Source organism: Trichosurus vulpecula, chromosome 9, assembly GCF_011100635.1.
Source record: "Trichosurus vulpecula isolate mTriVul1 chromosome 9, mTriVul1.pri, whole genome shotgun sequence".
Classification (NCBI taxonomy): Eukaryota; Metazoa; Chordata; class Mammalia; order Diprotodontia; family Phalangeridae; genus Trichosurus; species Trichosurus vulpecula.
The window spans coordinates 84,594,100-84,738,278 of record NC_050581.1 but is presented as its reverse complement, the minus strand read 5'-3'; the positions used below and the strand labels follow the sequence as shown (position 1 = coordinate 84,738,278).

The 144,179-nt window shown below is 39.5% G+C and overlaps 1 protein-coding gene across 2 annotated transcripts; it reads right to left on the bottom strand.

Moving 5' to 3' along the window:
• Nucleotides 1-29,185: 29,185 nt before the first annotated feature.
• On the bottom strand, nucleotides 29,186-135,510 carry SLC1A1 (solute carrier family 1 member 1). 2 transcript variants are annotated; one of them, XM_036738405.1, is made up of 12 exons: nucleotides 135,145-135,510; nucleotides 85,246-85,386; nucleotides 58,824-58,916; nucleotides 56,280-56,394; nucleotides 55,451-55,493; nucleotides 53,133-53,231; nucleotides 51,552-51,736; nucleotides 48,185-48,292; nucleotides 45,946-46,068; nucleotides 45,316-45,510; nucleotides 38,849-38,983; nucleotides 29,186-31,143 (listed from the first exon to the last, which is right to left on the bottom strand). In XM_036738405.1, the coding sequence occupies exons 1-12, from the start codon at nucleotides 135,233-135,235 to the stop codon at nucleotides 30,897-30,899; spliced, it is 1,575 nt and encodes a 524-aa protein (XP_036594300.1). In that variant the 5' UTR covers nucleotides 135,236-135,510; the 3' UTR covers nucleotides 29,186-30,896. The 2 variants fall into 2 exon arrangements, with proteins under 2 accessions (XP_036594300.1, XP_036594301.1); XM_036738406.1 differs by having other exon boundaries at nucleotides 53,151-53,231; nucleotides 135,145-135,507.
• Nucleotides 135,511-144,179: the final 8,669 nt, after the last annotated feature.

Sequence of the window (144,179 nt, the reverse complement as noted above, 5' to 3'; positions counted from 1 at the left end):
GGGGAACAGCCAGTGTAAATCTATGATCCTATAAAGGTCACAACAAACCATAGTAGATTAAAGCTTAGAAAAATGAGGGCCACTAGCAACCATCATAGACCATGGCTTTGAAAACATTATGCCAGATCTCTAGAATCATAGAACATTCTAACTAGAGAGACCTTAAAGAAAAATTTTATCAGCCCTTTTTTTCAAATGAAGAAACTGAGGCCCAAAGAAATTAAATAAGTTGCCTAAAAACAAATAGCTGGTAAGGTCACCTGCTAAGCACAGCATACAGTTCCAGGTTGTTCTGCTATCAACATTAAATTATTGTATTAGTTTTGGTATATTTCAAAAAATAGAATAAAGCCTGATGGCTATGCTGGGAATGTGAAATAGCTAATGTACTACCTCATATTTAATTCTGATCTGACTCATAAACGTGTAGCCCCACTGTCACTGAAGGCACAGCTAACTTCCTCGTTTGCCACATGGGGCACATGGCTTCCATCAGTCTGGTGTACAGAGACAGCAAGATAGTTCCATGTTCTGCAGCTTTCCTTAGTAGAATGTTCCACTTGAAAGATTAAAGGACAAATGCTGGGTCACTACATCTTTGGTTTCAAAAATAACCATCCAGGGATCTATTAGGTAGTTACACCGAACATAGCTTATAATTACCAAGTTAAGTAACTGAGACTTGCCAAATTACACCATAGCCTGCTGTTGCAACTCATGCTGTTGCAACTCATGAAGCTGGCATATAATGCTCTGTGCTTGGTGTATAATCAGTGAGGGGGGTTGGAGAGGAGGAGTTTGCCACATGGTACCTTGTCACACTTTTAGAAAAAAAATTAAATAAAATAAGGTTACCTCAAAACCCCAGCTCTAAAATAATTGGTCTTCCAATAATTAGTAAACAGTGCCTTGAACACATCAAGAACTTAGTAAGTATTTATTGAACCAAATTGAGTTAGAATCTTCAGCCAAATTGAGGATCTACTGGTAGGGAGAGAAAAGTGAACACTCCAGGAGCAGGTGGGCTGAGAGTATATAGACTCCTTGCTTATTTTGTTTCTGAAAAATACAAGGCATGGGAAAGGATAGATAGGACCCCAGGAGTATTCCTTTTCTTATTGCCGACATGTGGCTGCTGCACGTATACAGGAGTCTTTGGTTGGACACAGAATCTCTGAACCAAGCAAATTGTCTTAGATTGAGGGAGATGATCTAGGAAAAGGGAACCTGTGAGTATCCCTTACACGTAACAGATAGTGAATTCGCTTTAATTATATTTCATTTTCCCCCTATACAAATATCCTAAAGCCTTCCTCTGATGTCCCATTTTGACTTGGAGGTGATCCTGGTTTCTTGAAGGATATGCCAGCAGAACGCTAACTCTTATAGATCCCACCACCCTAGAAAGGCTTCATCAATGGTGGAGCTGTCTGTTGTCTGAGGGGCCCAGTGACTGTGTGTGCTAGTCAACCAAGGACTAGCCTTGCTAAGTGAAAAGAGGATATTGGGAAAGGAGTTTTTTGAAAGGGAGGGGGAACACAAGTCTGCCTTACGCATGGTCAGGGAGCATGTTTGACATCTGTAGAGGGAATTAATGCTCGAATCAATGACCTCATGAATCCCCGAAACTTTGAAATAAGGAGGTAAATATTCTGCGCTGTTAGTGATTTTATATTTTTCCCCTTCCAGGACTCTGTGGATTATGGTGTTCCTAACTGTACAATGAAAAGTCAATGAGAGTAATAGGGGGAATCTGAAGAACTTATTTAAAGTAACAGTACATGCACTCGTGTTATCTCTAACAAATCATCTTGTTCTGTCTCTTTCTCTTTGAATGAAATCCTGTACTGTGTATTTTTACCAGGTAAGAGTTATTGATTAAAATGATTGGAGTTTGGGGCTTACATTTCAGTGTCAATTTAGAATTTTTTTTTTGTAGAGAGCAACGAAATAAGAACAAACCATGATGATAATGTGGTGGGTTGGACAGATGTTGGCATTGATAAAAAGCAGCTTTTCTGAGTGATATTGTCAGAATGGTTAAGACTCCAGTAGAGGTATACTTCTCTTTAGGTAACATATATATGTATATGTATATATGTATGTATACATATATATATGTCTTTCAAATATAAATCCAATTTTTACATATTTTAAGCACAAGAGGACTGCTTGTTCCTCCAGAGAAATCCTGTAGTGAATCTTATCTTTAATGCTGAGGCAGCATGTTTAGTATGGTAGAAAGAGCATTACGTTTGAAATCAGAGTACGTATAACTTGTATGACCTTTCCCTGACACCAAGTCCCTGGCTTTGAGCAAGTCCCTTTATCTCTATCCCTTTATTTCTCTATCAAATGTGGGGCTCGAACTACATGATCCCCAACTTCCCTTCTATCTTGAACTCTAGAATTAGGTTCAAATCTCAGCTTCAGTACTTGCTAAGTCCATGACCATGAGCTAGGTGCTTCATTTAAGCCCCAGTTTCTTCATCTGTAAAGTGAGCATAAGGATATTGACAGAGTCCCATGTGTTTAGTACTTTTAGGTGAACCAAATGCCTTCTCCTCAGTAATCTTATGAAAGAGCTAGCACAGATATTTTTTATCCCCATTATACAGAGGGGGAAGCTAAGACTCGAAATGGTGAAGTCACTTATCTATGGTTATACAGCCAGCGTCAGGGTGAGAGGGAACCTGTATCTCCTAATTCCAAGTCTCAGACTCTTTCTGCTAAGCTGCATGGGCTCTAATCCCACCTGCCTCACAGGGTTGGTGTGGGGAAGGCACTTTGTGAACTTTAAAACATTATGTAAGTAGTAGTAATTTGGATTTTCATGTATCTGATATGCTTGAAGGGAGGTACACCTGTGGTAAAAGTGCAAAATCATAGGAATCACAAAGGTTTATGGCATCTCTAGAGTCCTGTTCTTCCTTAGAAGTCAGATTTCCCTCCTTTATAAAGTGAGGAAAAATAATCCCCTTCCCTATACTGTAGTCTAAGCTGAGACAGATGGCTGGACCACTATTATATTATTCAAAAGCTCAAACATTTCTCCACATGAGCAGCTGCAGATCAGTGGGCTTCTTCAGACCTGTCCCTCAGAGCAGGGGTTTCAGGGAGTGGACGGCATCCTTTCCTGAATGCGATTCAGGAGGTGATGCATAGGTATATGTCTGCATAGCATCACTACTTGTAAAGGGAAACCATCTTCTTCACCTCCCTTTATGATACATGGAGCTCCTTCCTAGCATTTTAACTGATTGAACAACAAATTCCTTTCCCCCTTAATGATTCTATTCCTTCTGAGGTAAATTAGAAACATCTTCCCCTTCCAATCTCCTGCCCCAGACCCATTCATCTTCTTCTTGAAACTTAGCATCACAATTAGCTTACATTTATTTAGGTAGCTAGGGCTTTAAGATTTGCAAAGTATTTTACATCAATTATGCCATTTGATCCTCACAGCCACCCCGTGAGTTATGGAGTAATGGGGAACAGTTGGTATTATAATACCTCATTTTACAGATGAGAAAACTGAACCTCAGTGAAGTTAAGTTCATAGAATCGATCACAAGATTATATGTAGATCCCAAGCTGAAAAGGACCACAGAGACGATCTAGTCCAGCCTCTTATTTTACAAATTAGGAAACTGAGTCCTGTGAAGCTAAATAACTTGCCCAAGGTCATCCCACCAGTGAGTGATGGATTCAGAATTAAAACCCGCATCTTCCCTGAATTTAAGAAAACATCCTTCTCACTACACCATGTTCTTTACCAGCCCTAGATTAAATTACTGGAATAAAGTTTATTTCCATACTCTTCAAAAATCCTCTACTTCTCTTGAGTTTTAATTTATTATTTTACAGTCATCCTCTAAATGTGCTTCAAAACTGAGCATAATGTATAAACCAGTTAAAAGCTACAGAAAAATCCTAGCAAGGGCCTGAATTGCTTAGAAATGGGACTTTTAATATCTGTAGAGAACCAGGTGAAAATAATGGACATCTCATCTCACCCATAAGCATACTTTACACCATGTAATTGTAACATTTAATTCTCTTCATTGTTTAAGCATAATGCCTACATTCCATATTGTTAAAAATTGTCATTATTTTTTAAAATGCTAAATAAGCCAAAAGTTTAAGATCTTGTAACTTTCTCATTTAACTGATTCTCTCTTTCAAATGTCTTCTTAAAATATTTCATATCAAGTTGGCCATGTTTTCTTTTGGGGGAGCAATATTTGGTTCCTTGTTTCTTTTTGTGTATGTAATAACTGAATGATTTTATGAAGTGGTGGGATTTGGATTGTTTTGTGAGACTTGATGATAAATAAATGGAAAGAAAAAGACCCCTCGTCTTCTTGCTTTAATTTATTGATTCTTTCCTTAATTTTCACTGTCGCTAAATGCTTAATAATTGCTTATTGCTTGTTATATTTCTAAGTAAATATTTACACAAGCATGTGTATCCTTAATGTCCAACCTTTCTATTAGAAGCTTAGATCTTTGCGGTCATCTTAAAAACAGAAGGTTTTCATTGGTGTAAGTGGATTCTTTTTTGTCTCTGAAATTTCATTTCTTCTCAGCAGAATAAGGAGCCACCAATCTAATCTCAGATGGGATGAATTCCACCTGTGCTAGATTGTGAGCTCCATGAGGCCAGGTGCCATGTTTTTTTTTTTGTTTCTCCCCTGGCTTCTGGTATAGTGCTTTGAATAGGATTTACCAAATTGTTGATGAGTAAATTGATAAGTGAATTATGTACTCAAAATGATATTTATTAGCCTCACTAATAGCTCTCATTTACATGTTACTGTGAAGTCTGTACATTGCTATATAAATGTCAGGTTCTGTTTTATAAGAGGCATCATCATATAACATTTAAAGTGGAGATGAGAATGAAATGCACTTCAGGCATCAGGGCTGATTCAGCCTTCACAAATTCACAGACTATTGGGCAGCTAGGAGGCGCAGTGAATGATTACTATGTGGGACCTGGAACTTCGGCAACACCCGAAGTTCAATTCCTGCCAAAGAAACTTACTCACTCTGTGACTAGTTGAGTCACTTAACCAACCTAAGCCTCAGTTTCCTCATCTGTAAAATGGAGATAATAATAGTACCAGTTCCTAGGGTTGTTGAATAGATTAAATAAGATAATGAATGTAAAGGGCTTTACAAATCTTTGTTGTGGTTCAGTTGTTTCAGTAATGTCTGACTCTTTGTGACCCCATTGGGGGTTTTCTTGGCAAAAATACTGGAGTGGTTTGCCATTCTTTTCCCCATCTCATTTTACAGATGAGGAAACTGAGGCAAACAGGGTTAAGTGACTTGCACAGGGTCACACAGCTAGTAAGTATCTAAGGATTTGAAGTTAGGTCTTCTCAACTCCAGGCATAGCACTCCATCTATTGCACTACCTCCCTGCCCTAGGTAAGAATTATTACATCCTTGTTTCCACAAGTCCAATTCTTAGAACCAATTAAATGTATCTCCTACATGAATGCCACCCTGCTAAAACAGGTGTGCCATTTATCTAGACCAAAAGTATCAAATAAGTTGCTATGGGTTTTTTGTTCATTTTAGATTCCTAATTATATATTCATCTATCTGTTTATTAAAGGGACTCCTTCTTTCTCTGTCTGTCTCTCTCTTTTTAATATATATGTACATATATATATATACATATATATATATAAAAATTTATATATGCATCATGTACCTAGTTGGTGTAATGGAGAAACCAATGGACTTAGAGTTAGGAAGTTCAAATATGGTCCCAGGCACTTACTAGTTATACGACCTGGTGCAAGTCACTTCATTCTGCCTCAATTTCTTCAACTGCAAAACGGGTAATATTAGCGTGTGTATTACAAGGTTATTGTTAGGATCAAATGACATAATATCTGTAAAGCCTTTATAGCACAGTACCTGGCATATTATAAATACTTATCTGCTTCCTCATTCTTAAGCTATTTAGTAAAATCACTGGATATATTTTCTAGCACAATAAACTTCTAGAGGCAACACTATTAGTAATAATAGCCATGGTATTTTTAGTTTTAGGCCAGTGTTTGAAATTTTTTTATTGATACGTGTTTCCTGCCTTCTTCATGTCTGAATATGTCCTATCCCTTACCCCTGCCCAGGGAGCCATCCCTTGTAATAATAAAAAGAAAAAGGGAGAAAAATCAGTTCAGCAAAGCAATCCGTAGACTGAAAGTCTGTGAATTATTTCACACTCATAGTTCCTCACCACCTTTTCAAAGGAGGGAAGATGGGAGCAATTTTCCCCTTTTTCTTGGAATCCACCCTTGATCATTATAATTAAAATCACTGTAATCAGTATTCAAGGTTTGGATGCTGTTTTTCCCCCATTTACCTTGTTGCAGTCATTCTTCATATTGTTTTCCTGGTTACATTTATTTCACTTGACAATAGTCCTCATGTCTTGTCATGTTTCCTGAATACTTCATAGGTACTCTTTCTTACAGCATGGTAACATTGCATGGTAACATGCAACATTCATGTTGCACAGTTTGTTGAGCCATTGTTCTATCAACAGGCACTTTGTTTCCTGTTCTTTGCTCTTACAAAAATGCTGCTGTGCGTGAGTAATTTGGTGTTTATAAGGACTTTTTGTTTTTTATCTGTTTGGGTTATATGTCAAGCAGTGGGCTCACTAGGTCAAAGGATATGGACACAGTCACAATTTGAAAAGAAAATAGATTTTCATTGCTATTTTTTGGTTTTACGTTACCCAGATTTTCCCCTGTATTCCTTTCTTCCCCCTCTCACAGATAGCCATCCCTTATAACAAAAATTAATAAAAAGAAGAGAAAAAAAATCAGCCAAACTGATCAACACATCAAAAAAAATCTTATATTCAATGTTCCACACCCACCTCTGAAAATGAGAAGTGAGAGAGGGAAGTTTCTTCTGATATCATCTCTGGGGTCAAGCTTGTTCTTCATAGTTTCACAACAGAAAGTTTTGATTATTTTCCGGTCATTGTACTTTCCATTTCCATTGTTGCTGTCCCTGTGCGCATTATTTCGTTGGCTCTGCTCACTTTACTTTGTATCAGTTCACATAAGTCTTTCCACGCTTCTCTATATTCATCATGTTCATCATTTCTTATAGCACAGTAAGATTCCATTACACTCTGGTACCACAACTTACTTATCTATTCCCTAAATGATGGGCATCTATTTTGTTTGTAGTATTTTGCTACCACAGAAGTTCTGCTATAAATATTCTGGTCTTTATGGAGTGTTTCTTCTGCTTAGTGCTATATGCCTCCTGGTGTGGAATCTCTGGGCAAAGAGTATGGATATTTTAACCACTTAAATTGTTTCCCTATATGGTTGAATCAGTTCAGAACTCCACCAACAGTATAACTGAGTGTTTATCTTTTCTCTACTTTTCAATACTATTTCCATCTTTTTTGGAGGGGCCAATTTGCTCGGAGTGAGGTAAAATTTCAGAGTTGCTTTGATTTGCATTTCTAACCTTCTCTCCCAAAAAAAACCCCAACAAAATAAAAACCATTTTTATTTAATTTTTTCTGCCTCATTTATTTTAAAAATCTATTTGTTTATTTACTTTTAGTTTTCAGCATTCCCTTTTAAAAGATTTTGGGTTCTAAATTTCCTCCCTCACTCTCCTCCTCCCTCCTCGAAATGGCATGCAGTCTGATATAGGCTATACATGTACAATCATATTAAACATATTTCCACATTAGTCATAAAACCACTTTTAACATTGGTGTTTTTCTGATACTTTATGAAAAAATAGCCATGTATAGTTGCTAGGCCTTTCATACCAGTTCTATTAAATGAAATGTGCAGAATTGGATCTAATTCAACTTAGCCCCCTTGGCTAGCTGTGGAGCCTCAGGAGATGTACATTCTTTCATAGGATGAGAAGATGTAATTGGGTTGGGACTTATAGCCTGGAGGGAGTTCCTGCATTTGTGAGATCTTAGAACCACTGAGGTATTAAAACGTATACATTAGGCTTTAGAGCTAGAAGAGATTTCAGAGTACACCTGGTCCATTCAGCTATTTTTAGAGAAGAGGAAACTGAGGCCCAGCGAGGTCACAGTAAATGTCTTGCCTGAGGTCACTGAAGTCACAGCAAGACACAGAACCTGGATTCGGACCTATGTCCTATGACTCTGGATCTATCTCTCTTTCTATGAAGTACTAGGCCTGGAGTGAGAAAGACCTGAGTTCAAATGTGGCCTCAGATACTTACTAGTTGTGTGACCCTAGGCAAGTGACTTAATGCTGTTTGCCTCAATTTCCTTGTTAGTAAAATGAGCTGGAGAAGTAAATGGCAAACCACTCCAGCATCTTTCCCAAGAAAAACTCAAATGGGGTCACAGAGAGTTGGAAATGACTGAACAACACAGCAGAGATGTACTAGATATCATTAAGCTTCCTTCAACCTATGATACACTTGTGATGCTTACTGTATGTATGGAAGAAAGGGGAGGGGTGCCAAGCCCATAGACTGTGTTTCAGCTTCAAGTTAATTTCTTACAAAATCTGTGGCTGATGCTAAACAGTGACATCAAAGCTTCCTAACAGTATAGTCAGTCATTTTTCAGCCATGCCCAACTCCCCATAACTCTATTTGGGGTTTTCTTGCCAAAGAAACTGGAGTGGTTTGCCATTTCCTTCTCCAGCTCATTTTACAGATGAGGAAATTGAGTCAAAGTTAAGTGACTTGCCCAGGGCCACACAGGTAGTAAGTGTCTGAGGACAGATTTGAACTCATGAAGATGATGAGTCTTCCTGATTCCTGATGGAGCCTGGTGCTCCATCCACTGTGCCACTCTCCCTAGGAGTAGCCCATCTAAAAAGTCTCCATTTGAGAGGCTATTGCTTTTTGACATTTATTTAGTGTCCACCAGGAGCAGGGTGCTAAATAAAATATAGAGTTAGAGTCAATCATGCACACATCATTTAACTGAGCCAGTGTAAAAGGAAAAGGGAGGACAAAGGACAGCAAGGTCAGTAAGAGTTTAGTGCCAACAGAATTGCAGCATAACAGATCTGGGAACATTTGAAGAAATCATGGGATGTGGAAGCTGGAAGGCCTTCTAGCAGTTACCCACTCATTTTACAGATGAGAGTATTGGGGAACAGTGGAAGAGTCTGATACTGAGAACATGAAGTGGAATAGGGTGCAATAAAGGTAGAATGATGTGGTAGAAGGCAAACTGTAGATGTGTCTGGAATTCAGACTTCTCCTATAGACAATAAGCAGTCCCTGAATGTTTTAAAACACAGGTGTCAGTTGATTATAGTAGTACTTTAGTAATATAACCTTAAGGGTCCTTATCATTTATTCAGGGTGGCTCCTACCTGCCAGAAGTGTTGATTGGGTGGGGGCCTGTGTTGGTAACCAAAAATGGGCTCCTTAGCACTTAGTCAACAAGTGTCCTTGAATAGTTTGGCTTTTTCCCCTGAACTAACTGAATGCTGTCTGTATGTTGGATTGGAGTAAGCTTGTCAGCTCCTTCACCTTGCTTTCCTGGGTTAAGCAGATTGAAAGAACCTGTGCATTCCCCGGCATACCTTACACCCCCGCAGAAGCTGCTAGCCGGATGGTTAGAAACAGCTTCTGTTGGAGCCAGAGGCTGCTACAGCCGAAGCTGAAGCAGGAGCTGCCGGTAGCAGAGCTGACCTACGTGTGGATTGAGGAGTGCTGAACAAGGACTTGAGGCCAGTGGGTAATCTTTTTACCATAGAGGGGAAGCATGTATATGATTTTGCTTTATACCATCATGCTTCTCTGTGGCCTCCTGGTTACTCTTGTGAGGCGGACTTATTGGGCCTGGAAGCTTTTGATCAAAATATCAAAATGGGGATGCTGGTTTGTGGGTTTGTTACTGTGGAGCTTAAATATATGCTTTGATTCTTCTGCCTCCTACTTTGAGAATTCCTTATATCCTGCGGTTCCGAACCTTTCAGACATATATATTATCCTCTTTGAAATTATAAATTCTGCCTTCATATTACATTTGGCAACGAGGATGGGATCCTAGAACAGGGCCACAATGCTTGGGCCCAGAGGAAGGGGACAGGTGAATGATGCATGCAATCAAGTCACCCTAACTTGAATGGTGATAGATATGGGAACCTTCAGTGGAGGTGGGCATGTTGAGAAGACTTTATGGCCATTTAATAAGACCCCTTTTTTTCAATGGATGTCAGGGCTGTGGAACCTGAATGAAAATAGCAGAAATATTTCAGATAGTCCAGAGGGATGTGGGCCCTGATTATCTCAAAAGGGGTCATAGCACTTTCTTGTGGAAGAGAGCAAACAAATGTGATGATAATGGTGAGGCAAGACCAGTACTACAGGGAAGAAGTGGATGGCATAGACAGACAATGGGAATGGCTGCCACAGTGGCAGAAGAAGATGGAAAGCTCTCTCCAGGGAGAGAGCAAAATTCAACAATGCCTGGCGAGGGCAGGTAACAAGACCAATTCAGCATTGAATTCTGGCTCACTGAAAGCAAAGAGAGACCAATGTCTGAGAGAGGTCATGGAGTGGGAGGAGGGATCTACCAAAAAGGAGAGAGGCAGAGAGCCCTGACATACAAAAGCAATTCTAGGTGTCCTTGATTTGGACCATCAGTTATCGGTATTGTGCCAGCCCAGGAGGTTGGTGTTCATTGATGCTCTAATGTAGCATTCTCCAAAGTGGGCTGTGTTTACCCCGGGGGCTAAACAAGCTGATACAATGGAAGGCGGAAGGAAAATATTAGAATTTCCATTCAAATTTATTTTTATCTAAAAGAAAAAGAAATGGAGAGGCTTTAATATTCACTATATGGACTGACACTGGCAGACTCCCTTCGTCCTTATATCATATATAGGGTGTCTTGAGAGAAGAGTGGGATTTCCACTGTGCAGAGGTATTCACAGGGACATCTTCGCTTGTTCCTTGGCTTTCAGCATATTATAATATATTGTGGTTATAGATATCAAGTTAATTGGATTTACAGATCATGTTATGTAGTTTGAACTACACTAACCCTCACAAAATGGACATGTAGCTTAAAAAGATTCCTTCAGAGAAACTGTGTATTGAGGATAGTATTAATAATGCAGCCAGAAAAGATCAGAGCTGACCATTTTACTACTCCTAGTACAAATTCTTTTTCGACCACATTGAGTTGGAAAAATGATGATCTAATTAGATCTGACAAGTAGTCAGGCAAAGTGATTTGAAATGGTCAAGATTATCTGACATGGATTCCTCCATTGTTAATGATGAACCTTGCCCTAAGTGTACATCATGTCCTGAGATGTAAACAAATGGTGGTAGGAAGCCATTCTTACTAGCAAGACATTTAAAAACTAAGTTTCTTTGTTGTCAAAAACGATATGTATGCCAACCTATACAAATTCTCTTACCTTCACATTTTACAAACTTGGTAATAGATTTTCTAACCTGTTTAAATATCTTTTGAGTGAAGAGTTTCACTGTGTTTTTGAACTCACTTTTAAAAAAATATCAAAATACAATGCCTTTCAATTAGTTTGTAAGGATGATTGATTGACATCAGGGAAGATGTAAATTTGCCAGCCAAATTTCAACAAAAAGTTCTGTATAATTGGTGTATGAGATTTTAAAAAAATGAGTATTATAACTTAATAACACACAGACAGGGATGCACCATTGCTATCTGTTATTTTTGTGAGGGTATGTTTTCAGCTACGACATCAATTTAAAGTCACTATTAAAATAAACTGAACTTAGAACAAACTTTTGAACTGAATATCAAAGTGTTAGACCAAGATTTTTAAAACACAATGAGGTATATTCAATAACATTGCTCTTGCTAAAATATCGTTGCTAATAATAGAGTAAAAAAGATTTTGTATCATCAATATATAAAATAAGGATATTTCAAAATTCTTAATCTTTATCACATCCTTTAAAATGTCTATTTTGTGACTGGTTTGTGATGGACATAATATATTAGTGTCATAGTACATGTAACTCATTTGTGAATAAATGGATATACAGTTACCCATTTCTAATTCTATGGTAGTTCTATTCTCTATGATCTTTAGTATGATTATTCTTCATTTCAACCCCGTCCCGAATTGGTCATTTTTGTTCTGTCCTCTCTAGTTCAAAGATGATTTTCCTGGCAGAGAACACAGAAGGAAAATATGAGTTGATCAGTTTTGCTTTCCCTCTATTGTCTGTTGTGATTGTAACCATCTACTGCCAACACTGTGGTATTACCCTTTTCTCCAATACAACTAATGCTCATTGTTTGCTGGTTTTTGTTGTTTGTTTTGTTCTTAGGACCCTTCACCAGACAGCTCATTCTGAGGCTCAATGCTCCTGACATTATTGCTAATGGGACCATGACACACTTAGACATTAATTTCCTATTACTTAGTCTTGCTTCTATCTTCTATATTCGTCATTTATAAGTCTAATTTGGTGGATAATTCTCCATGACTTTAGATAGCTTCCCCTTTCTCCTTCATCATAATTTTTCTTTGTTTCTTCAGAATGTTGTTGTGGAGAGCTTCTTGCATGTCACAGAAATTGGGGTACAATTAAGGTAAATGGCATGCAGCATCTCTAGGATGGGTCAAAATGGTTTATTGATACAGACAAACATAGGATGGGAAGGCATGGATAGATGGACAGCAGCTCATTCAAGGATTGCGTTGCATATGGCTTTGCGTATTCCTTGGGGCAGCATGTAGGGCAGTGGTGGGCTGACCTGCAATAAGGTATGTGCTCTGGATGAAGGCCCAGAACTGCTGGGGGCTCACATGTATGTAGGGTTTTCAGACAAAGGGCCTGCTGTGCCAGCTGCCAAGATGATGGTGTTGGGATGGGGTCAAAGAACATAGACCAGGAGCAAAGGGAGTTCTCTGAAGAGGAGAAGCCTATTCTAATCACTCTTCAGCACATGAAATATAGAAACTCTTAGGACTAGGAAGGTAGAATTATAACCATGCCACATCAGCAAGCTTGTGAGAGAGTCTCAGCAGGCAATTCTAACTATAACTGAGTGCAGTTAAGCCTTAGTACTAGCAGTGTATAACAGGAGCCAGACCTAGGAGAGTGGGGCCATAGACTTCTCTGGCGATTCCTTATCCCTTTTGTGCTGACTTCTCTTGTAGACTTTTAGGCCATGGGATGATAAAAATTCTCATTTATATAATACTTTAAAGTTGACAAAGAATTTTATAAATATTTCATTTAAGTCTCACAGCAATCCAGTGAAGTAGCATTAACTATAGATATTATTGTCTCCATTTTGCAGATGAGAAAAATGAGGCTCAAAGAGTTTAAATGACTTGTCCAAGTTCACACAGCTAGTAGTTCTCGTAGGCAGGGTCCAAATCCAGGTCTTAGAGATTCCATTACCCCACCATGCCTCTCTATCTGTCTATCTGTCAGAGAGGACTCTTTTCAAAAGTGCTCCGGGGTGCAGCTTCACCCTCCTTTTTAGTCATGATTTGTTGGATGTTGTGGTCATTTTCTGCCAAGTTTTGTGGGCAATGTTGTCAAAGGGATTGTCCTTCAAATGTTGGTTATATTGGATGGCTTACAAAGTCCATTCCAACCCTAAGATTCTATGGGTTTTTTTTTTATATTTCAAAACAATTTTAAATCTTTTGTTTTTCTTCATATGGTGTGATGAAAATTAGACAATTAAAACAAATCTCCAGTCTTAAATGTGACCACATTTGAGTGTAACAAAGAAGAAAAGTAGGTGCCCCCTAAAGCACTACCTTCACTTGCTCTCTTTTAAAAAATATTTTAGTTGCTTTTATTCTTAAAATTTTTTATTTATTTAATTTTTAATGTATGGAATAAAACAAGCATTTCCATAGCATAGTATAATAAGAAAGATAATTGCACATGAAACTGTGAATCTATTATATATAACTTACTATTCCTTTTAAATATATAATAAAGTTATCATATGAATTTCTTTTTTTCTTTTTTCTCTCCCCCCACTCTAGATGGCTAGCATTAGACACACATATGCATATATATGTAAAATCATTCTATACATACTTCTACTTATCAGCTCTTTCTCTGGATGCAGATAGTGTCTTCCATCATATGTCATTTGTAGTTAATTTGAGTATTTACAATAGTCAAAATGACTTAATTTGCTCAAAGTTGTTCTTAAAACAATACTGCTTTTACCATGTACAGTGTTCTCTTGGTTTTTCTCATTTCACTCTTCATTACTTCGTACAGTATATCCAATGTTTTTTTTTCCCTAAAATCAGTGAGCTCACCATTTCTTATAGCACAGTAGTATTTCATCACAATCATACAACACAACTTGTTTAGCTATTCCTCAATTGACAGGCATCCCTGAAATTTCCCGTTCTTTGCCACCACAAAGAGAGCTGCTACAAATATTTTGGAACACATCAGTTCTTTACCTTTGTCCCTAATCATCTTTGGAAACAGACCTAGTGGTGGTATTGCAGGTATTGCTATTATTATCGTATGATTGTCCTTTTTAGTCAAAATCAGATCCAGAAGAGAATGAAGTTGCCCTTGTTCCTTCACTTTTGGGAAGATAAAATTGTTAAGACAAAGTTTGATTCTCTGTCCTGATATTAGTCTGGAAATGTGGTACAGTGAAGAGGGTGCTGGGTTCGGACCTGAATTTAAATCCTGGCTCTGCCACTTACTGTGTGGCCTTGAACAATCATTTAACCTCCTGGAGACCTCAGTTTCTCAGTTGCCAACACAACTCTAAGATTCTTTCCAACTTTTAATCTATGATCTATGTCACCCACTCCCAATGTCATTAGACTTTGCCTCTGTTGCATGTTTATGATGTCTTCTTTGGCAGGAACCCTCTCAGTGGTCTTTCAAGGTGTCCTGTTGTAGCCATAATGGCTTTTGTTTTCTTTGAATGGCTCAGCTTGCCTCATTGAGCCTCTGGACACTGTGGCTTGCTCTTCCGGGGCAGGAGGCCTGGGGAGCATGCCGGGAGGCAGACGGCTTCCTGTGTGGGGAGTCATGGGGCTGGCTGAGGGGAGGTGTTAGCTCCAGAACCTGGTCTACCCTAGGGGGAGGAGCCAACTCAAGAACCAATCAGCCCTGGTCATTTGGGCGGAGCTTGATGATGTCAGAAACCCTATAAGAGGGGAGAGGACAGCTTGAAGATTCTCTCTTTCCTTTTCCGGTTGGAGCCAGAGGCAGTTACGACAGTTACATCGTCAGTTACAGTTGCAGCTTCAGTTTCAGAAACAGACACAGCTGAGGCAGGAGCTGCCAGCAGCAGAGCTGATCTACGGGAGGAAGCTGAACAAAGACTTCAGTCCAGTGGGTAATCTTATTACCATCAAGGGGGAAACATGATTTTGCTTTACGCAATCATGTTTCTCTGTAGCCTCCTGGTTACTCTTTCAAGGCGTACTTATTGGGCCTGGAAGATTATGACCAACATATCAAAATGGGGTTGCTGGTTCATGGGTTGGTTACTGTTGAGCCTAAATAAATGTTTTGATTCTTCTGCCTTCTACTTTGAGAGTTTCTTCTATCCGGCGATTCCGAACCTTTCAGACATGTTTATGATCCTCTTTGAGATTATAAACTCGGCCCTCCTGATACATTTGGCGTCACGAACAGGATCGCTAGGTATAAGATCTCTATTTAGAAGCAGAACAATTCCAGAGGAGGAGATAAATATCCCAGGATGGGAGGATCCATTTTATTCCTCCCTAGCAAAAGAATTGGCTAAAAAAGCTGGACCCTGTGAAAACTGGGAACCAAGGCTACGGAGAGGAGATCCTAGGGATTTGGAAAAGTGTTTACGAGAAGTTGGGATTCAGTCAGGGGCATCACTATCTAGGCAAAGCTGGATAGTGTTATCAGCCTACCGGCTAGTATACGAAAGATTGAGATTAAGTGAAAGACATGGGGGCACTCCTACCCCACAGGAAGAAGGGAAATCTCAGATAGCAGAAGACCAAACTGACTCAAATGAGAACTTTTCTATTAATGTGGCTAAGAGCAACAGGAGACCAAAAAAGCCCAGAGTGCATTTCAACCCAGCCCAGAAAGAGCCTGACTGCCTGCTTCGTCCTAGCCATGGTGGCAGAGGAAGTGAGTGGGGAGAGAATGAGACAATGTTAGGGGCTGAGGCACAAAACACTACTGGGGTTCAGGATGTGCCACACACAGAGAATAGGAGATGGTTAAATGATCAGACAAGGGCTCGACCCATACAAAGGAGGAAGACAGAAACCCGAGGTGAAGATTCAGTTACAAGGGAAATTCAGGAAGATTTCTCACCGCAAGAGGTCACAGATATTTTGAGTAGATTCAGCCAAAGAATAGGAGAACCATTGATATCTTGGATGGTAAGACTCAGTGATCAAGGGGCCGGTGGAATATCAGTAGATGGGACAGACTGCATGAGATTCATAGGTATCAGCCATGATCCTCTAGTTCAACAAGCTTTTAGGGAACATCATCAGCAAGGAGATGGTGATAGCAGGACTACTCTGTTGGCATTAGCCGCTGTGGGATGCAATAAGAGATATGATACTGATTCTATGTGGCCCACTGAGCACAGACCCTGGTATTCACTTAGAGATTGTATCATGAGACTAAAGGAGGAGGTAATGAAGACTGCCATTATGATAGGAACTGCAGACAAATATTACAATGATCCAATGGGACTGTCTCATAGGAATTTAATAATTAGGACAGCTCCCCCTGCTTATAAACAACTAATTTTGAATTTATTGCTTGGAGAAGTAGGGAGCCGTCTTACAACAGTGATAAATAAGATTTTACAGTTATATGACTTAGGTGACTGGGGAAGGGATAGATCTCCTCGAGAGAGAAGGGTGAATAACCAGCAAACTTGGCGCCAAAGGAGAGTAACAAGGAAAGAAATGTTTACTACTTTATTGAGAGCAGGGGTAGGTTTTGAAATGATAGACGGAATTCCAACCAATGAATTATACAGAATGTATAGAGGACTTGATAACACGAGAAATAGGGAAATAAGAACTGCTCCTGCAAGCCTACAAGCCACTCAGACTGAAGGTGACCTTGTGTGATTAACGGATGAAAACTTGTACATTTGGGGAAAGGCTGGGAGGACAATCTTAGTCTATATCTAGGGTGGGATCCTCTTGGCTTCCTCATTATGTTCCTTTTGAAAAGAAACATTTCCCACCTGAGTTTGGCTCTGATGTTGGATCTTTGCATAATTGAAATCTCAACCAAACTTGAGATGATTTTATTTGAAGAATTATAGTCCATACTTATCTATTCTTTTTGTCCTTTGTTTTGACTAACCTTGTTGCTAGTTTTGTTTCCTTCAGGCTTAAGCACCCTGCACTTTCCGGTGACTGCCTAAGCATGTAGCATTCTTGGAATTCCTGCCAGCTCGTTAAAGAAATGACCTCTGGAATGGGACTTTTTGGGGGCAGGGCCATCTCTACATCCAATTTCAGCATGAAGAAGCTATGGAAAATGAGACCTTCACCCCTCACCCCAAGATTTTGAGCCCCAATCGTTCAAGGGGGGTGGAAATGATGATAGTGTTCTGTTTACTTATTTTGTGTTATCCTTGCTGTGTTGTTTTATTGTTATGATATTATTGATCCTATGTAATGGATACAAGGATTTAGGGGTGGACATTTGAATTATTAATAATTATTTTGGGGATGATTGATTGAAGAGATTATCTTGCTGGGACCTAGGGGTGGATCGCATTTGAATCGTTAAACCAATGTTTAGGAATGTCACCAAATGATATGTTTTGCTTTATAATGAATGATATGTTTTAGTTTCCTTTGTAATTGAATCACAATGTATGTTCTAGGATACATGGCTGATTAGATTATGTATCCTATAACAAGGGGTGGAATGTAGCCATAATGGCTTTTGTTTTCTTTGAATGGCTCAGCTTGCCTCATTGAGCCTCTGGACACTGTGGCTTGCTCTTCCGGGGCAGGAGGCCTGGGGAGCATGCCGGGAGGCAGACGGCTTCCTGTGTGGGGAGTCATGGGGCTGGCTGAGGGGAGGTGTTAGCTCCAGAACCTGGTCTACCCTAGGGGGAGGAGCCAACTCAAGAACCAATCAGCCCTGGTCATTTGGGCGGAGCTTGATGATGTCAGAAACCCTATAAGAGGGGAGAGGACAGCTTGAAGATTCTCTCTTTCCTTTTCCGGTTGGAGCCAGAGGCAGTTACGACAGTTACATCGTCAGTTACAGTTGCAGCTTCAGTTTCAGAAACAGACACAGCTGAGGCAGGAGCTGCCAGCAGCAGAGCTGATCTACGGGAGGAAGCTGAACAAAGACTTCAGTCCAGTGGGTAATCTTATTACCATCAAGGGGGAAACATGATTTTGCTTTACGCAATCATGTTTCTCTGTAGCCTCCTGGTTACTCTTTCAAGGCGTACTTATTGGGCCTGGAAGATTATGACCAACATATCAAAATGGGGTTGCTGGTTCATGGGTTGGTTACTGTTGAGCCTAAATAAATGTTTTGATTCTTCTGCCTTCTACTTTGAGAGTTTCTTCTATCCGGCGATTCCGAACCTTTCAGACATGTTTATGATCCTCTTTGAGATTATAAACTCGGCCCTCCTGATACACCTGTCAATCGACAAATGACTTTTGTTTCTCTTGCCATTGATCCTAACTCAAATACTCTCTCCCATACTTCCCCATTCCAGTTCCATAATTTTCTCACATAATTCACATTTTGTTTCTTTTGAATAAAGTGTAACCTTAGAGAGCTATTTTTTTGGAGGGGGGTAGGCAGCTAGTAAGTGTGTCAAGTGTCTGAGGCTGAATTTGAACTCAGGTCCTCCTGATTCCAGGGCTGGTATTCTACTCACTGCACCACTAGCTGCTATTTAGAGCGCTATTTTAATGAATCCCCTGTTTCACCAAAGCTGAGTTTGAATCTACTTCCTTGAATTCTTAGGGGATCTAGTTACCTTTGTTCATTACCCATAATTTGTGTATTTATGGATAGATATATGAGTCCTTGGGTTTTATTAATGACTCTCTTCTTGAATATTGTTTCTTGTGAGTTACTGGTCTTCTTTACTGATATTGTGTTATGTTGTACCTGTTACTTTCTGGTGTATTGATTGTCCGTCATATATGGTTTTCTTCCTTCTCCTTGTCTTCTCAATTTGAAACCTTCTAGATCATATTAGAATAACACATATATGTATATACTTCAAGTTTATTTCTGTTTTAAAATACAAGCATTTTTTTCTTTCCATTCTTCCTCCTTAATTTAAAAACAAAAAAGAAAACAACACCCTAGGAACAAATATGCATAGTCAAGCAAAGCAAATTCCCTTATTGGCCTTGTCCAAAAATGTGTGGCTTATTCAGCATTTTGAATCTATCACCTCTCTTCAAGGGAGAGAAGGGGATAAATAGAATGCTTCATCTTTCATCCTTCTGCAATTGTGATTAAAGGCAAATATATTTTAACCAGTCCTCCTTAGGAGTACTCTGTCCCTGGCCAAGGGCTCATAGTTACAGTATTTGAGGTTATGGTCCAGAAATCCAAATCCTATTTTCAGGCACCATCTTTTTAATTAGCTGTTTTTTCTCTTCCACTTAATCATTTTCTAGGAATGTTATACTGGAAGCATGCTTTGAGTAGAAATTGTACTAGATGACTTTTGAGGTGCCCTCTAACTCTGTGATTCAAAGGGGAGTTCTCAGAGAAAGATGATAGGGAGAATTTATTTCTCTAGGAAGGAGGCACAGGGGAGAGTAAAAGGAGGGATTTAAATAGAATGAAAAGAAAAGGAATATTAAGTGGGGTACATGTTAGCAACAAATGGAAAGTAATAAGATATGAGAAAGTTGAAGTATTTTTAAATTATGAGTGGAATGTTTTGCTGAAAGACTGTGCCCTGGATTCAGAATCAGAGGATGTGGCTTTGAATCCTGGCTTTGCCACTTACTACCTGTATGACCTTAGGCAAGTTACTTTACCTCTTCTAGGCCTCAATTTCCCCCACTAGACTAGATGATCTCTGAGGCTCCTCTTCACTCTAAATCCATGATCCTATGTTTTGGAATTAATACTTGTTTCCTGTTTTATTATTTTGGAATTCAAGATACCAAATGCTTGGGTATTTTCAGTCCTGGACATATCTTACCGAGATGTATCCATTTAACTTTTTTTCTCCTTCTTTACTCCTTTTCATTGGAACTTAATTTACTTTTTCTGAAATGACCTTATCCTTTGTCCAATTTCCATTTACCTGATTCTCTTGAAAGTAAGAAGTTTTGGGTAAAAATAAAGTTCCACTGTTTATTCATGATGCTGTTCTAAGAAGTAAGAATATTTTAGGGAAAGAGAAATATCTAAATTCTCCATTTAAATTTAATTATATCCAAGATAGGGGAGACAATCAATCAATAAACATTTATTAAACATGTGCCAGGCACTGTGCTAAGCACTGGGTGTACAAAAAGAGGCAAAAGATAGTCCCTGCCATCAAGGAGCTTATAGTCATAATAGAGGGTAATAATAGAGACCAATGTCTTGCCTGGAGCCATTGAGCAGTAATTTTGGAGGGAAGACAAATAACGGAGAAGGAAAGACTCAATGACTTTTCAAAGGTATATTCTGCTTCTGAGTGATTGTATTGCTATTGTGTCAGATTTTCCTGGGATCTACAGGGTGGCATGTTTCTCTAATAGAAATAGCTCTGTCTTTCTTTGGTGCCTTTGGTTTTGGGATGATTAATCCAGTAGTGACGGTCCTTGTCCTTTCTCATCATCCTGTCTAATCTGGGGAGTGTCTGGCTAGCCCAGGTAGGTCTCTGATAATGAAGGCCAGATTGAAATTCTGGCAAAGTGGCAATAAGTGACTCAGCGGGAAGGATCGGTTGGATCCCCTTTGTTGCTAGCTGGTTTTAATACCGTGGTTATGAAGTCAGACCGAGGATATGGGCTTTTCTGATGCCTGGTAGACACATCAGCTCTCAAGAGCCCATCTCATTGCTTTCCTAGGGATTAGTTGAAGGGAAGCCATTTTTGGTAGAGACCTCAGGTGAACTTTTCTGCTGACCTCTTCTTGCTTTTGCAAAGGTTGGCTCATTTTGGAAAGAATGCCTAGGCAGCCTTAAACATAAATGAGATTTGAATAGTTCCAGATCAAAGTAACCTTTTTAAAATTGCCCACCATTGGCACTCTGTGACAGGGGTAACTTAGAGCAGTAGTCTTTAAAGTGGGGGCCTTTGCATGATCTCCAGTGTTGTGTGATCAACTACTCAGTGAATGGGAATATGAGTTATATCCCCTCCTTTTCACAACACCCAATGTAGGGCTTGTTTTCAACACAATTATATCTATGCTCAACATTTCCCCACTTTACCTTTTCTGCTGTGCAATCTCTCAACTTTCCTTCTTCCAAACTAAGGGTTCTAAACCCTTTTTTGTATGGCATGTACTCCCCTGGCAGTCTGGTGACACAGAGATCCCTTCTCAGATTAGAATTTTTAAATGCAAAAAATTGAATAATAGGATTACAAAGGAAACCAATTATATTGAAATATAGTTATCAAAACATTTTTAATAAAATATCTTCCATAGATCCCACATTAAGAATCTTTGTTCTAAGCCTAAAGTTGGCCCCTCAGAGAAATTATAATCTGTAATCGGGTATGCACAGAAACAGCTTTGTTGGTGCCATTGGGAAATTCTTTGCCTCCCTCCACTATCTCTAGAATGCCTAACAAGGATAAAAAATTACTGAGAGAGCTTTGAGATAAATAATGTTTGGAGATCGCTGATTTAGAGAAAAGGTGATTCCAATGTGGCCCTGTTCTTTTTTATCCTTGGATACTCACCATTAGTCATCAGGCCTTTCCATTTGTTTCAATCAGCCTTGCAATATAACCTTGAAAGTGTACTTTTCTTGGTCTCATAAACCATGGAGAAGTAGAGTTCTTTCTCTTTATACCTGGAGATTTCTTCTCTTTGGAAAAGTCTTTGACTCATATGATTCTAGTCTAATGAATCCCTGCTTTGCCTTTCCTTGAATGTCCTGCTCAGGGAAAGGGAATGTGGAGGGTCTCAACACCATTTTAGCCACAAGTAGATTCAGCCTTGCATAAATAAGAAGTTTCATCAAGAGAATAGCAGCTTGGGATGTAAATAAGGTCTATTTTGATGGTAATTTTTCTTAGAACTGTGTTTTGTTCTCTGAGATGATCTAGCATCAGTAATGCCAAACTTTAATGGTAAAGTTATTTTTTTCCTAAAGGTTACACATCCAGGTTCTGTCAGCAAATTGGCTTCCTTCTTGCTTCCTCCAATGGGCCAAATTATGGAAAGCTTTTGGCCAGTAAGCTAGGTTGACACCCTAAAAAAGTTTTTGACTATGTTTAAGAATAACTGAATGTCTTTCTACACCCCTTGCCTGTTATCAGAGGTCCTTTGAAAGAACCATTAATATTTTTCTTGTCATAGAAAGTGGAGAGAGATCAGATGATTTGAAAATCCCTCTTACCATAAACAACAGCAATTGTTCTATTTGTTAACAAGAGGAAAAGAAATTTGGAGTTAAAACCAGCAATTTAGTCATTAATAATTGAGTATAAAGTTGAATAATTTGGTTATCTCCTAAATCACTCTTACTACTACAAAGTATGGCACGTTAGGAATCATTAGTCATGGATTCAAACTCTGACTTCATTAGTTAACTAGCTGTGTGACCATGGGCAAGCTGCAAGTCATTTTACATCACTGAGTCTCAGTTTCACCATCTGTAAATTGGAAGTGATAATACTTCTGATAGCTGCCTCACAGGTTTGTTTTGGGGAAAGCACTTTGTAAACCTTACAGCTCTACAGAATTATAAACTTATCTGTGACTTTCCAAGTAAGTGAAGATCTTAGATTTAATGATCACAGCTTATATACTATTTATAGGAATTCCACTGCATTCATTTTATCTAACACACATCTCAACATTCATCTCTGCCAATCTGTGAGAAATAAAGTTATAAACGTAGTTGGCAATTCCCTTAGTTTGAGATAATTGAATCAATTAGCTCTCAACGCTGGCTTGACTGACTCTTCCTTTGAGGTGTTTATACAATGGGGATTTAGCCTGAAATTGGAGGAGAAGCTTTATTTGTTCGGTTGCCTGGGCACATCATTGAAAGCAGGGAAAGGGATAGTTGTTTCTGGCCATGGTTCTTGGTTGTGTGTGTGTGTGTGTGTGTGTGTGTGTCTAAACCTGCGATTGCATTGGTAAGGAAATTTCTGATGGTGAAATTCCTTCCACAGATAAAGACTGAAACTTATCAGCAATTTATAGGGTGAGAGAAGAATTTAAATAACTTGTTCTTCATCATAGAGTAGGCAAGAGATGAAATTTGACCTCAGGTTTCCCCAGGAGTGTGCTGGAGCCAGCTCATAAACTGGCCTGTGAGAGCTGATTGTTAAATTTTCATTGTGAGCATTTCTATCCCAGAAAGCAGCAAATGCTATAAATCGGGGATTGATTTATTGTTTTGTTGGTTGTTTAAACCTAAGAAAGTGATGGAGGAAATGTTACTAATGATGACTGAGCTTGAAATTATGTCATATATTTTCAGAGAGGCCATTTTATTTTATTTTTTTGGAAGGCAATTGGGATTAAATGACTTGCCCAGGATCACACAGCTAGTAAGTGTTTGAGGCCAGATTTGAACTCAGGTTCTTCTGACTCCAGGCCTGGCACTCTATCCACTGTGCTACCTAACTGCCCCTCATCGAGGATATTGTTAAACATTTACCAATTTACCTTTAGGACTTCCTACATCCAACTAACTTCTTAACTCCATCTGCTGTGACCTGCTTTCTTCTCCTAGGAGCACTGTATTTATTAAAAACCCTATATAAGGCACAGGATAAAGAACCAAGTCAGCGTTTAGAGCTGGGATGGACCTTAGAGATTATCCTGTTGAATTCCATTATTTCGTATAGGAAGAAATTGAAGCCTAGCTTGTAGAGGTCACTTGTACAAGGTCACAAAGTTGGTAAGTTTGATATTCGTTTTATACATGAAAAAACTATTCATGCACTCATAGGATTTAGAGCCGGTGACCTTAGAGGATGATCTAGTCCAGCTGCCTCACTTTGTAGATGGAGAAACTGAAGCCCAAAGAAATGAAATGACTTGCCCAATGTCACATGGTTGTTAGCACATCCAGGATTCAAACTCAGGTCCTTAGACTCTTGGTCCAATTTGCACTGGTGAAGTTCAAACTCTAGCTTGAATTCTGTCCAGTCACTGGATTTATTTCTCAAATAATTGCCCAAATGCCACCACAGTGCGATTTTGTGGCTGTTTGTAATGTACCGATGTTATCATCAATACAAGCAGCCACAAAATTGTGAAGTCGCATCACTTGGGGCAACAGTACTCAGGGTACACATATAATTATAAAAGATCTGTGGTTTCACCAGAGTGAGAACTGGGCCCTACCCACAGATCAGAGGAAGCCAATTAGTAGATAAAGCTTCTGAGAGTTACTTCACAGAGCTGAAGTCACCTGCCTGTGATCACGTAGCTAGGTGTCAGAGGTAGGGATTGAATTCAAATCTTCCTGATTCAAAGGTTAGCACTTTATCCGCAATGTTGTCCAGCCTCTCATCTACACATATAGATATTTAATATGCCAATGTGGCAAGAAATCAGTGAAAGGTTTTAAAATTCATAAATCTGGAGCCCTGTTAGTGTCACAAACAATTCTCCTATTACCATAATAGGCATTGCCAACTGTAGAAAGATCATGAATAAAGATATTTCTGCTTCCCACACTACTTTCTTCAGAGAAAACATAAGTGATTAAACTCTGTACTTTTCCATGTTAAATGTTCAATTCTCAAAATTTTTTTTCAACCTGAGCCATCTTTTCCAAATGTTGACAGAAACAAGAATTTTCTTCAAATACATGCATTTCACTATTTCACAGAATGTACCACTGTAGCTGCATTGAAGAATATATTATCCCTTGGTCAGTCCACAAGTGGAGTACTATGTTAAATTTTGGGAGTCACATTTGAGGAAGGACATGGACAAGCAGGAGAGCCAAAAGATGGGCAACCAGGAAAACAAAATCCCCAAGTTCCTCTTAGGTCTCTTCCAGCTCAAAGACCCTGATTCTGATGCATTGTTTATATCAATCACACGGAGGGATTTCAGCCTTAAATGCCCCAATAGCAATGCCACGGTTGTGACATATGTCTTCAAAGGGGAAAATGGCAGCCAAATGTTTGCTGTAGAGATAAGGGACGGTGCTGTTAAGGTTTATTGTTATTTTTTTCTTGTGCTTCAGGGTCCCCCTGCATTATCATTAGAATTTCCTCTTTTTTGTTCTAGCTTCAAAGCAAAGCAGGAGACAAGATGCAAAAGCCTCTGTGTCAAGGTACCATAATTGCTTGGTTCAGTGCTTATACGCATGATTCAGACAGCTAGAAAGGGCCTAAGGAATTCATCTAGTCTAATCTCATTTTTCAGAGATGGAAACTAAAACCTAGAGAGAAAACCTAGATCCTTTGACTCCAAAATATCCAAAAATCATTGATTAGAAGAGATATATTTTTAAGATAAATATAGATGTTTTTCATTGGTTACCCAATGGACAATAAAAAGGTACATGGTAGATGTGTGAAGGTTACAGATTAATTCTGCTAACGATGAATTACATAGAAGTGGCTATCTTTTCATCTATCTATACATACATATAGACAATGCACATGCATATATGTGCATTGACACAGAATACATGAATGTATGTATGTATGCCTCTATCAGTCCTGTATGCCTCTATCAATGCAAATCCAACTTAGCTCTGTAATTTAATAAACCAAGAGAACTGACACAACAATGAGAGACTAAGTGGCATGTACAGGGTCATAAATGGTTAGCATGTCAGAGATAGTTCTCCTTAGCTATGAGTTGACTTTCTCTTTACTGAGGCCAGTGCTGCCTCTTAAGAGGGATACATACATGATTAGAAAATAGATAAGTGGGTCACATAGAGTGAAGAGTCCTTGATGGACAGCTTGTGTGCTCCATAGTGTTTAGATAATATCAGGAGACCTAAGCTGCCAGTACTTTGGGTAGAATTGAGGAGAATTTATGAGCAATATGGATCAGGACTGCACAGGGTGGGCAGCCACACGTAGGGGATCTGCATCATTGAAAGGAATGCCCATATCACTAAGATCACAAATTCATTGAAATGTTGAAGTTTTTCATGAGTGTGTATCTTTGCATTAAGTTCAACTAAGCAGAGTCTGGTAGAAAGAATGTTAGACTGGGAGTGAGAAGACCTGGTTCTAGTTTCTCCTCTTCCACTTATAAGTTAGCCATGCGACCTTGGGAGAGTTGCTGTACCTTTGTGAGCTGAAGTGTCTTTGTGGTAGGATCATGGGGCTGGAGAGGTTAAGCGATTTGCTCAAGGTCACATGGATAGTGACAGAGGTGTGATTTTGAACCCAGGTTTTCTGTATCTAAATCCAGTTTCTTCCCACTATATTTCATGGCCTCTAAATAACAAGGAAATGATGTCAATTGCCAATATCATAGAGGGGATTGTAAGGACTGAGTGAAATTATGAATGTGAAATACTTTACACTCTTTAAAACTATTAGTCCAGTGGCCAGTGTTCACTATACTATGTTTATATCTACTTATCTATGTGTTTTTTAAATTCACTAATTCAGTTCATTGTGAGTAACTCCATCCTTCACTAGCTCTCCCAAGCCCTAGGCCAAATTTAGTCCAAGATCCCATAAGTGGAATGATCCCACTTCTGGCACAATTAGTGAAACATTGGGTAGATCGTTTAACCTTCTCCCTAAGCTTCAGTCTATTCTTTTTCTGAAAGGAGAGAGATGGATTCAATGGTTCTCGAGGTCCTTTCTAATTCTGGACCTATAAAGATTCTACCTAATGGTATTTCTGCTTTGTTATTGATAGCTGTGGTGTTATGGAACAGCCACTGGTGATTTTGTGCCACGACAGAGAGCCCCTCCCTCCTTGGGAATGCATTCTGAGTGAAAGGCCAGCAGCCCACCAATACTGAACTGTCACAACAACTGGAGGGCCAAGATGAGCATCCGTGAAACATCTCCTCAAGGCTTAGTTGCTTCACTAAAAGCAATGGAAAGCCATCTAAGATTTATGGGACAGTATGACAAGCTAGGATCCAGGCATACTTCATGGGATAGCTCTTGTAAGGCAGATGTGTGGGTTGTACAGTCAGGAGATACAGGCTGTGATGTTCTAGAGCACACATTGGATCTGAAGTCAGGGGACCTGGGTTTCAATCCTGGTGCTGCCATTTAATAGCTGTGTGACTTTGGCTAAGTGGTTTCCTCTCTCTGGGCCTCAATTTCATCTGTAAAATGAAGGAAGGGGGTGATCTCTAAGCCCTTTTCCAAATCTAAAATTCTATGATCCTAATTTGTTCTGTTTCACAACCCAAATCAGAATAGTTAAAACCAGTATTATCGTGACATTACGAGAGTGCTCATCGGAATCTCATCTCTCCCCATGATTAAGATTGTAAGATCTGATTAAGCACTGTCAGAATAGCACTAGATTTTAGGCCCTATAATTGCCATTGGATAGCAATGAGTTATGTGACCAGTTTTCTCAAGCTTTGCTTCCCTCCTCTGCAATCTCCTGTACTACTTCTTTTTTGGGGGGCGGGGCAGGACAATTGGGGTTAAGTGACTTACCCAAGGTCACACAGCTAGTAAACGTGTTAAGTGTCTGAGGCTGGATTTGAACACAGGTCCTCCTGTCTTCAGGGCCAGTGCTCTACTCACTGCACCACTTAGCTGCCCCTCCTGTACTACTTTCAAAGCCTAGCAAGGAGAAAAGATCATAGGGTCATAAACTGAGTTGGAAGGGGCCTTTGAGGTCATCTAATGTAGCCCCTCATATGGGGAAACTGAGGCTTAGAGAAGTTAGTGACTTGCTCAAAGTCATGTATGTTGTGAAAGAGCCAGAATTTGAATGTGGCTTTTCTGTCAACACTCTTGAATAGAAGTCTCATAGTCAGTCACCTGGCAATAAGCTTCTGCAAAGGACCACAGGATTGAAAGCTAAAAGGGACCTTAGAAATGATCAACTCAAGGAGCACATTGTGGTTCAGAGAGATGGAGTAACTTTTCCAAAGATCATATACATGGAGCTGGTAGGGTTAGCATTCAAACCCAGGTCGTCTGACTCCAAGGTATACAAAACTACCTGATTAGAAGAGATGGTTCTTTTCTAATTCATGGCAATCTATACACTCAACTTCCTGCGAATGTAAACTTGTGTTTGATTTGGTAGCATGTAGTGGGAAGAGAGCTTGACTCAGGAGTCAGATGACCTGGATTCCAATCCCAGCTCCTCCATTTCCTAGCTCTGCCCTCATAGACATTACCCACCTTTGAGCCCATCATCTGTAACACAGGGAAAATAATACCTACATTACTTACTTTGTATCAAATGAGATAAAGTAAAAAGCTTTGCCAAAGAAAGTACTGTGTATTTTGTATTGCCACGTATTTTGTGTTGCTATGTATATGCCAACACATAGCTAGGTACTATGTGTTAGTCATCAGGCTTTTTTCATCTACAACGACTTTGTCAGCATCTTTTTTGGTTGCATGAGATTATATGGTAGATAAGTAGAGAGAGTAGTGGTAGGTAGATAGAATGGGATAGAATAGTTTAGAAAGAAGACTGGCTTTGGAGTAAGAGGCCCTGGGTTCAGACTCCAACTCTGATACTTCCTACTTGTGACTTTGGGCCTCAGTTTTCCTCTACTGGAAAATAAGAGTATCAGACTAAAGTCCCTTCTGGATTTAGACCTATGATCCTATATGAAACAGAAATGATTTACCTTTATCTCTCTAAGTAAATAAATGGATAAGGGAAGGAAGGGTTGGGGGGAAAGGTTGAAGGAGATCATTTATTTAGACTGGAATGGCCACATCATTCTCATTTATGAGTTAATAGCAGCATAGTGCAGTTAGGAAGCAGTTTCCAAAGCAAAGAAGATCCCCAGTTAATAAACAACCCTGGAAACCTTAGTGTTACTGATCAATGAGTTCATGTTCAAGGTAGGGGGAGTCATTTTAAGGTCAACTTTTCTTTGTTTAGAGAGAGCTTTATTTCATATAAACAACACCGATACTGGGATTCTAAAATTCACAGAGCATCACACTGGAGATTTTCTGGGGCTGGGATTACATACAGAATTTTTTTTTCAATCTCACAAACTTAATTTAAGGTGCAGTCAGTCTATACCCACATTTATTTTCTTTTCGTTGTTTCTTTGGCACATTTCCTGATTCTGTTAAATACAAAAGCGTAGGTTGAAATGGACTAACACTGCAGAAACTTGATTATTTTGGACAACAGTTTAAGTGTAGTTTTATGCTAAGCATTATTTACAAATGGAGGACAGTCAAAGCATGAGCATCCTTATGCTTCAGGAGAATGATTACCAGTAGAGCCGAACAGCTCCCCAGGGGAGAATAATGAGGATCAAAGAATGGACAAGACTCCCCTGAGGTATTGCATACAAACATCAGGCACTATGCAGCTCCTTCTCCGTGGAAATCCATCATAGGCACAGTCCTTTTCTGGTCCTCGTGGTTTGTTCGAACCAGGACATTTAGTAAAATACAGGTTGGCTGATGCAGCTTGGCCCTTTCATTCAGACCTGGATGGATGCAAAAAGACAAAGATGCCGGGGCTCTGGGATCTAAGAAATAAGTAAGATAAAAACTTATCTAGCCTGTGAGTGGCTCTGTGGTATACTGTCTTATTGTCTTCTACAGAGTAGAGATGAGGGAATTTTCCTCTCCAGCAGCTAAGTTCTGAAAATCCTAAAGCATTGGTTAGGCCACCTCTGGTCATCTTCATTCCCTCCAGCTGTCATGGGGCTCATACATAGAGATGGTACAGTAAGAGCTAGACTGACTTCTCCCTTCTGTGCCCCGATGGAGAAGTGCTCCCTTGCCACCCAAGCTTATTAACAGTGGCTTTGCAGTTGCTTTTGAAGAAAAGGAAAATATTTATTTCACATCGACAGTTTAATTCTGACCTCTGGTAACTCTATGAAAAAAATAAATATTTGTATATAAGAGACCTCGATAATGAACATGGTGGTAGCGGCAGGGTAAATAGTTTCTTGATGTCCAATATAGCACTTTTAAGACACAAAACAAGACACCCCCCCCACCCATCTTAAAATGTTTATTGCAGGACTCTGCTGGTCTGTTTTCTTTCCAAAGTAATTTGCTTCAGACAAGTGCAAAATGGAAAATTTGGCACATTATCCATTGGACTATTTGGATGCAGTATAATCTGCCAAAAAAAAAAAAAAAAAGGAAAAAAGGATGTGTTAAGCAAAAGAACACGTGTATCAAAGGAGAATTCAAATAAAGTCCTGGGCTCAGAATGGCAGAAGAGTTAAAAAAAAAAGAAGTGAAAAATTGACCTATGCCCGAGAAAACTGAATGATCTTTGCTCCATTTTACGGCTGTGATTTCAACGGTCACTGGTTTTCATACTTCCAAATTCCATCAGTGATGATTTTTAAAAAATACAAATAATTCAACTTCTCTCTTAATCCTTCTATCCTTCTTTCTCCCCCTCTTTCTTCCTCTACTTTCTGGAGCAAGGGCTGAGGATCCAATATAGAAAGTAATCTGGAAGTCTGTGTTATCAAATCAAAAGCACTCAGGTTGGCTAGTTCCTCCCCCCCCCCCTTAATTATGTTTTAATTTGCTGAGAGACCCCTCTTGTGGTGATGTCCTGAAATGTTCCCAGCTCTGGACATGAAAGGGGCTCTAGAACTGTGATGTCTGAGTAAATGAGATAGTGTCAGATTTGTCTATGGCAAAGCCTCCATTGACATAAGATTTCTTGGTCTCTGCATCTTCATTATCAAGTATCGTAGATTCCAAGGCAAAGGGATTCACGATGTTGACTTCGGATGTGGCATCCATGTGTTCTAGCTCTTTTTTAGAAAGCTTCTCTACAATTCCCGTTCCATATGCATCACCAAGGACATTCACCATAGTTCTGAACCGGTCCCTAGAAGAGAGAGCCCTTGGGTTAGATGGATTTTTTTTTTATCTTAGTTTGAAGAATGTGAAAGGACACTGTACTATTCAGTTTCCACTCAAGCTAGCAAATCAGAGAATTTCAGAGTTGGAACAGATCTCAGTGGCCATTTGTTCAACTCATGCCTCAAAAAGGATTCCCTCTACAAAGTACCTGATAAGGAGTTATCTTTCTTTTGTTTGAAGGCCATTAGTGACAGGGAACACATCATCACCTGAAGCAAGTCAATTCATTTTGAGGCAATCTCTCATTGCTCAACTGAAATTATTCTCTCCAAAGTTACTAATGATCTCTTAATGGCTAAATCTAATGGCCTTTGCTCTGTCTTCATTCTCCTTCCTCTCTCTGAAAGTATTTAAAACTGCTCATCACCTCTTAGCTACTCTTTCCTCTGTGGGTTTCATGACACAGATCTTTTGGTTCTCCTTCCTTTCTGATCACTTCTTGGTCTTTTTGCTGAATCATCATTCATATCATGCCCCTTAACTCTTAGGTATACCTCAAGACACTGCCATGGGTCACCACTTCTTCTCTCTCTCTACCCTCACTGCAGGGCGGGGTGGAACCTTATTAGCTCCTATGGATTTAATTATCCTCTCTAGGCTAACTCCCAAATTTATATACCCAACTCTAGTCTCTCTCCTGAGATCTTAGTTTCACATCACCAAATGCTTATGGGATTTTTTGAATTTGATGTCCCATAAGCGTCTCAAACATAGCATGTCCCAAAACAGAACTCATTGTCTCTTTTTCTCTGAACATAGCCTTCCAAACTTTTCTATTTTTGTTAACAGCACCCCTCATATGGGGTAGTGGATAGAGTGGTGAACTTGCAGTCCAGCATTTACTAGATCTGTGTAATCTTTGACAAGCCTCCCTGGGCCACAGACTCCTCATCTATAAAATGAGGGGATGAGATTTAATGGCCTCTAAGGACCCTTCTAGCTCTAAAACTCTGGCACTTTGATCCTTTCAAATACCCATTTACAACCTCTGTCAACTTTGACCCCTCATTATTCCTCATTCCACATATCCAATTAATCTTGTCCATTTGACTTCCATATTTATCTCATACATCCCCTTCTCCATTTTCATTCAGGCCCTCACCACCTCTCACCTGGACCATTGCTATAATCTTCTAATTGCTCTCCTTTTCCCAAGTCTTTACTCAGATCCATGCTAGTTCAGTCATTTCGGTCAAGTTTGACTCTTCATGAAGTTTTCTTGGCAAAGATACTGGAGTGGTTTGCCATTTCCTTCTCTAGCTTATTTTATAGATGAGGAAACTGAGGTAATCAGGATTAAATGATTTACTGAGGGTCACACAGCTAGTTAAGTGTCCAAGGCCAGATTTGAATTCAGGAAGATGAGTCTTCCTGATTCTAAGTCCAGCACTCTATCCACTATGCCACCAAGCTGCCCCTATTTTGTATATGCCTATATGTGCGTGTGTGAGTGTGTGTAAGTGTGTTGTCTGTCTCCTCCCCCTTCTCCTCCCCACCATTAGATTGTAAGCTCCACAAGGGCAGGGCCTGTTTCTTCTTCGCTTTATGTCCCCAGTCCCTGGAACAGTGCATATAGTAGGTATTTAGCAAATATTTGTTGATTAATTGATTGGAGCTGAAGTATAAGGGTACGTATGGAAGTTCAGCATTAGACCAATAGGCGTAGTTACTGAAACTCAACAAAGCTGTGACTAAAGGTAGGTAACTGCCTACTCTGAAAGATGCAGAAAAGATATTCTTTAACACTAAAAAAATACACACTATTTTAATGCTAGAAAGCTGTACTCTATGATAAACATACTTATATAGGGTTACTATTTTACAGATGAGAAAACTGAGATAAGTTGCCTCTCTTATGCTCATATTTAATTCACATGTGTCCTAATGTTGGCTTAAAGCACAGTTCCCAAACCTTGCTTGGCATGTGCTAACACCCTGTGTTGGCTCTGCTCCCTAATCCCTACCCACTCAAAAAATGAAACAAAAAAGTTAGTAGGTCAATACGAGCTTTCCCACACTTGAAACCAGGCATCCCAAATGTTTACTCCAGTGTTCTTTCTACTGTGTCATAGAGCTGATAAGCTAAAATGAACACCATGTACAAAATACAACTAGTTTAATGTGAGAATCAGAAGGACAAATCAGATTTTATCTTTGAACGCTGACTCCGTCTTGTGTTACTATATATATTCTCCTCCATTTTGTTTTTCTGGCAGATTATATGTTTAGATTATATGTTTCATACATGCAGGTGGATGTAATTAATATCTTTTTATTTTATAAAGGACCCTAAAACCTACTAGTCCATCTCTCAACTGGATCAAAACCTACTTTCCTTCCTCCCAACTTGGGAAAGTCCCTAAATTTTCCTCCAATTAGAAATTAGACTACCTTTTTTTTGTATTCTGGTTAGTTATTTTTGTTATAATTAATGGGACTTTATGGGCTTAGTCGGGAGGTGGCTATAAAAATCTGCTTTACTTTATATTCAGGGTTTTTGGACTAACTGGGAGTTTACTGATCCATTCTTTTGGATGCCTAGCTAATAATTCATCTATGCTTAGATTGTTTCATTAGTTGTTATTAATTGCCCATTATAGTGGCCAATACCAAAGCAGGCATATGTAGGCTGGAACTTGATCCACTGATAAGTAAATAAGTATTTTGAGCCTACTATGTGCTAAGGGTTAGAGATACAAATACAATAATGAAATACCTGAAGGAGCATTCTACTGGGTAAGACAACATATATAGATGCAAGTAATTACAAAATACAGTCAAAGTAATTACGAGGAATTTTATTTTTTGGGGGGTGGAGCATTGGAAATTAGAATGATGAAAGGCCTGTTGTTAGAAGTGCCTCCTGGGAACATTGTACACAATAACAGCAACATCGTGCTACAATCAAGTATGATAGACTTAGCTCTTCTTAGCAATACAATGATCTCAGACAATTCAAAAAGACTCATGATGGAAAATGCTATTGACATCCAGAGAAAGAACTATGGAATCTGAATGCAAATTGAAACAAACTATTTTCTTTCTCGTGGTGTTTCCTTTTTTTTTTTTTTTGGTGGGGTTTCCTTTTTGTTCTGATTCCTTCTTTCACAAGATGACTAATGTGGAAAAATGTTTAACATGATTGTACGTGTATAGCCTATATCAGATTGCTTGCCATCTTGGGAAGGAGGGAGGGAGAAAAAAATTTGGAACTCAAAATCTTATAAAAGTGAATGTTAAAAACTATACATGTAATTGGAAAAAATAAAATACTATTAAGTGGAAAAAGAAAGAAAAGAAGAAAAGGAGTGTCTCCTAGGCTGAGCTTTGAAGGAAGCTAGGAATTCTAAGGAGTACAGGTAAGGAAGGTATGTATTCCAGGAATGGTGCACAGCTTGTGCATACGTATGACCATGGGAGGTGGAAAATCATGCCTGAGGAATAGTAAATGGGCCAGTTTGGCTGGAGAACAGAGTGTGCGAAGGGGAGTAATATGTAATAAGCCTGGAAAGGGAGGCTGGAGCCAGAATGTAAAGGGCTTAAATGTCAAACAGAAGCATTTGTCTTTAATTGGAGAGGCAAAAGAGAGCCACTGGAGCTTTTCAAGTAGGAGAGCGACTAGGTCAGAACTGTGTAGTAGGAATATCACTTTGGCAGCTGTGTGGAGAGTGGATTAGAGTGTGGAGGGATATGACAAAGGGAGACCAATTAGGTGCCTGTTGGCACAGTCCAGGGAGAGGTGATAAGGGCTGAATCACATGTGAATGGAGAGAAAGGGATGGATTGAGAAGTGTTGTCAAAGCAGAATAGAAAAGGCTTGGCATTTGTTTCTCAGAGGAAACAGGATGTTCTAGGGCTTTCACAGAATCAGGCTCTCCTAGTAAAGCAGAGGGGGAAAGGAGAGAGGGAGGGAAGAGGGGAGGGGGAGAGAGGGGAAGGGAGAGATGGAGGGAAGGGGGGAGGGAGATAGAGACAAGGGGGAGGGGAGGGAGAGAAAGGAAAGGAGGAAGGGGGAAGGAAGGAAGGGGGGAGAGGGAGGGAGCTCAGAGGCCATTCAGGCCAGTCCATACCTGAACAAGAATCATCAGAACAACATACCTGACTAATAGAAAACCTCCAGTAAAGGGGAACGCATCACCTCATGGGGAAAGCCATTCTATTTTTGTACAATTCTGACTGTTAGGACATTTTTCCTGAAATCAAGCCTAGATCCACCTCTTTGCCACTTCGACCTCTCATTCCTAGCTCTGCTGTCTTAGCGGAGGGGCAGGAAGAGGAAAGAGACATGCCAGTCCTTTAAATACTTGAAGACAGAAAGGCAAAGGAAGGAATGGGGTAAATTATCTCACATAAACAAGGCAAGAAAAAACTTTTACTGTGGAGGGGAAGCTGGGGGAGGTGAGGGGGAATGAGTGAACCTTACTCTCATCAGAATTGGCTGAAAGAGGGAATAATATACACACTCAACTGGGTATAGAAATTTATCTTAGTTACCCTACAGAAAAGTAGGAGGGGAAGGAATAAGAGAAAGGGGGAGGGGGTGACAGAAGGGAGGGCAGATTGGGGGAGGGGGTAGTTAGAAGCAAAACAGTTTTGCAGAGGGACAGGGTGAAAGGAGAGAGAATAGCACAAACAGGAGGGGAAATAGTATGGAGGAAACTATAGTTAGCAATGATAATTGTGAAAAAATTTTGAAGCAAGTTTCTCTGATAAAGGTCTCATTTCTCAAATATATAAAGAACTGAGTCAAATTTTTAAAAAATTAAGAACCATTTCCCAATTGATAAGTGATAAAAAGATATGAACAGTTTTCAGATAAAGTAATCAAAGCTATCTATAACCATATGAAAAAAATGTTCTAACTCACTATTGATTGGAGAAATGCAAATTAAAACAATTCTAAGGTACTACCTCACACATACATTGACCAATAGGACAGAAAAGGAAAATGAGAAATGTTGGAGGGGATATGGGAAAAGTGAGACATTAATGTACTGTTAGTAGAGTTGTGGACTGATTCAACCATTCTGGAGAGCAATTTGGAACTATGTTTAAAGGGCTATAAAACCACACATACCCTTTGATCTAGCAATACTACTACTGGGTCTGTATCCCAAAAGAGATAAAAAACAAAAAAAGAAAAGGTCCAATATGTACACAAATATTTATAGTAGCTTTTTTTCTGGTGGCAAAGAATTGGAAATTGAGGGGCTGCCCATCAATTGAGCAATGGCTGAACAAATTGTATTATGTGATTGTGATGGAATACTATTGTGTTATAAGAAATGATGAGCAGAATGCTCTAAGAAAAACCTAGAAAGATTTACATGAGTTGATGCAAAGTGAAATGTACTGTGTACAAAGGAACAGCAATGTTGTAAGATGATCAGCTGTGAATGACTCAGCTGTTCTCAGCAATTCAGTGATTCAAGACAACTCTGAAGGCCTTATGATGAAAAATGCTATCCATCCCCAGAGGAAGAACTGATGGTGTCTGAATACAGACTGAAGCATACCTTTTTTACTTTATTTTTCTTGTAGTTATTTTGAGTCCATTTTTTTCACAGCATGACTATTACGGAAATATTTTGCATAACTACACATGTATAATATATATCGAATTGCTTGGTTTCTCAATGAGGGAAAGGGAGAGAATTTGGAAAGTTTTGAAAACAAAAATGTTAAAAATTGTTTTTACATGTAACTGGGGAAAAATAAAATACTAAATAAGTTTTTTTAAAGGATAAAAAAATAAATATTTGAAGACAGCTATCACACCCTGTCTAAGTTTTCTCTTTTCCAAGTTAAACACAGTCAGTTCATTCAAGGAATTTGAATCCCCAGAGAGAGACAAATCTTGAAGCTTCAGAGAAAAGTGAACAACGTTGACTGCCAAGAATTGGACAAAGCCTCATTCTTGTGAAAACTGCAGGTAGATCAAATTAGCTTATGCTCACAAATAATGTGTTTATGTCCAATCTAGACTGTGCCAACACTGTACATAAAACATATTGTCAATGATTGATTGACCTTCCTTTGGGTCAATTGGCAGCTTTCTGTTTTTAGCTATTCCAGAAATAAATGCCATGGGTAATGAGTGGGACAAGCAAGAGAGAGATTGACTAGGTTCTGGAATCAGAAGATCTAGGTTCAAATCCTGCCTCTGACCTTTACTACTCATGTTGCTTTGGGTAAGTCATTGACACTCACTAGGCTCAAGTTTTCTTATCTGTAAAATGATCAGTTTGCAATTAATGTCAAGTCAAGTCAAAAAACATTTATTAAACTGTTGCTATGTCCCAGGCACTGTGCTAAGCACTGGGAATACAAATATAAGCAGAAAGAAAAACAGTCCTTACTCTTAGAGAGATTACATTCTGATGAGAGAAGACAACACATAAAAAATAATGGCTTGAGGAATCTTTTGCAGTTCTAGATTTCTGATCCTATATTCCTTATTTCAGTTGTTTCTGACTCTTTATGACCCTGTTTGGAGTTTTCTCGGCAAAGATACTGGAGTGGTTTGCCATTTCCTTCTCTAACTCATTTTACAGATGAGGATACTGAGGCAAACAGGGTTCAGTGACTTGTCCAGGGTCATAGAGCTATTAAGTGTCTGATAACAGATTTGAACTCTGGAAGATGACTCTTCCTGATTCCTGATTCCAGATCTGGCATTCTATCCACTGTGCCACCTAGCTGCCCATATTCCTTATAGAACACTGCAAAGCACATCCCTTCCCTGTGGTGGCCTGGCTAGTTCTGGCTCAATCCCTGAAGTCCCCACAAAGGTAGAAAGAGGACTGGTGTGTAGCTTTGTATTGTAGCATCCCCATAAGAGAGTCCAGCCTCCCACTGAATCATTCTGACTTGTGGGGAATGTGTTTGTAGAAGAGGCAGTTGCTGAGTCATGGAAAGAGCGTTAGATTTAGAGACAGAAGCCCTGGGGCGTGTCCTGCCTTTGCTGTACAATATGTGATCATGTGCAAGGCCCTTCCCTTTCCAAGGACTCAGTTTCCTCTTCTATAAAATGAAGGAACTGAACCAGAGTTCAATGTCAGGAAGAAGATAGAACACTGCATTTGTAACCAGAAGAAATGGGTTTGGATCCTTGCTCCGCTACATGCCACCTGTGTGACCTCATGGTAACTTATTTGTCCTTTCTGTGCCTCAGTTTCCTCATCAATAAACTGAAGGAGTTTGACTAGATGATCTCTCCTTTTATGGCCCCTTTTATGCCATACATCCTATGATACTTCAAGCTTTAAAATGTTATGATCGATAGGTTTGTTAAGGTCTGGGACTAGGTAGGAGAGGCACCTTGGGGATAGTTGTGAGACCATGGATAATCACTAGTCTCATTAATATCTGTCTTTTTGTTCCCTGCCCAATATCTAACCTTGGGCATAACCATATCAGATGAGAAAATGGTGATACTATTTATTGGCATTTTAAAATCAGCACTCATCTTTATTATGATGAGTTAATTTTTAAGCACCTTATCAGGTAGCCTGGTCAAAAAGAAATTAAGATAGCAGCACATGGCTCCTCGGGCCATCTAGAAAGAGAATGGCCATAGGCGTGTTTAGAAAAACTTGTCCTCTCCTCTCACCCTGTTAAGGACAACGAGATTGTTATGGTTGGTTTCAAGTCAGAAAAGTATAACTCACAAAAGCCAGTCAACAGCGATGATGAGGGTGACGTCTTCGGCCGGTAGGCCAACAGCGCTCAGTACAATGACCATGGTGACTAGCCCTGCCTGAGGCACTCCCGCAGCTCCAATGCTGGCAGCTGTTGCTGTGACACTGTGGCCAAAACACAAACACAAGAAAAGGAGTTGGAAATGTAATCTTCCTTTGAAGGCTCTCTGTCTTACACCTGACTGTCGTTGCAACTTCTTCCCCAAATCAAACTGAGAAAAGTTCATGACTACTATGTGTATGACTTTGTGGGGGCATAGGAAGAAGGAGCTTATGATCTAGTAGGGGAGATAAGGCAAGTGGCATGAATACCTACAAGGCAGAATATGGTCATCAAATAGAGAAGAGTCCTAGAGGAGAGGGAAATAACATCTTGCTGATGTGGTCAGAGAAAGGTTCATTTTGTTGTTAAGCCATGTCCAACCCTTTGCGACCCCATTTGGGGTTTCCTTGGCAAAAGTACTAGAATGATTTGCCATTTGTTCTCCAGCTCATTTTATAGATGAGGAACTGAGGCAAACAGGGTTAAGTGACTTGCCCAGGGTCACACATCTAGGAAGTGTCTGAAACCAGATTTGAACTCAGGAAAATGAGTCTTCCTGACTTCTGACCCAGCACTCTATCTACTGTACCACCTTAGCTTCCCTGAAAGCTTCATGGTTTGGCCTTAAAGGAATTTGGTATTTAGTGACCCCCCCCCCAAAAAAAACTGTATCCCCGGAGTTTAATAAATACATTTCCTTTCATTCATTGATTCATTTGGTAAAATTCACAAAATACTTTCCTAACAACTCCATTAGGTAGTGAATTACAAACATTATCCCTATTTTATAGACGAACAAACTGAGACTCAGAGACAGGAAGAAGGGTTTGGGAATGTCACGAGAAAGAGCACACCAGATTTTATGCTTGAAATCATCTGTATTTTGATTTGCCTAAAGTGACCTTTAGGTTCCTGCACTACTAAATAGCTGTTAATTCTACCTGGAGTGCAGAATTGTTTACTTAGTGGGGAGTAATGAAAGTGACTACAAGAGATAGTATAGAGTGAAATAAAAGAAGGTCAAAGACAGATCATTGGGAGACAGTCACATTGGGAGGAAAAGAAATAATGCAAAAGAAACAGAGATAGAGAAAGGATGATAAGAGAAACAGGAGGGGAACCCCCAAGGCACAATGCCACCGAAGTCATGGGTGAGAAAGTGTCCAGAGAGAGGGAAGCAACCTCGGGTACAATGCTGCAAGACGATGAGGATGGAAAAAAGTCATTTGGATTTGGTTATGGGAAAGTCATTAGTAATCCTAGAAAACAGAATGCAAAGTGTTTAAAAGTAGAGACAGTTATAATAATAAAAAATAACAATACTATTTATAAAACACTTAAAAGTTTATAAAGAACTTTATGATTATTATCTCACTTAGATAGAAGGTAGATACTACTATTCTTTCCATTTTACAGAGAAGGAAACTGAGGCAGATGGGCTAAGTTACATGCCCAGGATGACACAGCTAGTAACTCTCTGCCTAGATTTGAACTCAGGTCTTCCTGACTCTAAGTCTGGTGCTCTATCCATGGAGAATTTCAGAGTTAAAACACAGGCCTGCAAACTAATTAAATGAACCCTTACTCAATGGAGAGTCTCTTCTATGATATATCCAATGAGCAATCACATCCAGACTTAAAGGCTTCTAGTGAGGGGAACCCATTGCCTTCCAAGGCAGCCCCTCTCACTTTTGCGTAATTTTCCAAGGAGTTTTTTCATGTAGCCAAAATAGGCCTCTGTGTAATTTCTACACAGTGCTTCAAATTCTGCTTTCTGGAACAAGGCCTGATAAGTCAGATTCCTCTTCCATCTGACTTGAAGACATCTAGCAGGTTTCCCCTAAGTGTTCTCTTCTATAGGCTCAATATGAGCACTCTTTTCCCCCAGTGGATCCTCCTACAGCATGTTCTAGAGGCTCCTCAATATTCTTGTCAGTCAGTCAACTAGGATTGATTAAGCACCTAGCATGTGTCAGGCACTGATATTAAGCACTGTGGATGATCCATAGAAAGGCAAAAGTCCCTGCTTGCGGTCCTATTGGGAAATCCTTTGTCTTATTAATACACTTCCTAAAATGTGGCTCCTGGGACTGAAGATGACACTCCAGATGTGGTCTGAGAAGGAAAAAATAGAGCAGTAATCTCTTCCTTCTGGATATGCTTCCTCTCAGTGCAGCCTTAGGTCTTGATAACTTTATTTGGCTAACATCTGGCACCATTGACCCATATTGAGTTACTCTGCAGCCTCCTGGTCCACTGCTCTCCACTCCCAAGCTCCCTTTCGGAGGAAAGCCACACTTCATCCATTTCAAGTCTATAAAGTTGATGTTTTCAAAGCCAAGTATAGGATTTTACATTTCTCTTTAGCAAGGAGGGCAGATAGGTGGGGTAGTGGATAGAGTGTTGGAATTGGAGTCAGGGAGATCTGAGTTCAAATGTGGCCTTAGATACTTACTTGGGTAAGTCACAACTTCTGCCTGCCTCAGTTTCCTTATTTGCAAAATAGGGATAATAATAGCACCTACCTCCTAGTGTTGTTGTGAAGATAAAGTGAGATAATACTTGTAAAGTGTGGGGCAGCTAGGTGGCACAGTGAGTAGAGCATTGGCCCTGGAATCAGGAGGACCTGAGTTCAAATGTGACCTCATACACTTGACACATTTACTAGCTATGTGACTTTGGGCAAGTCACTTAACCCCAGTTGCCCTGCCTACCCCTCTCCAAAAAAAAAATACTTGTAAAGTGCTTTGCAAACCTTAAAGCACTATATACATACTAGCTATTGTTATCAATACACACTTATTGTTATATCTTATTAGATCCAGCTCATTGTTTTAGCCTGCAGAGATCTTTTTGGATTCTGAATCTGTTATTCAATGTGTAAATTATCCCTTCCAGTGTCATCTGAAAATGTGATAAGTAGACCTTTGATAAAAGTGTTAAAGAGCACAGAATGAAGGTAGATGCCTAGGTGTATCAGCCCATTAACTGCTCCCTGCTCTCCTATTTAGTGAGTGCCCCATATAGCGTGGTACCCTCATCCATGTTTCGCTTAACTTCCCGGCCATAGTCCCCAGTCATCTAGCCCCAAATCAAGACCGCCATTGCTATAGGAAAGGGTGTGTCAATCTATTCCACTCTAACTGTACTGACCATCCCTGTACCTTTCCAAAACACTTCCTCTGTGTGCTGCCACTCTTGTTAGGATGTAAGCTTCTTGAGGGCAGGAGGCTTTGTATACATATCCAAGGCTCGATACATAGCAAGTACTTAATAAACACTTTTGCATTCATTAATCAATTCCACCAGTTCTGACTCCACCCATCTTTCCATCTTGTTCATAAAATGAGAGACCATCAAATGCTTGGCTGAAATATCAGAAAACTGTATCTACAGCATTTCCCAATCCACCACATAGACTACTCTTTCTAGATATTTGGCTAGAAAGAGAAAGGATGAGTGCCTGAGTGGGTAGTAAGATCACAAGGTGGCCTTTTCTTTTTAAAGGATGAAAGATCTGGGCATGTATTTTGCCCAATATAAATAAAACCAGTGAGAAAGAATGAATATTAATGTGGGAACTTGGTTTTGGTTGGGCCCAGGGATTCCTAAGTCTGAGTCAGAGAATTGTGTCCCCCAAATTACCTCCCCCTTCAAACCATAGACTTCACATATATCAAGTGACTAGGCATTTCACACTTCATTTCCACCTAGCTCCTCTCAGGTGAAATCCTCTCCACTTCTGAACTTTCAATTCAGTGTAATGGAATTAGAACACAGTCAGGAGCCCTGGGTTTGAACCTTGACTCTTACACTAAGCTATATAACCACGGACTGATCTTTCAAACTCTTGATTTCCATTTCACCTCTACAATGGGTAAGACAAATAGTTCTTAAACTACCTGCCTCCATATGGCTCTTTCAGGGAAAGTATGAACCTTAAAAAGCTTTGTAGCTTTTGTTGTTATTGTATTCCCGAGGCACTTTCCACACGCAAATCTATACCATAAGTTACAAAATTTCGAGAGTCCTGCCAACACTGCTCAATTAGGTGATTTGTCCAAGACACAGCCCAACTCCGGCCTCTGGTTTGTTTCAATTTTAACGGAGTATCCTGCTTCCTGGTAGGTGAGTGACTTAGACTGAGCCCATACAGTACTGCTTTGCCAAAGCAAGTGGTTTTGTGGCCACAACGGCATTTTAGACAGCTTTGGCTTACTGAGCAGGAAGCCATGGTGTATCAAGAACGAACAAGTTTCTGCAGACTGAGGTTGGGTATGGAATTGAGAGAGTACACATAGTCAAGGAGGATTCTGACTTCGACCTCAGTCCTGTTCCTACAAAGTGCAGATGTGCCACTTCCTTTGGCCTGAAACTCAACACTTTTAAGGGATTTCTGAAGCTTTGGTGTAATTTACCTTTGACTCAGAGGTTTTTTTTAAATAGAAGAAAACAAAACTTTTCAGTGCCTTTTTTACATCTTCAGGTTCCATTTTTAAGAGTAGGGGCACTCAGGGATCTGGAATTTAAGTCTACTTAACAAACATTTACAGAGAAGGGGCCTTTAGGCATCTGAAGAGCGCTGCGCATAGGAAGAGATACAAAGGGCACGGATATTATCACTAGTTTAGATCCAATCCTAGATAAAACTGTACTTGGGCAAAATTTATAGTTATTTCACAATACTATGGCATACAGAGTGATTTTCAGAAGGGCCAAGTCCTGTGATGTCAAGCATGATTGTGTGCCTCCATGAGGGCCTTAACTATCCAATGGTTTTATAGTATCTCAGGATCGTAGAATTAGAGCTAGAAGGGAGGGAGGAAAGAAGGAGAGAAGGAAAGAAGAGAAGAAAATAGAGAAGGAAGGAAGGAAATTAGCAATCATTAACTATCTATTATGTGGCTAGGCACTATGCTAAACACTTTACAATATTTTCTCGTTAGATCCTCATAATAACTCTGGGAAGTGGGTGCAATTATTGTCTGCATTTTACAGTTGAAGAAACTGAGGCAGGCAGTGGTTAAGTGACTTGCCCAGGGTCACACAGCAAATAAATGCCTCAGTCCAGATTTGAACACAGATCTTCCTGACTCTAGGCCCAGTGCAGTATCTACTGTGCATCACGACCTTAGAGATCATTTAGTCAAACCCCCTCACTTTATAGAAGAGAACACTAAGGCCCAGAGGAGTTAAATGACTCCCCCAAAATGACGCAGTTGAACTCAAGCCTTCTTGACTCCAAGTCTAGTACTCTGCCATATCACCTAGTTGCCTTAAGGGATGACAGAGTACCTAGAAGGGGAGGGGAAAAATTTAATTCAGGAAACATTTATTAAGCACCAACTACATGCAGGGTACACAAAATAAGATTATGTAGGTGGAGGCAGCAATGATTTTTTAAAAAAACAATTACTATGGGTCTTACATATTATTATTGGCTATGGGCCATTGGCTGACGGTGGCTTAAGTGTATGGCTAGAGTACAATGAATAAATGTGTGTGTATCTTGGCTGCTTTGAATCTAGACACAAGGCCTACTGTAGTAGGGCAAAAAATTAGAGGTACCTGGAAAATATAGAACCAAGGTGAGGAAGGAACACCTGGAGTGAAAGTGACAGATGCTCAGAAATGGGCACTTTACTGAGCCACCTTATGAAAGACTAGATTTGGAGTCAGCACTTAGGTTTAAGTCCTGCTACATAAGTCATATGATCACATACAAGGCCTCAGTTTTTTCCTCTGCCAAGCCCTCTTGGAATCCAGTTCAGAATGCTGGCTCTGGAGTCAGGAAGGCTCGTCTTCTTGAGTTCAAATTCGGCCTCAGACACTAGCTATGTGACCCTGGGCAAGTTGCTTAATCCTGTTTGCCTCAGTTTCCTCATCTGTAAAATGAGCTAGAGAAGGAAGTGGCACAGCATTCCAATATTTTTGTCAAGAAAACACCAAATGGGGTCATGAAGAGTCAGAGATAACTGAAAAAGGACTGAAAACAATAAACCAAGATGGCTGGGAAGAGGAAGGAGATATTCGACTTGGTTTTCTACCCAGAAGTTTAAGTCTGCTACAGAGCCGGCTTGCGGGATTATTTGTTCTAATATTGGTAGAACACGGGACACACCCTAGATTGTAATGAAGCTTTTAGATCGGTTCTGCTCTGAAGCCAATACAGAGGATGCCTTTGGATCAAACTTCAATGGCTATGGTCTTGTAAGGGTTCCATTATATGTAGCTTTAGTTATTCTTGGGGATGAGGCTATGCAGACAGAGTAGAAGCCAAAGCAACATAATCTTTAACTGGAGAATACTCAATACTTTGAGCTATCTTCACAGGTGCTCTATAGGGAGGCTACCAGTAATAGTGATGAACATTCATGGGACACCCTCACCCCACCTAATGGTGATTATCTTCCCAATGTCCAGATCCAAGTCATTGAGTTGTGCAATGAACACAGCAGCAACTGCTTCATAGAGTGCAGTTCCATCCATGTTGATCGTTGCCCCAACAGGCAGAACAAATCTGGTGATTCTCTTGTCCACTTGGTTCTTTTCTTCTGCACAGCGAAAGGTAACAGGCAGTGTTGCTGAGCTGAAGAACAAAAAGGGAAACCAGTTCATAGCTATGGAATGTCAGCCCTATACTTCTTGAATATTGAGCCTTTTTTGCTTCTAGAAAGAGTTTAAAGCATTAAACCTGCCCTTCAGTAATTCTAGAAAACAAAATTCAGAGTGCTAATTATACCTCATACAAATACAATAAAACCCTTTGTTTTGAAAATTGTTTCGTATTAGGAAAGGGGGAAACATTTTGTGGGAGAGGAAATATATTCCCAGGCAGAGACACCAAGATTATTACTAAGAGATACCAATACTGTAATTTCTTAGCCTCAAGGTTATCTCTAAAACTGTAGTGTTTTTGCATCTGCCATTATAAAACAGAGGAAGGGACAGACAGACAAAGACAAGATTCAGAGACTCACTTTGGCCCCATTTGTTACCAGGAAAACATAACATCTTCATTTACCTGGAAGAGATCATGAGGGCTGTGAGCAGTGCCTGTGCCATCCCCATGGCAAACCGGAAAGGATTCTTTCTTACAACTAGCAAGTAGATGAGTGGGAGGATTATAATGGCATGTATGGCAAGCCTGCAAACAAAGAAAGACAGTTTTATAGATAATAACACTGGTAGGAGGAGTACTCACTTTTACTGGGATAATAGATCCATCAAAGCACTAAACTATTTTGAATATGTGTATGTATGTGTGTGTATGTATGTATACTTATTTGTGTATATATAACCAGAAGAATGGTTTTACTGATGTGGGAAACTCTTGGTATATGCAGCTCAGCAATTTATAACTTATAGTCTTAAAGATTTGCCTGAGAACACTTAAAAGTTAATTGATTTTCCCAGGGTCACGTACCTAGTATGCATCAGAGACAGAATCTGAACCCAGGTCATCTTGACTCCAAGGCTATTTACCAGTACAAAGTACAAATATTTCCTTATATCTATGTAGAAACTATACTTGAGGTAAACATTTTCACATTCCTTATCTCACCTGATCATCACAACCATCTTGTAGGTAGAGTAGTTCCTCACCAACCCCAATCCTTGTTTCATGGATGAGAAAACAGGTGTGGAAGTTAAGTGACTTCCACAAGGTCACATGGCTGGTTGGTGGCAAGAATGAAGGGTCCAGGACTTCCTAACTACTTTTTCTACTGCCACATGTTATCACCCAGACAGACATAATCCTAATGGCCTGAGGAAGACTTCAGGCTCTCAGGCATTCCCTACTTTTCAAAGTGTCATATTTTGAGACTCTTCTCTTTTCTTTCTCTCCCATTCTCTAGGCTAGAGTCTAGCCCTTTCCAGAGAAAGTATCCTCATTTCAGCTAGAATACTGGAATTACACAATCTAGGGACACAGAAGAGACAAGGAAAAGAAATCAGTAGATGACATACACAGAACATGGTGATCATTTAAAGCCTATAGCCTTTTAAAGTAAATCCTTGCTTGTGCAAAGATGAAATTGGTTGGAGAGTTCCGGATGTAGTCATTAGATCTGAAGGCAGAGTTCTAACCTAATGCCTGAGAACTTGAGGTTTATATAATAATGATGAGGATGAGGATGATGATGACAATTAGCAATAAAAGCTTCCAAAGAGAACAGTAGGGGGTGGAGGGTTAGCTTTGGAAGAGCTGGGTTCAAGTCCCATCTCAGATGCATATTAGCTACATGTCTGACAATTAGCAAACCATCGTACCCCAGGCAGCTCTGTGAGTTGTAGATTGGTTGCTGATCTGTATTGACAGGTGGATGTTCGTTGCACACTAAGCAATCCCTGTGCTGATGAATCACAGGACTCAGTCAAAAGGCTGCAGCTAAGGACCTAGGAGCCCACATGTGGCCTCAAGGCCAGGGTTTCCTACTCCTGCAGGCCTATAACTGGTTCTCTCAATGTGTGACCTTGGGTACATCATTTAACCACTCTGAGCCTCAGTTACCTCATCTTTAAAATGGAGATATCAACCTCAGGGGGTTATTGTGGAGATAATGCTTTTGTCAGCTTCAAAGACTACAGAGTATGAGCCAGCTTTTTTGGCATGGCAGGTGTAATAGCCTAGAGGGTATCACAGGCTTTAGAAACACAACTAAGCCCTGGAAGGCATTTGGATAGTCAAGAGATGCCAGGAGTGAGACAAGTATTTCCTTATAATGTCCCTAAAACCCTACAGGATGTTCTCAGAGAATGAATTCTGAGCAAGTGGTAGGCCTCGAGCAATAAAGTCTGGTACAGCTCATTCTCCCCAAAGCCAGCAATTAGCACAGCATAATCCATTTCCAATTTAGCAATTAAAGAGCAGATCCAGAATTTGCTTATCTCAGAACTCTCTCTTTATAAATAGCCAGAAAGGCTGATTAAAAAAAATTCATGGGAGTTCATAGGATCTAGAGGTAGACAGGCACCCTGAGATCATCTAGTCCAAGACCCTCATTTGGCAGATTAAGAAGCTGAGGACAAGGGAAATGTCCACAAGGTCACCCAAGGTCATTCCTGAATACAGGCCCATTGATTCTAAGTATAGCATGCTCTCTCTTGCTATATACCATTTGGACTTGCCACAGATCACACAGGCAATTAACAGCAGTGGCAAGACTCAAGTCAGGTCCTCCAACTCCAGATGAAGGACTACTCCCATGGTACCGTTTGTCAGTAGCAACCCAACCACCCCCATCCAAAGACTGACATACCCACTGAGCACCGTGACCATGTACAGCCCCAGTTTGCGAAATATTTCCCAGTCTTCAACTTCGATGATCTTCCCAGCAATCAGAAACAAAATGCCCAGTGGCATATACCTAGAATGTGAGCACCACAGAGGGAGGAAAAGAAACAGTCATATTCTGCAGCAGCATAGTAGACAGTTGAGTTAGGCTATTGGTAGAGAGAACACTGGATGACTTCTAAAGTCTCTTTCCTGCTCCTGAGAGCAGAGTGCTCACCAACACCAGCTCATCCATTTGTATCTGGAAGGGCCCTTAGAGAACACCTGGACCAAAGCCTTGACTTTAAAAATGAGGAAGCAGAGGGGAGGAGAAGGACTGAAGTAACTTGCTTAAGGTTACAGAAATTAAGGAACAGATCCAGGATTTGAACCCAGGTCCTCTGACACTGTATCTTTCTCCTTCCCCTAATGGGGTTAAGATGAGATAGCTGGTTCTCTTTCATGTTCAAGGACTGGACCTAAGCAGTCACCTCACCAATGAATATTCTTGATAACAAGGGGAACTGGGCAAGGAAAGCAGGAAGAGAATAAGCATTTTAAAGTGGCTGTTATGTGCCAGGCACTTTATAAAATATCTCATTTGGTCCTTAAAGCAGCTCTAGAAGACAGGTGACATTACTTCCGTTTTACAAATGAGGAAACCGAGACAGACTTTGGTTGATTTGCCCAGGGTCATAAGTGTCTGATGCTGAATTTGAACTCAGGTCTTCTGGGCTCTAGGAATAACACTCTATCCTGATACCTAACTGCCTCTGATTCAGGATGATGGTCCAAAAACATTGGGTATGCCTTTATTAAGCACCTCCTGTGTTCAAGGTTGTGTTAGATGCTGGGGACACATAGATGAAAAATGACAGAGGCTCTGCCTTTGGAGAGCTTACAGTCTAATGATGTGTGTGGGGGGCAAGTGGGATAAGGAAGTGCATGGTGCAATGATATTACTTCATTTACACACACACACGTCTTATGTGTACCCAGTTATTTACATGCCGTATCCCCCATTAGGATATAAGGTTCCAGTGGGCAGTCACCATTGTCGCCTTTCTTTGTATTTCTAATGCTTAATGCTGTGCTTGGCATATAGCAAGGACTTAGTGTGCTTGCTAGCTGACCTACCAACAGGGGCAAAGGAGTGCTAGGCACATGTTACAGAGAGAGAGATTACTTTCACCTGGGGCTGGGGGAGGGGGAGGGTCAAGAGCCTAATACTCTCAAGATCATTTTCATTAGTAGAGAAAAAGGATGCACTTGGGAAGGCCATACATAGGTGTTCATTCACTTTGGGCAGTCCTATCTTAGAAATAATTTCATTGACATTTTTCTGCCTGTATAACTACGTATATTGACTCTGCAGTGTAGCGTGGACAGTAACAGAATGTGTGACCCAGGCAAGATGCTCCCAGAAATAGGGCTCAGAAGGGAGTTTTTAGATCATCTTGTCTAGCCTGCCTCATTTGACAGATGAGGAAACTGAGGACTGGAATTAAATTCTCCATGGTAAGGCAGTGGGTCTTTGGACAGAAGAGAGAAAACGAAAATGGTGAGAGTCATCTGGGCAAAGAAAAGGAACCGGAGGCCTGAGGCAATCATTTAGTTAAGACAGGAAAGCTGTTGTTGCATTACTTGGCTAAAAACTAATACAAGACAGCTGATGCTCACTCTTAGTAAGGCCTTGTCTCTTTCCAAATAAGGACACAGTTTGTCTCGGCAGAGGCTGGATTCTTTCCTCAAAAAAAATAAAGAAAAACAGGTGACAACTGAAGAAAGACTTAGTTTCTTGCAAATAATATTTATGTTTCATGTGGCATTTACATGCTGTCAGGCTGAAGGCCAAAAGTGGTCTCAGTTATCTGATAGGAGATTCTGTGAATGAAAAGTGGGACCTCTGGGGGGTCTCTTGCAGTCCTTTGGGGGCCCAGGACCCCACGAAGAATAGCAGTTCTTCTAACCTCTACCTACCAGCAAAAATACTTGAAAGTCAGGGACTAGCTTCCAGGTCCTTGAATGGAGCAAGGTTCTACTTCCTATGGATGAGGAGCTCCGGAGTATAAGTCAAAGATAGTAAACCTTTAAGAATCATTGTGTGTGAATGGTTTGAAATGAAAGGGTTTTGAGTCATTCAGCCCCTCCCCAGAAGACAGAGCATGGCTACCACCATATCTTTTTAATATCTATTATAATAGAGAAATCTATTAATATCTATTATTCAATAATTAATATCTATTAATATCATATCTATTAAAATACTTGCCTAACTTTGCCAAATCATGCTCACTCCTTTTTTGCACTCACATTTTTTGGCCACTCGAGAAAGGGCTGTCCTCTACCCTTTTTTCCGATAGACAATTCAGTGGCTTTTCTGTAGGAAAAAAACTAGATGATTGGCTCTCTCACTTCCATGTTGTTGTAACTCTCCTAATTATTCAAGAAGAGGACTGGGCTGTCCCTGAGGCTAGAAGGTGCTCCTCATTTGGAGGCCTTCAGTTAAAGGCTGGATGCCCCCTGGTTGGATATGTGATAGAAAAGAGTCCTTTTCAGGTATAGGTTTCGCTAGATGGCTGCTGAGGTCTGCTCCAACTCTGAAATCTTATGATTCTGTAATTTACCTGTGGGGTGAATACATGGCAGATGCATAGAAGAGGTGGTCATTTTGGAGTAAGCCAAGTTGACACGAGCTTGGAATAGCTCTCTTTCCTGTCTGGCCAGGGTCAATCCATGCATGTCCCTATAATCCTTTTAAATCATTTCCTGTAAATTTCCCTCATGCACAAATCCTGATCATAATTTCATGCTTTGTTGTTGGAAGCCATACTGCAAACAAAATGCTAGATTTTCATGGCAGAATCTCAAATTAGAGTGCGAGAGTAACCCCTACTCATGTGGCCTTGTCCTAAAATGTTAACAGTTGGATTGTCCAGGGTAAAAGTTTGGGTTGCCCATGTTCTTCCCTCTGTGTAAGCCCTCCCCCAGTGCTTCATCATAGTGTAGAGGTGACTCAAATCCAGGTTCTTAAAAACAATATCAGTGGAGCATAAAGCAGAAAGGATTCGCGTCTGAGTCCAGAAAGGGATGACAGTTCTGAGAATTGGTCTAACAGAGCCTCATCACCAGAAGGGTGGCCACCAGGGTAGGAATATTTTAAAATTGAATTTAAATACTGGAAACAGATGAACGGAGACATGGAAAGGGTTGGAATGATTCCATACCACTAGAATCATGGCTCCTTGGAGTTACATAGATAGCTTTTCTATTGGAGAGAAAAATAAACCTCTTCCTTTAAAATGGGAGATGGGGGAGAGAAACAAAAGCTAGACAAAAATGAGCCCTCTCACCACATAATGATCTGAACGATTTGCATGGTAGCCTCATTGAGTGCGTTGAAGAAATCCACCAGGACTTGGCCCTTTTCTCCCATCTTCCCAATAACGATTCCAAACACTAGGCAAAAGACAATCAAGCCCAGGACATTTATCCCATCTGAGTAGGAGCCCACTACTGTATATTCTTTTGTGGTGTTCTGTGGAATAAAGCCAAGAAGATATCAGTGAATGATGAAGATACAGCTGGTTTGCATAATCTCTGACATGAAGTCAGGCTGCCTTCCTTAAGAAAAGTCTCAATGTGAATGGGCTCACTCATCCACTTCAGAATAACATTTACACATGACTTTAAGGTTTGCAAAGCCCTTAACATACATCATCTCGTTTAGTCTTCACAACAATCTTGGTAGGCAGGTACTGTTATTATCCCTATTTTACAGATGAGGAAACTGAGACTGAGAGAGGTTAAGTGACTCACTTGGGGTCACACAATAGGTGTCTGAGGCAGAATTTGAACTCGGATCTCCATGGCTCCCAAGTCCAGAGCTCCATGCTAGGTAAGGCCACCTAGCTGCCTTGAATTATATCACAAATTTCAACTGTTAAAATCCATAAGCAACAAAATTCTAAATCTTATAACATATAGATAAGTATGTTTTCATGAAGCAAGAGGAGTCAGAAGGGGAATATATAGGACTACAATGCTGTAATGGAACACCACCCAAAAAGATAATGGAACTCGGGTCAAATAGAATGAGAGATACTAGTTTTAGATGATTGGAGGAAGGGGGCAGGGAAGGGAATAAGCATTTATAGAGTGCCTACTATGGGTCAGGCCCTATGCTAAGCACCTTTTACAAATGTCTCGTTTGATTGGTGTTGGAACATCCCTCCATTCTCCACGTCTGCAGGCGGCTTGTAGCTGTGGAATGTTACACACCCAGCCAGGTATGGTTGCTATATCAAATGGTTTTGTATCTATTTGGCTTAACTTTGATTTAGTTTTTGTTATAAGAAGGGAAGATATGGTAGTTATCATTGAGGGATTATTAGGAAATGATTGGGGCATAAAAGATGCGTTAATTCCAACTCTAGATTTGTAAGGGACTTCGGAGGTCATCCAGTCCAACTTGCTCATTGTACAGAAGAGGATGCCATAGAGCTTCCAAGTCCAGTGCTAGCCATGACTGATATTACATAAGTTAGACATATGGTACTCTGGATGTCTGAAGGAAGGAAAGCAGTTTCTGGGTACCTGACTTAAGAGTCACATGGTAGCCAAGATATTGGAACAATCTGGTTCAAATTAATAATGTACATTTCTTTGGTGGTTTACACTTTACAAAACACTTTCAAAAACAATTCATTGTAGAATTTGTAGGTGATGTACAAGTGTTATTTCTGTTTTACAGTAGAAGAGACTGAGTCTCAGGGTCTATGATTTGCCAAGGGTCACGGTTGGAGCCAGCACTGGAATCCAAGACTCCTTAATCCAGGAGTGTTAATGAATAAATAGCATTTCTATCTCCTCCTCCCTCTAATTTCTCAACAGTTCTTTCCTGGTAAAGGAGAGCAGCTAATTTTGAACAGTACTTTTGAAAGGGCAGTCACCATGAGAGCTGTTACGGATTCTCCTGTGGTGTTCACCTCTGATTCACTTGAAGATGTCACCTCCTCACGTTGGGTTTTGTACTGTGAATTGGAAAAAAAAGATTTGAAACTTGGCTAAGTGAGAATAAATAAAATTCTGGCCATAAGAATGAATAAAGCTGGCAATTATCATTGAGCAAACAAGTGAGTCTATACTCATCCAAGAAATCCTTCCTGAGCCAACAGGTGATCGTGATAATAACTACATAGATTTCTGTGGTCTTTTGAGGTTTACAAAGCATTTTATTCACAATAACCCAATGAGATAGGTAACGCGCTTATTACTATCTCCATTTTACAGGGGAGGAAACTGAGTCTCAGGCCCACTGTCACATAGCTTGTAAAGTCAGATTGGAAAGTATGGAAGCACAAAAGGGTTCAAACCGAGACACTCTCGGAAGCCAATTCTGATTTTTATTTGTTTTGAAGACTTCTTCAATGGGTATTTTGACAGCTGTAGATAAGAGAAGTCCTAAGAGTCAAAAATTTAAATAATAAGATTGAACCACTGAGTCCCACAACCCCCATTCAAAAATGTTCTCCCTTTCAAATTTTCAAAGAAAAAACTAGGAACAAAAATATATGGTATAATATTAAAATGGAGGTTCAAATCCTATTTGTAGATATTTTGTTTAATAGACTTGAGTCCTAAGCATTGACATTTTTGTTAACTATTTTTTAAAAATGAAAAAATATGGTCATATGATTTATACTTCTATCATGGTCTCTAAGCTATTAACACGTATGTTGTCAATGGAGATAAATGACACTGTTATGTGAGTTTTCTATAGTTGATTCAGTATGTCTCAGAGTTAGACTTAACAGAATCAAAGTTCAGAGCTGAAAATGACCTCAGCGGTCATTACGACCAAATTCTAAACAAAAAACCTCTCTACAATATCTCTGATGAGAGGTCATCTAACCTTCACGTGAAGACTTTTGGGACTAGGGAACACAATACTCCCTGAGGAAGACCATTCTACTTCTGAATAATTCTAGTTGTTAGAAAGTATTTTTTTAAATATCAACCCACAATCTGCTTCTAACTTCCCTTCATGGTTTTTGATTTTGTCCTCAGTGGCCAGGCATAACAACTCATGCCTCTTCCTTAGGCCTATCCTTCAAATATTTGATCACAGCGGATGTGTCTCTTCTCTTTCCTCCCCAATTCTTTTCTTCTCCAGGCCAAGCTAAACACCCCCAGTTCCTTTAACTGATAGTCTTATGGTGTGGTTTCCAGTTCCTTTGCTATCTTGGTCACCCTTCTTTTAAAAGACCTTGTGTTTATCAAGTTTGTGGCATATTGCATATAGGTGAAAGAAGGACCCGAGGAGCAATTATATTAGGCATAAAGTTTTACTGTAACTGAATGGGGAGCACTTGAGGAAATTCACAAGTGATCACTGTGCTGAGTCTGCAAAGACACCTTTGGAAGAGACATGGTTCCATGTTCCAGAGGTCAGCACTAAGCAATGTAATTGGCCATTCCGCTGGTGAACATAGACCGTTCTGTTCACTCAATCTATGCAGATGAATGCAGCAGTATATAATGGGCCCAGCTGTATAAATGCAAAAATAAACAAGAGAACAAGGCTAGAAATATATGGGGTGAATGGACTGTTCAAACAATTTCCTAAAGAAAAGCTCAGCTCTGCTAAATGGGTGAGCAAACTGAGTAAGACACTGTTAGGAAGACTGAATCACTGGGATTGTATGAGATTTGGTAGGAGATTTCCCAACGCTGCAGGAAAAGGAGGATGGGAGGGAAGAGCTAACATGTTCGTTGTTTTTTGGTATTTTTTATCAGTACATATTAAGCTATTATACATGTTATGTATTTTTCTATATATTACTATATATTGCTCTTTATTTCATTGTATTTTTTTCTTCAAAGAAATAAAACCTAAAGCTCTTCTGTGCCAAATCACATTCCTCCAAGACTGTTGGCTAGACATCCAACTTCTTCCTCCTTAGATCTGTTGGGAGAGAAAGAAGGAGGACGAGGGGCATAATACATGCTAAGTATTGTATCCTATTTTCTTAGCCGCATAACTCACAGTGTAGAAAGGAGCTCCATTCCTGGAATGGACTGTGGGCTGGCACCCACAGAAATCCAGAGCATGGGAGCTCCCCTGCAGTTTGAGAACATCCCAAGAGTTCTCATCCATGGCCACATTTTGGGCTACCAAAACCAGCACAAAACTCAATTTAATTGAGGGGAAGAGGAGGAAACCAAAGCCCAAAGTAGTCAGTGATATTACCTGCTGAAAACAGGCTTGGACAAGATTCTCCGGGAACATATTCCTGTTGGACACAGGAAACATAGAAATAGGTTATGGCAAGAAGAATTTTGCGTTTCTGTAATAAGCTGATGAAGTTTAATTGTAATCTAAGTAGCATTTTTAAAATTTAGAAATCATACATTTAGATCATATGGAGTCCCCTGTCTTCCACCCTGTGGCACACTTTTTTGATATCTCCCCAGCTTCTTATCTGAACACTTCAGCTCTCTATTTTATTTAATTTAGTTCAACAAGCATTAATTAAGTGCCTACTATGTGCCAGGCATTGGGGATACAAAGACAAAAATGAAACAGGCCCTGTCCTCAAGGAGTTTACGTCCCACTGGGTCTGTTATGTGTACATGTTGTATTGTGGTCTGTACATGTACATCCCCAGAGACAATGCAAGATCTTTGAGGTTAGGAACTGTTTCTTATTTTTCTTTGTGTTCCCAGCTCTTAACACAAGTGCCCAACATATAGTGGGCATTTAATAAATTGAAATTCTCTTAAATACATTTAGAAGTTACAGATGGCCTTCTTAGACCTGCTGGGAGAGAAAGAGATGTCTGTAGAAGAGAAAAGATGGACAACTTGAGTGAAACTTGCATACTTTAGAAGCACCATTTTGGCATATAATTTACTGAATCAATTATCAATGATTCTTATCTATTGCTCTCAATGGAATAGGTTCATTCTCTTCATCATAAACCTTCAAAAGGAGGCATGTTTTTGTTGGTTCATCTTCTAAATGAAATTGACGTTGTGATCTCTCCCCCATTCTTCCTTGAAGCATAGCAGCCACTTACCTGATCAGGTCTAACAAGGCATCCACTGTAGTGACTTCAGGGGTGCTGCCTGTCCTGTCAAGATCATCAGTGTTCTGGGACACACCAGGCTTGATGCTCACTACCAGCACGATACCTATGACCAATGAGAAATCCTATATGAGAGTCAGCATCTTTCAGGATGTTTGGAACTCCAATGGCTAACTCTGAAACTCTACTCTATGTGTCCTATACTGGGGCTCTAGGAAAAATAACCACTGGGAATCTTAAATTACAAGCCAAGCTAAGAGGTGCCTTTTGTTTCAAGTGTCAAGAACTTATACTCCTGATTGTTAAAACAGTACCTGCCTAAACTTTTGGTCTTGTTTAAAAGAGTAATCAGATGGCATTAATTCCATCTTTGAAAAAAGAGTAACTTGGCTTCTGTCTCCCAAATGCTTCTGGAAGCACCTGCTGACTAGACAATTCCTTTTCTCTTCCTTGGCCCATGAAGCTAGATTTAGCAGGTGGGAGCATGAATCATTTTCCTTTCCAGGAAGCTCTTTCAAGAAGGTGGTGTGAATTGTGTGATGTTGGCAGCAGAAAGAAAAAAACTGCATATGAAGTGCTATGTGAAACTTCATTAATTCAGATTGTACTAATTTTGTCTTTGGGGTATTCAGATGCAGACTGGGCTCAAGTTTGCCTTTGCCATAACTCTTTGATTTTCATTTCTCTCACAATCTAAAAAAGATATTGTATTTTTGCTAAAGAAAGTACAAGCATAAACATGTCTGCAAAAGATAAAAGATGACAACTTGAGAGAAGTTTACACACTTTAGAAGAACCATTGGCATACAATTTAATGTATCAATTGTCCATGGTTTTTATCCATTCGTTAAAAAAGGACTGTCTTAGGGATTTATCCACATCTACCACCTTGTTCTGCCTGGTCCCCTGGACTGATACATTTCTTTCTCTCCTCACAATGGAAATCCCTATAATTTCAACATTTGTTAATCTCTATTGCCAGTATTTATGGTTAATGGCTTAGACCAGCATGAATATATAAATTTTATAGCCATATATTTTTCATGTTTTGAAAAATAGCAAAAAAAAAAAAATAAATGGTTAGGACTCAGTACATTAAACTATCTACTAAACTAAACTAACATTCAAATCTCCATTTTAATATCATATGTTGTTCCTCTTAAAGCTATGACAATCAGTCAGGGATTAAGCTAGGCATTCTTGGAACTAAGGATATGAAGAAAAAATACTTCCTTCAAGTTTATATGTTATCAGGGGAGATATATACAATTTAAGTACATACTAAATAAGCATATGGACACAAGGTAATTGTCAGGGGGAGAAACTAGTGGCTGGGGAAAGGGCAGGGATGAGGAAAGAGCTCGTGTATAAGGTGATGCTTGAGCAGAGGTTTGAAGGAAACTAGAGATTCTAAAGGCTGAAGATGAGGAGGGAACGATAAGGAGGTAGAATGATACAACAGAACCCCATAGGGTCTGTGTGTAGATTCCATGGGGTCTGTGAACTCGGATGGGAAAAAACATCCATCTTCATTGTCATTAACCTTCAAACTTAATTGAGCATCTCACCCCTGAAATTTAACATTATTCTGAGAAAGGGTCCACAAGTTTCATTAGATTACCAAAGGGGTCTGTGACTCAAAAAGGTAAGAATCAGAGGACCTGACTCTTTTCACCTCTAACATGTTACTTGTGTGAAAAGTTGGCAAGTCACTTCCTGCTTTCTCAGTTTCTTCTTTTTGTAAAATGAGAGGGTTGGACTAAATGGGGAGATTTTTTTTTAGCTCAAGATCTATGGCCCTATGAATAAGAGTCTTCTTCCTCACTGTGTCGTGGAAGTGGCCTTGGGTTCTTGAAGGTATCTATCAAAGTGGAAAGGTTTTGAGTATGGGACAAGTGATAAACTTGGATCTTTGTTCAAGGACAAACCCAGCTACCCTGAGAGAATCTTATCACCAGGATCAGGCCGCAGCAACTTAAGGGACTGCCTTTTGAAGTGTGGGGGAGGGTTGGGTCTATACTGGTGGAGAAATTACTCCCACACAGATGAAATCACAGACCTCTGAAATACTGAATCACAGGAGGAATTATTCTCCCTTTCTGAAACATCCCTCTCATTAAAGCAGGTCCAGCTGGATACCTCCTTGGCAACACTTTATTAATTGCCAGCTCTTACTGCTATGTCTACACACTAGGTATTAAAATGCACGTCCTTGAAGTTGTTTCATGATTATCCTCAGTTGTGCATTCAGGAGCAGATTACTGGAGCTCGGCTTTTCTTCCTTCTCCCCAGTTTGGCTAACAGAACATAAAATGACCACCTCATTTTGTCTGGGCCCAGGGAGGCTCTACTGAGCAGAGGGTCAGAAAACAATTCAATTCTTTCAGCCAAAAGATTTCCCATAGAAATGTAGTCACAAGTTTTGTGCTTGATAATAAAGACAAGCCCAATTCCTTTCAAGGTGTTACAAAATCACAGTTGCATAAAGTAATAAAGCTACATGCTATAGTTGGATATACAAGACCAAGAGTTTACCAAGAATGACGGCAATGACCGTAGTGCAGAAATAATATACAACAGCTCGTAAACCAATTTTCCCAGAGACATTGGAATCCAGAGCAGCGACACCTGAAAATATTAAAAAAGTTCTATTTTTAGAAGTTCAGTTTCCAGTTATTGAGCACCCCACTGGTAACATAATCTTCAAGGTGTGAAGGGCAAAGGGTGAGAGGGAATGTTGGGGAATGAACCTAACCTTGAAGATTTGGGATGTGATGATACTGTGGGCAACAACAGCAAAAAACACTTTAAAGAATCATAAGACGGGAGGTCTTTATAGACCCCCAGCACAGCTAATGCCTTCTCTCTGAGATTATGTCCAATTCCCCCTGTATACAGGTGTCCCAAAAGTCTTAGTTCAGTTTTAAACTGCTAAAGCAAATATAGGCACACCCTATGTATCTTTCGTGTACAGTTATTGACATGTTATGCTTCATGAGGGCAGGGAGTATTTCGGCCTTTCTTTGCATTTCCAGTGCTTAGCATAGATCCTGGCGCACATAGGAGATGCTTAATAAATATTTATTGCCTTCTTAGGTGATGCAGTGAATAGAGCAATGGGCTTGGAGTCATAAAGACTCGAGTTAAAATCCAGGCTTAGATGCCTACGAGCTGTGTGACTTAACACACTTAAGTCACTTTTAACTTCTATTTGCCTCAGTTTCCTCATCTGTAAAATGGAGATAATAGTCACAGTCTCCCAGGGTTGTCGAGATAACTGCAAAAGCACTTAGCCTATTCCCTGGTACATAGTAAGCAAAATATAAATGCTAGCTATCACCATCATCATCATCATCATCATCATCATCATCACCATCATCATCATCATCATTGTCGTCATTGTAATTGTAGAGGTTTCTCTTTGGTGAAGTCTCAGTAGGTGAAGCTGGGGTTTTTGGCTACTGATGAAATGATAGATTTCTACCCCTCAAAGAACAGCCTAGAATGCCAACTATAGTTGCATTGGGGTGGGGCTGGGGTAGACTTAATACTCTCTTCTTTGGTATGAGAAGATGCCTTTTTAGAGTCAAATGAGTGCTCACCTTCTACAATGACTGGTTTTGCAGGGAGCATAGGACAAAATGACAACCAAATGGAGACCAGGCAAATGGGGAGATTTTGAGCTTAATTGCCTATTTGTGCCCTATACTCCTAGGGGTTTAGAATCCTTTAGAGATGGAATTAGGGGGCAGCTACATGGCGCCAGCTCTGGAGTTAAGAGGACCCAAGTTCAAATCCCACCTCAGACACTTAATAGCTGTGTGGCCGTGGGCAAGTCACTTAACCCTAATTGTCTTCCTCCCCCCTCCCCCCAAAAAGATAGAATTAGGAGACAGCAGCATGATGGGATGGAAAGAATGAAAGTCAGCAGATATGGGTTTGAATCCTACCTCTGTTAACTGCTTTCTGGATGACTTTGGGTAAGTCATTCTACTCTTGCCGTGTCTCAGTTTTCTCATCTGTCAAATTGAGGAATCAGACTAATCCCTAGAGCTTCTTCTGCAAATGACACTTATGAAGCACCTGGGACTAGATTCCTTAAAATAAAAAAGACCCCCATTCATATAGGGAGTTGGTGTATCATGTGGATTTTCTCTGCCTAGCCCAGGGCTTGGCACATAGTGAACGCTTAACAAGCCTTTGTTGATGGATTGATTGCTTGAGTACCTTCAGGCCATTAATATGAGCAGTTTTGAGGAATGCAAAGAAATAGGGAAAGATCTTTATGAAATAAGGCAAAGTGAAAAAGGCAGAAACAAGTATGGAAAGGAGTATGCCAGAACAAGGATCATATGAAGAAATGAGAAAGGTTGGACAAAGTATCCTAATGGGGATTAGAAGAAGGGACTGAAAAGAGTCATATTTTAAACAATGAAAGTAATTGATTTAAATATAAACTGTTACTTAGCAAGTAAAATCTTTTTATATTGGAATTTCATGTTGTTTCTGACAAAATATTTAATTTTTTTTAAATTAAAAAAGAAAACTAGCAAAAATATGATTTGACTGTTATGACCCATTTATAAACCTTAAAGTAACTTAAAGTATATTTTTCTCAAATTATTCTACAATTAGATGTTAGGAACCAGAACAAAAGGGAAAGAGTTACGCTTTAATGGAGCAGCTAGGTGGCACAGTGGCTAGAATACCAGGCTTGGAGTCAGCTCTGTGAGTTCAAATCCAGCCTCAGACATGCACTAGCTGTGTGACTCTGGGCAAATCATTTAACACCATTTGCCTCAATTTCCTCATCTGTAAAATGAGCTGGAGAAGAAAATGACAAATGCCCCCAGTATTTTTACCAAGAAAACCCCACATGGGAACACAGAGTTGGATTGAGAATAACTAAACAGCAATATGCTTTAATAGTTATCCTTTTCAGGCACACTGGAGCAATTGAGCTTTAACTCTGCTCCTATGCTCCAGTGTCCCTGATTTCACCAATGTGAAAAACTATACAGATTACAGCCCCTGTAAGGACTTAGTAGATACTCTTCAAATATTGTTATAGCCTCCTTTCAATTCCCCCTCCCCCCACTCCTTTCCCCAGATCATCACTTTACAGCCAACCTGATGGCAGGGCCTCTAAACTTAGCTTGGTTGGTGCTTGGACAATAGGCACACAGTATGAAATTAGATTGGCCTTGAAGTCTTTCTGTCTTGACAGAACCAGAGTTTGTACAACTTTGTCATAGCCTTCAAAAACTCAAGACTACCCCCTTGCCGCTATGAGGCATCCAGGACTTTATCTTCAGGTGTTTCTTTTAACCATTTACAAATGAGATAATGTTTTAAGGTACTTAGCGCAGTGCCCGGCCCATAGTGGGTACCTAATAAATGAGTGTTCCTTTGTTTTTTTTTTTTTTCCCTAATCTAAAGCATTAAGAGCTTTGTTAACTTGGCTCTTACTTGTTGTATATAGTGATTGGCTCTGGACTCATTCCCCTCCTGGGAGGCCAGCTACATCTTTCCTAAGAATTCTAAGGGTACCCCTGAGGGGATTAGGGTATCTTTCTCTAATGCTCTTGACTCATGCTCCATTGGCTATTGGAGTTAACTACAGTTGCAGAGGGCTAACACTGATGAGACACATCGCTGGATATATTTGTATCATATCAATCTCACATTTATTTTATTTGGAAAGGATTTGAAGTTTGTGTCCTTACCAAACTGTGACTGGACAGGAGGTATGGAATCCTCCTGAAAACCTCATGCTAATTCCTGAAGCACGTGACTACATGACATTTACTGAACTCCAGCAGCAAAGAAAATCCACCCTGGCCTGCTGCTCTAGGAAGTAACTGTTTAAGCCATTTCCATCCTCAAATCCTATTAAGATGAATCAAAGCACTCTATTGCCAGTCATGGCCTAGAGCAGAAGTACAGGCATTGGTCTACTGCCAAATCATTAAAGCAAATTATGAAATATTAACATATGCCAAAAACAATCATGCATATGGATTTAATTTGCTCTGATGGGGACATTTGAAATCCTATACTACTAGAAGTAAATCTTGGGAAAGTCTTACAAAGTACAAAGGCACAATTCTTTGATTTTCCTTTCATTCTGTCCATTGTAAGTACCTTAGCTGATGTTGATTTGCTTAATGTGGAAAACCACATCTAAAGAATTAAAGCATTGAAGATTATTAATACTCAGAGTTTTTGGAATTCTGTTGAACGAATGCTCATTTGCTCTTTGTTTTGGAGGGGAAGAGGTCTACTCTCATTATAGCTATTTATTAAAGCATGTTCTCAACCCTTTCAAGTAGTGTGGATCTATTTCATACTGATATATGATGTGGATGGACTTTTTTCAGGACAGCTTGCTATCATGGTATAATTTTCTATACATGATGCAGCCTACCTTTTCCCTTCTCTACAGCTGTAGGCTCTGCAAAGTGTTCCTCTGCTATTCCTATGCAAGCTGACTACATGTTATAATCTGGCCCGTATATATAGTCATCATTGATCATGTTTCTCCTATATGACGGCAGCTAGGTCATATAGTGGATAGAGAGTTGGGTCTGGAGTCAGGAAGACCTGAGTTCAAATCTAGTCTCAGACACTTAATAGCTGTTTCACCCTGAGCAAGTCACTTCACTTCTGTTTGCCCTAGTCTCCTCCTCTGTAAAATGGGGATAATAATGGCACCAACCTTCCACAGTTGTTGTGGGGATCAAATGAGATATTTACAAGGTGCTTAGCACAGTATCTGGCACATAGTAAGCACTACATAAGTGTTTATTATATTATTATTATATAGATTGTCAGGCAGATATCTTTTGAAAGGTCGTGGATTTCATCAAAGAAGCACGTTAGTATTGTGGGGCAGTTAACACCATCTCATCCACAAACAGAAGCATCTGGAGGAGTTCATCATCTGGAAGGAATTCTTCTATTTGGACTTAGCAAAGAACATTGTCCATGAAGCTAGATGGCATACGGTCAGGAATGCATTAGCGGACCAAGACTTCTGTTGTTGTGTTGTTAGGAATCTCCTTCACAACATCCTATATCAGTTGCCATCTAACCTCTGTTGGAAGATCTTTAATGATGGAGGCTCTCTTTACTTAATGAACAAGTCTTATTATCTTAGGGAATGCTTCTTGGGTATGCTTTGTTGTTGGTCCTTTTAATCCCACTGTACGTCTTTCTATTGCTTATTGATGACCTTTCTTTCTTTTTTTTTGGAGCATACTATTCCACGATTTTGAGGCATTCTTGTTGTCCATCTTTTGTTCTCAGAGAGGACCAATGACATCACCAGGGTGATGTCTTGACTGGTAAGTGAGAGTTGGATTTAATCGAGGCAGGGCTGTCTGAAGTCATCAGCCTCACTCTCTCCTCCAGAGTTGTCAGAGTCCAGTGGCAAGACATAGGTCAGGACAACTGGCAATGGATCAGGATGCAGTGGGAGACCTTGGCCTTTTAAGTTAAGGTCTTTCCCGTGTCTCGGTTTGTCTGAGGCGACATCCATTCAGTAGTTAAAGGCTAGGTAAGAATTGAAGTAAAAATGGCCTATTTTGCCTTCATGAAAGAATTAGTCAGGGAAGGGAAGACCCTCAGAGTTTCAGATTCAGAGTCATATAACACAACTAGAAGAATACTGGTGTTAGAATCTTCTGTCTCAATTGATATGGTACCCAATCAGGGCAGCTCCAAACCAACCTGTTTGAATAAACTGGAGATGCAAAAACAATGGATAAAAGATTGATCAGTATGGGCTATCACTATTTCCTGTGGAAGCTTAATCAACACAAAGTAATTACCAAAATAAGGAGCCCAGAAGAGCCTAGACAATAGGGGTATGTTAGAACCGACTCGAGCCATTTCTAGCCAATTGTTAAATTTTCAGTATAAACATTTATATTTCAGAAATTGGCTAGTGCTACAAATCAGGGCTTGATTAATTGTTTTGTTGATTCTCTAAGATTGTGATTGCCTAAGAAAGTGATGGAGAATATATCAATGCAGATTAAATTTAAAAGTGTCTTATGCGTTTCCAGAGAGCCAATTGTTTAACATTTATCAGCATGCCCCAGCTAGAATACACCTTAGCAAGCAAACACTTGTTCTCTTTGGCAAAAAGAGAGACATGCTGGTCAAGAGCAACACCACTTCAGATTATATGTATATATGTGCATGCGAATGTCTGTGGGTGAATATACATATATACACACACGTATGTTGTTCAGTCATTTCAGTTCTTTCTGGATCTTTGTGACCCCCATGTGGGATTTTCTTGGCAAAGATCTTAGAGTTGTTTGCCATTTCCTTCTCCAGGTCATTTTACAGATGAGGAAACAGAAGCAAACAAGGCTAAGTGACTTGCCCAGGGTCACACAGCCAGAATGTGTCTGAGGCTGGATTTGGACTCAGGAAGATGATCCTTTCTGACTCCAGGCTCAGCACTCTATCCACTGTGCTGCATGTAAGAGCTAGCTTTTATATGACTCTTGAAGGTTTGCAAAGCACTTCACAGGTGTTATATTCTGTACTTACCTATCTTTAAACATATTAAATCCTTCTAGCATAGTGTAAGTTTCTGAGGGCAGTAACTGTCTCATTTATATCAGGTACCCAATAGAGTGCCTAACATAATAAATTCTTAGTATTTATTATGGTGCTTAATAAATGCTTGCTTGTTTGAGTGCAAACTCCTTGAGGGTAGGAACCATGTCCTATTCATCTATGTCCCTCAGAGCATAGCATGGTATTCTGCACCCAGTAGGTGCCAAATAAATATCTGTTGAATTGAAATGCCATTTCTGGGTTACACGTAATAAACCTTGTGCGGTTTCAGAGCAGTTCTGGCTAGGGTGACAGCAATGATTAATAATGACGCTCCTTTATATAGCATTTTTTAAGTTTTGCAAAGTGGGTTAGAAAGGACATTTTACATTTCTGGAGGAGGAAATGAGGCTCAGAAACATTAAGTGACCTAGCCAAGACATAGCCAGTAGGGATAGGAACCCAGGGCTCTTTACTACAAGTCTTGGGTTCTTGCCATAACAGCATGCTGCCATTCAGGGAAAGGCTTCGTGAAGGAGGTGGCATTGGAGGATGGGGAGGTTTGGGAGGTAAGCCTTAAAGGAGGGGAAGGATTTGGATAGGCTGTAAGCCCAAGGCTAGTCTATAAAACTACAGTTAGTTCTAAAGGTTGGGATTTGGCCAGAATGAATACCTGAAGAATCCATAATTTTGTCAGCGGAGACAATTCCTCATGTAGAAATTTCTCTTACCCACTCAGATCACAACCCTGTCTTAGGATGTAAATCTTAGGATACAAGTCTGAGGCATACCGAGATTATGTGACTTGTACTGGTTCACAGATCCAGTAAGTGGTAGAATTTGAACTTGTCACCCTGACTCTAAGCATCGAATTCTACCTCCTACACAAAGTGGGCCAGAAGAGAAGAACAAAACCTAAGGATTGTGCCTCAGACCATAAGACATCCAGAATCCTTCTTGCCTTAGGAACCTGTACACTTGACTTCGGATTTCCTTAGCAGAATGTGACAGAGCTGGATCTGACAGGCTGAAGTTCTGGCTTCTGGCCAGAAGTATACAACCTGAACTTTGAACAAGAATGCTAAAAGGAAGCAGATGCTGTGAACTAAACAATAGCAGATTTAAAAAATAAACACTTGAAGGCACGTGGGTCTTCCTAGAAACCTATGACTTAACCTACCACCCACTGACTTTTCCGAAAAGTTATTTTTCACCACATCTCTTTCACTCAGAGCAGCAGCACCAAAGGTCTTAACTCTTCAGTCCTGGAATTAATCATTGAATTAATTGCTTTAGGTTGCGGTATTTGTCTCCGAAGGCCACTGATTTTGGAATTATGAATGGATGTGTTCTGGTAATAAATGATTAATTATGATTATTATTTTAAGTGTAGACTCTTTCCAAATCTACGTTGCTGATTCTATCCTCATGAGTTTCATTCAATTTAAGACATTTTGAAGAGAACAATGGACTGGGGAGTCAGGTGACTTAGGTTCTAATTCCATTTGGATCACTAAAATGGATGAATGAAATGAATGAAAAAAAAACAGCAAATGTCAAATGCACCATGTGGTGAGGCTACAAATACAAATACAAAAATGGGACAATCCCTGTTCTTGTTAACGATAATTTGGACAAGTCATTCCATATGGTGCAAAGGGAAAAAGTCCTGGACTTGGAGTTGGAACACCTGGTTTCAAATCATAGTTCTGTTTGTTAGTAGCAATGCTGCCTTGGGCCAATCACTTAAGCTTTCTGGCCCTCAGTTCTATCATCTGAAAGTGAGAGATTGGACTAAACTATCTCTAAGATCCCTTTCATCTCTCTTGTTGGACTAAGTGGCCTCTGGTGTTGCTTCTATGTCTAAGTCTATGATTTTTTCTCTTATGATTCTTTCTGTCTTCTTCAGAGTATAACCTAGTGTCTAATATGTGATCATAATAGTTATCAATTACATGGAGCCTTAAGGATAGCAAAGTTCTTTGTATACATCATCTAATGTGACACTCAAAACAACCCTGTGAGGGGGATTGTCCACTTTACTGATGCAGAAACTGAGGCTGAGAGATTTAATGGCTTGCCCATGGTGGCTTAGATAATTTGTACATATATATGCATGTATATACATGTATGTGTACATACATACATACACACTATGGTATGTAGTCGAACTAAGGTCTTCCTGACTCGAGGGGTCACCTTCCATACATTCCACCCCAGTGATAATTACATAACAGGAAATCAGTATATATTTGTAGATTCACTGTTGGCACATAGAGGGCTTGTCTAGAATCACATAGCTAGGACGTATCTGAGGTTGGATCTGAACTCAGGTCTTCCTGACTCTAGGTTCAATGCTGTTCCATCTAACTGCCTCCATCTCATGTGGTCCTCATTTGATTCCCCACATGTGCTTATTATCCCTATTTTACAGAGAGGCTGAGGAAGGTTAAGTGACTTGCCCAGGGTCACATAGCTAGTAAGTATCTGAAGCAGAATTTGAACTCAGGTCTTCTTGACCCCTTTGGGCAGCACTCTCAGATACTTTCTAGCTGTTTGACTCTGGGCAAGTCACTTAACCCTGTTTGCCTCAGTTTCCTCATCCGTAAATTGAGCTGGAGAAGGAAATGACAAATCACTCCAGTATCTTTGCCAAGAAAACCTCAAACGGGGTGACAGTCAGACATGACTGAACGATTCAACCACAACAACCACAACCACAACCACAACCACAACTTTGCACCAGGTCCAGCACTCTGTCCACTGCACAGTGCTCCTCTTGGCACTACGCACTTGACTTGAACAGAGTCACACTTAACAAATATGTCTTCCTTGATCAAAAGAATGAAATCAGGCCAGGCATAAAGGAGATCAGTCACTAATAATGGCTTCAAACACGTAACAGAAGTGGAAAACAATTCACATCAGTAGAACTGCAATGTCTATTGCAGCCAGGGAGTCCTCAGGTGGCATTTTGCTGAGTTGCACACCTCCACCACAAAAGAAAGTTTAACTATGAAATAACTAGGCTAATGCAAATTTATCTTTTTTCTTTCTCTGAAATCTTAGATTTTTCCTTTTACTAAAATGGGAAACTGAATCACGTTCCCCAGAAAATGAAAAGGTCACCAGAGCTCCTGTCCTATTAATTCAGAATGAAGGCAATTCTCCCAGAATCTCATGCCCTGCCGGGGAACTTCTATGCGACCCTGCTAGACTCAAACCTGGGCAGGAGTACCCTATCAACTGGCCACTTTCAGACTTTAGGCAAAGACCCCCAGAGGTGGGAAACTCACTACCTGAAGGGAGGCACCAATTCAGCTTTTGTAGCCTTCTAATTGTTAGGGCATCTTCACAATGAGTGGAAAAAAGAACCTACTATTTTTGTTCAGAAGAATGCGTTTTGCTTCATATTCTGCCCTCCAGAACCAAACAGAAGAAGTCTAATTCTCTTTCATGTGACAGCCCTCCAAATATTTAAAAAATTATAATCATGTTCCTACTAATAATGAGTCTTTTCTTCTCCAGACTAAACATTTCCAGTTCAAATAATCCTCCTATGAAATATTTGGGGTCCTCATCCTACCATATCTAGGACCCTCAGATGATTATTACTTTATTTATAGTAATAGCACTTATGTAGGGCTTTAAGGTTTGCAAAGAGCTTCACAAACATTATCTCATTTGATGCTCACAACAACCGTCTGAGGTAGGGGTATTATTATCCCATTTCAGAGATGAGGAAACAGGCAAAGAGAAGTGATATGACTTTCAGAAGAAAAAGGGTGATAGGAAGTGGGTCCTGCCCAGAACACTTTCATGTTATATTTTTTATAAGGAAAACTTTTTAAAATCAATGTCTTAGGTTTTTCTGTATTCTGGTCTTGCTATCTTAAAATCCCTAATTTATTTTGAAGTTCAGCTCAGGTGTCACCTTCTACATGAAAGTTTTCCTGATCCTTCCAGGTGCTAGTGCCTTCCTGTTAATTATCTTTCATTTATGTATTTACTTTATATATTGTATGCACACAAATCTGTATATGCACACGTGCGCGCGCGCACACACACACACATGAAGGTCTGAGTCTAGTGGGGTCACCTAGTAGGCGTGAGATTCTGGGAAAATTGTCTTCATTCTGAATTAATAGGACAGGAGTTCTGGTGACCTTTTCATTTTCTGGGAAACACAATTCAGTTTTCCATTTTAGTAAAATGAAAAATCTGAGAAGATTTCAGAGAAAGAAAAAAGATGTATTCACATATAAACATGCATGTTGTTTCCTCTGATAGAATGTAACCTTCTTGAGGACAGGAACTATTTCTTGTCAGTAAATCAATCAACTAACAATCAGCTAGCATTCAAGTGCCTATTCTGCCAGGCGCTGTGTTAAGCACTTGTCTTTATATCCCTAGCACTTAAAAAAATACCTAGCACATAGTAGTAATATTTGTTGATAATTTCTTGATAGTCCTCATGGATATGAATTTTGAACTCTTCAAGACCATCTTCTAAGTTGTGAAGGGACTACCAAGCAGCACCAATGGAGGAAGTCTTCAAACTGACAAATAATAGATCCTTGAAGTCAATCCATCAATCACCAAGACATTTCTTAAGCAACTCCCATGTGCCAGGCAGTGAGCTAGGCACTGGGGATAAAAAGATGAAAAAATGGAACAATTCTTGCTTTTCAGGTAGTTTACGTTCTATCAGGGGAGTCAAATAAAAAACCAAAATAAGCCTTGGAAGTTTTCTTCCTCTTGTTTGAGGCCCTCCTGGATGGATTTCAAAAGAGTCAAACATTTCTGTACTGTGACTGGTGGCAACATTGGTGGTTTCAGGCCAATTGTCTGAGAATACTTGATATAATTTTCTGTTTTCCTTTTCAACTTTAGAGGAATGTTTAAGCAGCTTACTGCTTAACCAAAGCACATGGAAACCATCAGAAGCACCGCAGTGGTTTTCAGAAGCTTGTCATTTTTAGCTCTAAAGTCCATATAATGCTCTGGCACCAATAGTCAAGTTCCAGACGCAGTGAGACTTAGCCCATGCCTACTGATTACATGCCCCATAACCCAGTGATTACCCTAGCATCCATCTCCATAGCCCTCTCTAATAACCAATAATAGGGATAATAATACCTTCCCTTTACACAAGTCTTTGGGGTTAGCCAAGAGCAGTCACATACATGATCTCATCAGGTTCTTAAAACAACCTAGTGAGGGAGGATGGGAGGTCTGACTATTCTTGTTTTAATAATGATGATAATAACCCATCTTGCCAATGCCAGCCTTCTCTTGGTGGTGCTAGAGGGATGATATGACTCACAGAGCACCACGATCTCAGGAGAATCAAGATGGTGGGTGAGCCAAAGGTCAAAGGGACAAGGCACAGTGGTCATCAGGAGGCTATAGCATGTAGTTAACGAAGGCTCAGCCATCTAAGCCACCTAAGAGACAGCTATGACATGTGTGGTAGGAGAAAAGGAGGCAGGCCCAAGGTCATGTAGATAAATGTATGTTGCTGTGGCTGCTGCTAATGTAATACGAGAAAATGAGAGAAGTGTGTCAGAGTGGATAGAGAGCTGACTTTGGATTCAAGCCCTGCCTTTGCCACATGCTGTGTGGCTCTGGGCAAGTCACTTAATCTCTTAGTATGTATATCCATGTATGTGTTGTTGTTCAGTCATTTCAGTCATGTCTGACTCTTCATGACCCCATTTGGGGTTTTCTTGGCAAAGATACTGGAGTGGTTTACCATTTCCTTCTCCAGCTCATTTTATAGATAAGGAAACTGAGGCAAACAGGCTTAAGTGACTTGCCCAGAGTCACACAGCTAGTAAGTGTCTGAGGCTGGATTTGAACTCAGGAAGATGAGTCTTCCTGATTCCAAGCCCAGTGCTCTATCCATTCATCACCTAGCTGCCCATGTACATGAGCACACACACATGTGTATATGCACATGCAGCCCAATAGGTATATAAGATGTGTGTACACATGCTTACACATGTATGCATATATTAGAGATCATTAAGTCAATTCCATCTGTTTTGCAAATGAGGAAACTTGACAGAGAGAAAATAAGTGACTTTGCCAAGGCCAAACGGGCAGTACCAAGATTCAAACCCAGCTCCTTTAACTTAAGCTCTAGTGCTTATTCTGCTATACCTGATGTTGCCTTTCAAGAAAGTGGGAAGTGGTATTTGGATTAGCAAATTTACTGTGTGGCACGACTGTCTTCTGCCTCACTTCTTTGCTTCCTCTATTGTCCCTCTCCCTAGGACTATCTTTTTCATGCTATCATTGTAATGTAAGAGCATGTTCCCTCCTGAAAGATTGAAGCTCTTTCTATAGTCCCTTTGGTGGTTCTTTGGAAGAAAGGCAAATTAATGTCATAACTCGTCTTGATTCAATAGTTGTGCTGGCACTAACCACTTATTTTTTGATGAACTCAAGAAAAGGCATAAATCATTGGTGCGAAACTGCTTAGGCCTCCTCATTTTCTACACTCAGAAACAATTTATGGCAAGCTATTTTAGTTCTAGGCTAGAAAAGACAAAGTGTGGGGAATGCTAGGCAGCTAAGCCTGTTCTTTGGAACTGCAAGGGACCACAGAGATCATCTTCATCTTCATCACAGATGAAGAAACTGAGGGTAAGAGAGGAAAACTGACTTGCTAAATGTCATATGAGCAGCAACTGTCAGAACCATAATCTGAACCCAAAGAGTTGGAAGGGGGCTTGAGCAACTGATTCAGGAGGTGATGCCAAGCCATGTCATGACTTCAAATCCAAAACTCTTTCCACTACTACACACTGAATCTCATATAGACAGAGACCATTGACTGGTGGAAAGTGGTTAGGGAGACTCATTTGGTATCAGGCATATTGCAGAAGCATGTTCAACACTCCCTTAATTTGTTTGGCTTTTTATTATCCATGTCTTTAATGTGAAATAGCATCTTTTTGTCCATCATACAGGTTACAATATAATGAGATCATAGGAGTTAGAGCTAGAAGGGAACATAGAGATAATTAAGCCCAATTCTCTGATTTTAGAGATAAGGAAACTGAGGCTCAGAGAGGGGAAATAAATAGCTAGGGGTCACAAAAGGCTAAGTTTCAAAACTGGAATTAGAATTCAAGTCTTCTGGGACCACTAGTCCAATTCTCTCATTTTACACAAGTTTCCACACAGTATGAAATATATAGCACACCACCAGCATTTCTAAAGCAAACATTTAATATTCTTATCATTGGAAGTTAATTGCAAATGATGGTGAAATGCTATATTAAGTTTATATTAAGGAGAGAGCACATTTAAATACACACTTAGACAGATGTATATATCAACTATTGGTTATCTACACCAGTGGAGGCACTTATTGGCATGGATAATAGAAAGCCATGGATAACCTGATTATTTAGATACCCATACATTGGGGATGGGGATGTAGCTTCCCACTTTTGGTAGGATAAGATAGTTCTGAGACTACATAACTACATGGGGGGAAGGCAGCTATTTTGGATGGATAAATATACCCTCTACCCCACAGACTATTTTTTTTAAAATGCGGTTCTTTTTTTACGCTTAATAGTATTTTATTTTTTTGATTACATGTAAAGATAGTTTTCAATGTTCATTTTTGTAAGATTTTAAGTTCCAAATTTTTCTCCCTCCCTCTGTTCCCTCTTTGGTCCCGAAGACAGCAATCAATCTAATACAGTTTATACATGTACAATAATGTTAGGTATATTTCCACATTAACCATGGTGTGAAAAACGAATCAGAACAAAAGAGAAAAACCAAAAGAAAGAAAAAAGAAAAAAAAGTAAAAATGGTATACTTAGATCTGCATTCAGATTCCACAATTCTTTCTCTGGATGTGGATAGCATTTTCTATCACTAGTCTTTTGGAGTTGTCTTGGATCATTGTATTGCTGAGAAGATCTAAGTCTAACATAGTTGATCACTGCACAATGTTGCTGTTACTATGTACAATGTTCTCTTGGATCTGCTCACTTCACTCAGCATCAGTTAATGTAAGTCTTTCCAGGTTTTTCTTAAATCTGCCTGCTCATCATTTCTTATAAAACAGTAGCATTTCATTACATTCATATAGCACGACTTGTTCAGCCATTCCCAAATTGATGGGTATCCCTTCAATTTCCAATTCTTTGCCACCACAAAAAGAGCTACTATAAATATTTTTGTACATGTGGATCCTTTTCCCTTTTTTATGATCCCTTTGGGATACAGACCTAGTATTGGTATTGCTGGATCAAAGGGTATGTACAGTTTTATAGCCGTTAGGGCATAGTTCTAGATTGCTCTCTAGAATGGTTGGATCTGTTTTCAACTCCACCAACAAGGCATTAGTGTCCCAATTTTCCCACATCTTCTCCAACATTTATCATTTTCCTGTTTTATCATGGTAGCCAATCTGATAGGTATGAGGTGGTACCTTAGAGCCATTTTAATCTGCATTTCTTCAATTAGTATTAATTTAGAGTATTTTAATATGATTGTAGATAGCTTTCTTCATCTGAAAACTGCCTGTTCCTCTGCTTTGACTGTTTGTTGATTGGGGAATGACATGTATTTTTGTAAATTTGACTCAGTTCCCTATATAGTTGAGAAATGAGGCCTTTATCAGAAATAATGGCTGTCAAAATTGTTTCCCAGCTTTCTGCTTTCCTTCTAATCTTCATTGCATTGGTTTTGTTTATACAAAACCTTTTTAATTTAATGTAATCAAAATTATCCATTTTGTATTTCATAATATTCTCTGTCTCTTCTTTGGTCATAAATTCTTCCCTTCTCCATAGATCTGACAGGTAAATTATTCTTTGCTCTCCCATTTTGCTTATTTTATCACCCTTTATGTCTAAAATCATTTATCTATTTTCACCTTATTTTGGTATATGGTGTAAGATGTTGGTCTATGCCTACTTTTTGCCCTACTATTTTCCAGTTTTCCCAGTAGTTTTTGACAAATAGTGGGTTCTTATCCCAGGACAGGGGTGGAAAACCTGTGGCCTCAAGGCCACATGTGGCCTTCTAGGTCCTTGGGTGTGGCCCTTTGATTGAGTCCAAGTTTTACAGAACAAATCCTTTTATTAAAGGGATTTGTTCTGTGAATTTTGGATTCAGTCAAAGGGCTGCACTTGAGAATCTAGAGAGCCATGTGTGGCCTTGAGGCCGCAGGTTCTTCCCCACCCCCCATGCCATAAGCTGGAGTCTTTGGGTTTATCAAACATTACTGTAGTCATTGACTACTTTGTCTTGTGTACCTAACTTATTCCACTGATCCACCACTCTATTTCTTAAAGAAAGACCAAATAGTTTTGATGATTTGCCACTTTATAATATAGTTTTAGATCTGGTATAGCTAGGCCACCTTTCTTTGCATTTTTATTTCACTAATTCCCTATATTCTTGACTTTTTCTTCTTCCAGGTGAATTTTGTTATTATTTTTTCTAGTTCTATAAAATATTTTTTTGTTTCTTTGGTATGGCACTGAATAAGTAAATTAATTTAGGTAGAATTGTCATTTTTATTGCATTAGCTCAGTTTACCCATGAGCAATTGATATTTTCCAATTGTTTGTATTTAACTTTATGTGAAGTGTTTTGTAATTATGTCCATATAGTTCATGTCCTGCAACATTGCTAGGATTCTCTAAGTATACCATCATACCGTCTACAAAGAGTGATAGGTTTGTTTCCCCGTTGCCTATTCTATTCTTTCAATTTCTTTTCCTACTCTTTTTGCTCTTCTCTCTATTCTACTCTTATTGCTAATGCTAACATTTCTAGTGCAATAATGAGTAATAGTGGTGATAATGGGTATTCTGATCTTATTGGAAATGCTTCCAACATATCCCCATTGCATATAATGCTTGCTCTTGGTTTTAGATAGACACTGCTTATCATTTTAAGGCTAACTCCATTTATTCCTATGCTCTTTAGTGTTTTTAATAGGAATGGGTGCTGTATTTTCTCGAAAGCTCTTTCTGCACCTATTGCAATAATCATATGATTTCTATTAGTTTTGTTACAGATATGGTCAATTATGCTGATAGTTTTCCTAATGTTGGACCAGCTCTGCATTCCTACTATAAATCTCACCTTGTCATAGTGTATTATCCTCATGATAAATCATTGTAATCTCTTTGCTAATATTTTATTGAAATATTTTTGCATCAATTTTCACTAGGGAAATTGGTCTATAATTTTCTTTCTGTTTTGGCTCTTCCTGGTTTAGGTATCAGCACCATATTTGTGTCATAAAAGGACTTTAGTAGGACTCCTTCACCTATTTTTCCAAAAAGTCTATATAGTATTATTAATTGGATTAATTGTTTTTTAAATGTTTGGTAGAATTCATTTGCAAATCTATCTGGCCCTGGAGATTTTTTTCTTATGGAATTCATTGATGGCTTGTTCAATTTCTTTTTCTGAAATGGGCTTAAGTATTTTATTTCCTCTCCTGTTAATATGAGCAATTTATATTTTTGTAAATATTCATTCATTTCTAATATTCATTCATTGTCAGATTTTTGACATATGATTGAGCAAAATAGCTCCTAATTATTGCTTTAATTTCCTCTTCATTGGTGGTGAATTCACCTTTTTCTTTTTTGAATATTGGTAATTTGGTTTTCTTCTTTTTTTACATCAAATTAACCAAAGTTTATCTATTTTATTGTTTTTGCCATAAAAGCATCTCTTTTATTTATTAGTTCAGTAGTTTTCTTTCAATTTTATTAATCTCTCCTTTGATTTTAGAATTTCTAATTTGGTACTTAAATAGGGATTTTTAATTTGTTCCTTTTCTAGTTTTTTTAGTTGCATGCCCAATTCATTGATCTCCTCTTTCCCTATTTTTTTCATGTAATTGTCTATAGAAATAAAATTTCCCCTAAGAACCTCTTTGGCTGCATCCTAAGTTTTGCAATACTGTCTCATTATTGTCATTATCTTTGATGAAATTATTGATTGTTTCAATGATTTGTTGTTTGGCCCACTCATTGTTTAAGATTAGATTTCCAAGAAATTTTTAGTCTTTATTACATATGATTTTTATTGCATCATGATCTAAAAAGGATGCATTTAATATTTATGCCTTTCTTCATTGGATTGTGAGGTTTTTATGCCCTAATACATGGTCGATTTCTGTGTAGGTGCCATGTACCACTGAAAAAAAGACATATTCCTTTCTATCCCCATTCAATTTTTTCCAGAGGTCTGTTATATCTAACTTTTCTAAAATTCTATTCACCTCCTTAACTTCTTTCTTGTTTATTTTTTTGGTTAGATTTATCTAGTTCTGAGAGGGGGATGTTGATGTCCCCCACTAGTATAGTTCTGCTGCCTATTTCTTTCTGTAACTCACTTAACTTTTCCTCTAAGAATTTGGATGCTATGCCACTTGTTGCATATATGTGTAGTACTGATATTACTTCGTTGTCTATGACACCTTTTAGCAGGATGTAGTTTCCTTTCTTATCTCTTTTAATTATGTCTATTTTTGCTTTTGTTTTGTCTGAGATCAGGATTGCTGTCCCTACTTTTTAAAAATTTTACTTTAGCTGAAGCATAATATATTCTGCTCCAGCCTTTTACCTTTACTTTGTGTATATCTCTCTGCTTCAAATGTGTTTCTTGTAAACAATATATAGTAGGTTTCTGGTTTTTAATCCCTTCTGCTATCTTCTTCTGTTTTATGGGAGAGTTCATCCCATTCCCATTTACAATTATGATTACTGTTTATTTTTCTCCATCCTATTTCCCCCCTGTTTATACTGTTCTTTCTACTTTCACCTTGTCCCTCCTCATCAGTGTTTTGCTTCTGACTACCACCTCCCTCAATCTGTCCTCCCTTCTATTATCCCCCCTTTTCTTTCCCCTTTCCCCTCCTACTTCCCTATAGGGTAAGATAAATTTCTATACCCAACTGAGCATGTTTGTTATTCACTCTTTGAGCCAACTCTGATGAGAGTAAGGTTCAAACAATGCTCCCCCTTCTTTCCCTCTACTCTAATAGGTCTTTTGTGCCTCTTCATGTAATGTATTTTACCCTATTTTGTCTCACCCTTTCCTCTTCTCCCAGTGCAATCCTTTTTTTCACCCCTTAATTTTTTTATATCATCATATCAAAATCAACTTATACCCTCTGTCTATGTATACTCCTTCTAACTGCCCTAATATTGATACAGTTCTCAAGAGTCACAAATATCATCTTGCCATGTAGGGATATAAACAGTTTAATCTTATTGAATAACATGTTTTTTTTCTTTCAACTACCCAGAAAAAATTAGCATAACCAGGATCAAGGCCTTGGTTGCTGAGCTGTGCTGTGGCTAACAGCCCCCTACTTGCCTGGACACACCATCTGTGCTGTGCTGTGCTCCCTTTTTATCCAAATAAAAGTTCTTCTAAGTTATCTTAAGCTGGAAAATTGTTTCACTCCATCTTTTTGTGGGTCCTGTTGTTCCAGAATCCATTTAGAGGCTTGATTTAACATCGTTTCTGAAGGAAACTGGGGAAAGCTCAGTCAACTTGCTGGCTTCCCTCCACCATCTTGGCTCCACCCTGATCATTCTTCCTAAATAAAATGCCTTTCCCAATTTATGTTCCTCAACTCCATCTGAACCTGACTTTCAACATTCCTATTTCCAGGAAGCTAGGTGGTACAGTGGACAGAGCACCAGGCCTGGAATCAGGAAGACCTGTGTCTTCCAGATCCAGACCTAGTCACTTACTAGCTGTGTGACCCTGGGCAAGTCACTTAACCCTGTTTGCCTCAGTTCCCTCATCTGTAAAATGGGAAGGAAATGGCAAACCACTCCAGTATCTTTTCCAAGAAAACCCCAAATGGGGTCATGAAGAGTTGGACACAACTGAAATATGAAGAAACTACTTCTATCGATGCAGGTCAGCATCTTCTTTAACAAACCTTCTTTGGTAAATAATAATAGAGACAGGGCCCGTGATTTCATTGGTCTAGAAAACTCCAAAAATGAAGAAACTAATTGTATCAATGCAAGTCAGCATCTTCTTTACAACATTAGTCTTAGAACATTATCTAGAACAACTGAGAATTGTTTGTCCAGCCTATGGTGGGACTTGAACCTGGTTCTTCCGAGCATGCAAGACTGGTACTCTATCCGCTATGGCACTACCTTATCTGGTAAGAACTACCACTGCTACTACTACTTCTCCTACCACTACTACCACCACTACCACTACTACTACTACTAGGACTACCACTACTACTGCTACTGCTGCTACTATCACTGCTATATATAATGTGTGTGTACATATTTATATGTATATATATGTATACATATATATGTACATATATATGTATGGAGAGAGAGAGAGAGAGAGAGAGAGAGACAGAGAGAGACAGAGAGAGAGAGAGAGAGAGAGTGTGCATATCTTGAGGGTGGCAAGGAGTCTGGAGTTATGTCATTATCTGGAAGAATCTGGATTATCTGGATCTGAAGAGAAGACTTAGGTGAGGCATGAGAGTTATCTTTAACATTTGAAGGCTGCCATATGGATGAGGGATTAGGTGTGTTTTTCTTGGCCCTAGAGGGAAGAGCTAGACACACCTTGTGGAAGTTTCAGGGAGGCAGCTTTAGGCTCAATGTAAGGAAAAATTTCCTAACAATTAAAAGCATTCCACTTTTTAATATCTTGGGAGGTGTGGGTTAGATTAGATGGCCTCTGAGGTCCTTTCCAACTGATATTGTGATTATGTGACTTAATCAATTACACAGAGAAGTATCAGAGGTGTATTTCAAATTCATGTTACTCCAGACTCCCAATCCATTATTCTCTTCACAATTTATTGCCTCTTTAATTCTGTACAACTTTGGTCATGTCTCTACTCTGTATTCTTTCATTGTTCACTGTGTTCTGTCTTCCCTACTAAATAGTAGGCATCTTGGGAGAAGAGACCCAATCTTTTTTTTCTTAGCACAGTGCCTGGAACAGAGTAGCCATTTAATAAATGCTTGTTTCTCCTTCCTTCCTTCCTTCCTCTTTTTCTTTCTCCGTCTCTTCGTTCCTTCCCATCTGTATAGCACTTCATAGAGAGCTCTGCACACAGTGGGTACTCAAAGGACACTTATTAACATTTACAAACAAGCCATCAAGCCTTTTACTGAAGTTTCTTCCTAGAAATGATTAACTCTGAGAAAGAGTGAGATATTTGACAAAGAATTTCCCAACAACAATGGCTTGGGCATAGGAAGAAGAAATAGAAGAAAAACTTCTCTCCCCTGGGCTTTTCAAGACCCACTCTGCTCAAGAATTTTCCAGGGCTATTTTCCTGGCTACTTCCTAGAACTATAAGTCAATCAGTGACTTATGAAAATGCAGTGAGTGTACTGGAGCCAGCTTGCATAGGTTTGAAAGAGCAGTGTGAGCATTTACACCTTGGAAACCAGTAAAGTTACAATTAGGGCTTGATTTGCTTTATTGTTCATTGTCTAGACTTAAGAAAGTGATGGGGAAATGTGTAATAATTGAATTAACCTTAAAATATGATGTACATACATTTTCCCACATAGAACTGCCTTTTAAACATTTACCAGCACAGCCTTGTATACCAGTGGCTATCTGGAACTAATTGACAGCATTATATTTTGAAAAGATAAATGATTTTATGGTATCAACATGCCACAAGATGATGGAAGTTGTAGGACTGATTCAGCATATTCAGTCTAGATGGTTCTTTTGGGTATTTTTGGCTCTAGTATGCCATGCTTTTATGCCAGTAATGCTGTCTTAATCTGTATACTTCTAGAAATATACTACTACTACCACAAATCTATCTATCTAATCATCTATCTATCTATCTATCTATCGAGAGTTTATAAAGCACCTTCCTCATAACAACCTGCCCTCATAAATAACAATGATAGAGACAGGACCTATGATTTCATTGGTCTAGGAAACTCCAAAAATGAAGAAACTACTTCTATCAATGCAGGTCAGCATCTATACTTCAGGGAAACATAGAAGATTAGAGTTGGAAGAAGTATTAGAGAGACTCACATCATTTGGACACCCAGTGAAACACTACAGGAAAGGCCATTCTTGGACTATGAGATTTCTATATGGAAGGGACCTTTGTTTATGTATGGCCCAACTCTGAAGTAATTCCAAAGCCTAAAGCAGATGAGGAAAACAGGGTCAAGAGAACTGCACAAAGTCATATTTACATAGCATTTTTTTGGTAGTACGTTTATTATCATCTCCATTTTACAAAGGGGTAAACTGAGGTCCAGAGAGTGACTTGCCCAAGGCCAAAGAAGTAGTTAGTAGCAGAGCCAAGATATGAATCCAAGTTCTTTGACTTTACACCCAGTGTTTTTCCATTGTGCTATTTTGTTTCCTGTTGAATTGAGTTGCATTGCAGCTGGAAAAAACTGGGAGAAAGGCAGTTCTGGAATATCTAGTGCTATCAATGATTTCCCTAGATCACTTGTAAAATACACTTTTTTTTTTTTTTACCATTTTACCATTTACCATGTAAATGTTCCAGACCATAAGTATTGGTTATTTTCAAATAGCCCCTGCACAGTACAATTGCACTAACGTGTGTATATATTATTACTGAAGTGGTTTTATTAAACCTGATTTTCTATTCATTTTCCCTTCTAGTTGCTTAATCTGGACCATCCTTCCATGCCATTTCTGTGGCCAGATAAAATTCAAACTATCACTCATGAATAGCCATATAAAGAAAGTTTTGAGGATTAGAAAGGATATTAAAGGCATTAAAGACAATAAACATTAAAGACAATTCAAACATTAAAGACATTAAAAACAATTATTATAACAATAACAAAATGCTCCTTTCAATCTTCTAACAAGGTAAGGTATCATGCCTGACTTATAAATAGTGTTATGCCATATAGATGATGAAAAAACAAATAGAAAATTGGGTACCTTGCATACTTATTTATTTTGCATAAGCATAACTTTATAAGAAAATTTTCAGGGAAGCATCCATTGGGTGAAGTGAGAAATTGTTAATCTTTACAATACTGTAGTCCTAGAGCATCAATTATAAACAGGCATGGTACCCTAAAAAACTGAAGGGAATATTCATTTATTTATTTTTAATGGTTTTTCCATTCTAATACTTAAAAGTTTATATGGCTACTCATGAGTAACAATATTAACTTTATCTGACAGTATTCATTTTATTTGCATGGATGAACAATGGATTAAGCAACTTGAATCTATATTTGTATCTAATACGTACATACAAACAGACATGTATGATAAGACATATATGTATATGATAAGTCTAACTTGAGGTCTACTCTAGGCAAGAAAAAACCCTAAATATAGCACCTCTGCAAACAATAGCACCTTTGAACATCCTACCTCATCCACAGTGTTGTGCTCCACCCTGATTAACCTCCATACTTTTTTGGGAAGGGAGTAGGGAAGGCTGGGAATGAACACTGACAGGTGATACACTCTGGAAGAGAATATCTCTAGCTTTCTAGTGGCCTGTTAATTTGAGAATGAAATTCATTTTCACATTAACAGAAGGGTCATGTTTCTGTATATTGTATAGCCTGAGTGAAGGCAAGGAAAAGGATTCCTTTATTGGATGCTCCCATATCTGTCTTCTTGTCTTCAGGGTGCCATCCCATGGGAAATGAATTAGTTCTGTTCTGCCAGCCAACATGTGGAGATTATAGAGCTAGACATTTCTGTTTAAGGTACAGAGAATCTTTCTAACAATGAGAACTCTCCTAAAGTGGAATGGTAGTAGACTTCCCTTCCATGGAGATCTCCAAGTAAAAGTTGACTGGTTGAATGACCACTTGTTGGGGTTGTTGTGGAGGCCATTCTTACTAGGGTATACATTGGGCAGATGGTTTCTAAAGCTTTACAGAAACCTTCACATCTCACAGGATTATTCTAAGTATTTCTCACATTGTTCAATGAATACCTGTAAAGTTGCTTGTAAATGATACATATGTAAGACTGATGAGTTTTTGAGGTGCGGTACCATTTTCAATTACATTCCCACAAAATATAAACTCATAGTGGATAGGGTTTTATCCCTGCTTGGCACATGGTAGGTGCCTAACATATGTTTATTTATTGATTGATTTCCATAGCAGCTTCTTATTTAAAGGAATTCTGCAGTGAACTCATTTGTAATGCAAGTATTCCCTAATATAGTTATGTTAGGAGTTCAAATTTTAGTGTATTAAGTTGTCTTAAAGCTATAATTGAATCCTATTGATGATGTAACATGTTATAAATAAAAAGGATGCTGGGTTTGGAGTTGGAGGACCTTGGGTTAACTCCTGGTCCTGGTTCAAATCTAGCAGTGACACTGCTACCATGGGTGAGTCGCTTGAGACCTCAGTCTCTTCATTTGTAAAATGAAGGAGTTGGATTAAATGATCTCAGACGGCCCTTTGAGCTCTAAATGTCCTAAAATAGCCACTGTCTTGAATGTTTAAGGAAACAAATCTTTGAGAGCACATATAGCTTTTACAATTTCTGACTTCCCTTACGCACACCCTACCCTACCTACCTGGGGGCAGCTAGGTGGCAAAGGAGATAGAACACTAGGCCTGGAGTCAGGAAGACCTGACTTTAAATCTAGTCTCAGCCACTTACTAGCTGTGAGACCCTGGGCAAGTCACAGTATCGTCAGGGATAAATTGATAGAAGTAGATTAGATGATTTCTAAGGTCACTTCTAATTCTAAAGCCTATATACCTAAGAATTTCTCCATTGTCATATACCTTAAGGAAGATACATGCTGTCAATTGTAGAATGGCTAAATAAATTGTGGTACTTGAATGTAATGGAATATTTTACTGCATTATAAGAAATGACAAATACAAAGAACTCAGATGAATATGGCAAGGCTTACATAAACTGATGCAGAGTCAAGTAAGTAGAACCAGGAAAACACTATACAGTGATTACAACAATGGAAAGGAGACTTGTAGACGAAATTGAAATGCTGCCTAATTATAATGACCAAGCTTATAGTTATTCAGTCATTTTTCAGTCATATCTGACTCTTTGTGACCTTATTTGGGGTTTTCTTGGCAAAAATAATGGAGTGGTTTGCCATTTCGTTCTCCAGCTCATTTGATAGATTAGGAAACCGAGGCAAACAGGGTTAAGTGACTTGCCCAGAGTCACACAGATAGTAAGTATCTGAGGCCAGATTTGAACTCAGGAACATGAGTCTTCCTTACTTCAGGCCTAATGCTCCATTGTGCCACCAAGCTGCCCACCAGCTTGTCCCAGAAGAGTTAAGAAAGTTCATCTCCTTCCCTTCATTGGAGTGGTAGGAGCCTATGATTGAGGGCTCACTGGAAAGGAGGGAGGGGAGGGGAGGAGTATATTCAGAAGTGAATATGATTTTAAAACAAAATATATTAAAAAAAAGAAAGATGGTATAATTTGTTGGGGAGAACCTTGAATCCAAGAAGACATGAAGCTGACAGTTGCACAAAGCACTTTCCTCACTATGAATCTGTAAGGTGGGCAGTTAAAGTATCATTATCCCAATTTTTACAGATGAAGTAACAAAACTCAGATGCTGAATAACTTGCTCAGGGTTGTACAGCTAATAATTTACTAGAGGTAGGCTCTAAATCAGACATACTGTGATAGCACTAGGAAGCTCTCTCTATTTCTGCTGTGATCAGTATGGCATGTTAAGTAGAGAGAATGCAGCCTTTGGAGTCATTGGTCTTAGGCTTCAATCTCAGCTCTGCCACTTAACTGGGTGGCCTTGGGCAAATCCTTTAACCTCTCTACTAGGGCATGTAAAAAGTTGGAGACAGAGTTTCTGGGTAATTGATTATTTTACTAATCATGCTAGCAATAATTAATAAAAGGGGCCAATGATGCTCTTGAATGCCAAAGACCCCTCATGGAACCTAATCATTGCTTATATGCCCTTGGAAGAGCGGGTATTCTTGAGGGTGGCAATTGACTCTGATTAGGTAACAGTTAATAAGAAGAATGAATATCATAATGAGAAGTGGACCTATTATAATGAAGGGCTGGGGGACTTGACTCTGATCACTCAGTCTTGGTCTAGGAGACATATCTATACCCATATCCAGTGGTGGGATTCAAATGACTTAACCAGTTCTCCATGGAACCAAGCTGAGGCCCCGCCCCTGCTGCTGACGTGGCAGCAGCAGGCCCTGCCCCCACTAATAACCAGTTAGCTGAACTCAACCTAAAATTTGGTACTGGTTCACCACTACCCGTATCTCCCTGTCTAGGGTAATCTAAACAAAAAGATCCCTGCCCAAACCTGCCAGAGTGCAAAACAATGGGCCTCAGATTAAATTCCTCAGATTAAATTCTTTATAAGATTCTCTAGTTGGGTGGAGTGACCCACCCAGGATTGAAAGGCTTGTACTTTGGGGATTTCATAATCTCATTTATCAACAATGCCCTTCAGAGACTGAACAACCTAAAAAAATCCTGGTCCTAATTAATAATTAATAATTGATTATTAACATAAGAGAGAAATAACCATTTCTCTCATTAGGTCTCAGTGCTCTTAGTTCCTTCCTCTAACCCTGACCCTAATCCTATATCAATGATCCCTATTCTAATGTTCTTTCTGCTATGCTATACAGGAAGGACAACACGTAATACAGTAGAAAGCACATTCCTCCTCTGATGCTTACTACCTGTGGGATCTTGGTAATCTTGGATAAGTCCCAGTTTCCTCATCTAAAAAAATGAGGGTTGGGCTAGATGGCCTTGAGATCCCTTCTGGCCCTAGGTCTGTGATCCTATCGCTAGTTAAATAGATATAGATCCTATCTATAGCTACCTGTGAAATCTTTTTTTGTGGACACTCTTCGTGCTACAAAAGCCTAGAAGGGGAGCAATCGGAAATGCTATTAAAACTGACATCCTCGTTATGCCAGAGGACACTGGCTGATGCTTAGATAACCAAATGTTCTTTCTCTTGCCTCCTGTCACTGAGTGTGAGTTTATTTATAGCAACTCTGAATAATAGTGTCTTCCTCAGAAGACCTGTCATCTGACTTGACCAATGAAGATCTAAGAGGAAGAGAAAGAGAGACAGAGGTAGAGTCAGAGACAGAGACAAAGAAAGACACAGACATAGAAAGAGATACAGAGACAGAGACAGAGACAGAAAGAGAAAGGCAAGAGATGAGAGCACTATATAGGCAATGATCACTACAGCACCACTCCCTCTAAATTCCCCCAAAGGACAAGACCATTCTCCAAATGCAAAAGCTCCTGGTATGGCAGAACATGTCTCTTAACTGGTGAAACCCAACAAAGAACTAACAGACCCCAGTTTTTATGAGAGTACCTGTAATCATGCTGGATACAATTAGGGGCAAGATGATAAGCTTCAGCATTCGCATTAAAATCTCTCCAGGAAAGGCAAAGTAGAACTTGTCCAGGTTTGATAGCTTGCCATATTCTCGGACCAGGACTCCCACTCCAATACCTAAAGGAGAGAAAATAAAGTTGGACACAATATTGTTCAGACCTCCTTGATGCTTGACCCACAAATTAAAGACAAAGACAGATGAATAGAACCATTCAAAAAGGGTCCATAAAAAAACAAGATCATAGATTTAGAGTTGGAAGGTACCTAGGAGGACACCTTGTCCAACTCTCTTATTTTACAGATTAACTCTCTAAGGTCTACAGAGGTTAAGTGATTTCTCCAAAGAGCACACAGTGACCAAGCTTGGGTTTAAATCCAGGTCCTCTGACTCCAAATGAAACTGTTTTCCCCCTTATGTCCTGCTGCATTTCTTTTTGACATTCTCTCAAACACCAGTAAGGCCAGGAATTTACAATCTCATTTTCCAAGATTATTCCATTCTACCCTACCCTACCCAACCCCACCTAATCCTATCCTAGGAAAAACAAGGTAATTTGTCTCCTCATTACCTCCTCATTAATTATTAACTATGGGGCAATTAACCATCAAAAAATCTCATGGAAAAAGTTAATGCCACTTCAAGTCTAATGAACTAGATAAACCTGTGAAGGAATGGTCTTCAGGCAAAAATAAGAGATAGGAGCTGGACCTTTTTTGTCATTGAGGAAATTTCCTTGATCCATTTTAAGAGAGTTGTCTATCTAGGAGCATTAAGAAGTTAAGTGACTTGGCCAGGGCCACAATGCCAACACATGTCAGAGGCTAGACTTAAACTCAGGTCTTCCTGGCTTTGAGACCAATTCTCCAGGGGTGGGGAACTTGTGGCCTGGAGGCCACATGTAGCCCTCTAAGTTCTCAACTGTGGCTCTTTGACTGAATTCAAACTTTGCAGAATAAATCCCCTTTATAAAAGGATTTGTTCTGTAAAACTTGGACTAGGTCAAAAGGCTGCAACCAAGGACCTAGGCCATAAATGGCCTCGAGGCCATAGGTTCCCCAACCCATACTGCTTTTCTCTCTCAAAAAAATTACTTTAAAAATTATTATTTTTATCATAAATTAATATTATTTTATAATTTTTACAGGAAATGAATAATATATATTTATTTCATAGTATAACAAATATTTATTTTGTAATGAAATAACATTTATTCTATAGTGTAATAATGAATATTGAACGAGACATAAATTTTATTTATTATAACTGCCTGATGGAAAAAGTTAGAAGAATTTCATCTGAAACATCTTTATTTGTAGTATTAAATTAAATAATATCTTGGATTAGGAAATTCTTTAATATAGTTGAAAGACTTGTTCTAAAGATATATGTTTGATTTCTGTTATATGGAGAATACACATAAAAATCACATCATTCTCATGTGTGGTTGGGGTGGACATGAAAAACTAAAAACCATAGATAAAATCTAAATAACGTATTGAATATCCTATTCAAGGGTCAGCAAACTAGGCTCCAACTGTATAGCCTATGAGCTAAGAATAGTTTTTACATTTTAAAATAAAGATCATGTTTAAAACATGAAAACCGTTCTTAGATCACAGACCATATCAAAGCAGGCAGAGGCCATGACTGGGCTGTCACACGGTGGTTTGCCTACCTCTCATGGATCCAACCTTCAATTCCTATCACCAAACCTTTCATGAAGGAGCAAAACTGACTTGAGCTTCTTTATTTTGTTCCCCTGGTCATCGTTTGATGACAAGGCCAAAGAAAAGTGTACTGGGCATGAAGGCTTAGGAGAAGAAAAGGGTTGGGACAGGGGACAAACTGGAATACCCAGTGTGAATTACTCAAGTCTGGCTGTACACAGTACAGAACTCTGGGTCACTCTGAAGGGTCATAAATTTGGATGGGATTTGACTGTCAAAAGAGCGCTGGAATTGCTTCAGACATTTACTGGCTGGGTGATACTAGGCAACTTACAACCACTCTGTGCCTCAGTTTTCTCATCTATAAAATGAGAGAATTGGACTTGATGCCTTTCCAGATCCCATTCAGCTCTCACTTTATGATATTATGAAGAGGATGGGTATGGTAATCCCTAAGGTTCCTTCTGGCTGTAAATCCAATGATATTGTGCTGAAATGCAGGCATCCCCCAATAGATAGAACAGATGTATTGCCTAAAAGATTTGATAGCACAATGTCAGTTCTATTTTTATCCCACTGATTTATGTTTTGCCAAATTAAGATATGTCTACTTCTCCTAAGGCTTTTGGGTCAGATGCTAGAATAATGAAAAATTCTGTAAGTATTAATTTATATTGAACCAACAGGCCTTTATTAAGCACCCTCTAGGTGCCAGGCACTATGCTAAACAAGAAAGACAAAAACAATTCCTGCCCTCAAGGAGTTCAACATCTAATTTAAAGGCATGTCCAATTCATTCTGCACTTTGTACAATTCCCAAGGAGTGAAATTCCACTGAATGCATTGTTTGTCCTTCACTCATGTCAGGGAGGAGCCCTTAGGTTCTGAAAGGCCATACTATAGGAATATAAGTTCTGGCAGGTCCTACAAAGCTGGAAAACCTGTGAATACAGTCCCTATGGCAGACTGCTCTCTGGGGTCCGGACTAATACAGTTTAGAGACACTCAGCCTCAGAGAGTTGGCTGCCATATTACAACTCAAACAATCAGCTAAGGTGGAAAGGGGATTGTGATCAACCTTGTTGGAGGAAGTGCCCACACTAAGGAAATCATGCAACTTCCAATGTACCAAAGTACCAGCTTCCAGAAGATGAAAGGACCATAAAAAGAATTACATTGATGATAAGATGTTTGATCTGGAAGGTGCCTTAGAAGACATCTAATCTACTTTTCTCCTTTAATAGAAGAGGAAACAGGTGCAGAGGGGGAAAGAGACTTTTTCAAGGCATAGTAGAAAGAATGCTGCACTTGGAGTAAGGAAAACCTGGATTCAAATCCCACTTCAGCTGTTCCCATACTAGCTGCAGGACATTGGACAAAACTCATACCTTCTTTGGACCTCAAATCAACTGTAAAGTGAGGTTATTGGACTTGATGGCTTTAAGGTCCTTTCCAATTCTAAATCTATGGTCATATAAAGTTTCAGAGTTGGGTCTTATGTCTCTCCAGGGGTGTAGAACCTGTGGTCTTGAGGCCATATAAAGCCCTCTAGGTCCTCAAGTGACTGTTGACTGTCAAAGGGTTGCACTTGAGGACCTAGAGGGCCACATATTGCCTCAAGGCTGCAGGTTCCCCACCCTTATTAGACCCCCACCACCACCCCAAACAACTTACACTATTAGAAATAGTGGGGGTACAGTAGAAAGAATCCTGGAGCTGGAATCAAAGGACTTGAGTTCAAATCCTAGTTCTAACACAACCAGTCTGAAATTGAGGAGATCCTAAGTACCCTGGCTCTGGGTTCTCCTCTCTGTGAAATAAAGGGGTTGAACAAGATGACCTCTAAGGTTCCTTTCAGATCTGTGTTCCTGTGATTATACAGATTTGTCTGGAAGTCTTGGGGAGGTTGACAGCAGAGGAAGCGGGGATAAGCCCGGGGGGAAGAGATAAATCCTAAAAGTGTCCAGCTAAGCAGGCGAGGAACCTGACTGCCTCATCTGCCTCCAGTTTTATTATACTTACTTTTGGTAATTGAGTGCATGCTTGAAAAAGCACATGAAAGCTGGGTAGTTAGAGGGGAATGTCATTTGAGTTTGGGGACCTGAACAATGGGGCAGATAGAAGAGACAAGAGGTGGGATGATCGTCAGGGTGTCCGGTCTGGCAGGCTAGATTGTTTGTCAAGGGAAGACTTTTATTAACCTTATTCTTGATATATGTTGTTGTCAATTATTTTCTTTAATATGGCTTTTTTCACCCTATGAGAATAATAGTTATTAAAAGAAAGGGTATGATAGGGAAGTCAAAGATGTAATTTTTGGACCCTTGAGGAAGATGATTACATTGCAGCAGAATGAAGAACAGAAGCATTGGAAATTTATAGCTGAAGAGACATTGATATGTAGTCTAATGTCCTCATTTTATAGATGGGAAAATAGAAGCTGAGAATGGTGAGTGGACTAAGGTCACAAAGACAGTATGGGGAAGAGGTAAGATTTGAGCAGAAGCCCCTGGGCTTCAATAATTGAATTTGAGAAACTAGACATAGGACAAGAAGTAGCTAACAAATTTCAAAGTCGGGAGTTTAGGGCAGAAGAAGATTTGGAAGGGGGAGGGACAGAATAGCTAACTAAGTGTTTGAAGGGCTATCATGCTGAAGAGGGATAATAATCTATAACATTTATATAGTGCTTTAAGGTTTGCTCAGTACTTTACATTTGTTAAGTAATGTAATAAGTAAATAAGTAAAGTAAAAGTAATAAAGTAAAAAGTAAAGTAAAAAAGTAAAGTAAAAGTAATAAAAATATTATCATGCCAATTTTACAGATGTGGAAAGTAAAACTGAGAGAGGGTAAGTGACTTGCCCAGGGTCACACAGCCAGAAAGTGAGACAGGATTCAGTCTCAGGCCTTCCTCCCACAAGTCTCCCTGCTCTGTTCACTGTACCACCTACCTGACCATTGGACTTGTTCTTATTGGCTTTAGGAGAATAGAACTTGGAGCAATGGGTGAAAGTATAAAGAGATGAATTTAGGTTTGATTTCAGGAAAACCAGCAGCAGCAACAAAAGACAACTCCCTAACGATTAGAGCCATCCACAAGTGGAATGAGAAGCCTTGGGAGGTGGTGAATCCTGTTTCTTTCAAGGTCTTAAAGGCAAAGGGTGGATGACCATTCATTAGATAAATTATAGAGGATTCCATACAGCACAGGTTTTAAACCTGGGGATCAAGACTTTGTTTTTTGTTTTTTCAAAGTTGATAACATTATTTCAATATAATTGATTTCCTTTGTAATTCTGTATATTTTATTTTATACATTTAAAAAAATTCTGAGAAGGGATGTATAGGTCTCAATAGACCTACAAAGGGCTCCATGACTCCCCAAAAGTTAACTCCTGTTAAATAGGATTATTTTGTTAATTGCATAAGATTCTTTGGGGAGATATGGATTAGATTAAAAGGCCTCAGAGGTCCCTTCCAACTTTGAAATTCTATGATTCTGTAAGCCTGATAGGCAATGTTCCTCCTTTATTAAGTGATTTTCTTAAAGCAAATACAGGCTCCCAAAGGACTACCTCAGAGCAGGATCATGGTAGAGACAAGATCTTTGAGAATAAGGCCATACCTAGGGGCAAGTTCAAGCCCAAGAACTCTCTCCTTGGGGCAAGAAAACCAACAGAGCCCTCTCAGTTACTCTTAGTCACGAGGAATGTAAAAGGTTAAAGAATTCCCATAATGCTGTTTTTGCCTTTTGGTATCCCCAGAGTTTCACATAGTGTCTGGCACATAGAAAGAGCTTAATAAATGCTTGTCAGCTTTCTGCTGGGTTGCCCTGCGTATCAAGAACGGTAAAGATCACAGCCATCTCCTAAGATTATTGCGGCCTTACTGATGACTATTACCTAATTCCCTGGCCTTTTCACTCCCAAAAGAACAAGGAAACAGGCAATAAGCCTGGAGAATACATGATTAGAATGCTTAGCTCTTTTCATTCAATCTCAAAAATCACAACGTGGGGATTTGGGAGCCTAAAGGGCTAGGGCACAAGTAAAGGATGGGTAAGGTACTCATGAGACACACATCACTATGGGGTCAATGAGGTGAAAGTAAGTAGCCATCAACCAACACATAAACTCATGTAGCCATCAACCAGTACATAAGCTCATGTAATATATGGATTTTCCTACATACATGCACACACACATATACTTATGTATATAAAATTTTTTCCCCCCTGCTAAGTCTTGGTTGTCTTGGATCGTAACTTCTTGGTAGGCTGAAAATGATCTCTTAGATTTTTTTTTTTTCTAGAGCACTTGGTCTAAACCTCTCATTTGTCCTTATTACATACAACACTGTAGCATATTTATCTGTGTATATATTATATCCGCTTAATGAAACTGTAAACTCCTGGAGAGGAAGAATGCTGTCACTTTTTCATTTCTGAGGGGAGAGGGAAGCTGAAAGGAAATAAGCATTTTATATAGCACCTACAGGCACATATTAAGTGCTTTTTACAAGAATTATCTTGGCTGATTCTCACAACAACCTGGCAAGGAAGGTACTATCATTATCCCCATTTTACAGTTGAGAAATCTGAGGAAAACACAAGTAACCGGTCTGGCGTCACACAGCTAGTGTCAGAGGCCAGATTTTAACTCAGGTCTCCCTGACTCCAGGCCCAGCACTGTGTCCACCAGCCTCCTTCAATTCTCAGTGCCTGGCACAGAGTACTCACTTAATAAATGCTTGTTGAATCACATGGTATACTGGAAAGATCATTGGATTTTTGTGTCAAAAGACCTGGTTTCAATCTCTGGCTCTGCTATTTATTTCTTTTTTTGACACTGGCCAAATCACTTCCCCTGGCTGGGCCTTAGAACTCAACAATAACATGAGAGTGTCAGACTAGACTGGGCATGGGGAACCTGTGGCTGAGGGCATGCAGGTTCCCCACCCCTGGACTAGACCACCACTTTTCAAACCTTTTGGTTTCAGGAGTCCTTTGCACTTTTAAAAATTATTGAGGACCCTTCAAAAAACTTTTGTTTGTATAGTTTATATCTTTTGATATTTACGGTATTAGATATGGAAACATTTCAGTATTATTATGAAAATAGTTTTGACCTCACAGACCCCCTGAAATGGTTTCAGGGACCCCCACACTTTGGGAACTGCTGAACTAGATGATCTCTAAGTCCCCTTTCCTTAAAGGGAATGTTTGTAGAGGGAAAAATATTCAAATAGTGGCTGGAAAAAATTCCCTGAGTAGAATTTCAGAAGTACTTAAAAATATTTTCCCTCAGCCTATGAGTCTTACTTAATCAAGAATTTCCTAAAATTGGAGTTCAGAGATGACCTTTGGCATTATTTAGTCCATTTGAACAGATGAGAGTAGAAATGTTCAGTCTTTTCAGTCTCCATTCAGGGTTTTCTTGACAAAGATACTGGAGTGGTTTGCCATTTCCTCCTCCAGCTCATTTAATGATGAGAAAACTGAGGCATACAGAGTTAAGTGACATGCCCAGGGCCACACAGCTAGTTAAGTTTCTGAGTGGAAAAGTGATATATGCCCAAATCAGTTAGGTAGTAAGTAGCAAAACCCAGATTTGAACGTGAGTGCTTTGACTCCAAATGCAGAGTTCTTTTGGAATACACCATGTCTTCTCCATGTACTAAATTTAAATTTTCTTTTGTGAAATGTCACTTTAGCCATTGGATTCAAAAGCACGTGCATTTCTACTCTCTTTTGTGCAAACAGAAGCAGGTGCTTCTCTGGCTCTGTAAATCTGTGTCAAGTGAGACTTTTCTAGGGTGAGCAGCTTGCTGGGCTCCAGCATAGCCAAGAACAGCCTTTTGCCACGAGGAAGCTGTTACTATGGTAATTTATAATCTACAAGTGCTCAGTCAAAACAGAGACATGAAACAACCAGAAGAATAGGAACCAAGCTCTCATTCAGCACAGCAATTTCTTTATTATTTAGGAATGAAGATAGGCACTACTCATTTAAAATAAGATGCTGCAGTTCAACAGGCCCACTTTAGTTTGGAAAATAGATGCTAGCTGGAAAAAGAAGCTAAAGGCTGCCTACATAGCATTCAATCGCTATCCTCTGAGATGATGAATTTTGTTAATATTTGCTAAATATTAGCAAATACCTCAAATGGTATTTTTGTTGTTCAGTTGTTTTAGTCGTATCCGTCTCTTTGTGACCCCATTTGGAATTTTCTTGGTAAAGCTAGTGTTGCCATTTCCTTCTCCAGCTCATTTTACAGATGAGAAAATTGAGGCAAACAGGGGTAAGTGACTTGCCCAGGTTCACATAGCTATTAAGTGTCTGAGGCTGGACTTGAACTCAGGTCTTCTTGATACCAGGTCTGATGCTCTATCCACTACACTACTGTGCTGCACATTTCTCTAAGTAGTAATGTTATTACTTTTTACAAAGAAGACATTCATACTCTATCCAGAACACTCACATAGCATTTGGAGAGCTAAATGCATAAATACTTCTTCTGTTAGTATAGGCTATGTATTATAGTAAAGAGATCCTTGGATTTAGAAGCAGGAGAGCTGTGAGTTCTGGTTCAAACACTTTCTTGCTATGTGACCATTATTAAGTCATGTTAGCTGTCTGACCCTTAATTTCCTCATTTGTAATCTTGGGATGATATGTGCCCTATCTGTCTCAGTGTTGTTGTGAGACTGATACTTCGAAAACTTTACAAAACCTTCTAAACCTATGTAAATCTGAGCTATTCTTATCATTCTTACAGATTGTTACTCCTCCGTATGTTACTGTTTTATGTGATTCTTGTAAATTTTTGTGAATGTTTCGTTGATAATCTCCCCAACTTGTATGGTTCCTTTAGTATCTTGAGGGTGTTAATGTATCATCCACTGTCTTGGTTTATTTCACTACATGTCTAGGTCACTTCTGTTTATAGTCATACTATTTTTAAAATGAACTATAAAGCTGATTTTTTAATGCTACCATAGTTTCTAGATAATTGAACACAACAGTTGTGGAGATGAGTTAATTCGCCTTTTCTGGTTTCAAAGTTAGGATGAATTGTAGTCTTCGCATGGTCCACTTTGTTACAAAGTAGTAATTGGAGTAATGCTAATAATAAAAGGCATTGACTTCCATGCATGAAGATGTTTACCAACAATGGTAAGGCACCATGACATAGTGGATAGAGACCCAGCCTTAGATACAGGAGGGCTTCTGGCCTCTGACACATGTGACCATAAGTAAGTCACTTAAAACACTCAGTGTTTCCAGGTAACTTTCTAAGAATATAACATTGTAGACCAGCTGGGGATCTGTACTGAGTGGAGGGAGTTTTCACAATGGGACTTCCCCACAATGATAAATTCATAAGTCTACACTAACATTGATGATGGATTACTCAGAGCCAACTACTTTCTTGACCAATACCCTGGGTTAGTCTATTATCCTAGAATAAAGATGTTCTCTGAGATAAACTAACAAGTTTTAGTTGGTCAAGAGTTCTTGTTATAATCTCTGATAATATACAAAGAACTTTACAGAGACCTTCTTTTTTAAGTCTTTCCAACAGCTCTGGTGAGGTAGGTAGTACAAATCTTATTCAAAGATTAAGAAATTGAAGATTAGGGGGCAGCTAGGTGGTGCAGTGAGTAGAGCACCAGCCCTGAAGTCAGGAGGACCTGAGTTCAAATCCAACCTCAGACACATGACACATGTACTAGCTTGTGTGACCTTGGGCAAGTCACTTAACCCCAATTGCCCTGCCTTCCCACCTCAAAAAAAAATTAAAAAAAGAAAGAAATTGAGGATTAGGGAGTTGAAATAATTTTTTTTTTTAAGATCACATAGGTAGTTAGTAGCAGAAATGGGAATGAACACAGGCCAGCAGATCTATCTAGATTCCTGAGCTCTTTCCACATGGCCTCCCTATAGTTAGGCCTTTGTTGAGGAGAGAAAGGAGTAAGTTCCTCTCTGAGGCATTACTACACTAAATGATACCCCAAGAGAAACTGTGCCACCCTAAGCACATATCTTACTGAAGTAAGAGCTGGCCTCTCTGGCGTTCTCTCAGTCAGAATTTGTCAGTTCCACTTGATAATTGACATTCATAATTATGGCTGAGGTACTCCAAGAACATTCTGAATCAAAGACAGAACTCTGTATCACGTGCATTTTAATGGATTTCTGCTCTTTGAAAATTACTACTCTATCTTGAATATGTAATGGTAGCTGTCAAGTGGCATGCTTGATTAACCAGAACATGTGCTTCTTGACCCAGCCACATTAACAATGACTATACCAGAAAAGCATTGCAAAAGTCAACCCAGCAGAGTCAGAAGACCTGGCTTTGGGTACTGGCTCTGCCAATTAGTAGCTGTGTGATGACAAGCAACTCAAATAATTTTTCTAAGCCATCAGAAAAATTGGAAATAACAATGTTGTGGGGATCAAATGATATTTTATCAATTAGGGGATAGGGACTGGGTCTATTAATTCATTGGTATAGAGAATTTGTAAGCAAGGAAATTCTACCAATGCAGACCAGCACCTATTTGACAATTTATAGTCAGTCGTAGAGAGATATCCAGAGCAGAAGTAGCTGACTACATTAAACTGTACCTGGGAGATATTTAACAAAATAAATGGAACTACAATAGAACACAGAAAAATGTTAATATGCAGTTTTCTAAGTCCATATGTGGCCTGAAGGGATTCCCCCCACCTTTTCACCTGGAATTTGATACCACTGGGCTAGAGTACTGAGTAGATAAGAGATACACAGCACTCCATGTTAAGCAGCATTTGTACCCAGGTCTTCCTGGCTTGGGGGCAAGCTCTTTCCATTAATCCACACTGCCTCTCATTGCATTAATAAGGGTTACAAAGTGCTTTAATACATATTAAATTATACATGCACTATATAAATGTACAATATAAATACACTATATATACATGTACTATATAAATGTACAATAGTGGTTATTATCACTTTAGGCACACAGGAGAATCTCTTTTTTCTCTCTCATTCCAAATATAAACAGTGACAAAAAAGACCTATCATTCTTTCGCTGCTATTTTTAAATTGTGTGCCCAGTAGAAATTGCATCTGCGTGGACCTTTCAGTTCAAGAGAGCTTAATACATAACTAAGAATGTGTTTTTTGATGCACGATCTTGTCTTTTCTATATAATCTCAAGTTGACTCACCCATAAAAAATCTTCCATTTTCAAATATAATTGAAACCTCATACAAAACTGTTCAGGAGACAGGTAAGTGCCTTAGTAGATAGAGTTCTGGTCCTGGAATCAGGAAGACCTGAATTCAAATGTGGTCTCAGATACTTGCTAATTTGTTTGACCCTGTGCAGGTCACTTAACCCCTCTTTGTCTTAATCCACTGGAGAAGGAAATGGCAAACCCCTCCAGCATCTTTGCCAAGAAACCCCCATGGACGGTACTGGCGGCTTTGGTCCATGGAGTCACAAAAAGTGAGACGTGAGTGAACAACCCTGAGCAAATTACTTAACGCTGTTTGCCTCAGTTTCCTCATCTGTAAAATGAGCTGGAGAAGGGAATGGCAAACCACTCCAGTATCTCTGCCAAGAAAATCCCAAATGGGGATTGCAAAGAATTAGACACTACTGAAAAACAACTCAACAACAACAAAACTGTGCAAGTGTATCATGTCCATAGGACCACAAGAAAAATGACTTTAATATACCAGTATAACATAAGACAATGTACATAAAGTCATCAAAAGTCGGGTTCTGCCTTTGGACAATTCTGGACAAGATCAACTGTTGGTGAAATGGCTATTTGTATTTAGTTTGCGGACTCAAATTTTACAATGAGTGACATTTCAAATCTAAGGTCTGTGGGTGACTGCCAAGTTTGGTTGAGGTTGTAGGAGTGGGGAGATGAGGTCAAGATGGGACAAGGGTCAAATGGGTAATAACGTCTCATATTTGCTTGGTACTTTAAAGTGGTTTCCCAGGCAACAATTCTGTGTGGTAGATATAACTGTCCCTATTTTGCAGATAAGGAACCTGAGGCTTCTAGAGAGATAGTAATAACATCTCTAGCCACACAATTAGTGAAGGATGGGTCTTGAACTCATCTTCTGACTCCAAATCCAGTGGTTTTTTTTAACAACAGGCCTCCTCTCCGATACAATAGAATTTTATCTGGCTGGACCAGGGATGATGTATTCTCCTTAAACAAATATTCAGGAGAAAAGAGCCTTCTAACCTCTGAGTCTTTGCTTTCTTTTGTTATCCTGTGCCATGGCTGCCTATCCCAGACTTACATAGGGTTCCCCATAGGCTTCTGGGATGGTTTAGAACTCAATAAAAATCATTAAACTCACTTTTTCTCCCCAGTTAATAGTGGTCTGAAATGGCTGTAGAGACTCCTGTTCTTCAAGGAATGATTTTATATTACTTCCCCTCACATGTTTTACAGCTAAACTGGCCAACTTGCTGCTCCCATAATGATATTCTGCTTCCTACCTCTAGGCCCTTGCCTGGAATGTTTTCCCAAAAGCCTTTCCCAATTTGCCTAGTTGTTAATGTTTTTCTCATCAAAATGATTTTGAATTTATTTTGCATATATTTTATATTGATTTATGTTCAAAGGATCACAGACTTAGAGCAAGAAGAGACTTTAAAGGCTATTTAATCCAACTCCTTCATTTTACAGATGGGGAAACTGAGACCAAGAGAGGTTAAGTGATTTGCCCCAGGTCACCCCGGTAGTAAGTGTTGGAGGTAAGATTTGGACCCTGGTCTTCTGACACCAGTGCCAGCTTTCCTAGGCCTGTCTCTTACTAAATAGTTGTGTAAGCCAATTAACTTCTTTGGTTTTCAAGTTTCCTCCTGAAAATTAAGGGGACTTTACTAATGATCTTAAAGGTCCTTTCACCTCTTTAATTCAATGAGTCTATTAGAACACAGGAGGAATATCTATTGTCTAACCCAGGGGCCCTTTACTTTTTTGAGTGTCATGGACCCCATTGGTGGTGTGGTAAAGCCTATGAATTCCTCAGAAAAATGTCTTTAAATGCATAGAATAAAGTACATAGGATTACAAAGGAAACTAATTATATTGGAATAGACACTATTTTTTTTTTTTGCTCTTTCCCCCTGCTCCACCCTGAAATCTAGCCACTATTTTGATATGGATGCTACATTAAAAAAATCACTGGTCTAGGCTATTACATGTAGTTAGGCAGGCTCTCCATTGAGCTAATCCATCAATACATGTGTCTTGGCCAGGTTGGGTACAGAATGTAGTTTTTGTTCAGTCATTTTAGTCATATCTGACTCTTTGTGCCCCCATTTTGGGGTTTTCTTGGCAAAGATACTGAAGTGGTTTGCCATTTCCTTTTCCAGGTCATTTTACAGATGAGGAAACTGAGGCAAACAGGGTTAAGTGACTTGCCCAGCATCACACAGATAGTGCCTGAGGGCAGATTTGAATTCAGGAAGATGAACCTTTCTGTAGTCTGTCTGCTGTGCCAAGTAGCTGAACCCAAATAGGAGTTAGAAAGTAGGTTATATTGGTTTGGGAACTTACATAGTTTTTTCAATGATTACAAGCTGTGTCCTGATTTAAAAAAAATAATCCCAACTTTTAATAACAATACACTTCTGGGAATTCAGCAAATCATGAAATATCACAATTTCCAAAGAATGAAGAGTAAAGGTAACTCCAAGGACAATGGAGAGAAAGGTAGTGGGTGAAAACAGACTGTATTCTGGTTAGCAGAGGTGATGCGGGCAAGAACTGGTAGAAAAGGCATAATCAAGAAAAATGTAAATGAAGAGGTAATTGGGTTGGTCACATGCTGAAAGAGAGACAAGATGAATAGATAGCTTCAGCTCTTTGCTGGTAACCATTCAGTGTTAATGGCCTAGAGGAAGGTCTCCAGCATTGTGGGCAGATTCATAGAGTCAAACATTTTGAAACACAATGGACTTTAGAGGTTATTTAGTTCAGCCTGCTCCTTTGACAGCTATGTGGCATAGTGGAGAGAGTACTGGGCTTGGATTCAGAAAGATCTGCTAGCTGTGTGACCCTGGGCAAGTCACTTCACCTCTGTGTGCCTCAGTTTCCAAATCTGTAGAGTAGAGATAATAGCCCCCAGGGTTGTTGCAAGGATCAAATGAAATAATAATTGTAAAGTGCTTAGCAGAGTGCCTGGCACATAGTAGGCACTATATAAATGTTATCTATAATTATTATTCTCTGATGAGGCCCAAAGAGATAAAGTGATTTGCCCAAAGTCACAGAGATGGAAGGTAGATGAGGAGATCTTCTCTGCAGAATTTATGGGCAGATACAGATCAAAACTGAAAGAAGAGGCTCATGAGTTAATGTTTTACATCACTGGAGGAAGTATTCACATCAATGAGATTATTGGTCAGTTGAAATATATGGGACTCTGAATCAATTCACATTCCCTGGCACATAACTGTACATTCTAAGAGCCTGATATCATACAAGCTAATACAATCAATATGGCAATTCAGTTTAACAAATTGTTATTATATGCTTATTACATGCAAGGCACTAGGTTAGATGCTAGGGATACAAAGACAATGAAACAGAAATATCTTCCCTCAAGGAGTTTATATAGAAGCATCAGGGGTTCTGCCACTGTAGTCATGGGAAAGAGAGAGAGAGGGAGAGGGAAAGGGGAGAGAGAGAGAGAGAGAGAGGAGGGGTGGCAGAGAGAAAGGGAGAGAGAAAGAGGAAAAGAGAAAGAGAGGGTAAGAGAGAAGAGGGGAGGGGAAGAGAAGGAGGAGGACAAAGAGGAGAGGAAGAGGGAGAAAGAGAGAGTGAGACGAAGAGAGAGAGGAGGGAGGGCAGAGAGAGGGATAGAGTAAGAGAGAGGGAAGGTAAAGGGGAGAGAAAGGAAAGAGAAAAAGTGAAAGAGGGGAAGAAAGAGAAAAAGAGAGTAGTGAGAAAGAGAAAGGGCAAGAGCAGAGAGAGGGAGAGATAGAAAAAGAAAGATCTGGGGAGTAGGAGGAAAAGAAAAATAAAGAGAGGGAGAGAGAAAGAGAAAGAAAAAGCATGTGAGAGAGGAGAAGGGGAAGGGGAGAAGGAAAGGGGGAGAGGAAGGGACACACACACACACACACACACACACAGAGAGAGAGAGAGAGAGAGAGAGAGAGAGAGAGAGGAGGGGTGGCAGAGAGAAAGGGAGAGAGAGAGAGGAAAAGAGAAAGAGAGGGTAAGAGAGAAGAGGGGAGGGGGAGAGAAGGAGGAGGACAAAGAGGAGAGGAAGAGGGAGAAAGAGAGAGTGAGACGAAGAGAGAGAGGAGGGAGGGCAGAGAGAGGGATAGAGTAAGAGAGAGGGAAGGTAAAGGGGAGAGAAAGGAAAGAGAAAAAGTGAAAGAGGGGAACAAAGAGAAAAAGAGAGTAGTGAGAAAGAGAAAGGGCGAGAGCAGAGAGAGGGAGAGATAGAAAAAGATCTGGGGAGTAGGAGAAAAAGAGAAATAAAGAGAGGGAGAGAGAAAGAGAAAGAAAAAGCATGTGAGAGAGAAAGGGAGGGGGAGAAGGAAAGGGGGAGAGGAAAGGACACACACACACACACACACAGAGAGAGAGAGAGAGAGAGAGAGAGAGAGAGGGGTGATAAATTGGACAAGCCCCTGAAGGAGATGGGAGGGAATGAGATGAAGGGCACAAGTTGAGAGCTTAGCCTTGTCAGGAAGGATCTCTCCTTTGTTTGAAAATGGAGCAAATTAGTTGCTTCACAGTTTCTCACAGTTATGTTCTTCTTTGTGTTTCGAGATATTTGTGATTGTTGGTGACAGGGTTTTTTAAAAATTCAGTTAAAAATGAACTAGAGTAAAGAAAGACAGTTTAAGATGCAGCGAGGTTTTGAGTTGAAGATGAATGAAAAAGATGTCCTCAATCTTTCATGTAAAGCAAGATCAGACACTGTGAGGAATATGATGAGGCGGTAAAGAGAGGAAGAAAAAAATGATATTTATGCAGTGGTGAGGGCCTAGATGAGAGAAAATAACAAGACTTTGTATGGACTCAGTCTCCATAGTATCATGACATCCTCCAGCAGCATCTAGCAGTCCAGGAGTAGGAGCTGAAAATGAGCATGGTTGGGGGTGAGCCAGGGATGAAGAATAACAGAGCATGAATACTAGAGGGAAAAGGTTATAGAGAATCAGAGGATCAAGAACAATGTCTTTGTTAAATTGGTAAACAATGTCAAGACTATGAAGGAAAGGAAAGAAAGTAAGGATATAAATGGTGCATTGGGAACACAGAGAGATTGGGATCTGAGGTTATGCTGAGGAGAGAGATCAGGTTTCGGAGAAGTGCAGTAACATAGATGGAAGGATAGGAAACTATGATCAAAGAAGAGGATTTCACATTTCAAGACAATGGAAGTAGAACAGTTTTGGGAAATGGTGAGAGCTAAGGCTTACTCAGCCCTTTGTGATTCTAAAGTGGAATGGAGAAAGAAAGAGGTCATGGGAATTGATGAGACTGAAGAATTCGAAGACCAGTGTTATCAACTTGAATTCTGGTCACCCAAGATGTGATCAAAGGGAATGGAGATTCAGAATGTGTTAGATACTAGAGTCTTTGAGATAGCAGTGCTTCTCTTCTTTACCTTTTAAAGCCCAATTCAAATGCTACCTCTTCCATGAAGACTTTCCTGACATATCCCCAACTTGGGCCTCAAGTATTTTCTTTTACAACTCTAATGAAGTATTATGTAACAGTAAATACTATAGTGTGTGCATATCATATACCTTTCCTAAACAGTAAGCTCTTTGGGGAGTGGAGACTGTGTCATTTAATTTTGTATCTCCTCTAGCACCTAGTGTGGTCCAATGCACAGAGACAGTATAAAATACATGGTTGCTGGGTAAAATTTTTTTGTCCTACATTTTGGTTATTTGACAATTTGATAAGGTTGAGGGGAAGCTAGTAGCATGGCAAATTGTCAAAGGAATGGTATTATGTTCAAATTTCTAATTGGTTAGATAAGTTTGGACTTACTCATTTTTAATTTCTCACCATCTGGAGGTGAAGATTTGACAACTCAAGGAAAGCTAGACTTGTTTATTAACAGCTCAAAGGAGATGATCAATTTTTTAAGAAGCTGTGATTTTAGATTTATAGTCCTTAGTATATCAAGGATAACATCAAAAGCCTCACATCTAAATTAGAGTCCCCCAGAGAAGAAATACAAAAGGGAACACTAAGAGAAACAGAATTGATGGCCTAGGACAGGGATTTATTGAGTCCCTACAAGGTATTGTGAGTGTTACAAGGAAGTCTATGATCCAGTCTCTGCCTTTAGGGATCTATAAAAGGGGTTAACAGTCAGTTAGCATTTATTAAATGCCTACTATGTGCCAGGCAAGGAGCTCCTAGTCTGACAGGGAAAGTATGACAGAAATCCAACAGATATTGAGCCCTGGTTTTCCAAACAACCTGGGGTGAGAAACCCTCTTCTATTATTTCATAATAATATGAAATCCCTTCCCCTGGAAGGGATCCCAAGATCATCTGGTCTAACCTTCTCATTTGGCAGATAAGTAAGCTGAGGCCCAGGGTTTATATTTTTATTAATAAATCGACAAACATTTATTTAACACTTATTATGTGCTAGGTGCTATGGTGGGTTCTGGGATACGATGACAAAAATGAAATAGTTCCTGCCCTCAAAGAGTTTATAGTCTGATTGAGTAGGCAATACACACATATATAAGTATATAACGAATCAACAAAACTAGTTAGATACAAGGCAGTAAGGGAAGTCATATGAGTGAAAAGAAAGGGATGGATTTAAAATGTTACAGAGGTGGACTCAACATGACTTGGAAAGTGATTGGATAGGGGTACGTGGGAGAGGAAAGGGTAAAAGATGACTCTGAAGTCATGAACCTGGGAGTATGGTAGTGCCATGGATATTAATAGTAAAGTTTGTTAAAGTGAGGTGAGTTTAAAGAGGGAGATGATTATTTGTTTTGGACATGTTGAGTGACCACCCAGTAGGCACTTGGTGATTATAGACTACAGTTCAGGAGAGATATTAAGTCTAGATATATAGTCTTGAGTCATCTGCATAGAGATGATAATTAACCCAAGAAAGCTAGTGAGATCAAGAGTGCCTTGAGCATTGTAGATACTTAACGCAAGTTTGTTTTATTGAAGCAGGACAGGGGCAGAATCTTGAGGGACATCTATGATTAAAGGGACAGAGATGGATGATGAAGGAGCAAAACAGCAATGAACAGCAGAAGGAGAATCAGGAAAGAAGTGTCACAGGAGCTAAAGGAAGAGAGACTATCCAGGAGAAGGGATTGGCGATCAGTGTCAGAACCTGAAGAGTTGTCAAGGAAGACAAGAACCAAGAAAAGGTCATTGAATTTAGCAGTAAAGACATGATTAGTAGACATAGAGAGAGCAGTTTTGGTAGAGGGATGGAGTGGGTAGCCTGTTTGCAAGGGGCTGAGAGGTCAGTAGGAAGCCCAAAGTGGAGTCACAAGAAAAACAGACCACTCTATAGGAACTTGGCAAAAAATGGGATGAAAGATACAAGAGGCTTGTTTAATGGATGACTGTGGTGTGATACCTTTTTCTGAATAGGGAAGATCTACACGTGAAGGTCTCCAGTGATTGATACCATTTTTTGAGGCAGCTGTTATGCTTTTGTATGGCTTTAATTGTTAGGACTTTTTCCTTCCACTGAGCTTTTCTCATTGCTCCTATTTCTATCCTTTGGACAAAACAGAGTGAGTCTAAGAACTTTTTGCACTGTTTTTAAAATTGTAGGATTAAGATTCTAAGACTCTTCTAAGACACTTGAGATCTTCTTTTCTAAGTCCCTTTATTTGTTTAAAGTTTGAATTTGGATTGAATCAAGACACTTACAATTGCAGACACATATGTGATCCTCTAAACTACTATAGGCTAAGACCATTAGTTGGTGCTTATGATGGGCCAAATATCCAAATTAATTACAACATGGGTAAAAAAGAAATTAGAAATCATGGTGTGAGGTACAAAGTTTAAGTAACATAAATAGATTTTAAAATGTCACTAAAAACAATAAATGTGACTCAGGTAAAAAGATGATGATAAAAATGTTAAACAACACACCAAGGATAGATGCATGAGATAATCCCTTATACTAGTCTCCAAGCCGACATTAAACAAGCAAGCAACAAGCATTTATTAAGTGTTCAGTCTGTGCTAGGTGCTGGGGATACAAAGAAAGGCAAAGACATTCCCTTCCCTCAAGGAATTCACTTTCTAATGGGGAGACAACATGCAAACAACCATGTACATATAAGGTACAGATGGGGTAAATTAGAGATAATCTCAGAGAGAAGTCACCAGCATTGAATGGTACTGGCAAAGACTTCTTTGACAAGGTGGGGTTGATGGGGTCTGGTCACTCCACCAGTTCCAAATCCACCTAATAGTAGTATTGTCATCTAGCCCATCTCTCTCTATCCTGTTCATGAGAACAGCTTAAGAGACTTTGTCAAATGCTTTGTTAAAAATGATTAAAGGAGACAATATTTGTGTAAAAAAAACTAAACATAGCACAGTTCTTGGCACATAGTAGGTGCTATATAAATGCTTATTGCCTCTCTCCTACCCCTAGCCCCATACCGAAAACCAGTAGATAGAGAACAAGAGGCTAAAGTGCTCTGGGCCACCAGATGCTTATATCTATCTCTTCTTCTCTTTTACAAGTGCCCCAATTTTAATATAGACCTTCATTACTGTATGCCTGGATAGGTCATCCTAAGGTGGTTCTGCCTCTTCTAACCAAAACTTCATCCTCCTTCCAGAATAATCTTTGTTGTGCATGTATTTGGTCACTTCTCTGCTCAAAAACTTTTCACTGGACCCACATTTCCTCCTGAGTCAAGTTCAAACCCTTTGCCTGGCATTCAAGGGCTGCTCCCAGTTTGGTGACACTGAACTTTTCTATGCTTATTTCATATGAATCCCTTCCACACACTTTAGGCACCAGCCAACTGGATTACCTTCTGTCCTCTGAATACATGCTGTGCTTTTTGGCCCCAGGCCTTTGTTCCATACTGTGCCTCCTTCCTGGAATAGCCTCCATCTCCCTCTTCATGTTTTAAATTTGTCCTCATCATCCTTTGAAGTCCAACTCAGATGCCTTCTCCAATCCAATCTAAACTTTCTCCTTTATACCTCACATGAGACTCTTTTTTTTACTTGGTGGTGAACTCAGTAATGTGTATTATAATTATATCTGTATACTCTACTAGACTTTGAGATTCATGAGGGCAGGAAAATAATAAACCTTATTATATTTCATATATATCACTTAAAGCTTTGCAAATGCTTTACATACATCTCATTTGATCCTCAAAAGAAATCTTTATTGTACAGAAAACTTTATGATATAGATGAAAAAACTGAGGCTTAGTGGAGGTGATAGAATTCCAGCTGAGCTATTTAAAATCCTAAAAGATCATGCCGTTAAAGTGCTGCACCCAATATGCCAGTAAATTTGGAAAATTCATCAGTGGCCAGCCGGATTGGAAAAATCAGTTTATGTTCCATTCCCAAAGAAGGGAAATACCAAAGAATGTTCAAGTTACCAAACAACTGCACTCATTTTACATATAAGGTTATGCTTATGATTCTGCAAGCTAGGCTTTAGCAATATGTGAACCAAGAATTGTCAGAAGTACAGGCTGGTTTTTGAAGAGGCAGAGGAACTAAAGACCAAATTGCCAGCATTTGCTGGATTATGGAGAAAGCAAGGGAGTTCCAGAAAAACATCTGCTTCATTGACTACATTAAAGTTTTTGACTGTATGGATCACAACAAAATGTGGCAAGTCCTCAAAGAGATAGTGGTACCGGATCAGCTTACTTGTCTCCTTAAGAATGTGTATGTGGGTCAAGAAATAACATTTAGAACCAAAAATAGAACAACTGATTGGTTTAAGATTGGGAAAAGAATATGACAAGGCTGTATATTGTCACCTTATTTATTTAACTTATACGCAGAGTACATCATGGAAAATGCCAGACTAGCTGAATCAAAAGCCAGGTTTAAGGTTCCCAGGAGGAATATCTCAGAAATCTCAGATATGCAGACATTACCACTCTGCTGGCAGAAAGTGAAGAGAATTAAGAAGCCTCTTGATGAGGGTGAAAGAGGAGAGTGTAAAAGCTGGCTTGAAGCTTAGTATTAAAAAAATCAAGATCATGGCAACTGGTCCCATCACATCCTGGCAAACTGAGGTAGAAGAGATGGAAGCATTGTTGGATTTTATACTCTTGGGCTCAAAGATCACTGTAAATGGTGACTGCAGCCATGAAACTAAAAGATGCTTGCTCCTTGGAAGGAAAGTTATGGCAAATCTGGACAGCATACGGAAGAACAGAGATGTTACCTTGCCGACAAAGGTCAGTTTAGTCAAAGCTATAGGTTTTCCAGTAGTAATGTATGACTGTGAGAACTGAACTATAAGGAAAGCTAAGTGCCACAAAATCAACTTTTCAGACTGTGGGGATGGAGAAGACTTTTGAGAGTTCCTTGGATAGCAAGGAGATCAAATCAGTCACTACTTATAGAAATTAATTCAGAATGTCCATTGAAAGGACAACTGCTGAAGATGAAGGTTAAATACTTTGGCCGCATAAGGAGAAGATTGGACTCATTGGAAAAGATCCTGATGCTGGGAAAGATTAAAGGCAAAAGGAGAAGGGGACGGCAGAGAATGAGATGGATAGATAGTGTCGCAGAAACAACAAACATGAGCTTGGGCAGACTTCAGGAGATAGTGGAAGGATATAAGGGCCTTGTGTGCTACAGAATCCGACATGACTGAACAACTGAATAACAACAAAAAACCATTCTACCCATCAGAATCTTTAGCTTCTTTCAAGGATCCACTTAGACCCCATCTCTTATGAAAAACCTTTCTGGATGCCCAGTTGTTAGTTTTCTTTCTCTCCTCAAATTATAATGTATTTGCTTATTTGTTTAAATGTTGTACTTCTCCAGTCGATTGTAACTTCCTCAAGGGACAGCTTTTTGATTTGTCTTTTTAATAATGATGATGATCATAATAATAATGGTGTTAGGATTTATATAGCACCTTCAATGCTTTATGAATATTATTTAATTTTATCCTTATTACAACTCTGGGAAGCAGATCCTATTTTGTCTCTATTTTACAGATGAGGAAACTGAGGGAGACAGAAGTTAAGTGTCTTGCCCAGGGTCACAAAGCTATTAAGTGCCTGTTGCTGGATTTGAATTTAGGACTCTAGGTCCATCTTCAATATCCAAATGCCACTTTGTGCATAGTAATTGCTTAATAAATGCTTATTGAATTGAATCTTCATATCCCAAACCTCCCTCCCCCCCCCCCGAAGTAGAATACTGGAATAAACTATAATTAAAAAAATTATTTTTGCTACCACATATTTGTCATGGTCATTTCCTCCCCACTGCAATGGCTCTACTAAGAACCCCTTTCATCCTTTAAAAGCTACCTTGGAGACACAATATGAGCTGCATGTCCTTTAATCCGTGTGATGTCACATGGGGTGACGGCCCAGCTCTCAAGCAAGCTTTCAGTGTTTGTAGAAGGCTGTGGAATTCCCGGCTTTCCATGCCACACCTCTTCCTTAAGTGCAACACTGAGCTGTTCCTTACTAATAACTAGTTTCTCAAACACCTTCTGGGCTCATTACACAATTTCCATAAAGCAGTTTCCCTTCAGAGCAAACCTCCAGTTCAGGAAATCCAACCAACTCTCCCACATGTGATTTTCACCATATGCAATCACTGACCCTTTGGGGGGAGGGGAGTGTAGAGTTCCATCATTTTTGTCTTTGCTTGCTTGAGTTGTGAGCTTGGGCTGTCTTAGTACTGGGAGTTCAAGCTGGAAGAAAAACTTAACAGGGAGGGAAGTTGTCTCCTTAGTTTTCTCAACCCATTCATGACTAGCTTGGTTAGTTCAGACTACAAATCCATTCACATTTCTTTCTTTTTACTGACCATTACTAACTTACCAAGCCTACCCACCCACCAGCAATCTGTGTCTTCTATGCAGTTTTCCCCAACTTCTTGGGAATTGTGGTATTGTCTCCTCCCTTTAAATCTAGAATTGCTCTGTGATGGAAATGTGTGTGTATGTGTGTGTGTACACTCATAGGCTTTTACAGTCAAGTAAAATATGATATGTGGTGGAAAGAGTATTGGACTTGTCATCTAGAGACCTGAAACTGAGTCTCATTTCTAATACTTATTAGCTATGTGACCATGGCCAAGTAATTTAATCTCTTTGAGCCTCAGTTTCTTAATCTGTATAATGTGAATTCTGCCTTTAAGGGGCTATTGTAAAGAAAGGGCTTTGTAGGGCTTTAAGGTCTATATAAATCTGTTTATTATCATCATTCACCATTCCTCAGATTTTTGTTCTCTGCTCTTGGCATATTTGTCTCCTGCCTCTCAGATTTTTATTTGATAGGGATAGATTAGAGAGTACTGCCTACTGGCATTTAAATAGAAGCTATAAGCTATCATAATTTCAATTAATTAAAAAAAAGAAGTTGACTGAGTTTCTTTGAGAAATCTGGAGACACACTGGAGTGTTTCAAGACTTGGTGGGAGAATCATAGCTTCATGGGTCGCACAGATTTTGCTGCCAACATTGACTCAGAAGAACAAAGGTAAAATAAGGCTGACCAGGTTAAACCGGCAGAGTTAGGGGGGAATCTGTGTGTGTAGCAGGGAATATTTCATACCTCCAGGTAGGGACAGGGAGTAGAATGCTTCATGCAAAGGGCTAGGTGAGATGAGCCACTTAAAAATTTCTGTTCAGAATCCTTTTTACATTTTCTATTTTTTAATGTTTCATTTGAGAAAAATGCTGGCCAGCTGTTTTAGGGAAGAAGTTCCAAAGGTTTCTGAAGAGAAGGTAAGTTGGCTGAGTTGTAAAACATACACCAAGGAGGTTGCTAAGGGAACCATTGTATTTAAATTATTTGTCCCACCTCAGAAGGCAAAATGAAAGTGGAAGGAATATTTCATTCCTCTGAGATTATCCGGAGGATAAGAAAAAGGGAATATTTGTTGGCTTGCCCCAGCTACTGCTCCCCGCCCCCCATATTGCTACCCTCCTGCCTCTCTAGCCAAGTTACTTTAAATCCGAAGCCCGGATAGCTAGGTGGGAGAATGGATAGAGGCCTGGAGTCAGCAAGATCTGAGCTCAAATTTGGCTTCAGACACTTATTAGCCATGTGATCCTTGGAAAGTCATTTAATGTTGTTCTGCCTCAGTCTTGTCAATTCTAAAATGAGAATAGGAGGAGTACCTAACCCCGAAGGTGGTTGTAGAGGTCAACCGAGATGATGTTTGTCAGGCGCTTAGCGTAGTGTTTAGTTCATAGTAATAATTAAATAAATTCTTGCTCCCTTCTCCAAAGTTAACAAACCAGCTAGAGTTGCAGAAATGATAGCAAGGATGTGGAGAGGCAAGAATTTCCCAGTCATCAAAACGTCCTCAGGATTTTAGGGCCTTCCCTATAGAGGCCTGTGTTTGGAGCTGTGCCAACTACTATTACTCACTATAATAGTGAGTTTGTTGGGTCTATAATTAATAATTATCATTAATAAAACAACAATAATAATATGTTTATGCAGCATTTTAAGGTTTTCAAAGAACTTTCTTTAGAGTAACCCTGAAGGGTGCTATAGCCAATGTTATTATTAATATTTTACGGATGAATGAATGAATGAAAAAGCATTTACTAAGTGCAGATTGTGTGCCTAGCATATGGCTGAGTGCTAGGATACTCGATAGAAAATCCCTACATTTGTGTCTAATGGTAGCCGTCTCTAGGGTGTGGGGTGGGGAAGAGAGAAGGAAAAAAAAAAAGAGGAAAGATATTTACATGATAATTTTATTATATATTTGAATGAATAGTAAATTGCATACATTTTCAGTTTCATGTGCAATCACATTTTTACTGTACTATGTTATGGAAATGCTTATTTTATTTCATAAATTAAAAATAAATGTGGAAAAAAATGAAAAAAGAAACTCCTCCCACTCTAATGGGAGAACCAATACATGGAGGAGAATTCAGTTTAGGTTGCACAAGGCCACATAGCTAATAGAGCTGGGATTCAAATGCAGGTTTCCTGACTACAGACCCAACACTGTCAACACTATAATGTCACTATATTCCCTGCATCTCAGTTAACATCACTTACTGCTATTTACCAATGGCAGACAAAATACTGGGTACTTAAGGAAATCACAAGTAAGAAACTCTCTAGGAATACCTTGGGTAGGTAGATGCAGATTTTCTCCTTCTTAAGCTGCAATTTAGCATCAGCACAGCCTTTCACATCTACATACAGTATGGTTTGAAATCACATGTGATTCCCTCAGAGTGTGGGAACTCCTTCTCTTGGACAGATGGACAGTGTATCAGGGAACCCATTTGACTAAGTGTTTTGTACAGGGTCACAAAAACAGCCTGTGTTAGAGGTGAACCCACATCTTCCTGACTCTAAGACTGACCATTGACTATACAAGATTGCTCTCTCTCCATATGTACAGGGCATCTGTAAAAGCTTGAAACTACACTAAGATTTTTGTGACATCCTCTGTGTTCATTCATATATGTATATATATATATATATATATATATATGTATATATATATATATATATATATGTGCATATACACACATATATGTACAGAAATGGAGGAATACGTGCTTTGTTGTACACATGTGTATGCATGTATGATACATGCATTGGCCCATGCAGATTTATAGGTGCACATACATGTACATGCACATATACAGTCAACGTGCTTTTTGGAAGATGATCTGTGATCACATAGCATTGGCATCAGTATCTGAGACATAATCAACTCTGAGGATTACAATCTTTTGAAAAGCACACTTGAAAAATTTCATTCTGTTCTCTTAAAAGACAAAGTAGGGGGCAGCTAGGTGGTGCAGTGAATAGGTGCAGTGAGTCAGGAGGACCTGAGTTCAAATGCAGCCTCAAACACTTGACACTAGCTGTGTGACCTTGGGTAAGTCACTTAACCCCAATTGCCTTGCCTTCCCCCCTCCAAAAAAAAAGACAAAGTAACTGGATCTCCAGGGTTGGATAAGCCACAATTCTCAATCACGAGATTAAAATCCTTACCATTCACTTCACTGACAGCAAAAGTTGCCTCGAGTACAGGGGAGCAGAAGGGAGAAAATCTAAATTATGATGGATTAGGGCATAAATGTTCCTTCCTCCCACATTGATTTGCTTTGCCCACATGTTCACAGAATTAAAATAAAACAGAATGAGCTCAATTTGTTTTTTAATTTAATTTTTTTTTATATATCTTCATTTATCATTATACCCTTCTACTTTCCTACTCATCAAATAAATCCTTATGATAATAAAGAAGAAAAAAAGCATTTTGGTAAAACTAACTAATACATCAACCAAGTCCCACATATATACAAAGTGCCCTACCCATAGTCCCCCACCTCTGCACTCCCAGCTCAAGTCACTTGGTGGATGATTCCACTTCCCTAGCAGCTGCCTCGACCACCTAAGGATGACTACGCTGAGCCTGCTCGCTGATTGGTGTGTCCCTGACTGGGATCAACATTTTTGAGAAGCACTAGCCATACTGCCCACTTCATTACCGGGTCAACTGACTCTCTAAATGTCTCTGCCTCCTTGCCTCATTTTCCAACTCTCCTTAATGTTTTTTCTTCCCTTCTTAGAATATAAACTCCATGAGAATGGACTGTTTCCTTGTGAGCCAAGAGGCTCTATGAGTTCTAGGCTTGATTCATCTCCTAAGTACCTCTGAGCAGAGGAGGGAAATGATTAGATTTAGACATAAGAACAATTATTCCTACAGTGGTGTGAAGGATGGATCGGAGCAGGGCAGAGAGTAGAGTAGGATGGCCTTATTAAGAGACCATTGTGATGAACTGGCGAGGTGATGATAATAACGATGAGGATGATGATGATGATGGCTAGCATTTATAGAGTGCTTCATAGTTTGCAAAGCACTTTATAAACATCTTGTTTTATCTTCACAAGTACCCTGGGGGTCGATATTATCATTATCCCCATTTTAAAGCTGAAGAAACTCAGGCAGACAGAGGGAAATGGACTTGCCCAGAGTCACACAGCTAGTAAGTATCTAAGACCAGATTTTAACTCAGGTCTTCCTGACTCCAGGAACGGAGGACTAAGGCAGTGGAAATGGGAATGGAAGAGGTAACTGGTTTTGAGGGGATTGGAGAAATCTGATCAAATTTATGGGAAGGAACTAGCAGCAAGGGAGAGATTCAAGATGTATGGTTCTGTTTGCCATTTTGTTTCTGCCTCTTTTTTTCTTAAGTTTCGTACAATGAAGCAGGTCAGCAGGATTCATTTCTTTAGTAAAACTGCCAAAGGCTCTATTGATAACATCACAGACAACACTGAAATGGAAATATTTCCTTTCAAAAGTTGTATATCTTTCTAAACATGATGCTATACTCAATATCTTTTCTCTACAGGGTATATACCTCAATTTCCTTGTTCCTTTAAGTTCTATGAGTTCTTTAAGGGTCAGTACCTTACATTTGCATATCCATATGTATAGTATACACACACACAGACACACACATACATACACGCACACACAGAGAAGTCAATAAAGATTACCAGCCAGAGTTAAATCATCAATAAGAATTTATTAAGCATCTACTATGTCCCAGCAATTATTCTAGGCCCTTTGGGATAGAAATACAAAATAGAACAGTCCCTGACTTCAAGGATCTTATTGGGGAGGAAGTAATATGTACAAAAATATGTATATACAGAATAAGTATGAAATGAATACAAAGTAGTTTGGGGAGGGAGGGTACTAACAGAGAATCCAGGAGCAGGGCAGGAAAGATTTCATATACAGAGTGAAGCTGAACTGCTTCTCTCTAAGGATGCACCCCATCCATCTTTGCCCATTTTCAGTGATTCTTCCATTGGCCTATAATTTGGCCACAGGGGATGCTGCCCAGCATGCCCTGGGTGCCTTACTTATATTCTCTTAACATTGTAAGGCTACCGGTAGTCCACCAAAAGTCCTTGCTCTTGCCACGTGTCTGGCCGATCTTTTTTTTTTAAAACTCATGCATTTGTCTGATTCCATTTCTTACATGGCTTAATATAGTACATGTTTTTGAATTTAAATTCATAGTAGTAACTTTAAATTCCCTGCTACATTCTGGAAACTTGTACCCTTGGTGAGGCAGAGGCAGCTAACACTCCAGTATGGTGGCTGCTGCACAGGACTGGAAGCTTGAATGTACAAACTTAGCTGGGGAAGACAGAAGTGGCAGTGGGGGGCACTGGAGAACGGGGGGAAAGCGAGGACTCACTACCTTTTAGAATTCCAAATTTCCCTTCTGTCAGTTGAGAATTGCACCATTTTTCACTCCTCTCTCCTCCTTCAGAGGTATTCCCTGATGATTAATGAGATATGAAATTCCCTGAGGTCTCCAGATGAACGGTTTATAAATATAATGCAAAGAACTCTGTAAATGTTGATAAACATTGTTCCTTTTTCATGACACGGCCACTCTGGAAAAAAAGTTCTTAAAGGAAACAAAGATGGAATGTCATTGCTTTCCAGATCTAGTCTAGTTAAATGGAAGGAACCATTTCTGTAGGTCAAAGACCCCACAAATGAGAATAACCACAATAATCATAGCCAATATTTATATAGAACTTTAAGGGCTGGATTAGTTGTACACACACAAGTGCATATACTTATAATTAATATGCATTTTAATTATGTGTGTATGATTAATCTCATTTGATCCTCATGACAACCTTATGAGATAAGGGCTATTATTAATTCCCATTTTATAGATTAGAAAATCGAGGCTATGCAAGGTTAAATGACTTGTCATTTAACTCACATGGGTAGTAAGTTTCTGAGGGAGGTTTGAATTTAGGTCTGACTCCAAGTCCAGCACTCCATATTTTAAAAAAAAGTTCATGGATCCTAGGTTAAGAACCTCTGGGCAGAGGATATATTAATGAAAAATACTTGTTACTAGGAAAAATAAGTTACAAATAAACAAAAAAGAGAACCAATTTTATAGAGGTGGTAGAGTGTAAGTTTAAGGAGAGGCACAACAATGCTGATTGCAGCCGCTGTGGAAGTGTAAGGCCAATAACACCAGCACACAGGAGGGCTACTAGCACAGATTCCTTGATTTGCTTTTCTAAGGAAAGCAACTTTAAGGGGTTTACAATCTCACTTTAACTACACATACATATATCATTCACTTAGTTCAGGGGAAAAAGTCAGCACCCTGAACTTCAGAGAAAACACAAACAGAAATTACAAGCAGAAATTATATAAACAGAGCAAATAACAGAAATCAGCAGACAGGGCTTCTGTCTGTCCACAGCAATACATACATACTTAGCAGAGAGAGAAGCACCAACATTTGGATTTTCAAAGCTGGGGGTCTCCTTAATGGCTACCCAGATTCTTGTCTGGCCAAATCACATGAATACTCTTTCAGTGAGTGAGCCCCCAAAGCAAAATGCTAACCTCTGAGTATATATGTATATATATGTTTCTTCAGGGTCAGAAGGTGTCATAACCATGTGGCTCAAACTCATGTAACTTAGGCTTTCTTGTGACTTAAGCAGGTCATCAAAGACTCTTGATTTAAACAAAGGCCAGACTCAATCAAAGGCACTTACTTGATTGCTTTAGTGCTAAGATGCCCTCTAAAAGAAAAAACAGCGAAAAGTCCCACTTTTCTTGCCATTACAATTGGATAGAGAACTGACCTCACTATCAAATTCTTGGTTCACGTCTTGCCTTTGACCCATCTTAGTTGTGTATCTCTGTGTGCTTAGCCTCTCAATGTCCCCAGGCAACTCTCTAAGACTATTGTGGAGCAGAGTTCCTGAGTTGGTAAAGGGGAGTCCCCACTGGGAACTCCCTACCTACATGAAATGATAGGTCTGGTTACAAAAAAGTTGGTGGGATGGATAAACCTAGTGGATAGAATTCTTGGAATCAGAAGACATAGATTCATTGGTTCATAGATTTAGACCTAGAAGTGACTCACAGGCCATCAAGATCAAGCCCTTCATTTTACACATAAAGAAACCGAGGCTGAGTGGGAGTAAGTGATTTGTTCAAATCCCACCCTTGACACTTAACAGTGTAACCCCTGGACAAGTCCCGTAATCTATTTATCTATGCATCAAGTAGCAGTTTAGGATTTATGTACATCATAGAGGTGTTCTGTGTGAGTGAGATGAATTAGCCAGCATTGATATAACCACAGATCCTTCAGGTATTCATCTTGCTATTATTTAGATGTTTATCATAAAGATTAATGAAGAGCTCTCTTGAACTTTATGCACAGAACCAGATGGGGGCCTGAATTATTGGTCTAACACAGCTGGGTTGTGAGTTCTCTCACACTGTTAAGAGATTAATCTTTAATATTAAGGAGGAGGAAAGCCCATTTTAAACAATTTTGGTAGAAATCTACTCTGTAGGGACAATGTGTTTTAAAGGGGCTGCCTGCTACCATTTGTTACCTGTTAATTTCCTTTTAAGGACCTTGAAGTCTCAGCTATTTGTGTGACAGCAGCAGATCTGGGACTACCATAGACTTTCAGTTCCTCAGGCTACTGGCGTTTCACTGGAATGAGGCCAATGAGCTTTGCCTCCTTAGGACAATTATTTTCAGTCCCAGCTTCTATTAAATGTAATCACATTTCCCAACAAGTAATTAATGTGGAAATGAGACTCACACACATAGACACACACATATGCAGAGATGTTTCTACAGCTAATCCGGAGCCGTGATTGCCTATTCCAGTCTCCATGGTTTAATGTCCAATTTGGGGACCCAAAGCCCAGTGCCATTGGGCTCAGCAATTAGGGCTTAACCAGAATTAACACATCATTTTAGGATCAAAGGATCATAGATCTCAAGCTGAAAGGGACCTCAGAGTTCCTCTGGTGCCACCCTCTTATTTTACAGGTGAGGAAACTGAAAGTAGGTGGACTTGATTAAGGTCACACAGGCAGTGAATATTGGGGGCAGGATTTGAACCCAGTTTTCTGTGATTCAATGCTCTTTCCACTACAGCATGCTGCTTAAAGCACCCTTCTTAAATTCAGACACCACCACAAACCTTCAATAAGAGCCCACTATGTGCAATGCAAAAAGAAGGTTCCCTCTGTGACACCTTCATTTCTTAGATCCCCCAATGGTTAAGTATCTCTGGTTTCATAGCATCAAATCAAACTACTGTACATTAAATCAGACCTCATCTAACAAGATGTGAGACGTTTTGTGAAAAGTGAGATCACTTTAGCTGTTAGTGTAGACGTACAAAACCAGCCAGTGCCCTCTAGGGATTCTGATCCTTCTAAGGCAGCATGAAGGATCGCATTCATTAAACATCTACTAACTATAGTGACACAATATTCAAGTCACTTTTTAACTTGCTTTTGATATCTATTTTGGCTTTGAGTTTAGTAGACTAAGTCAGAGCCACAACTAGCAATTTTTGAGCCAATGGCTCAAAGTCAACTTTTAAAAATAAATCCAGGGGCAGCTAGTAGTACAGCGAGTACAGCACCAGCCCAGGAGTCAGGAGGACCTGAGTTCAAATCCGGCCTCAGACATTTGACACGCTTATTAGCTGTGTGACCTTGGGCAAATAACTTAACCCCAATTCCCCAGCCTTCCTCCTTCCAAAAAAGAAATCCAATGGTGGAGTAAGCTAGGGCTCCAGGGGGAAGAGGCTCACCTGAGATATGACCTTTGGGTGGGAGGAGGGGAGGTAATGAACCATCTGGTACCTTTCTAGTTTAACCAATTATTCTTCCTAACCAGGTATGAAACCCATTTACTTCTAGTTACTTCTGGACTGCAAGTGCAGTCAAGCCTGGCCTTAGGACAAAGTAGAAACCAAAGTAAAGAACCTCTTAGTGGTCTGTGGTGCACGGTATTGGACTTGAAGTAAGGAAGATCTGAGTTAGAGACCCATTTCAGTAACTCACTAGATGTAACTTACAGTAACTTAATCCTCTGGGGGGAGCCTCACTTTCCTCACTTGTAAAATGAGGCTAATGAAGTACCTGCCTCATAGGGTTGTTGTTAGAATTAAATGAGAATATATCAAAAGCACTTAACTTAAATCATTATATTTATGCTAGTTATTACTATCATCACTACTATTATTACTTACTATTACTACCACCACCACCACCACCACCACCACCACCACCACTACTGCTCCTCCTCCTCCTCCTCCTACTATTACTACTTACTACTACTACTATTATTACTTACTATTACTACTCCTACCACCACTACCAACCCATGCAGAGAACTTAGTTGATATTAAATGTAACATAGTCCCCATTCTCATAGAACTCACAATCTAATAGGAGGGTATAAATCACAGATAACTTCAACACACGGTATTAGAATATATGTATATTAGAGCATCAAAAATAGGATTGTGAGAAGTTTGACTAGTCTTTGGCAATATGAAGCCAACCTTGTAGACCTTGTTAGGTTTTCTTGTGAAAATGTCACATGAGTGGGGTTTTAAAGGATGGATAGGAATTCAGGAGGGTGAGAGTGGGGAGGGAGGAAATTACAGGTTCAAGGAATATCATGAGCACAGACAGATGCAGAGAAGTACTTGGTATGTTTGTAGGGTAGATGATAAACCATTTTGGCTCCAGTATAGAGTGTGGAGAAAGGAACAGTGAGATCAGGCTGGAGCCATATTGTAGAGGACCTTGAATACGAAGCAAAAGTGTTTGAACTTGACTCAGTAGATATTTGGGAGCCAATGAAGATTTCTGAGCATGGAATTGACCTGTTTGCTTGTGGACCCCTTGAAAGAAAAGACTTAATCATCTTTATCTTTATATATTCTCTAGTGTAGACCATAGTTCTTCATACATAGTGACAGAAAAAATGTTGAGTGACTACTTTTTTGAATTAATACTATCCATCCAACCTGTCGAGTCTTAATCTATTTGGAGAAATGGAAGCGTAGCTGATTGTCTGAATCTCTTACAGGGAGCTCTGGCCACCAAAAGGATTACTGGGGCCTTCCAGAAGTATCTAAATCAGTGTACCACAGGACAGTTATACTCACTCGTGATTCTCTGTCTCTCTCTCTTCCTCTTTCTCCCTTCCTCCCTACTTTCCTCCCTCTCTCCTTCCCCTCCTCTTCCTTTTCCTCTCCTTCTCCCTCCCCTCCTCCCCCTCCTTCTTCCCTTCCCTTCCCTTTATTTTCTCCCTTCCATAAACAAGAATGCTTCAGTTTTTCAAGTATACATGATTAGATCAAATGTCCTTTCCCTCAAGGAGTTTATATTGTTTCAATTTTGCCTTTGTGTTTCCATCACCTAGAAAAGTATGTCACACAAAGTAAGAGCTTAATAAATATCTATTGTTTAATTTATATCTCCAGTCCCTAGCATGGTGTCTGGCACAGAGTTGATGCTTAATGAATTCTTGTTGATTACTTGGTATGTATACTCCTTTCACCAGTACAGATCATAACTCTCAATGCCTTGAGCTGTCGCTTAATGAACTGCTGTGGCCGAGCTGCTAGGGTAGCTTTCCATGTCATGATGAGTCATTGGGGGATTTAGCGAAGGAAGATGTGAATGGCCTGCAAAAATCTCAACATGCCAACAAATCTCCGAAATTTCTGGCTAGCATTATAGGAAACGCCAACAGTGTACAACCCCATTTACATGGTAATAATCATTTTTTTTTTACAATAACGTAGTTACAGTATGCTATAGAGGAAAAGCTTTGTAGATCAAATAAATCCAAGCATCCACTTGAGGATTTCAACAGCTGTCCAGAAGTGCATTTGTACACAGAGCCATTTTTGCTCTAAGCACAAAAAGGCTCACAATTATGCCATTTGTGTTTCTGCTGTGATAAGTTGATTAAGTATCGGATGTGGTGCAAGAGGTCTGCTTTGTCTTTCATTCTGTTAATATGGGAACTAGGTCATTCCTGTTGTTTTCAATGAAAGTTTTTCAAAGCAACAGTATTTCTATGTTTTGAAAGCCTCTTTAATCTGAGATGCTTAAAGCTAAAAACATAAATTAATTAGGCTTCTTCAGATCACTGCAGTGATTAAACAATATACTCATAATTCCATGTTATGTTACCCTGACAAAACTTATTGATCTGCCCCCCTCAACCACCCAAGTCCCTGAGAGACAATGAGGTGTCACAAACTATCAGTTCAGTAACCCTTCAGTGAGGATACCAATAAGTCTTGGTGTAGACAGGTGATTGTCAAGGCTCCTTGGGGGAATATGTGGGTCTTCCTCTCAGTTTATGGGTTTTCATGAGCTGCTTGAATGTATCTTAAGTTGCTCAAGTAACCAAGGCATTTTTACTCCAGTAGATTTCTAGATTGGCATCTAGGTGGCACGGCAGATAGGGTGCCCAGCCTGGAATCAGGCAGATTCATCTTTCCGAGTTCAGATCTGGCCTCAGACACTTATTAGCTATGTGACTTTGGGCAAGTCACTTAACCCTGTTTGCCTCAGTTTCCTCATCTGTAACATGAGCTGGAGAAGGAAATGGCAAACCACTCTGGTATCTCTGCCAAGAAAACCCCAAATGGAGTCATGAAGAGTTGGACCCGACTGAAAAATGACTGAATAACAACAACAAAGATTTCTGGATCTGAGTGACTTCTTTCTCTCTCACAAGAAATGGCCAAAATGGGAGGGACTGCTATAGTGATCCAGTATTTGAAATTTCTAGACCCATTGATTACATTTTAGAGACACGTATACCATGTTATACAGAGGAAAGAGGGTCATACCTGGAGTTAGAAGACCTGAGTTCAAATCCCCATGCTTATATTTCCTGTCTGTGGAACCATGGCCAAGTCATTTTAATTCTCTGAGTCTCTGTTTCTAATCTGAAGAATAAGAATAATGCTACTTGTACTTCTCATATCACAAGGTTGTGAGGCAAGTGCTTCCTAATTTGAAGGGATTAAGTAGAAGTGGGAGTTATTCCTATTATTACCAATAAGCATTTAGTAAGTGTTTGTTATGTGCCAGGCACTGTGGTAAGTCCTGGGTAAACAAAGAAAGGCAAAGTGGCCCTGTCCTCAGGGAGCTTCCATTCTAATGAGAGAGACAACAAGTAAATAACTAGGTACGTGCAAGATATATACTGAGTAGAAGCAAGGTTATATCTGAAAGAATGATGGCGATTGATGCTTGCTGATGGATTGATTGGAAGGCCCATAGAAAGAAAACTTCTTTGGGGAAGCGATCATTTCATTTTTGGTCTTTATTTTCCTAGTCAAGTCAACAGGTGTTTGTTAAGTACCTACTACGTGCCAGGTACATTGTTAAGCCCTGGAGATACAAAAGAAGAACTAAAATAAAACAACCCCAAAATAACAAATGAACAGACAACCCAGTCCCTGCTCTCAAGGAGCTCATTGTCTACCAATGAAGACAACATGCAAACAAGACGTGTGAAGATACTACGTGATATGAGATAATATATGATACAACAGCAGTGTGATATGAACATAACAACAGTATAACATAGGATTTATAATATGATATGGTATAATATAATTTAGTTATAATCAGTAAGAACTAGATATGATTATAAAGTAATGAAGCAAACAGTGAAACTTGGCCTTCAGTGTGAATATCATTAGTTTAGACTACATCTTATATTTACTGAAATTGTCCTATGTGTCTAACACTGCTAGGTTCTGGAGGTTACCGAAGTGCATAAATCAAGGTCCCTTACCCTCCAGGAGTTTATAATTTAGTTAGCTTTCTCTAAGTCCCAAATATTGCCTAACTTTGTATATCCCTTATCCTAGCACAGAGCTCTCTGTACAGGAGGTGTTTAATGTCAGTTGATTTGTAGACAAAACCTATTAGCTGCTAAAGAACAACTAAGTGTTGGCTATGGCTTAGACTAAGTGCAGCTCAGGTCTGCGGGGGTGGGGGGGGTGGGGTTCTGTAGTTGTAGAAGGATATGTGGAGGAAGCTGGGTTTGAAGAATGGACAGAATCTGGGCGGATGAAAAGGAAGGTTAGCCCAAGTGTGTTTAAGGAAGCAGCTGAGACAAATGTGCAGAGGTGGGGATGGGTGTGGCAGATGCAGAAGAGAGTGAAAAGAATGATTGGGCTCACCAGTCCCTGGAGCCCAATGGGGAAAAACTCTACCCAGGAGTTAACTGACCATCTGGGCACAATAGAGTCTTTTTATTCATGGGAGTAAGCAAAGCAATACTTTCAAAGCTTTTTTTAAAAATTTTTTAAACCACTTCAGTAGACCTATTTCCATTCTTTCCAACAACACCACCAGGAATTAGCATTTGTTAAGGAAGCAAGAGAGGGAGAGGGAGAATTTTGGTATTCTCAGACTGAATCACATGCTGACTTTACCAGTTGTGGACACCCAGATGATGAGAATGTCAGTAGAAACAAATATTTACTGAGTACTTCTAGTTACACAGGATACCTATGCATAGAAGACAAGGGCCCTGACCTCGTGGGGTTTACAATCTGATTGAGGAGGCAAAACACACACTTAAAAAGGAAATGAAAAATACCAGCAAATATTCAGTACTAAATGTCAGATCTGAGGAAGGAGAGATATATCCCTGTAGATTGGGGAGAATGCATTACTAAAACCTTTAAGGGCTAGAGACGCAGACTAAACCTGTGATCTCATTAGTATAAGAAGCTCCATTCTGGGTAAGAAAACTCTCCACCAATGCAGATCGGAATCTTCTGTTAGCGAAATCTCCAGAACATTGAGAGGTCTTTATCCTCTTAGTGAAGAAGTGACTTATCTATGGTCACATAGCCAATGTGGGTTAGAGCTGGAATTTGAATCTAAGTCTTTTGGACTCTGTACTGGCTCTCTCTGTACCACAACATAATGCCTCTCAGATAAAAAGTTTAACACTTGGCAGGGGGTGGGGGGAAGCTGACTCTGAAAGTACTAGTGTTCCACGAGGTTTTTACAAAAACCAGCTAGAGTGAGCTGGGCACTCCAGGTCTGTGGCGTAGAGGGCAACAACCATGTATCAAGCCCTACAGAAGCCAACTTAGCTACTTCTATTTTAACGCTGTCTTTTTTTTTTCTATTATGTGCTTGCCTCATACATCTCAGAACCCTCATTATCCTCCACAAATTTACAATCCCTTGCCCAGGAAGATGTTGATCTGTTAAAACCAGGCTAATCTCAGTGACTCTTAGGTAAATCCTGGAGTTTATGTCCTTCCTCAGTATGTGTTTTATGGCAGGATGTTTGAAGTCAGATGCCATGGAGAAATCTGGATCCGATAGCCTGATTCCTACCAAATTTGATGCTCCCTCCCCTTTCTGTTAGCTCATGTATACGTAACTCTTTGTCAACGTACCTTTTACAGAGATCATAGCTATTATTCCTGTAGCTTTAGCTGCCAAAAAGAAGGCAAATGGAATGTTGAGAAAATCAGCTTAGGAATTGAGAAATAGCTCCCTTTGGAATCAGAGGGGAAGAAAAATGTGTTTTATCTGTGATCCAGGAAGATTTATGAGAAATCCAAGCAAAAGACAAAGAAGGGAGAAGATAATGTGAAACTTACTTGTCAGAATTGTCATAAGTGATGTTATAAAGAAACCTTATCAAGAGAATTCTATGAAAAGTTCTTGAGGAGCTGACAAGTACAGTATGTTTTGAAATGACTTTCTTGTGACTACTGAAAAAAAGGCCTAATCTTGCTTATTTACTGAGAGTCTAAATTTAACTGTTATCTTGAGAAGAAATGTGAAGAATCCTAAGAGCCTTTAATAAGTATTTGGGGTGAACTGAATTGTATGAACCTCTGTTTTTAGGCAAGAAAAGAATCATCTACCAACATATAGTATTGAAGGTTGGAGGTGACTCTGGCAGTGACATTTGTCCTGGTCAAAATACTGTAAATATGTCTTTGCTACATTATTGCTTTAATTTGTAATAACTTGCATATATTTAGTGATTTAAATTTAAATCACAGATTTAAATCATAGAAAAGTAAGATGTTAACTAAAGCAAAAGGGGATTTCTTCAGTTTATTAAATGATTAATATTTAGTTAACTAGGGTGAGGACTTGAGTTAATTATTAAGAAGAAAGATAAGTTTGTTAATAATAAATTATTACAACACACCCCTGGATTTCTTTAGAGCTTGGGAAGATAATTGTAAAATGAGGGAATGAGTTATGTGGCAGGATGAGCGATGACTTGCAGGCAAATATGGCCAGATCCCAGACCCCATGATCTTGCTATACATGGAGGTCACATCTTTATCAATCTGCAACATATACATTCATATATGTTATATATGTGTACACTGCAACTATTCAATGCTTAAGAGTCATTTACTAAAGAGTTCAAGAGGCTATCCCACAGTTTGTCCAATTGTCTTTCTTTTTTTAAATGCCACCTATGAGATTTTTAAAATCTCCATAATCTTTAAATATTAAAGCTACTTGTCCAGGGTCCCACAGCTAATAAGTATATGGAGGCAGATTTGAACTCAGGTCTTCCTGACTCTAGGGTTACTGTCCTATCCCTTGTACCACCTAGGCGCATTAACCTAATGAAGTGGTATTTCAGGTATTACCATTGCTATTTTACAGAAGAAGAAACAGAGAGTTGAAATGATTCCCTGAGGGTCACACAGGTAGAATAAGTAGCCAGATTTGAAAAGTGGCTTAATTCCACAACAGCACCCACTATGCGCTAGGTGTGATGTCAGGTTCTGAGGACACAAAGACAAAAAATATACCGGTCTCTGACCTCAAGCAGCTTACAATCTACTGAGAGATGATGATGATGTCACCAAGTGAGTGTCAGGATAGAAGAGAAGAGAGCCCAGGGCAGAGCCTTGGTAGTTGCCTACAGTTAGAGGGCATGACGAGGGTGAAGATTCAGCAAAGGAAACTGAGAAGAAATTAGGGAGGAGGAGAACCAGGAGAAAGTACAGTCATGAAAATCTAGAGAGGAAAGAGTGTTTGGGAGAAAAGGGCAGACAGATGTCAAGGTGCTTGACAATAAATGAATCAAGCTGCAAGCATTTGCCAAAGCACTAAATATGGGAACACCAATATTAATAACAACAGCTAGCATTTATACGGAACTTTAAGGTAGTTTACATATATTATCTCATTTGCTACAAAGAAAAAAAATGAAATAGTCCCTGCCCTCAAGGAGGAAGAATATGTATATCAGGAAGCCACACATACACATGTAAGTATAAATGAAATATACACAAAATAAATAGAAGACAATCGGGGAGAGTGGACAAAGACATTGGCAGCTTTGGGATCAGAAAAGGCCTCAAATATATGATGGCAGAGAGGAAAAGGCACTATATTCCGGGCGCAGAGGAGAGCCTGGGCAAAGGTTATGGGAAAAGGAGATGAGGTGTTGCTTATGAAAAATAGCAAAAAGGTCAGTTTGACTGGACCTCAGAGTGCTTGAAGGGGAGTAACATATAATAAGGCTGGGAAGGTAGGTTGGATAAATGCTTATTGATTGAATGATATAGGAAAAGTTTAAATTTCCTCAAAGTTAAATGTTAGAGCAGAATAAAAAAGATCTACACTAGAGAGCATTAATCTATTTCTCTTAGCCAATTTATAGAGGCCTCTCATTTTAACCTGCTAAGAGCAAGAAGTATTCATGTTGCCACTGACTTCAGTGTGTGAACATCCAGAAAAAACTATCTAAAGCACCTGATAAAGAGATTATACCATCTTAGAATGAGAATCCGATAGTCTGAAGTCTACCAGGGGCTGCTTTTGAGACATATCCAGTCCTTGTTCCCATTTTGGTCCTAGCATTTCTCTTGTTCCTGCTCTAAAGAATTAATTCTTCCATCTAGTGAAAAGTATCTGTATGTGCCCTCTTGTAGATTAGGTTTTGCCTTTAAATGAACAAAGGCTGATCATAAGAGATTTGCACAAGGCAAGGAGATAAAATCATAGCTCTTCATTTCCAAGGTATATTCAATAACAAAACATTTTCAAATGCTAGGCTTGCCAAAATAATGACAGGGATAAGCACCTCAGTGGCTATAAACAGGAGACGACATTTTGTCCAATTAATAAAACCAAATACTCCTCGTAGAAAACACAGGCAGGAGTCTAGAGTATCTGAGTTCAAACATAGCTTTAGACACTTCCGACTAGCTGTGTGACCCTGGGCAAGTCACTAAACTTTTGTTTGCCTTAGTTTCCTCAACTGTAAAATGGGGGTAGTAACAGCACCTACCTCATAGGTGGTTGTGAGGACCAGTTGAGATAATATCTGTAAAAAAATGCTCACCTGGCACATAGTAGGTACTACATAAATACTTATTCCCTTCCCCTTTAAGGATAAGAGGTTGCCAAAAGAAGTAACATACATCTAGCTGTCATCTTGGTTCATAAATTTGTTCAATACGATGCTATACTTGGAGCCAGGAGAGACATGGGCTCAAATCTGGCTACTTATTCTACCTGTGTGACCCTCAGGGAATCATTTCAACTCTCTGTTTCTTCTTCTGTAAAATAGCAATGATAAGACCTGAAATACCACTTCATTAGGTTAATGCACCTAGGTGGTACAAGGGATAGGACAGTAACCCTAGAGTCAGGAAGACCTGAGTTCAAATCTGCCTCCATATACTTATTGGCTGTGGGACCCTGGACAAGTAGCTTTAAACTCTGCCTGCCTTACTTTTCTCATCTGTAAAATGGGGATAATAATAGCACCTTCTTCCTAGAATTGTTTAAAAAAAAAAGAGGGGCAGCTAGGTGGTGAAGTGAGTAGAGCATGGCCCTGGAGTCAGGAGGACCTGAGTTCAAATTTGGCCTCAGACACTTGACACATTTACTAGCTGTGTGACCTTGGGCAAGTCACTTAACCCCAATTGCCCTGCCTTCCCCCCTGCAAAAAAAAAAAAAACAAAAAAAACCCAAAAAATAAAGTATAAAATGAGATAATATTTGTAAATTGCTTTGCAAACCTTAAATTTAGAGCCACATAAACATTAGCTGTTATTATTTTTGTTGTTTTAAGAATTCACCAAATGAGGTAACAGGTAAAATACTTTGTAAGCTTTAAAGTGCTATAGAAACATTAGCTCTTTTTGAACCAACACTATTGATAATTATGGTAATAACAGAAACTCACATTTATATAGCTATTTGAAGGAGATTATATAAATATGTTCTTAAAATAATAACAATAGCTTACATTTCTATAATACTTTTAAGATTTACAAAATGTTTTCTTTAAAATGATTTTGTTGGGGACCATAAGTATTTTTTGCCCATTTTTACAGATGAAGAGGCTGAAGTTATGAGAGGTTATTGGTATATTAAAGCATTGCTTCTTAATCTGTGGGTCATGACCCCATATGGGGTCTTGAAAAATTTGGCAACAATAAAAGGTTTCTGAATAGGCAATGTGTAATGAATCTGAAGTGTTTCTGGCAGTGTTTGCTCATGTTGCATCATACTTCTTCACTACAGCCTCGGTTCTGAACACAAAGCACTTACACTTTGCACTGTGCATGTCTTCAGGCCATGCAATGCCAACAAAAACTTGAAAAGGTGTCAGGAGCGGAAAAAGTTTAAGAGGCCCTGAATAAAGGATGATAACCAGAACATTGTAAAATTGCTTCTCCATTGGCAAAATAAACAGGCTAATATAGATCACATGTGCACACCATAAGATTGTTGTTGTTCATCCTTCATTTTTAAAGAGAGCCAATGGCATCGCAAGGGTGATATCTTGACTTCTGTGTGATTTGAACTTAAGTGAGGCAGAGTTGCAAAGTCATCAGCTTCATTCTTTCTTTCAGTGTCATCAAAGTCTAGTGGCAAGATAAAAGTCAGAATGACTGGTGACGGCCCAGGATATAGTAGACGACCTTAGTGTCTCTGATATCTGACCAAGCTCTAAGTGCTCCACAGCACTAGCTTCAGCCACCTTCATGGCTATTGGAACAAACTGTTATCATCTACCCATTCCTCTGAGGGAAGTCACATGCTTGTGGTAGATACTCCCCATAACTCATCCAGGGGTTAGAGGCTTGTTGGTTACCCTTAACCTGGTATAGCCCTTCTGCTGAGATGGTTTTACCAAGATGTAGCTGCTGCAGATGCTACAGCTTCTTGGACAGGTGAGAGTTGGGTGAAAAGTAGACACCAAAGGTGGATGAGAAGCCCTCACTGGAGGTGCTAGTCCTCCCTGAAAACCCCATACACCACCAGATAGACAATTCAAGTTATATACTACATACTAGTAGAAAGGACATTCACTGGAAAGTCTTCATTGAGGCTAAAGAATCTTTTTCCTTGGATGAATTAAATGGCCAGACACTGTAGCTGAAAGAAGACTGTACTAAGTTGAAATCCTGTCTCTGACTTTGCTACTCTAAACTTTCATGTCCTCATCTGTATAATAGGCATGATAAGATTTGGTCAGTATGCCTCATATGGTTCTTGTGGGAAAAAAGTACTTCATAAACTTTAACATTCATTGTAAAGGCGAGCTCTTGTCATTATGTAGTATTGAAATAAGAGAGTTAGCCATCTTGATGTGTATGTGTGTGCGTGTGTGTGTGTGTGTGTGTGTATAGGCATGTGACAAAAGGGAAGTGATTCCAAAAGATTAATAATAATAATTATGCTAGTTAACATTTATTTAGTGCCTTCTATGTGCCAAGCATTGTGTTAACCGATTGACAAATATCATCTCATTTGATCCTTAAAACAACCCTTCAAGATAGGTGCTATTATTATCAGCCCCATTTTACAGATGAGAAAAGTGAGGCAAAACAGAGGTTAAGTGACTTGCTTAGGGTCACACAGCTAGTAAATGCCTGACACCAGATTTGAACTAAGTTCTTCCTGACTCCAGGCTCAAAGTTCTATCCACTGTAGCACTGTATGAGCTAGGAGAAGCTAGGGAAAGTGATTATTATTTCTAAGGTCTCTTCCACTTCTCGATCTGAGGATGAAGTAATGGCTTTTCTCTAGAGAAACTAAAAGCATCAATGTACTTGTTGAGCCCTCAGAAAAAGAGAAAAGAAACACAAGCTCTCAAAACTCATCTCTACTAAGACAAAGAAAAAACAACCCACAGTATTATAGACACCCTGGATGCCTATGAGCACATTGTCCCATTGCACAGGAAGATTTATTCCTAAAAGCAGAGTAAGAAGTCCCCTGAATGATGACTTAAAATCCTTTCCGAACTAATACATCAGATAGTTGAAATGCCGGTTTGAATAGTTGAACTAAAAATTAATATCCAACCACCCTCCAAAAGACTTTGGAAGCTTAAAAGAAAAAGATTTACAGGAATAGTAAGAAAGTCAAAGAAAATGCCCTTGCCCATCGGACCATGCACAGCATTTTATTTGACACTGGTAATCATATGCATATGGATCTTAGCCTTCTGAGACACTGCAGTCTCCATGAGGATAAAGACCAGATCTTCTCAGAATCATTTTTTCTTCCCAATGTCTACCCTGGTTCTCTGTACGTAGTAGATGCTTAATAAACATTTGTTGAATCAATTTAGAAATAATAATAATAGTGATAAATAATGTTGTCTTAAATTTTAAAAGTACTTCATTCTCACCTTTCCTTTTTCTTGTTACAACAACTCCATAAGGCAGGCAATTCAAGTTCTGATTTTACGCATTTTACAGATGAGGTCATTGAGGTTCAGGGAAGTTTCATGCCTTATCCATGGTCATAAAACTAGTAAGAAGCTGAGCTGGGAGTAGCAGCTGTGATGTCTGATGGAAAGAGCTCCCTATTTGAAGTCTCTACATCTGGATTCAGATAACAGCCCTGATATTTATTCGCTTGAATAATTTTGGGCAAGTGGCATCATAGGATCTTGGCATCATAGGATCTCAGGGTTAGAAGGATGCTCCGAGGTGAGACTGTACCTAAGCAAGAACCTTCTTCAACATCTCTAGACACCTTGGAGCAAAGGTCATTCAGCCTCTGTTTCAAGACCATCTGAGCAGGGCAGGATGAGGGTATAGGGACCTGGCTCCCAGATGGTAGCCCATGCAGCAAAGGACCAGTAAGGCAGGCTACAATTTGGGGATTCAAGAGCATCCTGAAGAAAAAAGCTACCTATTTATCACTCCTTTGTGCCCCAAATAATGACTAGGATGCCATCTAGGGATGATGACAAGGCTCAGATAGAAGCCTAGGCTGAAGGACTGCCCATGAAATATATATAGCCAGGACAGGACATCCTCCCAACATGCTTGTGGGAACCTCCTCTCCCCTTGCCCTGGAGAACCCACTTTGGCTTTAGGTAGCCTAAAGGCTCTCTTACATTTTACATACATCTTTCAGGGAACATGGCTACAATGCTATCTCAAAGAGAATAGGTGGACAACAATATTGTGTAAGGGTTTTTTATATAAAAAAGAGGAAGAGGGAGGGAAAGTGTCTGTGGTAATCATGTCCTAATGAATACAGAGAGATCTGTTTCTTTCCATCTTCCTTTCTGGATATACCTGAAAAAAATGTCAATTTCCTCTTATGTAAAAGGTTGGACTAGATCAGGGGTCCTTAACTCCCTAGATCAGGGGTCCATGAACTTTAAAAAAAATCTTGATAATTGTATGTTTTATTATATACCTATTATGCTCACTATCAATCAATAAACATTTGTTAAGAACCTACTATGTGCTAGACACTGTGCTACTGGGGATATAAAAAGAGGTAAAAGACAATCCTTGCCCTCAAGGAGCTTACTTACTGGGACTTACTGGGAAAGAAAACAAATAAATATATACAAAGCAAGCTACCTACAGGATAAATAGGAAACAAGGCATTGGAGTTAAGAGGGGTTGGAGAAGGCTTCCTGTAGAAGGTAGAATTTTAGTTGGGACTTATATAAGTTTTTTTCCTACCCAATTCTATGTATTTTTATGCATTTAATAGTATTATTGTGAGAAGGGGACTGTAGGCTTCACTAGAGTACTAAAGGGGTCCATGGTACAAAAATAGTTAAGAACCACATGGACTGGATCTCTAAGGTCCCTTCCAGGTCTAAATTGTGTATGTAAGAATTCCCAAGAAGAGAATTGACATTTCGCCCTTAAGATTCACTTCCGTTTAGAATAAGAACAAAGTGATGTAGTATATTGAAAAACTTAATGGAGCTGGAGTCAGTAGACCTGGGTTCAAACCCTGACTCTCTTCTTTAATGTCCATATGACCATGCACAAGTAGTTTTACCTCTCTAGACCTCAATTTTCTGCAAAGTCTGAGCTTTAAAATGAGGAGATTGGATTGAATGACTTCTACTGTCTTACCAGCTAGAAATCCTATAGCCATGGGATTTTAGCCTATAGATAAATGCTATCTAGTCTACATTTTACACATTTTAGATATAGAGAAACTGAGAGTAAGACTGGTGAAGTAATTTTCCCAAGGTCACATGGCTCATGGGTGTCTGAGTTGCTATGAGAAGTCAGTCTCTGGACTTCTGAGTCAATCCTCTTTACACCGTATGTTCTGATATGGCTGTTTATATGGCTTGCAAAGAGGTTACAGCTTTCTTTTCATGGGTTTGTTAGTGAACAATAAGGGCATGAGAGGGATCAGCCTTCTCTAAAAAGGGGAAAATGGACTTAAAATCTCTCAGTAGGAAAGAGAATCAGGTTTCTCCCCTTCTCCTTTTTTCTCATTCAGTCTGCTGCAAAAACACTTTTTTTTTCAAACTAGATTATATCCCCTCTCTCCCCATTTTGAACATGGGGATAGTATGTCCTGGAGTTGGAGTCAGGGGACCTGGGTTCACATTTTGTCTCTTACTACCTGCATGGACTTGGGCAAATAAGTCACTTGACCTTTCTGCTCTTTGTTTGGAAAATAAGGCTGGACTAAGTACCTATATCTTTTCTAAACTCTGTATGTCTTCCATCAGAATAGTGTTTTGTTTAATAAATTTAGGTGCTTCTGTTGGTGGAGTTGTGAACTGGTCCAACCCAATTTAGAACTATACCCAGAGGGTTAGCAATATCACTATTAGGTTTGTATCACAAAGAGATTTTAAAGAAGGTAAAAGAATCTATTTGTAGAAAAAGTCTTTATAGCAACTCTTTTTGTGAAGGCAAAGAATTGGAAACTGAGGGGGCGCTCATCAATTGCAGAATGGCTGAACAAGTTGTGGTATGATACTATAAGGAATGGACAGCTAGGATGGTTTCAGGAAAACCTAGGAAGACCTATATGAATTGGTGTAGATTTAAGTGAGCAGAACCAGAAGATCACTGTACACAGTTACAGCAACATTGTCACTATGATCAACTGTGAAAGAGTTAGCTACTCTAATCAAGACAATGATCCAAGACAATTCCAAAGGACCCATGATGAAAAATGCTGTCCTCCTTTAGAGAGAGAACTGATGAACTCTGAGTGCAGATTGAAGCATACTTTTTTTCTTTCTTTATTTTTCTTGCTTTTTTTGTAATATGATTAATATGAAAATATATTTTGCATGACTTTGCATGTATAATTGCTATCACATTGCTTGCCTTCTCGATAGATGGAGGAACAGAATTTGAAATTCAAAATTTTAAATAAATGAATGTTATAAATAAATTTTAAAATAAATTTAAGTCCTTAATAAATGTATAATTGAATTGCTTAGATTCTTGCTAGGAGTGATGCAGGAATTTTGTACTGACGGGGCAATGTAAATAGTAAAAATGAGTGTAAAATTGTAAGAATCTGGGATACAGGGGTGGGGTGTCGAAGTGGGGGGAGATTGCCACCAGAACCCCTGTGTTCTCAGATAGGACAATATCCAATGTAGTTTAAACTCTGATGACATCGGAAGTCTTCTATCAAGTTCCACATCTACTTGGCAGTGTGGTATAGCAGAAAGAACATTGAATTTGGAGCTTGGACAGAAGAACTGGGTTTGAATGTTGACTTTGATAGTTAATTAGCTGAAGGATTTGCAATAAACAACTTAAAGTTCCCAAAGCCCTAGCTTTCTCAACTGTAAAATGAGCTAATAATACTATTGTGACAACTTAGCATATAGCTAGCATGCTAAACCTGGAGTCAGAAAAGATCCGGGTTCAAATTCCACCTCAAGCACTTATGAGCTATGTGATCTGGAAAGAACACTAAATTTGGAGTTAGAAAGACCTGCACTCCTGCTTTGGATCTGCCATTTGCTAGTCACATGGACCTGGGTGGTATGGGACGCTAGAACAATCAATGGCTTTGGAGTCAGTAGACTTGGGTTCAAATCTTACTTCTGCTTCTTACTCCCTTACCCCCCATAGGCCTCAGTTTCCTCACCTGTAAGATGAGAGGGTTGGGCTAAATGGCCCCTGAGGTCCCTTGAAGCTTTAATCCTGTCATCCTATGTGACTTGACTTCTTTGAACTCCAATTTCTCCCCTTGATGGGTATCTAATTCTGGCACTGATGTGGTAAAGGACTCCAGAAGGACCCCAGGACATGGAAGAGTCAAAAGACTTGAGTTGTCATCCCATTTCTGCAATACCTTGTCTGATCTTCAGCCTGTACAACCTCTCTGAACCTCAGTTACCTCATACGTGAAAAGAGAATAACTACCCTTGCACTAGCAACCTTGTAGGATTGTTCTGAGGAAAGCATTTGACTCCCTATATCAACATGAGCTATTATTACTGCCGCCTACTTTCCAGGGTTGTTCTAAGGATTCACTGAGAAAATGTTTGCAAAGGCCTTTAGGATTGTGAAGCCTTAGGTAAATTCAAGTTGCTGTTATTATCAATGATAAGGGGATGCAGTTCTGCCTCAGATCTTCCCATGGGGATGAGCAGAGATGCTTAGAAGTTACTGTATGAGACAAATGAAGTGAGAGACCTATATTTGTCCCTGCTACCTTCAAAAGTCTAGCTCCTATTACTAGCTCCAAAAGTGGACAGGGATCAGAGGGGTTTTTCAAATCCTGGCCCTTCTGGAGGGCCTGTGGGCTGTAGGTGTATTAATATACAGACTATTGGGATTCAGTGGGAGTGGCCCCACTCTATAGAAGCTTGCCAGAGGGGAGAAAACACAGAGAAGAAATTATGTTAAGAGGAAAAAAAGTAACCTCAAGTTCATCTTTTAAAGAATAGTGGCCAGAGTAAAGGGCTTGAAGTCAAGAATTCCCATACCTCCAACAATTAGATCATGGGCAGCTAGGTGGCACAGTGGATAGCGTGCCCAGCCTGGAGGTAGGAAGACTCATCTTCCTGAGTTCAAAACCACCCTCAGACCCTAGACAAGTCACTTAACCCTGTTTACCTCAGTTTCCTCATCTGTAAAATGAGCTGGAAAAGGAAATGGCAAACCACTCCAGTATCTTTGCCAAGAAAACCCTAAATGGGGTGAAGAGTCAGACACAACTGAACAACAACAAGAAGTCACTTTATCTTCTTTGAGCCCCTGAGCTTCCTCGTTGTAAAGTGGGGATAATAATACTAATATGTACCTCTCAGGGTTACTACAAGGCTCAAATGAGATAATGTACATAAAACGCTTTGTAAGCCTTAAAACACTTTGTGAACGCCAAATTATTGACTCTAAGTTCTATAAGTTATAAACCTTTATATATAGCAACATACAATAGATATGTGTTATTATTAAGACTCTAAAACTTTAAGTCATTGACAGGTTGTGATCTGTACAGGTACAGGTAATGCATGAAAGAAATCACAGGTCCATAATGCATTAACATATTGTTAAGCCAATTATTGATTTGGAGGAGGAGGGTTGGGGTCTATTTAACTAACAGAAATTAAGCAGCTAAAGGAGATTAATTTACATCTCTGATCAATTACTGGAACCTCACCTAGCCAAGTAAGTGCCCGAAGTATGTTATTTAAATGCAGCCAAGTGGAAAAAAAAAACCACGCACCCAGAGGAGAAATGTGGAGTGAAAGGAAGCTTGGATTAGGAGGGGAGGAGTGTCCTCTGAGCAAATGACAATGAAGAATAATGCTCAGATGGTGGTGAGGAGGAGGGATCTGGTTTTTCCTGCTACCTCTTTTCTCCATAAGACCCCCCACAGGTCTCCCTCCCTCTCTCTTTCTCTCACACACAGAAACCCAACTGGCAGATTTTCAGACATGGTGAAAATGAATGCACTTGCTGCCATCGTTCTGGCAGCCACCCCCTCCCTTTAGTGTCAGCAACACACACACACACACACACACACACACACACACACACACACACCATAAACCAGTTACACCCACGCATACACCCATGTCTCCATATACCCATAAACCAGTTCCTCATTAAGAGCCTGTGACATTCAGCACCTAAATAAGCTTCTTAGTCGAACGGACCATTCATTCGCCTTCAAGCCCCTTCCAGATGGTGATTCAGAAATTTTTCTTTTAAAGGATGCAGCGATATAATTTTTTTAAAGCATAATTATTTTTTGCGGCCAGACGGAAGGACTAGACTGCATTTCCTTTTCCCTTTCCTCTCCTTTCCTCTCTGCACTACCCCCTCCTTTCCCCCCAACCCACTGCCAGTTCTTGGTAAAAGCAGAAAACCGGCACCGAACATCAAATAGGGAGCCACAGAAAAAGCATTCTTTCTTTCTGCATGAAAAGATAAATGTGGCCAGGAGGTGGCTCGGAGAAGCATCTCTGTCTGAAAAATGAGGGGGTTATCCTAGAAGATCTCTGGAGGTTCTTTCCACCTCTAAGTCCTAGGATCTTGTGCATGGGTTAGAGATTCTACCCCCCCCCCCCCCCAACCAGGGACGCATTCTTCAAGGCTGTCCGTGGGCAAACACAGCTGTGCCACCCACACGTACAGTCATACACACGCTACACATGCTTCACACAACCTCGAGTCCTCGGGTGCACACTCTTATGTTCGTGTGTGTGCAGTCACATCGGCAAGAAAGTAGCCCCTCAGGTGTACCTCCCCAGAGGCTGCCTCATCTGCCCTGTCTTCATCCCCATTTCCATCCCCATTCCCACCCCCATCTCCACCTCCATCTCCATCCCCATCCAAATCCTTACCTAGGACCACAGCTAGCACTGTGGATAGCAGAAGCCAGTTGTTCTTGAGGAATCTCTTGCAGTCCCATCTCTTCCTCGCTGGCTTCCCCATGGTGGGTGCTGAAGCTGCCGGCGCCAGCAGCCTCTGATCCTTTGCTGAGGGGCTCTTGATGTTGGCGGTGGGGGGTCCCAAGGGGTCGGAAGACTCCGGCCACCTGGGACAGAACCGGCAGTGAAGAGCCCGGGTAACGGAGGGCGAGCGCACTGGGTGTGCTGGAGCCGCAAGGCCGGCTGTTGCTCTAGAGGCTGCTCCTGCTCCTGTGCCTGCCTCTCTGAGGCCGGAAGCCCGCAGCCGTGCGCGCTGCTCCTGCCACCCGAGTGCCAGCCTCTGTGGGGTGGGGGAGCGGGAAGGGGGGGGGGCGCTGTTTGGGGTTGGGCAGGCTCAGCTCCTCCTGCTGCCGCTGCTGCGCTAGGCAGCGCCCGGGCCAACCAGGACCTGGAGAGGGAGGAGCAGCGGGCCAGCGAGCCGGAGTCAGCGGGGTGGGAGGCTGAGTGAGTCCACTGAGAGTTTGCGGGGAGAGCCCCGCACAACCCGCACTACCGTCCCCAGCCAAGTGGCGGCGGCAGAAGCTCGGACTGATTCTCCTTAGGTTCTCCCCTGCCTCTATGGTTCTTTAGTCGCCTCTGTTCTTTAGCTTTTGCAAAGAGGCGAGAATGCTCGTATTTGAAATCGAGAAATGATTCGAATCCACGTTTTACTACTTATTACCTGTGTAACCTAAAAGGAGGCAAGCCACTTCCTCTTCCTGGTCCTCAGTTTCTTTAGCTGCCAAATGAGGGCAGGGGCTTAGACTAAATTTTCTCTAAGCTCCCTTCAAGCTCCTATTATCTGGGGCTCTGTGCCAGCCAGCTCCATCCACCTCTCCAAATCTTTCTCTTTCCAGTCTCACACACGTGTTCTAAAATGCTTTTCCTTGGATCCCAACCTGAGTACCTTAGTATTACTCAGTCTTCCATAATGTTCACCTACAGAACTCAATAGCACTCCACTACCTAAATGTGTGCTCAGCGAATAAAATTACACCCCTCTTTTTCCTGACGAGGAATGCTGCGGATAGTAGATACAGATTTGGTAGATTTTTTCTGCTTCTCTAGTCTTTGCTCACCCAAAGCACAGCCTCTTGTTATAGCTCTGTTCTTTGATCATGATCGCTTATAGGGTGCTTTATGATTCATACAGAGCTTTTCTTAGGACAATCTTAAAGTAGTACAAAGATCAGCCCCCCACCCCTTTACTGTACAGATGAGGAGCTAAGGCTCACAGAGATAAAGTGATTTGTCCAAGGTCGCACAGAAAATGTCGAACTTCAACCCAAGTCACAGAGACAACGGCAGAGGTCAGATCGTCTTAGAACTTAATTGGGCGCGTGCATTGTAAACTCTGATTAATGTTTGGTGCAGTCACTGCAAAGGTATCTAGCTTTCCTTGGAGAGGCTGTCCTTAGTTGAGCTCCCAAAACTATCCCTTGAGACTAGATGCATTTAAATGGTCATAAAGGATTTAGTTAGTTTAAATGAGTGGTCCTCATCGTTTTTCCTTCTCAAAGTCCTGGCTTCTGAAAAGATTTCCAAGCTTTATTCTCTTTTAATAACTACCAAAATTTCTCCTTTTTAGTTTCATGACAACCAGTTTTCACCTTCACCATTTTTTTCTATGTCAACTGACCCTGACAACCCTTTTTCCTGAGCACCCTTCCTAAAATTGGGCAATCCTTGTCGTTTTCACCAACTTTTGAAGTCGCCTATCCTCAAGTCACTGTTTCAGTGACGGCTCCGTTTCACATCAACAACAAAAAACTTTCTCCTATGGCTTGTTTTTATCTTTGGATTGTTTTTTTTTAAACAACCCAAAGTTCTGGCTTGAGGCTTTGTCTCCCCCTCAAAGTAAGTACAACCCCTGGAAAGCCTTATCATTAACTTGCATCTTAGTGTGAAAAAGAATCTTATTCTTTGAGATCAAGCTCCTCCCTCTTGCCCCGGCTTCCCAAAGGTGGAGAAGGCAGGAGGGGCTGGATATCCCTGATGAGGGCACAGTCTCTGGGAATCCCCTTGAATCTGGAATACAGTCTCTGGGAGCCCCCTTGAACTGTCCTTGAATCTTCCAACTAGATCTGGCCTTCCCCAGAGACTATAGCCTCAAGTTATAATTAGGCCCAAATCTCTACCTAAACCTTGCCCTCTATTGTTAGTATAGATATGCATGCCTTCAGTTACTTCCCAACCTTGATACTATCTATATCCATGCCTTCAGCTACTTCCCATCCTTAATCCCATTTTCTTGGTTCCGGGACTCTGACCTCATCTGGTCCTCTTTAGACTCCTCCTTAGACTCCTCCTCAAGAACTTTCCTAAAGCCCTTCTCTAGTCACCCCAGACCACCCCTCAATCCCTCCTACAATCTTTGTGCATATAATCTCCATCTTGCCTCCATGAAGGCGCTCAGGTTCAATCTAGCTCTGCTCAGATTCAATCCAGCCCAGTAGATAGAACCTGGCCCGCTTGTGAAAACAGGCGTCACAAAGGGTGGGATTTCTTAAGACGACCCATTATGGCAAAGCCTTAATAAACTTTTGTCTTTTTCCTTGGCTGAGAAGGCTTGAGTTGAATTCTTTTGGCAGGACTTGGCGTGTCGGTATTTTGGGGTCTTGAGTACCCCTAAAAACCTATGGTTCCCTACCATCATCATTTTTCTTTAACCTCTTCAAAAGGACAATGCAAATGCGAAAGATCAGGATTGTTTTCCCTTACAAGTAGATATGCTGTACCCTAGGGTACTCCAAAATCCCTTTTGTTGTGTTTCTATTGCTTTCTTTAATCCTCTATTGTATCTCTGAGCAAAAGTTTTCTAAATTCTAACTTTTCACAGCACAAAATATAACCCTGATGCTAGATTCAGAGCCTCATCCATCTGTCACTCCATAGAGAAAAAAAAAAAACCCTTTGACTTTGCAACATAAAGGTTAAACACAGATCTGGCTGGGAAGCTCAGTCTCACCTGGAGCTGCATATAGCTTAGATATAAGTGAATGGAAAACAATGAGCAGTTAGTTTCTAATGATCAAGAACGATGGTTTGCTGGTTGTGTGCATTAACAAGAAAACACATGGAGCTGATTGGGTTTGTGCTCATGCTATAGTTACAGAGAAGGTAGTCACTGGTCTGGTCCTGAGCAGGCAGGCACTGGCTCCCTCAGTATACTTTAACTGCAAAGCATTTTGTGATCCATAGCAGAAAGGCTTCTATGGTGTAGCAACAATCTTGCTAGCAGCTGCTGTGGGGCTGTAAGATCCACCAACAATCAGCACACAGAATGCTGCAAGCCCAAGTTTTTTTGATCTGCTTTACTAAGGAAAGTAACTTTAAGCAGTTAACAATCTTAGTTTAATCAAAGATACAAATATCATTCACTTAGTACAGGGGAAAAAGCCAGCACCCTGAACTTCAGAGCAAATACAACCAGAAATTACAAATATCAACAGATCATAGTTACCAGAGAAGAACCAACATCTGGGTTGTAAAGCTGGGGGGGGCAGTTTGCAGCTTACCCAGAGTCTCAACACTCCTTCCATGAGTGTGCCCCAAAAATCAAACACCAAGCTGTCCTCAATTATATCCTGTTAAGAGTCCTGAGGGCTCTCACCTCACCCAGGCTGGGTGTGGGATAGTTCCCCATCCCCAGTATTATATCATACACAAATGACTCCCAATTGTCTCTGTGCTGAGAAATAACCAAGACAAAAAGATTCCACTTTATCTGTCCCATTCAAACAAAGGCCAGAATCGTTAAAGGCACTTAAGAGAAGAAAAGCAAAAAGTCCCACCTTAATTACTATTACATATGGATATGTAGAAGTTTGCTTGTTTAAAATGCAATCTTTATTTCCACCTTTTAGGTGAAATCTGATCCATATTTTAATTTGAGAGGCATAGTGGATAGAATCCTCAAGATACTGGGGGGGTAATATAATCTTGAATGTGAGGAAGGGAAGAAGAAAGGAAAAAAAAAGAAAGAAGAATGGAAGGAATGGAGGAAGGAACAAAGGGAGGGAGGAACAGAAAAATGAAGGAAGAAAAGGAAAGAAGGGAGGAACAGATGAAGGAAGAAAGGAAAGGAAGGGAGGATGGAAAGGAGGAAGGAAGAAAGGAAAGGGGAAAAAGGAAAGGGAAGGAAAGGAAAAAAGAAGGAAGTGCAGGAAGGGACAGGAAGGAACAGAGGAAGGAGGAAAAGAAGGAAGGGAGGGAAGGGAAGAAAGGAAAGAAAGGAATCAAGGAATGAATGAAAGATGGGAGGGAAAGAAAAGAAAGAAGGAAATGAAGGACAGGAAGGAAGGAAGAAAAAGCAAATCCTTATTTGTTAATGATATTTACTTCTTGTTTTAATATAAATATACAATAAGGCTTATGTTGCTAAGAGAAACCAATAGCTTAAAAAGAAATACATTTAAAAAACAACTTTGAGATATCATTTTACACCTATCAGATTGGCTAAAATGATTGAAGGGGCAATTGACAAATACTGGAGGGGATGTGGAAAAATTGGGACACATTCATTGTTGGTGGAATTGTGAAATGATCCAACCATTTTGAAGAACAATCTGGAATTATCCTCAAAGAGTTATTAAACTGACTGTATACCTTGACCCAGCAATACCACTACTAGGTTTACCTCCAAAGATGATTGGGGAAAAAGAAAAAGAACATATAGGTTTTAAAATGTTTAGGGCAGCTCTCTTTGTGGTGATAGAGCACTGGAAATTGTATGGATACCTATTAATTGTAGAATGGCTGAACAAGTTGTGGTATATGATTGTGATGGAATGCAAATATGATTGTGCTGTAAGATATGATGAGCTCAATGATCTTAGAAAAACATGGAAAGACTTGCATGAAATAATAAAGAGTGGAATGAGCAGAACCAAGAGAATATTGCATACAGTAACAACAATATTGTTTTAAGAATGACTTTAAGTAAATAAGTCATACCAAAATTAATTATAAAGGTCATATGAAGAAAGATGCTATCTGCATCCAGAGAAAGAACGATAAACAGAGGTACGAATAGAAGAATTTTACACACACACACACACACACACACACACACACACACACACACACACACCCATACCTATTTGTGTCTAATGGTGGCCATCTCTAGGGCTGGGGGTGGGGGAGGGAAGGAAAAAAGGAAAAGGAAAGAAATTTACATGATAACCTTATTATATGTTTGAAAGGAATAGCTAATTGTACATAAGAGATTTGCAGTTTCATGTGCAATCATCTTTATTTTGCTATGTTATGGAAATGTTTGCTTTATTCCACAAATTACAAAATAAAATATCACATAAATAAAAGAAGACAGGTTAAGTTGGCTTTAGGACAACTTTCAACATCCAAGGGCCAACCTACCTGTACTTCAGAGAGGCTTAACATCAGAATGTCGGCAACCAGCAGCTGAATTTTGGGCCCCGTTAGCTAATGAAAACATAGAAGGACTGTGACCTGTGCCAACGGAGACAATACCCACACTTCAACAATCAAAAATCTTTGAAAACATCAAAATAATTAGCTAGCAAGGGGAATAGGGAATGATTCCCGTTTGAATTAGAGAGGTCTGAACTGTTGACTATATTTAAAGAAATCATGATTGCTTTCATGTAAATGCTATAACAAAAAATAAAGTTTAACAAAGTGTTGCTAAGAGCTCTAGCTGGATCTACTCTAATGAAGAGATGAGATTAATTTATAAATAGTGCATTGTTTATATGCAAACATATTGCATATTTTTGAAGTCCTAGAAAATTACTTTTTAAAATAAAACAAATATTCATAAAAAGAAATACATATATGCAAAGTGTGATACCAATAGTGAAAAAATATTACTTTGGATAACAGAATCATGGCAGATGGAGCAGAAAGGGACATTAGAGATCATCTCCTTTCCCCATTTCATAGATAAGGAAGACTGAGGCCCAGAGGGGAACTGGTTGGTCAGATAAGCAATAAGTAGCAGAGGCAGCACTTGAATCCAGGTTTTCTGACTGTTTAAACCAGCATGTTGTTCCACTGTAATGCAGCACAACATGAAATGTTATAAATAGTTAAAAATACATGCTGTCGGTCTCTACATAGTCCTACTCTGCTGCCTCATGAGACACAGAGGGGACTGACCCCAGGTTCTCAAATACTATTTTAGTCAAGCACAAGATCTGGCAGAGTCTGCCATGCTAGAATGTCATCAAGTATAGTCCTGAGAGTAGACTATGTCCTCATTCAGAGGATAAGCCTAAATAACACAGCTAGCACTTATTCTATATGCTAGGCACTGTCCTTTACAAGTATGTCATTTGATTCTCACAACAACCCCAGAAAGTAGGTGATGTTAATTATTCCCATTTTATAGATAAGGAAACTGAGGCAAACAGAGGGTAAATGACTTGCCCAGGATCACACAGCTGGTAGATTCTGAGGCCAGATTTGAAGTCAGGTCTTTCTGACTTGATGCCCAGCATTCTATCCATTTCACCACCTATCTGGCTAGATTTGTTAGAACAAAGATTAGGATTAATAGAAAATTAGAAAAAAAAATGAAAATGAGAAGATATTCAATGAAATCCAAAATGGATACCTAAAGATATCCAAAATAAAAATGTCATCTAATAGAGGCAACTCCAATCTAATCTATTCAAACAAGCTATTGGTAGCAAAAAGTAGAACTAGATAAAAGTAAAGACATGGGCATAGACTATCACTATTTCAAAGGACATTTAAAAGATACCATAAGTCTTTTTAGCTCTAGTTTCTCTAGTAATTTATTCAATTATGCATTTCCTCTTTGTTTAACTTTTTATTTAATTTGTCCAAAATTGAGAGAGGAAAATTAGAGTCCCTTACTATTATTATATTGCTGTCCTGTCTTCTTCTAATTCAATTAATCTTTCCTGTTTAGATTTAGATACTAATGCAGCTGGAAAATATAAGTTTAATACTGCTATTAGTTTGTTGTCTATAGTTTCTTTCGATGTGATGTAATTTCCTTATCTGTTTTTGTATTGTAGATTTTTGTTTTTGCTTTGTTAGGAGATTGCAATGCCTGCTCTTTTGAATTCTCTTACTTTGTAACAAATTTTATTCCAGCAATTTAATCCAGCAATTTATAACAAATTTTTATTCTAGTATTTGTTGGTATACCTTTACTTTTTAGGGTTTTTTAGGGTTTTTTGTAAGCAGCATCATGTAGGTTTTGTTTTCTTATTCAATCTTTCACTCTCATTTTATTAGATTATTTAATCCATCCACATTTGAAGGTAGGAGAGATAGGTCCACAGTTTTCTCCATATGTCTCTACTATTCTTTTTTCTGAATTAGGACTTTTTTGTTCCTCTTCCTCTGTGAAAAAAAATACTTTTTCTCTTTTTATTTTTTGCTTAGTCTACTTTGAGTCAACCCTGTTCATACCAGCTCTTTTCCTCTTACTCTCAAGCCTTCCCCCTTTTTGTTTCTCAGTCCTTTTCTAGTTTGGGAGCTTTTCTTAACTTATTAATTTGTTTTTCTTTTTCCTTATATCTAATTTTCTAGTTCTTTATTGCCCTTCCACCCTTCCCCCTTAGTTAAGTAGTCAAGTAAAATCTTCTTTCCTCTCCTCCCCTTCAACTTCTTTGGTTTGTTAATTTTTTTTTCATTTTCTGCACCTTTTTCTAAAAAGATTATGTGTGTATATATACAGCTTTAGCCTATAAACACTTGATGTCTTTGCCAGGTGGAGATAAAAGGCAGCAAAGGACAGCATAAGTTTAGAATACAAGCTCATTTATAAAATCTTACTGAGGATAGTGGAAGATAATGAACAGCATCACATAAATCAGTGAGAAGCAGTGGAGGGGAAAACAAGTTTTCAGAAAGCTTAGTTAGAGAACCAATTAAACACAATCATCCCAAGGACATTTAAGGATGAAGGTGGAAGGAAGACGATGAATAGATGAAAAATTAAATTAAAAAATATTTCTGTAATAAACTCTTTTCTTCATCAGTGATGGCATTGCTACCACAATTAGACTCCAACATCAAAGTCCACATGTATTTTATGAGAAAGTGGAAATAGCTCTAATGAACACAACAATGGGGAAAGTAAATAGACTTGATTAAATAAGAATCATGATAGCCTTTATTGATCATCTTGAAGCCTTTGATTCATTTCTACACTGATGACATATTCGTGTACTCTATATATGTAAAATAGATGAAAGTTTATCAAAATCACTCTAGTATTTAATGCCCACATGGAAAAATATTCTCTGTTCAAAGCATACCAACGAAATGTTAAGAACAATAAAAAATGTGGTATTTTCCAGGGATACAATTTTAGCCCATTATGGTTCTGTCCAGCCTTAAATTTATGATCTTATCTTATAAGGAACTAAATATGGCTTCCAAGTTAAAGAGAGAATTGAACCAAAACATCTTATTTTCATTTGCCATATTTGGATTATATCAAGCTTTAGGGCTCTGCTGAAAAACACATTAAAAAATCCCTTTATTTCTCATATCGTCCTCCAATCTTATCTTTCCCAAATGGCATAAATATGTGTTGGTCTTGGTAAGTATAAAATTCCTAGTGTACAGGAAGAAAAGGTAGGCACTGAAGGCTTCAAGTTTAAAACCAGAGGGCAAATTAAATCATCAGACAAAGGCAATATTTACAAATATCCTGGTATTTTCTAGGCAAGACACATCAAGCACAAAGACACATCAAGGAGAAAACTGTCTAAATACAAGAGGAGATTTACTGACATCCTTATATCAAAGTTCAATGGGGAAAACATCTAAAAAATTAACACCTAGGTAGTATCCCTCTTAATTGACATTTTCAGAACTGTAAAATGGATTGTAACTGATTCAGAAAGTGTTATTAATGAAACACAAGACCCACTATCCTAAGGTACTATAGAGAGATCAATGCTTTCTCACCAAATGGAAGGAAGATGGATAGGCATTCTTAA

Coding starts and splice junctions, on each gene's coding strand:
- SLC1A1 (XM_036738405.1), bottom strand. CDS start 135,235: ATGGGGAAGCCAGCGAGGAAGAGATGGGACTGCAAGAGATTCCTCAAG. Junction 51,737..53,132: donor TGGTGACTGCCCTTTCAAAA/GTACTGTTCAAA, acceptor TTTATTCCACAG/AACACCACAAAAGAATATAC. Junction 38,984..45,315: donor GGGAAGATAATCACCATTAG/GTGGGGTGAGGG, acceptor TTTTGGCCACAG/TGTCACAGCAACAGCTGCCA.